The sequence below is a fragment of the Gigantopelta aegis genome, chromosome 4 (genome assembly GCF_016097555.1).
Source record: "Gigantopelta aegis isolate Gae_Host chromosome 4, Gae_host_genome, whole genome shotgun sequence".
Classification (NCBI taxonomy): Eukaryota; Metazoa; Mollusca; class Gastropoda; order Neomphalida; family Peltospiridae; genus Gigantopelta; species Gigantopelta aegis.
Genome location: NC_054702.1, coordinates 2,787,461 through 2,931,639, shown reverse-complemented (window position 1 = coordinate 2,931,639; position 144,179 = coordinate 2,787,461). Strand labels below are relative to the sequence as shown.

Below are 144,179 nucleotides of genomic sequence, written 5' to 3'. Positions count from 1 at the left end.
AAACAAACATTTTTAAAGAATACTCAACTAGACGGTGTTTATATACGATGTGACTATATATTCGAAGGCCGTGTCTATAGCCTCCACTAACGAGGGCTGGCTATATTCACAGCAAAAATGTATATAGGCGATAAATAAGTACATGTATTTGATTGATCCACCCCTGCGCGTGCTGTAACCTCACCGTGGTTCAGGGGTGTAACATTCTCTTTGAGAATGGCCAATACAGCACAAATTGAAATTTGAGTAAAAGTCAGTATCTATCTGTGATATTTGTATTTTTGCACAGTTCTTTACACTGTTTTTATTTAAATCTTGACTTTTTATATTGATGTTGATCATCACCTTATTTGTTTGCGTTACCATAGTTTGACACCCAATAGCCGATGTATTTTTCGTGCTGGGGTGTCGTTAAACATTCATTCATTCATTCATTCATTGATCCATATTACCGAACCATCTGGAACATATGAATTTAGCGGACCCTTTTGTGTACGTTTTCCATAGATATATGAATAGCGTCATATTGTCCCTACAGTACTAACAAAAAAATTATTATAATAAATAAATTAATCAATCAATAATAATAATAATAATAATAATAATAATAATAATAATAATAATAATAATGATGACGATGACGATGACGATGATGAATAAATAAATAAATAAAAATGACAATTACAAATTATCAGCGGCTGAGGTAGATTAACTGAAAGAGAAACTAACTACGGACAGTACACAAACTAACAACAGGGCTTGAACTTAATAATTTTTCACTGATTGCAATTTTGAGGCTGCTTACGTAAATTTTGTAAAAAAGTTAATTTTACCGTAAATAAATGTGACTAAAAGGATATTTTGCTGTATTTAGTCACATTTCAAATGCTCAAAATTGCAAGGGCGACGTGATTTTACCAACATTATAATACATGTAATAATAATAATAATAATACACGATTATTACTACTACTACTACTACTACTACTACTACTACTACTACTACTACTACTACTACTACTACTACTACTACTACTACTACTACTACTACTACTACTACTACTATTATTATTATTATTAGCCTACTACTACCTTTTTGGGGTGGAGGGGAGATGTTTTATCTGGAGGAGTTTTGGCTATAAAAATGCAAGATTAACGTGCGTGCACACACGCACAAACGGCAGGTTGAACCTGTCCCTGCACGTACAATAAACAATCAAAACAAATTAAAAACAATTTTCTAGATACTGAAATAAAATTATCAGAAATTGAAAAAGATAGTTGTGTAGGTTATATTACTTTAGATGAATGCAAGAGCGTATTACAAAATATGAAAAATGGAAAAAGTCCAGGATCAGACGGTTTTGCAGCTGAATTTTATAAATTCTTTTGGAAAAATATCGGCACTCTCGTCTGTCGTTCTATTAATCATGCATATAATTCCGGGAAACTTTCAGATTTCCAAAAACAAGGTATTATAACATGTATGCCAAAGGAAGGTAGAGATAGACGCCAACTTAAAAACTGGGGACCAATCACACTTTTAAACGTAGATTACAAGATTGCGTCAGGTGTTATCGCTAGTAAAATGAAGTCAGTTTTATCAAACATAAGCGAATGACAAGCCAGTTTTTTTTAAAGGCCGTTTTATTGGAGAAACCACTAGAACTATTTATGATATTATGGAATATTGTAAAACAAATAAAATTCCAGGTTTATTGCTAACAATAGATTTTGAAAAAGCATTTGATACGGTTGATTGGGATTTTATAGACAAAACATTAGAAACATTTAACTTTGGACAATCTTTCAGGAAATGCGTAAAATATTTTTTTTTTTATGATAGCTGTAGTGCTAATATAAACTTTGAGTACCTTTGAAATTTCTTTAAGTGTGAACGGGGATGTAGACAAGGGGACCCAATTTCACCGTACATGTTCATTTTATGTGTCGAGCTACTTTCTCTTGCAATAAAACGTAATGAATATACCCGAGGTATATTGCATATTTCAATATGCAGATGATACGAATTTTACTTTAGACTGATCAGAAAGAACTTTATTAGAATTATTTAAAATAATTTAAAATGTTCAAATATGTTCTGGTCTTAAAATTAATTTAGACAAATGTGTTGCTATGTGGATCGGCTCCAAAATAGGATCAACTGAAAAACTTTGCCCACACATACCACTACCTTGGTCAAAAGAGCCATACAAAATTCTCGGTATAATTTTTTCTACAGATCTCAATGAAATGCCTTTCCTTAATTTCGAAAAACAAATGACCAGAGCATGTAAAATATTATTCACATAGTCAAATAGATCGCTAACTATTAACGGTAAAATTACTATAATAAAATCTCAGATTCTGAAACTTTTCATTCATTTATTCACAGTCCTACCTGATCCAGATAAAACATATTTTGATGTTTTATAAATTTATCTGGTATGTCATATTTATCTGGTATGTCGTGTCATTCTGCAGATATCTAAAAGTAAAATGGATAAAGCGACTACTCACATCAGATGGTTTGTGGTAGTCTTACAAAAACTATATTAACGGACTTTGGTAGTGAAACTATTTTCAGCTTTCACAAAAACCAACTACTTAAAACCGCAAAATGTATTTCAAATGTATTTTGGAAAGATGTAATTACTAATTATGCATTAATTAGACAAAACGAAATTGAAAGTGTAAAGCAATTTATAAATGAATCGTTTCTCAATTTTATTCCGCCTAAACATATAAAACTGTTTCTACATTGACACAATCAAGGCTTGAAACAAATAAATGCGTCCTTACTGAAAATGGTGAAGTTAAACGATTTGTTCGAATGAAGCGGAATCGTTAGAACATTTATTCTTCACTTGTTAGCACACAAGACAGTTGTGGGTAAACTTCAAAAATTGGTTTGAGATCAAAAGAGGTACTACCTTGAATTTAGATATATGTGTTATACTACTTGGAGGTCCACTCTTAAGTATTTTATTAAATCATTTAATTTTAATAGTGAAAAGGTACATTTATAGTTGTAAATATACAAATCATTCCCCAAATTTTATTGAAGTTGTAAATATTGAAAGATTCATATTGTCAGGAAAAGAAGACCAGTTCACAAGTAAATGGTCTAATTTACAACTTTAGTTATTTAAAGGCGTTATTTCTCTATCCCTCTTGTTATTGTTTTCAAACCCATTGTACTTACAAATAACACAAGTTCTAGTATACATATCTTACACCTTTAAAACACCTATCATTTGGATAGAAACTATTCTTTCGTCATCTTTATCCTTCCTCTCCATTTTTCTGTCCCCCCTATCATAAGTCTTAATTAAAAAATATATATATGCTCTTCCTCGTCTTCGTTAAAAAATTGTGTTGTATGTATGTATATGTATGTATATGAAAACGGTTGTGCAGTATATGACAAGAAATGTGTGACGGTACATGCTCTAAATTTGTTTTCGCCTGTGGCGATTTTAATTGTGTTAGAGGGCCGTGTGCAGTTTAATTGCACTTAGCCCAGATGGGCAACTTGTTACGTAATACCTCCGCGCGACCGTACACATCCAGGCAGGTGCGGAGGCCATGTGGCGAGTAGTTACGTAATACCTCTGCGAGTGCGGTTTTTACAACCGTGATTGGCGACGATGGCGTCAGTAAATCTGACGATCAGAGAGAAATAATACCGCTTGGTCGCGGTGGAAATATCAGATGATAGGGGGAGGTACCGCCTTGTACCCCCAGGCGATTTCTGATTTTATAATAAATAGCTAGTTTTTAGAGATATGGGGAAGAACGAAAAAGGAAGCTTCCCGGGAACGTAGTCCGTTAGGACTTGGTAAATATCATTTCTGCTCTGTTGTATAACCTTGATGTGATTGATGTGACTTTTAATATTTTAATACTGTATTATACCAATATTCTTTAGACAGTGTCTTCGGTCATCTGACGAAGTAAATCGTAGACTTTTTGTTCTAACATTATACGAGTATTTGGTAATATAAAGCTTAGCCAGTCATCCTAGAAGACCTTGGTAAACTGTAGGTTATTGTCTTTATTGTGATAGGTACCAGTATTAATTCTGTGTTACAAGGTTACTGAATGAGTAGTTAGGGTTAATTAAAAATTAACCCTTTAGGAATAGAGCTGTAATTCCTTTATTAATTAAGTTCCCCTGGAGGCGTCTCTAAATTATCACACGTTACTGAACGAGTAGTAAGGGTTAATTAAAAATTAACCAGTTAGGAATGGTGTTGTAATTCCCTTATTAATTAACTTCTCCTGGAAGCGGTTCTCAATTATCACACGTGTGGGTGTTGTGTCACGGTGAAGTGATTCGCATATTGTGTAACTAGACACCTAGAGATCAACTAATTAAGTGATCAGTTCTGGGTTGTTATTATTGTTGTTATTAATTAACTACTACGGCTGTACATTTGTCAGCGTAGATTAATACAGATTCCAAAGTGTATTGTGTTTTTGTTGTGTTTCTAGTGAACTAAACGTGCTATAATAATATATACTTTATATAAGATCGTATCTCTGATCATACCTAGACGAGCCATACTAGGGTTTAACCGCCTGTTACAGAGATCTAATAGATATACAGTTAGGAGAGAGATTTGGATAATCGTGTTTTATTCAGTTACGGGTATTATATAATCCCCATGACAGGAGTAGAAAATTGGGGCGCTCGTCCCGGATCTGAAACGGGACATGCATATTTAAAAAAGTATTGTTTGTAAATGGGGGCTTTATAAATTAATTTTTACAAATTTACCAGAAGTAGCAACGTTGTTCACTAGAAAATTAATTAATATTAAGTGCGTCATATCTAAAGATGGATAAGAATTTGCTGGATAGGCCTACGCTCAGTGTAGTGGAGATTAAGCGAGCACGTAAGGCCGAGTTAGTTGAAATCGCGGGTGAACGAGAAATTGATTTAACATCAGCTAAAACCTTAGGTGATATAAAGACAATTATTATCCAGGAAGTTTTTGGTGATAGGCCTGTTATTGAAGACAGTGAGATTGTTCCAGAGATAGAGATAAATGAGTTAAGTGTGGAACAACAATTAGCTTTTAAAAAACTTGAGTACGAAAGAGAAGAACGTGCATTAGATAGAGAGAGGGAGAGAGAAAGAGAAGATAGAGATAGAGAAAAAGAAGATAGAGATAGAGAAAAAGAAGATAGGGATAGAGAGAGAGAGAGAGAGAGAGAGAGAGAGAGAGAGAGAGAGAGAGAGAGAGAGAGAGAGAGAGAGAGAGAGAGAGAGAGAGAAGAAAGAGAAGAGAGAGATAGAGAAGATAGACATAGAGATAGAGAAAGAGAAGAGAGGGAGAGAGAGAGAGAGAGAGAGAGAAAGAGAAGAGAGGGATAGAGAATTCCAGTTAGAAAAATTAAAAGTCAGTACGACCTAGTTAAGGCGGCAGTGTTGAGGGCGTATGAATTACGACCTGAGGATTATCGTTTACGGTATAGCGAGTTGAGAAAAACGCAGGGTCAGTCTTATAGTGAGTTTGTGGCTAAGAAGGCAGGGATGTTTGATAAATGGGTGATTTCTCATCAGGTAGAGTCATATACCGAGTTACGGGAGTTGTTGATCTTAAAAATGATTACCAGTTAGCTTACGTATTCATTTAGAGGATCGTGATGTCAAAAGGATAGAGGAGGCAGGCATAGTGGCAGATGATTACGTGTTAATACACAAAGCTCAGGCAGTACAGGGTAGCTCTTTACAACAGGGTGATAAGAAGAAATTTCAGCCAGGTTTTCCCCGGGAAAGTAACTATCGGGGAGAGTCATCTAGTTGGTCAGCTAGTCAGGCAAGGAATGCACCTGGTGGGCAAAGTAAGGATAGACCTGCATTATCAGCCAATGCACGAACTTTTCGTCCACATTGCAGTTACTGTAAAAAGGATAACCATCTTGTCGGGGACTGTTTTAAAAGGAAACGCGATAATGCGCAAGTGGTCGGTTTAGTGAGGTCAGCTCCGTTAGCGAGAGAGTTAATGGTTAGTCCCATGGCAGAAAAAGTAAACTCGTATGTGTCCACTGGTATGGTTTGTGATGTGAAACAAGAATTGAGTCCTAAGGCTATATCAATCTATAGAGATACCGGGTGTAGTCAGAGTCTGATAACGCAAAAGTGTTTAGCTGGTATTGAAAATTCCGATACAGGACGAAGTTTGGCTTTAAGCTCAGTTACTGGAGAAAAAATGGTTGTCCGGTTACATAAGGTTTTCTTGTGTTCGAAGTTTGTGACGGGACCAGTCGTTATGGGTGTTGTGAAGGACTTGCCTGTTGAAAACATAGGAGTTTTGTTGGGTAATGATTTGACTAGTCAGTGTTGTCAGCCGAAATGTGACCAATTGTTAATGAAAGACAGCCCTTTACCCATAAAAGAGTGTGAGGTTGATGAGATTAGTTATCCTGCGTGTGTAAAGACTAGGGCTATGGCCAGTAGGTTAGCACGGGACCTAGAGGATATTTGTGATTTGTCTAATACGTGTGTGAGCCATGAAATTGGAGTGGATGAGGTTATCAGTAAAATTGTAGATAAGTCAACTGAGGAATTAAATGTGGTGGAACCTGTTGATCTCCCGCAGAGGGGAAATGAACCAGTTGTGTTTGATAGAGGGGATTTACCTTGTAATAGACAAGAGTTAATTCTAGAGCAGAGGGCTGATCCAAAATTGTTGGCAGCTCGCACTACCTTGTTAACTGTGGACAAGGGAGTATTAATGAATAAGAGAGTTAGGGATAGGAAGGTTAGGAAGCAACTGAGCCATGCTCAGAGCAAAATAAAATCAGTGATTGATAGGAAGACTAAGAGTCGGGAATTTAAACCAGGGGATAAGGTGCTGCTGTACCTTCCCATTAAACGGGGTTCTGTGCAGAACAGGTATTTCGGGCCCTATGTTGTGCACAAACGGGTTAATGAGACAGGGTATGTGATAAACACTCCTGATAGGGTTAGGAAAAGTAGGTATTGTCACATCAATTTGCTAAAAGGTTATTTTGACAGACTGCCGATAGTTCCAGAGAGACCGGTCCAAATTGAGAGACACTCAATTTCCTGTGATGACGTCAATACTGCAGAGGTCAAGTTGGCCAACAGCCAGATTCTAGCAGACTTGAGCCCCCAGCGAGCAAAGTTGACTACGTCGAAACAAGACAATGTTTCCATTTGTCAGAACCTTCCAACGATTACCAACACCTTAAGCCAGGATGTGCGCTTGGAACCCAACGCTACCCCGATTCGACAGCATGCCTATCGGAGAAAACCTGGAAAACGTGCGACACTGAAAAAGAAAGAAACGAAGTTCCATTGGTCAGGTGAATGCGAGAAGTCATTCAACCGTCTCAAGCAGAGGCGCTACTCGTCTCCCGTGATGGCAGCACCAGACTACCGAATGCCGTTCAAGCTAGCTGTGGGTGCCAGTGACGTGGGAGCTGGAGCTGTGCTGTTCCAAGAAGACGAAGACGGACTGGACCATCCTAATGAAAGCCTCCAACCAGAGAGTTTTGAGATGGAGTCTTCTTCTGCAAGAATACCCAATTACCATTGGACATATCAAGGGCACATCCAATGTAATCGCTGATGCCCTGTCCCGAAATTGAACGTTATGATAATGTGTTGACATTCTTTATTTCTGTTTTGTTTATATATATTTTATTTGTATACCAGGGACTCAGAGACTCAGTGTGATTACTGGTAGTCACCTTATTATTACATGTGTTATAAATGCCCGTATGCGTCGGTTAACGCACCTTTTGTTTTAATGTAGTATATTTCCCTATTCCTAGAGTAGAGGAAATATCCTTTTTGAGGTGGGGGGGGGGGGGGGGGGGGTGACGGTACATGCTCTAAATTTGTTTTCGCCTGTGGCGATTTTAATTGTGTTAGAGGGCCGTGTGCAGTTTAATTGCACTTAGCCCAGATGGGCAACTTGTTACGTAATACCTCCGCGCGACCGTACACATCCAGCCAGGTGCGGAGGCCATGTGGCGAGTAGTTACGTAATACCTCTGCGAGTGCGGTTTTTACAACCGTGATTGGCGACGATGGCGTCAGTAAGTCTGACGATCAGAGAGAAATAATACCGCTTGGACGCGGTGGAAATATCAGATGATAGGGGGAGATACCGCCTTGTACCCCCAGGCGATTTCTGATTAGAGATATGGGGAAGAACGAAAAAGGAAGCTTCCCGGGAACGTAGTCCGTTAGGACTTGGTAAATATCATTTCTGCTCAGTTGTATAACCTTGATGTGATTGATGTGACTTTTAATATTTTAATACTGTATTATACCAATATTCTTTAGACAGTGTCTTCGGTCATCTGACGAAGTAAATCGTAGACTTTTTGTTCTAACATTATACGAGTATTTGGTAATATAAAGCTTAGCCAGTCATCCTAGAAGACCTAGGTAAACTGTAGGTTATTGTCTTTATTGTGATAGGTACCAGTATTAATTCTGTGTTACAAGGTTACTGAATGAGTAGTTAGGGTTAATTAAAAATTAACCCATTAGGAATAGAGCTGTAATTCCTTTATTAATTAAGTTCCCCTGGAGGCGTCTCTAAATTATCACACGTTACTGAACGAGTAGTAAGGGTTAATTAAAAATTAACCAGTTAGGAATGGTGTTGTAATTCCCTTATTAATTAACTTCTCCTGGAAGCGGTTCTCAATTATCACACGTGTGGGTGTTGTGTCACGGTGAAGTGATTCGCATATTGTGTAACTAGACACCTAGAGATCAACTAATTAAGTGATCAGTTCTGGGTTGTTATTATTGTTGTTATTAATTAACTACTACGGCTGTACATTTGTCAGCGTAGATTAATACAGATTCCAAATTGTATTGTGTTTTTGTTGTGTTTCTAGTGAACTAAACGTGCTATAATAATATATACTTTATATAAGATCGTATCTCTGATCATACCTAGACGAGCCATACTAGGGTTTAACCGCCTGTTACAGAGAGATCTAATAGATATACAGTTAGGAGAGAGATTGGGATAATCGTGTTTTATTCAGTTACGGGTATTATAGAATCCCCGTGACAAAATGTAATGAATATAACTCCCATACATATCACATATTGTTTATATACATAATATAAAATATAAAACCTTTACCGTACCGTTATACAGGTACACATAATCATGTTATAAATTTATTATTGTTGTATAATGTAAGACGATGATTCAAAGTATCCCAACCTTGACATTGCCAGTGATCTGGGGGTAATAAAGCTTTAGAACAAAACATAATAAAAGAAAAAGAAAAAAGAATAATAATAAAAGAAAACAATTATAACACCCAACCCACTAACCACAAACATACTTTTCATTCAGTAATTAAAGGGACATTCCTGAGTTTGCTGCATTGTAAGATGTTTCCGACTAATAAAATATTTTTACGATTAAACTTACATATTAAATATATCTTCTGGTTTAAAATATCAGTGTCTGTATATTGAATGTGTTTCTGGTCGTCTTAATATTTGTAAGAAACCCAAACTGGATTTTGTCTTCAAGTAATTTCGTACGTACGAAAAAATTATATTTTAGGAAATAACATAAAATTTAACCTAGTACTTATATTATAACGATCAGAAACACGTTTAATATACAGCCACTGACGTTTTATGCAGAAAAAAATATATTTGATATGTAATTACAATCATTAAAAAGTCTATGATAGTCGATAACATCTTAAAAACTGCAGCAAACTCGGGAATGTCCCTTTAATGGTATCAATGTTCTTTATTATTACCAACACATCAACTTATTTTCATTTTACTATGTTATCTGAAGAAGAAAAATGCTAAAAACATGATTCTGCCCTTCTCACATTTGGCTTGAACGTAAATCCGAAGACATGTCCATTCATCTTCTATATTGGATCCTACAACTTGATAACTATCCATACAAGGAGAGATACATAGCGGGATCCAGCAAATGCACCACCAAATTCTTGTCTCAAAGCCTGACCATTAACTTTACCATAATCTACGATGAACTTTCGAGACAAGTGGTATTAATCACATGCGAATTCTCAAGAATGCCAAAGATTTACTTGAAATTATTATCACTTTCAATCCAGATCAAAGTTCACTAGTCTAATATTAAAACATTTGGTTTTATAACATTATACACAACTATTCCCCCACGATTAACTTAAGGATAACTCCATTCCATACCCAACGGAGCATTTGTTAAAAAGAACGAAGATATAAATACATAACTATCTTCAAGGGATCAGGACAATGCATAAAGACAGACTAAATAATACTGAGACAGACATGCGATATGCAAGACTTCCTCACTGACATCACATATGTTAAAATTTGAGAATAGGACATATAGACAGGAAATAGGAATCACCATGGGCACCGTGCTCCACTATTCGCCGATTTGTTTCTCTATGCATATGGATTATAATTTCTGATTAATCTGGTTAAATCACAACAAAGGAATCTGGCTAAAACGTCTAACTTTATTGTCCGTTATATTGATGATATTATATGCATATGCATCAGAATTTCGTACCAATCTGGTTAAATCAAAAAACGGAATCAGACACAATCTTACAGAATAACAGATTACTTTCAGTTGATTTACCCACAAGAAATAAAAGAAACATCTGAAAACCAAATCAGATTCATACATCGATCTATGCACTCACGAATCACTTGTAAAATAATGATATCAGAATTCCACTTAAGATGAAGTAAATAATAATTACGCTGATCAATTACTTTGGTTTGATCAATACATTGATCACTATCAGCTGCACATGCTGTTTATGAACACCGGCATTTTGGGAGACATCTTTCTTCTAATAATTATAAACCACCAAAGAAACATTAATTTTACTGGCATATGCAATTAATGCCTAAAGCATTCATCTTCATTCGTTTGTCGAACGTTCCAAATAAATACTTCCATGTTCATATATATGTTAATTATGTGCAATATTCAAAAATTGATTTGCTATTTAATTAATACTCACAATCTGAACGACAAAAACAGTATCCGGGATCAAGTCTGTATCTGTACACAATGCACCATAATAAACAACAAACAAACAAATATAAATAAATGTAAATGAACTTACCAAACAGACATGGGATCTGCAAAGTGAAGAACCAAAGAAGAAATATGTCTCTTTGCCCGTGTGTCTTCATAGCTAGAGAGTCGATACTGAACTATTCAGAGACGCACAAATGCATTTTATCATCAAGTGGTGGTTTCTGATTGGTGAACTGTCACAATGTCAATGATTTTCCTTTATCAGCTATTACGACAGAAACAGTAATATCTACTCTTATCAGTATATATTCTTCGAAAAAAGAAACACGTAGTGTTTTGTTGTTGCTTTTTAAAAATATATATTTTACATTTGTTGCCAAAAAAGAAGAGAAAAATACGTGCATGCTATCTATGCCTCATAAAAATATGTGGAAGCCACTTTGGTTGTCAGCCAAACGTAGTACTTTGTTTTAACTAATGAAACGGCTTTGTTAATAAAGGACCATGGTATATTAGAGGATTGCATTTCCCCCGTGAAACTAATGCATGTGCAGCACGTGTACATGTTGTCTCAACTCGAATGGGTTGATGCTATTCGTGTTGTCTAACAGGTGCTCAACGTAATGATGTCACAGCCCGAATGAAGGTCGTGGAATCTCAGTCCGCCATTGCACATGTACTGAATGTCATACAAAGCAACATAGCGAGACTTTGGAACCGATACCAGCTTATTGGAACATGGCGTGGTCTCAACATCTTCCTCTACAACAAACGCCATACCTGGATGCACAGCGTCTATGTGAAGCTGGGATGTGACCCAGAAGGCCTGCTAGGGGCGGGACGTAGATCAGTAGTAAAGCGTCCGCCTGATGCGCGGTCGTTTTAGGATCGATCCCCGTCGATGGGCCCATTGGGCTATTTCTCGTTTCAGCCAGTGCACCACGACTGGTATATCAAAGGCCGTGGTATGTGCTAACCTGTCTGTGGGTGGGTGCATATAAAAGATCCCTTGTTACTAATGGAAAAATGTAGCGGGTTTCCTCTCTAAGACTGTTACGTCAAGATTACCAAAATGTTTAACATCCAATAGCTGATGATTAATAAATCAATGTACTCTAGTTTTGTGGTTAAACAAAACAAACAGGCAGAAATTCTGCTAGAAGAACAATACTAACAAGAACGTCGTCAACAACGGTTTCTTTGTTGAAGTTTGTTTGGTTTCAGACTCTATGCCTCCATGTACATATTGCAGTCAAATTTCCGATTAACCTTACTATGCGTTTCTTTTTTGAAGAGTGATATAATTGGTTACCGCTCTATACAGATCACATTCAAGCTAAATGTTGTATTGATTATTGTTAGTTACAGATTACATTCAAGCCAAACATTGTACATGCATTTAGAAACAAAGAATAAACATTTTAAAAATATGAATTAGCCAACAAAGATTAGGACAGTTGGTGCTGGTGTTAATTTGTCATCAAGGAATGGTCGTTCAGATTTCATACCAGCCCTGCACACCCCTTGTGTGAGGTCCAGTCCAGTGTGAGTTTGCCGGGTGTTTCTTATAGAACGTATTTTATTTCAGTTTGACTTACTTTCGTCTTTAGATCCCGTTAAGGTTTAGGCATTGGCTATTGGATGTCAAACATTTGGTCATTCTGACACGTAGTCATCAGAAAAAAACCCCGCTACATTTGTCCTAATGCAGCAAGGGATCTTTTATATTCACTTTTCCACAGACAGGAAAGCACATACCACGGTCTTTGACCAGTTGCGGTGCACTGGTTAGAACGAGAAAAACAAAAACATTTGAATGGATCCACTGAGGTGGTTCGATCCTGCGACGCAATCACCTCAAACGAGACCTCAAGCGACTCGGCTAAATCCCGCCCCCTATGTTTAATGAGAGAAAGAAATGAGGGAACTCTTGCTATTGTAGCCCAACTTTCTATCACTATTAAGCAGCGATCGACACAAAGAAGAAATGTAAAAACGTTTAGTATGTTAAGCTGGATAACAGGTAATGTATGGCTTTGCTTTGCACAGGCGTGAATCAGGAGGCATTTCCCCCCTCCCCCAACTCGTGAGACAGTATCTATTTAACAGGTGAATTAATTTAGCCTATATTCCCACGTCAGTAACTTTTGTTGACGCCTATGACTGTAAGCAAAGTATAATTTTTAATTACATTGTTTTGTTTTTATTTTATTTTATTTTGTTTTGTTCAGTTTTGATTGATTTATTATAATTTTTTGTTTTAATCTGTTTTTAAACGAATAATTTAGTCATGTAAATACAAAACAAGAAATTAAAAAAGAATGAACTATAAAGCAACTAACAAAACCAACCAACCATCTATTGGTAGAGGGAATGTGGATCCTACAAACAAACAAACAAACAAACAAAAAAAGAACAAAAAAAAAAGTAAAGAAAATCATTAGAACAAATATAATAATAAAAAAGTAAAACAACCCTCCACTCACCTAAAAAAAACACCTAACTAAAACAAGAACACCCCCACCCAAAAAAAAAAAAAACCCACACAGCTACAGTGACAATTACCTGCAGTATATACCCGTAAATTAATAATTATTCATTATTCAAGAAAATAAGCAGTCTGTACCATTCGGCATGCCTAGACTGGTCCTGACGTTTAAGGTGTCCAACAGCGCAGCGCGAGTGCAATATAAGCTAGTTACAAGTCCAGTACTGTCTGCTACATGTCAATGTTGGGAAATAACAAGTCTAAACGACTAAACCGTATTTCCTTATCAAAATCGTATCTCTGCACAAAACAGAGTGGAAAGGATGTTAGGCAAAGTCGTGAATGCTTCCATCATCCCCTATCATGAGTTCGTCTACGAAATGAGAGTAAGTAGACGAAAGGTCTGTAGGTGATTTTGTAGTATTTGTAATTTTCACATTGCAGGAAATGAAAGGACTGAAACAATTTTAGATGGTGAAACCAACTCGCTCTTGTAATGTCTCCTCATGTTTAGCATCATGGAAATTAACACATTAAAAACAATTCATTATGTCATTAATGCTGAGAATAATCTTTAGCATTATAGAAAATGGAAAAAGGAACACAAATAAATACTTATTAGTGCCCTAAAGAATATCATTTATGAATGAAAGGCTTTAGATTGTTGTTAGTTCTATTATTATGTTTGAAAATGTTAGTTATTTTTAAATGTTTAACAAAATCATTAATAATGTAAAAACGAAAATCCCCCAATTTTCCAAAATCCCGACCCCAATTTTCCAAAACTTTCCTTAGAATATTTCCAAACTTCCCGGAAAGGTACCACCCATTACACATTTACAATCATACGTATGAAATGATCATCGTTAAAGGTACTTACTCTTCTACAAAAGGTTTCACAAAAAGGTACACATTTAAACTAAAAAGAAACTAATAAATGTTGAAGGATTTACAAAAATGTTAAATGATCTGTCTCCTTATTATTATTTGTTTTCAATGTACACGCCAAGCCAAAGTAAGAATAGATGTAAAAATTACCAAATGTTTGACATCCAATAGCCAGTGAATATTAAATCAATGTGCTCAAGTGGTGTCGTTAACCAAAACAAACTGTTTAACACCCAACGTAGAACATAAAGTTTCAGAGATATTTTGATTGGATCGTGTGACTGACGTCTAGGTCATCACTGTGGAGCAATACAGCCGATTTGATGTTTCTTAATCAATCAGCCGCACCTGTGACATCGTAATGTAACGGGTGTCTAAAACGTTGTAACTTAACCCACCCACCCCCCCACCCCACCCCACTCCCCCCACATAGTCTTGTGACTGAGAGGCGGTCTGTGTGCATTACGAGATAAAGATATTTACTCTTCGGGTTATTGATTTTAGACCATAGAGAAGGTGACAGTTATGAAAGTAATAAACCGCAAGTTGTTGCCTCCAGTTTACCCAATAGTGTTTGCTTGCAAGTGTAAAAAAAAAAAAATGTTTTGAGTATATACTCTTTTCAGCAAGGCAGTAATGCTTACAACTTTCTATTTTAAACTAATTCAGGTTTAGGATAGCCGTTTTTATTTTCAAAATGTTCGCCATGTTTCGTTTACATTTGTCCATAAAAGTCAGATCTCAGTATTAATTTTTTTCTTTTAAAGTGAAATATTCAGAAAAAATACATTTAAGTAAGAGTGTATTTGTGTGTGTTTGTGTGAGAGAGAGAGAGAGAGAGAGAGAGAGAGAGAGAGAGAGAGAGAGAGAGAGAGAGAGAGAGAGAGAGAGAGAGAGAGAGAGAGAGTGTGTCTGCGAGAGAGAGGGAGAGAGATAGTATCTGGGAGGTACAGAGAGAGAGAGAGAGAGAGAGAGAGAGAGAGAGAGAGAGATAAAGAGAGACAAAGACAAAAAAGACAGAGAGCGAGGTATCTGGGAGGCAGGCAGAGAGAGAGAGAGAGAGAGAGAGAGAGAGAGAGAGAGAGAGAGAGAGAGAGAGAGAGAGAGACGAGCCTAAACTAGCAGGGCAAAAAAAATAAAAATAAAAATAAAATTCTAGTTTTTAAGGTGTGTGATTTTATTTGACACGACCCAAGCATATTTAAATTGAAAACAATATATTTAAAATGATTAAATATTTATAAAATGAATCCAAATGTGGTACCCGTTATGTTTCCCGTGTAATTGAATTAAATCTGTTTAATGTTATAAGCAATGGAAATGGTATCAACAGCGCCGTCTGCCAGTGTTTGTATTGCTACCTTAACACACGCCGTCAGTATGTGGTGAACCATCAGTGTACACTGACATATTCTTCTTTAGAATATCGACAGCGCCGTCTGCCAGTGTTTGTATTGCTACCTTAACACACGCCGTCAGTATGTGGTGAACCATCAGTGTACACTGACATATTCTTCTTTAGAATATCGACAGCGCCGTCTGCCAGTGTTTGTATTGCTACCTTAACACACGCCGTCAGTATGTGGTGAACCATCAGTGTACACTGACATATTCTTCTTTAGAATATCGACAGCGCCGTCTGCCAGTGTTTGTATTGCTACCTTAACACACGCCGTCAGTATGTGGTGAACCATCAGTGTACACTGACATATTCTTCTTTAGAATATCGACAGCGCCGTCTGCCAGTGTTTGTATTGCTACCTTAACACACGCCGTCAGTATGTGGTGAACCATCAGTGTACACTGACATATTCTTCTTTAGAATATCGACAGCGCCGTCTGCCAGTGTTTGTATTGCTACCTTAACACACGCCGTCAGTATGTGGTGAACCATCAGTGTACACTGACATATTCTTCTTTAGAATATCGACAGCGCCGTCTGCCAGTGTTTGTATTGCTACCTTAACACACGCCGTCAGTATGTGGTGAACCATCAGTGTACACTGACATATTCTTCTTTAGAATATCGACAGCGCCGTCTGCCAGTGTTTGTATTGCTACCTTAACACACGCCGTCAGTATGTGGTGAACCATCAGTGTACACTGACATATTCTTCTTTAGAATATCGACAGCGCCGTCTGCCAGTGTTTGTATTGCTACCTTAACACACGCCGTCAGTATGTGGTGAACCATCAGTGTACACTGACATATTCTTCGTTAGAATATCGACAGCGCCGTCTGCCAGTGTTTGTATTGCTACCTTAACACACGCCGTCAGTATGTGGTGAACCATCAGTGTACACTGACATATTCTTCTTTAGAATATCGACAGCGCCGTCTGCCAGTGTTTGTATTGCTACCTTAACACACGCCGTCAGTATGTGGTGAACCATCAGTGTACACTGACATATTCTTCTTTAGAATATCGACAGCGCCGTCTGCCAGTGTTTGTATTGCTACCTTAACACACGCCGTCAGTATGTGGTGAACCATCAGTGTACACTGACATATTCTTCTTTAGAATATCGACAGCGCCGTCTGCCAGTGTTTGTATTGCTACCTTAACACACGCCGTCAGTATGTGGTGAACCATCAGTGTACACTGACATATTCTTCTTTAGAATATCGACAGCGCCGTCTGCCAGTGTTTGTATTGCTACCTTAACACACGCCGTCAGTATGTGGTGAACCATCAGTGTACACTGACATATTCTTCTTTAGAATATCGACAGCGCCGTCTGCCAGTGTTTGTATTGCTACCTTAACACACGCCGTCAGTATGTGGTGAACCATCAGTGTACACTGACATATTCTTCTTTAGAATATCGACAGCGCCGTCTGCCAGTGTTTGTATTGCTACCTTAACACACGCCGTCAGTATGTGGTGAACCATCAGTGTACACTGACATATTCTTCTTTAGAATATCGACAGCGCCGTCTGCCAGTGTTTGTATTGCTACCTTAACACACGCCGTCAGTATGTGGTGAACCATCAGTGTACACTGACATATTCTTCTTTAGAATATCGACAGCGCCGTCTGCCAGTGTTTGTATTGCTACCTTAACACACGCCGTCAGTATGTGGTGAACCATCAGTGTACACGCCGTCTGACATATTCTTCTTTTAGAATATCGACAGCGCCGTCTGCCAGTGTTTGTATTGCTACCTTAACACACGCCGTCAGTATGTGGTGAACCATCAGTGTACACTGACATATTCTTCTTTAGAATATCGACAGCGCCGTCTGCCAGTGTTTGTATTGCTACCTTAACACACGCCGTCAGTATGTGGTGAACCATCAGTGTACACTGACATATTCTTCTTTAGAATATCGACAGCGCCGTCTGCCAGTGTTTGTATTGCTACCTTAACACACGCCGTCAGTATGTGGTGAACCATCAGTGTACACTGACATATTCTTCTTTAGAATATCGACAGCGCCGTCTGCCAGTGTTTGTATTGCTACCTTAACACACGCCGTCAGTATGTGGTGAACCATCAGTGTACACTGACATATTCTTCTTTAGAATATCGACAGCGCCGTCTGCCAGTGTTTGTATTGCTACCTTAACACACGCCGTCAGTATGTGGTGAACCATCAGTGTACACTGACATATTCTTCTTTAGAATATCGACAGCGCCGTCTGCCAGTGTTTGTATTGCTACCTTAACACACGCCGTCAGTATGTGGTGAACCATCAGTGTACACTGACATATTCTTCTTTAGAATATCGACAGCGCCGTCTGCCAGTGTTTGTATTGCTACCTTAACACACGCCGTCAGTATGTGGTGAACCATCAGTGTACACTGACATATTCTTCTTTAGAATATCGACAGCGCCGTCTGCCAGTGTTTGTATTGCTACCTTAACACACGCCGTCAGTATGTGGTGAACCATCAGTGTACACTGACATATTCTTCTTTAGAATATCGACAGCGCCGTCTGCCAGTGTTTGTATTGCTACCTTAACACACGCCGTCAGTATGTGGTGAACCATCAGTGTACACTGACATATTCTTCTTTAGAATATCGACAGCGCCGTCTGCCAGTGTTTGTATTGCTACCTTAACACACGCCGTCAGTATGTGGTGAACCAGTATGTGGTGAACCATCAGTGTACACTGACATATTCTTCTTTAGAATATCGACAGCGCCGTCTGCCAGTGTTTGTATTGCTACCTTAACACACGCCGTCAGTATGTGGTGAACCATCAGTGTACACTGACATATTCTTCTTTAGAATATCGACAGCGCCGTCTGCCAGTGTTTGTATTGCTACCTTAACACACGCCGTCAGTATGTGGTGAACCATCAGTGTACACTGACATATTCTTCTTTAGAATATCGACAGCGCCGTCTGCCAGTGTTTGTATTGCTACCTTAACACACGCCGTCAGTATGTGGTGAACCATCAGTGTACACTGACATATTCTTCTTTAGAATATCGACAGCGCCGTCTGCCAGTGTTTGTATTGCTACCTTAACACACGCCGTCAGTATGTGGTGAACCATCAGTGTACACTGACATATTCTTCTTTAGAATATCGACAGCGCCGTCTGCCAGTGTTTGTATTGCTACCTTAACACACGCCGTCAGTATGTGGTGAACCATCAGTGTACACTGACATATTCTTCTTTAGAATATCGACAGCGCCGTCTGCCAGTGTTTGTATTGCTACCTTAACACACGCCGTCAGTATGTGGTGAACCATCAGTGTACACTGACATATTCTTCTTTAGAATATCGACAGCGCCGTCTGCCAGTGTTTGTATTGCTACCTTAACACACGCCGTCAGTATGTGGTGAACCATCAGTGTACACTGACATATTCTTCTTTAGAATATCGACAGCGCCGTCTGCCAGTGTTTGTATTGCTACCTTAACACACGCCGTCAGTATGTGGTGAACCATCAGTGTACACTGACATATTCTTCTTTAGAATATCGACAGCGCCGTCTGCCAGTGTTTGTATTGCTACCTTAACACACGCCGTCAGTATGTGGTGAACCATCAGTGTACACTGACATATTCTTCTTTAGAATATCGACAGCGCCGTCTGCCAGTGTTTGTATTGCTACCTTAACACACGCCGTCAGTATGTGGTGAACCATCAGTGTACACTGACATATTCTTCTTTAGAATATCGACAGCGCCGTCTGCCAGTGTTTGTATTGCTACCTTAACACACGCCGTCAGTATGTGGTGAACCATCAGTGTACACTGACATATTCTTCTTTAGAATATCGACAGCGCCGTCTGCCAGTGTTTGTATTGCTACCTTAACACACGCCGTCAGTATGTGGTGAACCATCAGTGTACACTGACATATTCTTCTTTAGAATATCGACAGCGCCGTCTGCCAGTGTTTGTATTGCTACCTTAACACACGCCGTCAGTATGTGGTGAACCATCAGTGTACACTGACATATTCTTCTTTAGAATATCGACAGCGCCGTCTGCCAGTGTTTGTATTGCTACCTTAACACACGCCGTCAGTATGTGGTGAACCATCAGTGTACACTGACATATTCTTCGTTAGAATATCGACAGCGCCGTCTGCCAGTGTTTGTATTGCTACCTTAACACACGCCGTCAGTATGTGGTGAACCATCAGTGTACACTGACATATTCTTCTTTAGAATATCGACAGCGCCGTCTGCCAGTGTTTGTATTGCTACCTTAACACACGCCGTCAGTATGTGGTGAACCATCAGTGTACACTGACATATTCTTCTTTAGAATATCGACAGCGCCGTCTGCCAGTGTTTGTATTGCTACCTTAACACACGCCGTCAGTATGTGGTGAACCATCAGTGTACACTGACATATTCTTCGTTAGAATATCGACAGCGCCGTCTGCCAGTGTTTGTATTGCTACCTTAACACACGCCGTCAGTATGTGGTGAACCATCAGTGTACACTGACATATTCTTCTTTAGAATATCGACAGCGCCGTCTGCCAGTGTTTGTATTGCTACCTTAACACACGCCGTCAGTATGTGGTGAACCATCAGTGTACACTGACATATTCTTCTTTAGAATATCGACAGCGCCGTCTGCCAGTGTTTGTATTGCTACCTTAACACACGCCGTCAGTATGTGGTGAACCATCAGTGTACACTGACATATTCTTCTTTAGAATATCGACAGCGCCGTCTGCCAGTGTTTGTATTGCTACCTTAACACACGCCGTCAGTATGTGGTGAACCATCAGTGTACCCTGACATATTCTTCGTTAGAATATCGACAGCGCCGTCTGCCAGTGTTTGTATTGCTACCTTAACACACGCCGTCAGTATGTGGTGAACCATCAGTGTACCCTGACATATTCTTCGTTAGAATATCGACAGCGCCGTCTGCCAGTGTTTGTATTGCTACCTTAACACACGCCGTCAGTATGTGGTGAACCATCAGTGTACACTGACATATTCTTCTTTAGAATATCGACAGCGCCGTCTGCCAGTGTTTGTATTGCTACCTTAACACACGCCGTCAGTATGTGGTGAACCATCAGTGTACACTGACATATTCTTCTTTAGAATATCGACAGCGCCGTCTGCCAGTGTTTGTATTGCTACCTTAACACACGCCGTCAGTATGTGGTGAACCATCAGTGTACACTGACATATTCTTCGTTAGAATATCGACAGCGCCGTCTGCCAGTGTTTGTATTGCTACCTTAACACACGCCGTCAGTATGTGGTGAACCATCAGTGTACACTGACATATTCTTCTTTAGAATATCGACAGCGCCGTCTGCCAGTGTTTGTATTGCTACCTTAACACACGCCGTCAGTATGTGGTGAACCATCAGTGTACACTGACATATTCTTCTTTAGAATATCGACAGCGCCGTCTGCCAGTGTTTGTATTGCTACCTTAACACACGCCGTCAGTATGTGGTGAACCATCAGTGTACACTGACATATTCTTCTTTAGAATATCGACAGCGCCGTCTGCCAGTGTTTGTATTGCTACCTTAACACACGCCGTCAGTATGTGGTGAACCATCAGTGTACCCTGACATATTCTTCTTTAGAATATCGACAGCGCCGTCTGCCAGTGTTTGTATTGCTACCTTAACACACGCCGTCAGTATGTGGTGAACCATCAGTGTACCCTGACATATTCTTCGTTAGAATATCGACAGCGCCGTCTGCCAGTGTTTGTATTGCTACCTTAACACACGCCGTCAGTATGTGGTGAACCATCAGTGTACACTGACATATTCTTCTTTAGAATATCGACAGCGCCGTCTGCCAGTGTTTGTATTGCTACCTTAACACACGCCGTCAGTATGTGGTGAACCATCAGTGTACACTGACATATTCTTCTTTAGAATATCGACAGCGCCGTCTGCCAGTGTTTGTATTGCTACCTTAACACACGCCGTCAGTATGTGGTGAACCATCAGTGTACACTGACATATTCTTCTTTAGAATATCGACAGCGCCGTCTGCCAGTGTTTGTATTGCTACCTTAACACACGCCGTCAGTATGTGGTGAACCATCAGTGTACCCTGACATATTCTTCGTTAGAATATCGACAGCGCCGTCTGCCAGTGTTTGTATTGCTACCTTAACACACGCCGTCAGTATGTGGTGAACCATCAGTGTACCCTGACATATTCTTCGTTAGAATATCGACAGCGCCGTCTGCCAGTGTTTGTATTGCTACCTTAACACACGCCGTCAGTATGTGGTGAACCATCAGTGTACACTGACATATTCTTCTTTAGAATATCGACAGCGCCGTCTGCCAGTGTTTGTATTGCTACCTTAACACACGCCGTCAGTATGTGGTGAACCATCAGTGTACACTGACATATTCTTCTTTAGAATATCGACAGCGCCGTCTGCCAGTGTTTGTATTGCTACCTTAACACACGCCGTCAGTATGTGGTGAACCATCAGTGTACCCTGACATATTCTTCGTTAGAATATCGACAGCGCCGTCTGCCAGTGTTTGTATTGCTACCTTAACACACGCCGTCAGTATGTGGTGAACCATCAGTGTACACTGACATATTCTTCTTTAGAATATCGACAGCGCCGTCTGCCAGTGTTTGTATTGCTACCTTAACACACGCCGTCAGTATGTGGTGAACCATCAGTGTACACTGACATATTCTTCTTTAGAATATCGACAGCGCCGTCTGCCAGTGTTTGTATTGCTACCTTAACACACGCCGTCAGTATGTGGTGAACCATCAGTGTACCCTGACATATTCTTCTTTAGAATATCGACAGCGCCGTCTGCCAGTGTTTGTATTGCTACCTTAACACACGCCGTCAGTATGTGGTGAACCATCAGTGTACCCTGACATATTCTTCGTTAGAATATCGACAGCGCCGTCTGCCAGTGTTTGTATTGCTACCTTAACACACGCCGTCAGTATGTGGTGAACCATCAGTGTACACTGACATATTCTTCTTTAGAATATCGACAGCGCCGTCTGCCAGTGTTTGTATTGCTACCTTAACACACGCCGTCAGTATGTGGTGAACCATCAGTGTACACTGACATATTCTTCTTTAGAATATCGACAGCGCCGTCTGCCAGTGTTTGTATTGCTACCTTAACACACGCCGTCAGTATGTGGTGAACCATCAGTGTACACTTCTTTAGAATAAGGGGCAGGACGTAGCCCAGTGGTAAAGCGTTCACTCGATGCGCGATTGGTCTGGGATCGATCCTCGTCAGTAGGACCATTGGGCTATTTCTCATTCTAGCCAGTGCACCACGACTGGTATATCAAAGTCTGTCGTATGTACTACCCTGTCTGTGGGATGGTGCATATAAAATATCCCTTGCTGCTGATTGAAAAGAGTAGCTCATGAAATGGCGACAGCGGGTTTCCTCTCTCAATATCTGTGTGGTCCTTAACCTAATATCTAACGCCATGTAACCTTCAATAAAATGTGTTGAGTGCGTCGTTAAATAAACCATTTCCTTCCTTCTTTAGAATAAATGAATGTGTAATGTATGTCTGATCGATGCTAGCACGACACGAAGAATTTTATAATGAATTAATAATAAAATATTTAATTCACGAACATTATAGCCTTAGAAGAGTGCACACACATGAAAATAAGGACTACACGACCAATGCGAAATAATTGTTTGCTTTTTAATTTTGCAAAATAGAACCAACTGTGTTAGCCAAATGTCAGTAGATTAAAAATATTACTATTTTGTTAACACTGACAGATTTTAACATTGCAATCATCCTGTCCTCCGTCTATTAACTCCACTCAAAGCAATGACGAACATTTTCATTATTTTTGTAATGAGGAAAACGAACAATTTCTTGTCTTGGTTACAGCAATACCATATGTGCAGGTAGTAATGTCCACTATTTGAACTCATCACAATTTTAGTACATTTCTAACCATCTGCTAATTGAGAAACCAAAAGCAAAGCTTGCAACGCACAGGAGAAAAAGGTAAAGTGTAGCCACCCACGGGTGCTATGGGAACTGTGCATGGTATGTGTATACATAAAGTGTAGCCACCCACGGGTGCTATGGGAACTGTGCATGGTATGCGTATACATAAAGTGTAGCCACCCACGGGTGCTATGGGAACTGTGCATGGTATGCGTATACATAAAGTGTAGCCACCCACGGGTGCTATGGGAACTGTGCATGGTATGCGTATACATAAAGTGTAGCCACCCACGGGTGCTATGGGAACTGTGCATGGTATGCGTATACATAATGTCAACATAACTACCAAACTACACTTAGAAATAAATAAATTCCATAAATACATAACACAATAAACATAGCCTCTGCAGTTATGTACTCCGATTTGATGACATGGTGCGATTACGAAGATACGAATCGATCGTGTGAGATACGACACAGGGCGATCATCTATGTTTATGGTACAACGCGATTGAAAACATTTGATCATGTTCAAAACTCTTCGGCTCGACAAGATAAAACACGATGGCATCGTATTATTTATAATGATATCGCAGGTATTATCACACGGTACGATTATTTAGGATATCGTATTGTAAATTACAGTATCGTGTCGTAGCACAGGAAATACGAATCGTGTGAGGCCGGCTTTAGTGTAAAACATTTCCGTGTATGACTAAAGCATCGTAGATTTAACAATCGCCGGGCTTCCCTAAACGCACCTTTAGCGAATATCTGTTGGAGATTGTATTTTTGGAGATTGGTGCTTTGATTGCTTACACGATTTCTGTGCTACTCAAAAGAAGTTAAGAGTCAGTAAATATATTTTATATGCAAGTAATTTTCACCATAATACCATTATACTGAACGCAACAGAATTGTCACTGTTATGATATTGAACATAATGTATGTGCCCTATAAGCGAATGCAGAAAACGAGTCTTAATGTTTATACTTGTGGCACAGATGGTTTTATTATTAGTCATGTATTAGTCTCCTACCGGTCCATAGGTTTCATCTCCGTCCTGCAGTCTGTCTGTCTGTCCGTCCGTCTGTCCTACATATAGTTTTCCGGATGTTTTTTTTTTTAGAAAGCCTTGAGATATTAAGCTAAAATATTGTGTATGGCTTTATCATATACTGTTGTACTGATCAAGTTTGAACTTTAATACAATTTACCCATTTTGACGCAGTTATGGCCCGTGAACTTAGGAGATGTGAAAATGTGTTTTCCTGACTTTTTTTCTCAGAAAAGCTTGAGATATTGACCTAACATTTGGTGTATAGCTTTATCATGTACTGTTGCAAATCCAGTTTGATTTTCATCACGATTTACTCAAGACCTTTTTGTTTTGCAATTTTTGGAAATATTGATATGAAATTTTGTATATATTTGTTTTATCATGTACTGTTACTGATCAAGTTTAACTTTTATGGTGATTTACCCACTTTTCACAGAAGTATGGCCCTTGAATTTAGGAGATACGAAAAATGGTTGGGTTCGGTAGGGGACATGTATTGCTTTAGCAGTGCTCTCATAATGCTTGTGTTGACGGAATGATCTGCTATTCAGAACCAAAGTACAAAAGAGTAAGACTAAGTGTTTAGTGCAGGAGGTAAAATTATTTCTAGGGCAGTAAGATATTGTGTGTGTTAATTGGCATGCCAGCTGAAACAAAGAACAATGCAAAAGTTACCATGAAGTCCACTAAGAAGCAAAGCAGTCTACCAGTGAGACGAACTCCAAGAGTCAAATGAGCAGTTGCCATGAAGTCCACTGAGCAGTTACCATGAAGTCCACTAAACAGTTACCATGAAGTTCACTGAGCAGAGTTACTGAGCAGAGTTACCATGAAGTCCACAGAGCAGAGTTACCATGAAGTCCACAGAGCAGAGTTACCATGAAGTCCACAGAACAGAATTACCATGAAGTCCACTAAGCAGTTAGCATGAAGTCCACTAAGCAGTTACCATGAAGTCCACAAAGAAGAGTTACCATGAAGTCCACAGAGCAGAGTTACTATGAAGTCCACAGAACAGAGTTACCATGAAGTCCACTAAGCAGTAATCATGAAGTCCACTAAGCAGTTATCATGAAGTCCACTAAGCAGTTATCATGAAGTGGACTAAGCAGTTACCATGAAGTCCACAGAAGAGAATTACCATGAAGTCCACTAAGCAGTTACCATGAAGTCCACTAAGCAGTTACCATGAAGTCCACAGAAGAGAATTACCATGAAGTCCACTAAGCAGTTACCATGAAGTCCACTGAGCAGAGTTACCATGAAGTCCACAGAGCAGAGTTACTATGAAGTCCACAGAACAGAGTTACCACGAAGTCCACTAAGAAGTTACTATGAAGTCCACTAAGCAGTTATCATGAAGTACACTAAGAAGAGTTACCACGAAGTTCACTGACCAGTTACTATGAAGTCCACTGATCAGAGTTACCATGACGTCCACTGATCAGAGTTACCATGACGTCCACTAAGCAGTTACCATGAAGTCCACTAAGCAGAGTTATCATGAAGTCCACTGAGCAGAGTTACCATGAAGTCCACATAGCATAGTTACCATGAAGTCCACTTAGCAGTTACCATGAAGTGCACAGAGCAGAGTTACCATGAAGTTCACCAAGCAGAGTTACCATGAAGTCCACAGAGCAGAGTTACCACGAAGTCCACAGAGCAGAGTTACCATGAAGTCCACTGAGTAGAGTTACTATGAAGTCCACTGAACAGAGTTACCATGAAGTCCACAGACCAGAGTTACCATGACGTTCACCAAGCAGAGTTACCATGAAGTCCACATAGCAGAGTTACCATGAAGTCCACTTAGCAGAGTTACCATGAAGTCCACAGAGCAGAGTTACCATGAAGTCCACAGAGCAGAGTTACCATGAAGTCCACAGAGCAGAGTTACCATGAAGTCCACTGAGTAGAGTTACCATGAAGTCCACTGAACAGAGTTACCATGAAGTCCACAGACCAGAGTTACCATGAAGTCCACAGAGCAGAGTTACCATGAAGTCCACTGAGCAGAGTTACCATGAAGTCCACAGAACAGAGTTACCATGAAGTCCACAGACCAGAGTTACCATGAAGTCCACTTAGCAGAGTTACCATGAAGTCCACTTAGCAGAGTTACCATGAAGTCCACAGAGCAGAGTTACCATGAAGTCCACTAAGCAGAGTTACCATGTAGTCCACAGAGCAGAGTTACCATGAAGTCCACAGAGCAGAGTTACCATGAAGTCCACAGAAGAGAATTACCATGAACTCCACTAGCAGTTACCATGAAGTCCACTAAGCAGTTACCATGAAGTCCACTGAGCAGAGTTACCATGAAGTCCACAGAGCAGAGTTACAATGAAGTCCACAGAACAGAGTTACCATGAAGTCCACAGAGCAGAGTTACCATGAAGTCCACTGAGCAGAGTTACCATGAAGTCCACTAAGCAGAGTTACCATGAAGTCCACTAAGCAGAGTTACCATGAAGTCCACTGAGCAGAGTTACCATGAAGTCCACTGAGCAGAGTTACCATGAAGTCCACTGAGCAGAGTTATCATGAAGTCCACTGAGCAGAGTTGCCATGAAGTCCACTAAGCAGAGTTACCATGAAGTTCACTAAGCAGAGTTATCATGAAGTCCACATAGTTACCATGAAGTCCACTAAGCAGAGTTACCATGAAGTCCACTAAGCAGAGTTACCATGAAATCCACAGAAAAAAGTTACCACGAAGTCCACTAAGCAGAGTTACCACGAAGTTCACTGAGCAGAGTTACCATGAAGTCCACTAAGCAGAATTACCATGAAGTCCACTGAGCTGAATTACCATGAAGTCCACAGAGCAGAGTTAACATGAAGTCCGCAGAGCAGAGTTACCATGAAGTCCACTGAGCAGAGTTACCATGAAGTCCACAGAGCAGAGTTACCATGACGTCCACTAACCAGTTACCATGAAGTCCACTAAGCAGAGTTATCATGAAGTTCACCAAGTAGAGTTACCATGAAGTCCACAGATCTGAGTTACCACGAAGTCCACTGAGCAGAGTTACCATGAAGTCCACTAAGCAGTAATCATGAAGTCCACTAAGCAGTTATCATGAAGTCCACTAAGCAGTTATCATGAAGTGGACTAAGCAGTTACCATGAAGTCCACATAAGAGAATTACCATGAAGTCCACTAAGCAGTTACCATGAAGTCCACTAAGCAGTTACCATGAAGTCCACAGAAGAGAATTACCATGAAGTCCACTAAGCAGTTACCATGAAGTCCACTGAGCAGAGTTACCATGAAGTCCACAGAGCAGAGTTACTATGAAGTCCACAGAACAGAGTTACCACGAAGTCCACTAAGAAGTTACTATGAAGTCCACTAAGCAGTTATCATGAAGTACACTAAGAAGAGTTACCACGAAGTTCACTGACCAGTTACTATGAAGTCCACTGATCAGAGTTACCATGACGTCCACTAAGCAGTTACCATGAAGTCCACTAAGCAGAGTTATCATGAAGTCCACTGAGCAGAGTTACCATGAAGTCCACATAGCATAGTTACCATGAAGTCCACTTAGCAGTTACCATGAAGTGCACAGAGCAGAGTTACCATGAAGTTCACCAAGCAGAGTTACCATGAAGTCCACAAAGCAGAGTTACCACGAAGTCCACAGAGCAGAGTTACCATGAAGTCCACTGAGTAGAGTTACTATGAAGTCCACTGAACAGAGTTACCATGAAGTCCACAGACCAGAGTTACCATGACGTTCACCAAGCAGAGTTACCATGAAGTCCACATAGCATAGTTACCATAAAGTCCACTTAGCAGTTACCATGAAGTGCACAGAGCAGAGTTACCATGAAGTCCACAGAGCAGAGTTACCACGAAGTCCACAGAGCAGAGTTACCATGAAGTCCACTGAGTAGAGTTACTATGAAGTCCACTGAACAGAGTTACCATGAAGTCCACAGACCAAAGTTACCATGAAGTCCGCAGAGCAGAGTTACCATGAAGTCCACTGAGCAGAGTTACAATGAAGTCCACAGAACAGAGTTACCATGAAGTCCACAGACCAGAGTTACCATGAAGTCCACTTAGCAGAGTTACCATGAAGTCCACTTAGCAGAGTTACCATGAAGTCACAGAGCAGAGTTACCATGAAGTCCACTAAGCAGAGTTACCATGTAGTCCACAGAGCAGAGTTACCATGAAGTCCACAGAGCAGAGTTTCCATGAAGTCCACAGAAGAGAATTACCATGAACTCCACTAGCAGTTACCATGAAGTCCACTAAGCAGTTACCATGAAGTCCACTGAGCAGAGTTACCATGAAGTCCACAGAGCAGAATTACAATGAAGTCCACAGAACAGAGTTACCATGAAGTCCGCAGAGCAGAGTTACCATGAAGTCCACTGAGCAGAGTTACCACGAAGTCCACTAAGCAGTTACCATGAAGTCCACTAAGCAGAGTTACCATGAAGTCCACTGAACAGAATTACCATGAAGTCCACTGAGCAGAGTTACCATGAAGTCCACTGAGCAGAGTTATCATGAAGTCCACTGAGCAGAGTTGCCATGAAGTCCACTAAGCAGAGTTACCATGAAGTTCACTAAGCAGAGTTATCATGAAGTCCACATAGTTACCATGAAGTCCACTAAGCAGAGTTACCATGAAGTCCACTAAGCAGAGTTACCATGAAATCCACAGAAAAAAGTTACCACGAAGTCCACTAAGCAGAGTTACCACGAAGTTCACTGAGCAGAGTTACCATGAAGTCCACTAAGCAGAATTACCATGAAGTCCACTGAGCAGAGTTACCATGAAGTCCACTGAGCTGAATTACCATGAAGTCCACAGAGCAGAGTTAACATGAAGTCCGCAGAGCAGAGTTACCATGAAGTCCACTGAGCAGAGTTACCATGAAGTCCACAGAGCAGAGTTACCATGACGTCCACTAACCAGTTACCATGAAGTCCACTAAGCAGAGTTATCATGAAGTTCACCAAGTAGAGTTACCATGAAGTCCACAGATCTGAGTTACCACGAAGTCCACTGAGCAGAGTTACCATGAAGTCCACTGAGCAGAGTTACCATGAAGTCCACAGAGCAGAGTTACAATGAAGTCCACTGAGCAGAGTTACCATGAAGTCCACAGAGCAGAGTTACCATGACGTCCACTAACCAGTTACCATGAAGTCCACTAAGCAGAGTTATCATGAAGTCCACTGAGCAGAGTTACCATGAAGTCCACATAGCATAGTTACCATGAAGTCCACTTCGCAGTTACCATGAAGTGCACAGAGCAGAGTTACCATGAAGTTCACCAAGCAGAGTTACCATGAAGTCCACAGAGCAGAGTTACCATGAAGTCCACAGAGCAGAGTTACCATGAAGTCCACTGAGTAGAGTTACTATGAAGTCCACTGAACAGAGTTACCATGAAGTCCACAGACCAGAGTTACCATGACGTTCACCAAGCAGAGTTACCATGAAGTCCACAGAGCAGAGTTACCACGAAGTCCACAGAGCAGAGTTACCATGAAGTCCACTGAGTAGAGTTACTATGAAGTCCACTGAACAGAGTTACCATGAAGTCCACAGAGCAGAGTTACCATGACGTCCACTAACCAGTTACCATGAAGTCCACTGAGCAGAGTTACAATGAAGTTCACCAAGTAGAGTTACCATGAAGTCCACAGATCTGAGTTACCATGAAGTCCACTGAGCAGAGTTACCATGAAGTCCACTGAGCAGAGTTACCATGAAGTCCACAGAGCAGAGTTACAATGAATTCCACTGAGCAGAGTTACCATGAAGTCCACAGAGCAGAGTTACCATGACGTCCACTAACCAGTTACCACGAAGTCCACTAAGCAGAGTTATCATGAAGTCCACTGAGCAGAGTTACCATGAAGTCCACATAGCATAGTTACCATGAAGTCCACTTCGCAGTTACCATGAAGTGCACAGAGCAGAGTTACCATGAAGTTCACCAAGCAGAGTTACCATGAAGTCCACAGAGCANGAGTTAGTTACCATGAGTTACCATGAAGTCCACTGAACAGAGTTACCATGAAGTCCACAGACCAGAGTTACCATGACGTTCACACAAGCAGAGTTACCATGAAGTCCACAGAGCAGAGTTACCACGAAGTCCACAGAGCAGAGTTACCATGAAGTCCACTGAGTAGAGTTACTATGAAGTCCACTGAACAGAGTTACCATGAAGTCCACAGACCAGAGTTACCATGAAGTCCGCAGAGCAGAGTTACCATGAAGTCCACTGAGCAGAGTTACCATGAAGTCCACAGAACAGAGTTACCATGAAGTCCACAGACCAGAGTTACCATGAAGTCCACTTAGCAGAGTTACCATGAAGTCCACTTAGCAGAGTTACCATGAAGTCACAGAGCAGAGTTACCATGAAGTCCACTAAGCAGAGTTACCATGTAGTCCACAGAGCAGAGTTACCATGAAGTCCACAGAGCAGAGTTACCATGAAGTCCACAGAAGAGAATTACCATGAACTCCACTAACAGTTACCATGAAGTCCACTAAGCAGTTACCATGAAGTCCACTGAGCAGAGTTACCACGAAGTCCACAGAGCAGAATTACAATGAAGTCCACAGAACAGAGTTACCATGAAGTCAGCAGAGCAGAGTTACCATGAAGTCCACTGAGCAGAGTTACCACGAAGTCCACTAAGCAGTTACCATGAAGTCCACTAAGCAGAGTTACCATGAAGTCCACTGAGCAGAGTTACCATGAAGTCCACTGAGCAGAGTTACCATGAAGTTCACTGAGCAGAGTTACCATGAAGTCCACTGAGCAGACTTACCATGAAGTCCACTGAGCATAGTTACCATGAAGTCCACTGAGCAGAGTTACCATGAAGTCCGCAGAGCAGAGTTACCATGAAGTCCACTGAGCAGAGTTACGAGGAAGTCCACTGAGCAGAGTTACCAGGAGTCCACTGAGCAGAGTTACCATGAAGTCCACTGAGCAGAGTTACCATGAAGTCCACTGAGCAGAGTTGCCACGAAGTCCACTGAGCAGAGTTACCATGAAGTCCACTGAGCAGAGTTACCATGAAGTCCACTGAGCAGAGTTACCATGAAGTCCACTAAGCAGAGTTACCATGAAGTCCACAGAGCAGAGTTACCATGAAGTCCACTAAGCAGAGTTACCATGAAGTCCACTGAGCAGAGTTACCATGAAGTCCACTGAGCAGAGTTACCATGAAGTCCACTAAGCAGAGTTACCATGAAGTCCACTGAGCAGAGTTACCATGAAGTCCACTGAGCAGAGAGCAGAAGTTACCATGAAGTCCACTGAGCAGAGTTACCATGAAGTCCACTGAGCAGAGTTATCATGAAGTCCCCTGAGCAGAGTTGCCATGAAGTCCACTAAGCAGAGTTACCATGAAGTTCACTAAGCAGAGTTATCATGAAGTCCACATAGTTACCATGAAGTCCACTAAGCAGAGTTACCATGAAGTCCACTAAGCAGAGTTATCATGAAGTCCACATAGTTACCATGAAGTCCACTAAGCAGAGTTACCACGAAGTTCACTGAGCAGAGTTACCATGAAGTCCACAGAGCAGAGTTACCATGAAGTCTACTGAGTAGAGTTACTATGAAGTCCACTGAACAGAGTTACCATGAAGTCCACAGACCAGATTTACCATGAAGTCCGCAGAGCAGAGTTACCATGAAGTCCACTGAGCAGAGTTACCATGAAGTCCACAGAACAGAGTTACCATGAAGTCCACAGACCAGAGTTACCATGAAGTCCACTTAGCAGAGTTACCATGAAGTCCACTTAGCAGAGTTACCATGAAGTCACAGAGCAGAGTTACCATGAAGTCCACTAAGCAGAGTTACCATGTAGTCCACAGAGCAGAGTTACCATGAAGTCCACAGAGCAGAGTTACCATGAAGTCCACAGAAGAGAATTACCATGAACTCCACTAACAGTTACCATGAAGTCCACTAAGCAGTTACCATGAAGTCCACTGAGCAGAGTTACCACGAAGTCCACAGAGCAGAATTACAATGAAGTCCACAGAACAGAGTTACCATGAAGTCCGCAGAGCAGAGTTACCATGAAGTCCACAGAGCAGAGTTACCACGAACTCCACAGAGCAGAGTTACCATGAAGTCCACTGAGTAGAGTTACTATGAAGTCCACTGAACAGAGTTACCATGAAGTCCACAGACCAGAGTTACCATGAAGTCCGCAGAGCAGAGTTACCATGAAGTCCACTGAGCAGAGTTACCATGAAGTCCACAGAACAGAGTTACCATGAAGTCCACAGACCAGAGTTACCATGAAGTCCACTTAGCAGAGTTACCATGAAGTCCACAGAGCAGTTACCATGAAGTGCACAGAGCAGAGTTACCATGAAGTTCACCAAGCAGAGTTACCATGAAGTCCACAGAGCAGAGTTACCACGAAGTCCACAGAGCAGAGTTACCATGAAGTCCACTGAGTAGAGTTACTATGAAGTCCACTGAACAGAGTTACCATGAAGTCCACAGACCAGAGTTACCATGACGTTCACCAAGCAGAGTTACCATGTAGTCCACAGAGCAGAGTTACCATGAAGTCCACAGAGCAGAGTTACCATGAAGTCCACAGAAGAGAATTACCATGAACTCCACTAACAGTTACCATGAAGTCCACTAAGCAGTTACCATGAAGTCCACTGAGCAGAGTTACCACGAAGTCCACAGAGCAGAATTACAATGAAGTCCACAGAACAGAGTTACCATGAAGTCCGCAGAGCAGAGTTACCATGAAGTCCACTGAGCAGAGTTACCACGAAGTCCACTAAGCAGTTACCATGAAGTCCACTAAGCAGAGTTACCATGAAGTCCACTAAGCAGAGTTACCATGAAGTCCACAGACCAGAGTTACCACGAAGTCCACTAAGCAGAGTTACCATGAAGTCCACTGAGCAGAGTTACCATGAAGTCCACTGAGCAGAGTTACCATGAAGTCCACTGAGCAGAGTTACCATGAAGTCCACTGAGCAGAGTTACCATGAAGTCCACTGAGCAGAGTTACCATGAAGTCCACTGAGCAGAGTTACCATGAAGTCCGCAGAGCAGAGTTACCATGAAGTCCACTGAGCAGAGTTACCATGAAGTCCACTGAGCAGAGTTACCATGAAGTCCACTGAGCAGAGTTACCATGAAGTCCACTGAGCAGAGTTACCATGAAGTCCACTGAGCAGAGTTACCATGAAGTCCACTGAGCAGAGTTACCATGAAGTCCACTGAGCAGAGTTACCATGAAGTCCACTGAGCAGAGTTACCATGAAGTCCACTGAGCAGAGTTACCAGAGTTACCATGAAGTCCCACAGAGCAGAGTTACCATGAAGTCCACCATGAAGCAGAGTTACCATGAAGTCCACAGAGCAGAGTTACCATGAAGTCCATGAAGTCCACAGAGCAGAGTTACCATGAAGTCCACTGAGCAGAGTTACCATGAAGTCCACAGAGCAGAGTTACCATGAAGTTCACCAAGCAGAGTTACCATGAAGTCCACAGAGCAGAGTTACCAAGAAGTCCACAGAGCAGAGTTACCATGAAGTCCACTGAGTAGAGTTACTATGAAGTCCACTGAATAGAGTTACCATGAAGTCCCCTAAGAAGTTACCACGAAGTCCACTAAGCAGAGTTACCATGAAGTCCTTTAAGCAGTTATCATGAAGTCCACTAAGAAGAGTTACCATGAAGTTCACTGACCAGAGTTACCATGAAGTCCACAGATCAGAGTTACCATGAAGTCCACTAAGCAGATTTAATGTTAGCTCCAGACATTAATATTTCAGCGGTGCTCTGCATTAGAGGTGGGGTTTTGTTTAATCTATGTAACATAAAACTAAATTAAATTTATTAAAAACTCAAAAAATTTCTTGTTTGAAGTGTGATCTTCATGGAATCAACCACCATTTTGCCAAATGCCCATTAGACATTGTGTAGAGATATGGTCTTGACTATGGAGAACGGTTTTGTCACTAAGTACATAGCACATCTTTTGTGACACCAGTTGATCCTAGGCCTATCGCGTTTTATTGTTGGCCTGCTATGTAATTCTAAATCTCTTGTAAAAACATATTATAGTTTGAATTCCATAGCATACCAACTCTCGTACTTTATATTTTTAAACAACCTTAATTAAATTTTAAATATATAAATGGCTATCACATTTTATAGATTAATCTGAACGACAAAACCGTTATCCCGTGTCAAAATCATATCTCTGCACAAAGAAAATTCGTGATTGCTTCCATGATTCACTACCAGGTGCTTGTCCTTAGGTAAACTGCCATTTTCCTAGGAGATCCGTAAAAAGATAAATCTCTCTTTTAATACAAGAATGAAGACGGGACTTTAGTGAAACTGTTTGTATTTCGCATTAATCAAAATATTTTAAAATTTATAACGTAATTGAGTAATAGCTTAGGAGCAGAAAAAAAGGTTAAAAAACAAAACAAAACCAAAATGAGAAAGATAGAAACAGAAAGGCATGCCCAATCTGCTTTCACTGTACTTACCCACTAAGAACGCTAATGCCAGCATAGCATTTTTCATCTTTGGAGATAGTTTTCTGTCTTTTTCAAGAGAGAGGTAATTTATTCGACTTTAGCCGAGAAAGCAATGAATTCGAAGAGCAGGTGGAGGTTTTACAAGCAAGACATGTTTTTCACGCTAGCAGCATGGTTGCCAAGTGGGTTTCGTGGGCAACGAGATGTGTTAATTGTCAGTAATTGTTAGTATCTTTCATTTGTATTGGCAAAGATCTGCATTGGATTTGAATGGAAATGTTCAGATGTATCTTTTGATACTGTCGGTGTTCGACTATATAGTACTGAGTGGAAAAGTTCAGATGTATCTTTTGATACTGTCGGTGTTCGACTATATAGTACTGAGTGGAAAAGTTCAGATGTATCTTTTGATACTGTCGGTGTTCGACTATATAGTACTGAGTGGAAAAGTTCAGATGTATCTTTTGATACTGTCGGTGTTCGACTATATATTACTGAGTGGAAAAGTTCAGATGTATCTTTTGATACTGTCGGTGTTCGACTATATAGTACTGAATGGAAAAGTTCAGATGTATCTTTTGATACTGTCGGTGTTCGACTATATAGTACTGAGTGGAAAAGTTCAGATGTATCTTTTGATACTGTCGGTGGTCGACTATATAGTACTGAGTGGAAAGGTTCAGATGTATCTTTTGATACTGTCGGTGTTCCACTGTACTGTATAGTACTGAGTGGAAAGGTTCAGATGTATCTTTTGACACTGTCGGTGTTCGACTGTATAGTACTGAATGGAAAGGTTCAGATGTATCTTTTGACACTGTCGGTGTTCGACTATATAGTACTGAATGGAAAAGTTCAGATGTATCTTTTGATACTGTCGGTGTTCGACTATATAGTACTGAGTGGAAACGTTCAGATGTATCTTTTGATACTGTCGGTGTTCGACTATATAGTACTGAGTGGAAAAGTTCAGATGTATCTTTTGATACTGTCGGTGTTCGACTATATAGTACTGAGTGGAAAGGTTCAGATGTATCTTTTGATACTGTCGGTGTTCCACTGTACAGTACTGAATGGAAAGGTTCAGATGTATATTTTGACACTGTCGGTGTTCGACTATATAGTACTGAGTGGAAAGGTTCAGATGTATCTTTTGACACTGTCGGTGTTCGACTGTATAGTACTGAGTGGAAAGGTTCAGATGTATCTTTTGACACTGTCGGTGTTCGACTGTATAGTACTGAGTGGAAAGGTTCAGATGTATCTTTTGACACTGTCGGTGTTCGACTATATAGTACTGAGTGGAAAGGTTCAGATGTATCTTTTGACACTGTCGGTGTTCGACTATATAGTACTGAGTGGAAAGGTTCAGATATATCTTTTGATACTGTCGGTGTTCGACTATACAGTACTGAGTGGAAAAGTTCAGATGTATCTTTTGATACTGTCGGTGTTCGACTATACAGTACGGAGTGGAAAAGTTCAGATATATCTTTTGATACTGTCGGTGTTCGACTGTACAGTACTGAGTGGAAAAGTTCAGACGTATCTTTTGATACTGTCGGTGTTCGACTATAAAGAACTGAGTGGAAAAGTTCAGACGTATCTTTTGATACTGTCGGTGTTCGACTATACAGTACTGAGTGGAAAAGTTCAGATGTATCTTTTGATACTGTCGGTGTTCGACTATACATTACTGAGTGGAAAAGTTCAGATGTATCTTTTGATACTGTCGGTGTTCGACTATAAAGAACTGAGTGGAAAAGTTCAGATGTATCTTTTGATACTGTCGGTGTTCGACTATACAGTACTGAGTGGAAAAGTTCAGATGTATCTTTTGATACTGTCGGTGTTCGACTATACAGTACTGAGTGGAAAAGTTCAGATGTATCTTTTGATACTGTCGGTGTTCGACTATACAGTACTGAGTGGAAAAGTTCAGATGTATCTTTTGATACTGTCGGTGTTCGACTATACAGTACTGAGTGGAAAGGTTCAGATGTATCTTTCGATACTGTCGATGTTCGACTATATATTACTGAGTGGAAAAGTTCAGATGTATCTTTTGATACTGTCGGTGTTCGACTATACAGTACTGAGTGGAAAAGTTCAGATGTATCTTTCGATACTGTCGATGTTCGACTATATATTACTGAGTGGAAAAGTTCAGATGTATCTTTTGATACTGTCGGTGTTCGACTATACAGTACTGAGTGGAAAAGTTCAGATGTATCTTTTGATACTGTCGGTGTTCGACTATACAGTACTGAGTGGAAAAGTTCAGATGTATCTTTTGATACTGTCGGTGTTCGACTATACAGTACTGAGTGGAAAGGTTCAGATGTATCTTTCGATACTGTCGATGTTCGACTATATATTACTGAGTGGAAAAGTTCAGATGTATCTTTTGATACTGTCGGTGTTCGACTATACAGTACTGAGTGGAAAAGTTCAGATGTATCTTTCGATACTGTCGGTGTTCGACTATACAGTACTGAGTCAGGTATCATTAATTAATTATTAGTCATTGTGTTCTCGTACTCCACCAATACGAATTGTTATATTCTCATATTTTGCTCTGCATTTATGTTAAAGGGACATTCCTGAGTTTGCTGCACGTTTTAAGATGTTATCGACTAACAGAATTTTTAACGATTGTAATTACATATCAAATATATTTTTCTGCATGAAATATTAGTGGCTGTATATTAAACATGTTTCTGATCGTTCTAATATTTTTACTGGGTTAAATTTAATCTTATTTCCTAAAATATAGTTTTTTCGTACGTACGAAATTGTTTGAAGACAAAATCCAGTTTGGGCTTCTTGCAAATATTAAGACGACCAGAAACACATTAAAAATAGAGACACTGATATTCTAAACCAGAAAATATTTTTAATATGCAAGTTTAATCGTAGAAATATTTTATTATTAGTTGGAAACATCTTACAATGCAGCAAACACAGGAATGTCCCTTTAATAACTTACTTAATCCTCTTCGTGTGCGGTCACACTTCAGGCCGACAACAAAAACGCCAATGTCTGTCCGTTGCAAACTTCTTCACCTGGCCCCAACTTTACTCAAAAACCTTCATCTCCCGCTCCACCGATCTTCTCCATGTCTCCTTGGGTCTCCCCCTCATTCTCTTGCCACTAGGGGTCCAGCGCATGGCCACTCTTGGGATGGATGTCAGTAGCATGTTCATAAAGTGCTTATTTAAAGTAAAACACGTAAAATACACGAAGTCTGAGAAATCCTAGTCGCGTTATGGTAATTTTTTATTGCACTAAATGTTTGACACGGACATTAAATGTGATAAAAGCATTAATCCATGAACCCAATAGAGTTTATCGGTATCACTTTGGGGAATAAGGCTCATAGTAATTTTTAGCAAGGTATGCATATCTAGGGTTGGAAAATAGGTGATAGTATTGGAATAGTGGTAGCTTTTGAGTATTATCACCGTTTTGCTGATCCTACCCTAAAATAATCATTTTACAAATACTACCAACCTATTTCAACCTAGTGCTAATTTATCATTAAGCAGTCCTCGTCAATGACATTTGTCACACCTGTGGTAATGTTAAATAGCATTTCAAAAAACATTTAATATAATGTTGAAGTTGAAAATTGTAGCATTGGTAATACATACATTGTGGCGCATAAATTTTGAATAATGCAGTATTTCAGTTTCAGAATTTTTTAATCTATCATTTAGTTTTAAAATGTTAATAAACGTTTTGGAATATATACAATTCGACAAGTTTGTGGCAATTTTATAGAGGAATCCAAACAACTGAATATATTTGATGCAATTTGCATATTACAATCAGTAGAACAAAATTGTTTACCACTCCCCCAAACGAAAAAAGAACCTACTTTTTGATTATTTTAATACATTTTATTTCATTTCCCTGCTACTGTTAAAGCATATTCTTCTGACATCAAATACCGTATATCTTCGCCTATAAGTCGAATTTTTTTCACCCAAAAATTATTTTATAACTTGGGAGGTCGACTTACAAGAGGGTAAACAAATTTCACCCAAAAATATTACCGTTTTGGGGATTATTTTACAAGTTTTATTGTTGAAGTATGCCCTGTATTTATACTCAAATATGTTAATTTGACACATTTATTTTTTTATAACCTTTTTTTTTTTTTGGCATTATAACGGTTTTGCCAAAGTTTTGGTTATTTGAAAATGCGTGCGATCTCACTCACATGCCAAGACAACAGTCCACTTAGTTAAAATAACAGTCATCACCAATAGCAAAAATTTAAACAATACTAACTACCTGTTGCCTGGGTTTATTTTGAAATCTGGTCACTGGCATTAATGGTTGTTCAAACAATGTTTTGTCGGTGATTAACTTCATGAATGTTATTGAGCTTTCCCTTAAAATAGACTGATCTCTGCAGTTCACTAGAGCAATAGGAACACACATCATTTGGTACAAAAACCAGTGTACTTTCCAGAGTTATCCTCCTTACATGTATTAATATGGCGGCAAAACATGTGATTAACCAATGATACATGTACTTTCAGTTTTATCGTAGTGATCTGTTGTGAGTGTTTATAAATAAAGTTGTTGTCTGTGCACAAAACCATGCTGTACAGTGCCATACAGTAAGAGTCAAACAGCTTTCACTCTATACTAACGGAATATTTCGTTTTGATGCTATGTAGTTTGATTGGAATATTGCGATGTACAAAACGTAAAAAACGAAGTTTGTAAAATAATTTTCTTTTGTTCAGATACTGTACATTATTGTTCTCATGTGCTGAAAATAAGAAATACTTCAATATTTAGAAGTTGTTTTTCATGGGTCGACTTATAAACGGGTCAATAATTTTTTTTTTTTTTCAGGGCTTGAAATTAGGGACTCGACTTATAGCCGAGATCGACTTACAGGCGAAGATATATGGTAAACGTTTATAGTAACATGTTGTAATTATTGTGAACCGACCTCAGCGGTGTAATGGTTAAGCCAGCGTATTTATGTCTGGTAGGTATTGGGTTCGAATCCCAATACCTGCTATAAACCAGAGTGAGTTTGACGACTCAGTGGGTAGGTGTAAGGTGTACACTGAATTATCTCCCACTAACTGCTAACCCACTGTCCTAGACCGACAGCCCAGATAGTTAAGATGTATGCCCAGGACAGCGTGCTTGAACCTTAATTGAACAGAAGCACGAAAATAAGTATAAATGAATGAATGAACCATTGTAAACAATGTAAAGTGTTCATGAGAAATATGATAATCATATTCATTTCCCTCATCCTGATTTGTAGTTTTTCAATAGTCCTGTAGTCTACATATCAGTATAATTTATTGGCAGTCTATTTGCTACACACACGCAATTTGGCAGTGTACTAGTCTTTGGACAGTATCAAGCCAGCAGATCCAGAACAACATCAGTTCTTTCTTCATTTTCAATCATCCACCCTGCACATTCGGTTGTTGCTCCGAACACTCCCCTCAATATTTTTCACATCAAGATCTGAAGCAGTATCTATAACCTGGAGGCTAATGACTGTCTACCTCAACTTTCGTCAAACAAAACAGGATGCACCTGAGATAACTGACCTTATTGCGGGATGCACTGAGGACACAGAAAGACACGTGAATGCCTTTACTTTGGAGTTGTTAGTTCTCTGGGGGAATCTATTGCCGACCCAACTAAAAAACAATGTCCTGGGTCTCCATTAAGCTGATCAGCGATTTCAAAGCATTTGTCGTATCTTTAGCTGCAAATTAGTGGCTAAAGTAGCTTTATTAGTCTTTCTAAGTAATAAATCTGGTGTGGACAGAGTTCATGGTAATGGTCCAATGGATTGAGATAAAACACCATCCATTTGGATCTGCTGAGCTTGGCATTTGGTTGATGTTAAATCTGGTCTACCTTGGGATTCGCCAACCCTCTGAACATGTTTGCCTTGCAAGGAGTCACATCAAGTTCTTCTTACAGGCAACTTTAATAGCTTCACTGGTTTTTTAGATATGGTTCTCTCTGGTGAGATGAAACCATATAGGCTCATACACAGATGTCCAGCAATTGGTGCTCAGTGTTGAAAATATCTACTTTAGTCATCGAGTCAATGACATATAAGTTTAGGCCAGGGTTCATGGACCACATCGTCCTAGAGTCGAACTTCAACACATTGAAAAACTAAGGTCCACCACACACCAAAGCTGGGTCTGGTTAGTCTGGTGCTGTCAAATTATGTTAGATCATGTTCTATGCCATCTGCTGCCAGATCTATGGTTCACGCCAGAACAGAGGCCTTGTGTTTTATCACATTTGATTCAGTGTGTTTCTTTTTCAACTAGTACCATACTCACCAGCCTCCGCTCCAGCCCCAGCCCCAGTCCCAGCCCCAGCCCCAGCCCCAGCCCCTTCCCCAGCCCAGGAGTGTTTTGGGCACACACCATACCAAAGCTTATGCAGTATATGGATGACCTCAGTGTTTCCTGTAAGTGTTTTTACGAAATCTTTTGGAGGTTATGTTGTTGAAAAATCACTATGAGCCTTATTCCCCTCATATGATACCGGTAGCCACAATGTTGGGGTCTGGCTCATAGCCTACACGAAGGCTGACTCGCGGCCAGTTTACCCTTATTTTACATGTGATAGCGGTGGCCACAATGTTGGGGTCTGGCTCATAGCCTACACGAAGGCTGACTCGCGGCCAGTTTACCCTTATTTTACATGTGATAGCGGTGGCCACAATGTTGGGTCTGGCTCATAGCCTACACGAAGGCTGACTCGCGGCCAGTTTACCCTTATTTTACATGTGATAGCGGTGGCCACAATGTTGGGGTCTGGCTCATAGCACACACGAAGGCTGACTCGCGGCCAGTTTACCCTTAGTTTACATGTGATAGCGGTGGCCACAATGTTGGGGTCTGGCTCATAGCCTACACGAAGGCTGACTCGCGGCCAGTTTACCCTTATTTTACATGTGATAGCGGTGGCCACAATGTTGGGGTCTGGCTCATAGCCTACACGAAGGCTGACTCGCGGCCAGTTTACCCTTATTTTACATGTGATAGCGGTGGCCACAATGTTGGGTCTGGCTCATAGCCTACATGAAGGCTGACTCGCGGCCAGTTTACCCTTATTTTACATGACAGCGTACGGCGGGACGTAGCCCAGTAGTAAAGCGCTCGCTCGATGCGCGGTCGGTCTGGGATCGATCCTCGTCGGTGGGCCTATTTGGCTATTTCTCGTTTTAGCCAGTGCACCACGACTGGTATATCAAAGGCAGTGGTATGTACTATCCTGTCTGAGCTAGTGCATATAAAAGATCCCTTGCTGCTAATCGAAAAGAGTAGCCCATGAAGTGGCGACAGCGGGATTCCTCTCTCAATATCTGTGTGGTCCTTAACCATATGTCTGACGCCATATAACCGTAAATAAAATGTGTTGAGTACGTCGTTAAATAAAACTTTTTTTTTTTTTTTTACTTGCAGCGTTTACAGGAAGACTACGTTACACGTTAGTTCTAGTACTTTGACCATAAGAGAGCAAGACGGTACTGAGAATGTTATAACTGTCCACATGTCCGTCTAGCTCTCTTACCGTCAGAGTATTCGGACTAACGATTAGAGAGTGTTATAACTGTCCACATGTCCGTCTTGCTCTCTTACCGTCAGAGTACTCGGGTTAACGGTTAGAGAGTGTTATAACTGTCCACATGTCCGTCTAGCTCTCTTACCGTCAGAGTGCTCGGGCTAACGGTGAGAGAGTGTTATAACTGTCCACATGTCCGTCGTGCTCTCTTACCGTCAGAGTGCTCGGGCTAACGGTTAGAGAGTGTTATAACTGTCCACATGTCCGTCTCTTACCGTAGTGCTCGGGCTCGGTTAGAGAGTGTTATAACTGTCCACTTACCGTCAGAGTGCTCGGGCTAACGGTTAGAGAGTGTATAATAACTGTCGTCTAGCTCTCTTACCGTCAGAGTGCCGGGTAACTAGAGAGTGCTGTCACATGTCCTTGCTCTCTTACCGTAAAGTTAAAGTTTAGCTGTTTCCGTCTTGCTCTGTTACCGTCAGAGTACTCGGACTAACGGTTAGAGAGAGTTATAACTGTCCACATGTCCGTCTTGCTCTCTTACCGTCAGAATACTCGGGCTAACGCTTACAGAGTGTTATAACTGTCCACATGTCCGTCTTCCTCTCTTACAGTCAGACTACTCGGGCTAACAGTTAGATAGTGTTATAACTGTCCACGTGTCCGTCTTGCTCTCTTACCGTCAGAGTACTCGGACTAACGGTTAGAGAGTGTTATAACTGTCCACATGTCCGTCTTGCTCTCTTACCGTCAGAGTGCTCGGGCTAACGGTTAGAGAGAGTTATAACTGTCCACATGTCCGTCTTGCTCTCTTACCGTCAGAGTGCTCGGGTTAACGGTTAGAGAGTTATAACTCTTGTCAGAGTACTCGGGCTAACGGTTAGAGAGTTAAACCCGCTTTTTGACGACACAAGTAGAGCACATTGATTTATTAATCATCGGTTATTAAACGTCAAACATTTGGCAATTTTGACATATAGTCTTAGAGAGGAAACCCGCTTTTTCCAATAGTAGCGAGTGATCTTTTATATGCATCATCCCACAGGCAAAATAACACATACCACGGCCTTTGATATACCAGTCATGGTACACAGGCTGGAACGAGAAATTGCTCAATGGGCTGGGACCCCTGGGAGCATTCAAAAAGGTTTATGGTAGACATTTGAAGGCTATATCTACGAAATACGACGCATCACCGACCAAAATGATGTCCGATGCTATTCCATATTTTGAACTTGTGCTCACCTTTTCATCTCTTTAATGAAACTATTGCAAGGTTTTTTTTCGTCCTTTTAGATGAATTGACGGACTTGTCAGCAGTGTTGGTGGTGCCCGTGGCAGGTGCCGCCGGTAGAGGGCGGGGTGTGATCGACTTTCACAAACACCTCATATCATCGCTGTTTTGGCAATGATTCCTAGGTGTATGTCATCACAGCTATAATTATTCCAATTAGCTCTGTCCTGTACTGGTCTGGTGGACTAGGCTGAGAGAGGCAGTCCTGCGGAAGGGATGTGTGATCTAGTGGAGGATCCCTCGGGAGCGGCAGTCCTCCTCACGAGTGCCCATTCCACTCTGTATTGTGCTGGTTTGGTGGACTAGGCTGAGAGAGGCAGTCCTGCGGAAGGGATGTGTGATCTAGTGGAGGATCCTTCGGGAGCGGCAGTCCTCCTGACGAGTGCCCATTCCACTCTGTATTGTGCTGGTTTGGTGGACTAGGCTGAGAGAGGCAGTCCTGCGGAAGGGATGTGTGATCTAGTGAAGGATCCCTCGGGAGCGGTGCCCAGTCCTCCTGACGAGTGTCTATTCCACTCTGTATTGTGCTGGTTTGGTGGACTAGGCTGAGAGAGGCAGTCCTGCGGAAGGGATGTGTGATCTAGTGGAGGATCCCTCGGGAGCGGTGCCCAGTCCTCCTGACGAGTGCCCATTCCACTCTGTATTGTGCTGGTTTGGAGGACTAGGCTGAGAGAGGCAGTCCTGCGGAAGGGATGTGTGATCTAGTGGAGGATCCCTCGGGAGCGGTGCCCAGTCCTCCTGACGAGTTCCCATTCCACTCTGTATTCTGTATTGTGCTGGTTTGGTGGACTAGGCTGAGAGAGGCAGTCCTGCGGAAGGGATGTGTGATCTAATGGAGGATCCCTCGGAAGCGGTGCCCAGTCCTCCTGACGAGTGTCTATTCCACTCTGTATTGTGCTGGTTTGGTGGACTAGGCTGAGAGAGGCAGTCCTGCGGAAGGGATGTGTGATCTAGTGGAGGATCCCTCGGGAGCGGTGCCCAGTCCTCCTGACGAGTGCCCATTCCATTCTGTATTGTGCTGGTTTGGTGGACTAGGCTGAGAGAGGCAGTCCTGCGGAAGGGATGTGTGATCTAGTGAAGGATCCCTCGGGAGCGGTGCCCAGTCCTCCTGACGAGTGCCCATTCCATTCTGTATTGTGCTGGTTTGGTGGACTAGGCTGAGAGAGGCAGTCCTGCGGAAGGGATGTGTGATCTAGTGAAGGATCCCTCGGGAGCGGTGCCCAGTCCTCCTGACGAGTGCCCATTCCACTCTGTATTGTGCTGGTTTGGTGGACTAGGCTGAGAGGCAGTCCTATGGAAGGGATGTGTGATCTAGTGGAGGATCCCTCGGGAGCGGCAGTCCTCCTGACGAGTGCCCATTCCTCCTGACGAGTGCCCAGTCCTCCTGACGAGCGCCCAGTGCTCCTGTCGAGTGCCCATTCCTCCTGACGAGAGCCCAGTCCTCCTGACGAGCGCCCAGTCCTGTTGACGAGTGCCCAGTCCTCCTGACGAGTGCCCAGTCCTCGATATTTAAAGAAACGTAGACAATTTATCATTCTACTTGATTTTTCAAGAATACTATTTATATGATTTTTCCATTGGCCTGTTTCATGAAAACTCGTCCCTAAGTGTTTATGAGTTTTAACTTTAGTTACTTGTTGATTGTTAAAAGTTAGATTAAGATTAACGGGTTTATTTTTACGAGTAAATAACATTGATTTATTTTTTTCAGGGCTAAATTTCACTAACCATAGGTCTGCCCACCTACTAATTTTAGTTAAGTCACGATTTAACACTGTTTCACAAAGATGAGGATTTTCAACTTCAATATAGAGTGACGTGTCATCAGCAAATACACGTATATTGGACTCAATATCATTAACAATATCATTAATATAGATTACAAATAATAGAGGATCGAGAACAGAGCCCTGTGGAACACCTGCAGTTATTTCCAAAGATTCAGAAGTACTGCCATCTATTACAACCTGTTGCTTACGTTCAGACAGATAACTTGAAAACCAAGATAGAAGTTTACCTCTGATGCCAATTGTATCTAATTTATATATTAAGCCTTTATGCCATACTCTATCAAATGCTTTACTAATGTCGCAAAAGACTGCTTGAACCTCCTTTCCTTCATCCAGTGACTTGGTAATACAATTATAAAAATCCAATAGTTGTTTTACTGTAGAATCACCTGGAATGAACCCTGATTGATATTTAGTTAGTATACCGTTATCTTTTAAGAAATTAAACACATATTTAAATACACATTTCTCAAAAAGCTTTGAGACGTTACTAATTAGAGATATAGGTCTGTAGTTTGTACATTCATGGGCCTTTCCTTTCTTATAGATTGATACATTAGCTTCTTTCCAACAAGTAGGAAAATCAGAATTTTCGAGTGCTAGATTAGAGTCGTGTCAGAGGATAGGTTAGCTCATGTGATAGTAATTTCAACAGTTTGTTACTAATGTGATCTGGTCCAGTTGATTTGTTAGTATCTATAGATGTCAAAACATCATTTATATCTTGTTCTGTAAGAGTTATACTACTAATTGATTTGGTATACTTTGTTGGTTCTGAATTGCTTAGTATAGATTGTTTAATAAAAAAGTGATTAAAAGTATCTGCCATTTCTTTTGGTGTGGAAATGATTTTGTTGTCAACAACTAGTGGCGGAATTGTAGAGCTAATAATACCTCGATTTTTTAGATGTTTGTTTACTATGTTCTACCATGCCTTATTACAAAAATGCCAAGGTTATTGATCTTATCATCTAACTTTTTGTCACATTCTATTTTAGCGTTACGTATTTCAGATATTACTTCATTACGTTTCCTCCTAAACAGTTCCCAATCGATTGGTCTGTTATGTCGTTTAGCTTGCTGGTGAATCCTCCTCCTTTCCCGTATAAGTCGACGGATATGACCATTCATAAATGGTTTATCGCTAGGACGAATAGTAACAGTCTTGGTAGAAATGAATAACGATGCAGAATCTAAAAGTAATTTGTTAAAATGTTTAGTGATTGTATTTACACAGTTGGACTGGAAAAGGTTATCCCACTCATATTCTGAGATATATTTTTTGAAGTTGACAACATCTGTTTGGCTCAATTTTGGGATGTGGTTTATCAAGAACATTGGCATTGAAGTCTCCTACAATTATTACTTTATTTATCTGTTGATCCATACCACAATTGAACGAGTCTTCAATCATATCCCAATAGGTTGCAGTTTTGTCAGGAGCTCAATAGAAGGTACCTAATAAGTATTTGCAATTATTACAATTCAACTCAATACAAAGAGCTTCCAGACCTGCTATATTTAGATCTTGTCTATGTTTAACTACAATATGGTTTTTAACATATACAGCAACACCGCCCCAGTTGTTAACAACACTATCATTCCTGTATGGTTCCTTACTTACTTTCTTACTTAACATATTAATACTTATACGTCCGGTATGTTTTTGCGTTAACCACCTAATAAAAGGCATTTTATAGGTCTCAAAACATGACATCGCTATGTCACAAATCTGAGTCATGAGACTGAACCTAAATGAAGACCAAACTAACCACTGGGCATGTTATAGCAATCAGTTTATAGATAAAGACTTCCAACTAGGGGGTTTTTCATAACATGTACTATCTCAAAATAGCGGACACAAATAAGCATATTTGAAACAACACGGAGCTTGAAGTACATTGTATATCGATTTTTAATGTTGTTTTGTGGTCGCTAGATACGTTTCTAGGGTCTAATGACTAAGTACATTTTTACATTGCCCTACACCTTAATCACGCGTAAGAAACTATTGCAAGTTCAAAACTGATTAGTGTTATGAAGCATATCTAGATAGCATATTTTGTACAATATACAGGATTAGTGTTATGAAGCATATCTAGATAGCATATTTTGTACAATATACAGGATTAGTGTTATGAAGCATATCTAGATAGCATATTTTGTACAAAATACAGGATTGCTTTGTTTAACTTGAGTTGTGGTGCATTAGATATCAATATTGAATACGGTACACTTAACAATATTCCCAGAGAACGACGACTATACACTCTGCAATTTAAAGACAGAGAAGATTTAAGATGAACATCACTTTTTACTTGTTTGTCCTTTCTATCGTGATATTAGATCATGATTCTTGGAGAAATAGTATTGTTCTTAGCCTTCCTATAACAAGTTTATTAACACTAAAATCAAAGAAAATTTTATTAGATTTATTAAAATGTATTTATGTTGCAATGAAAGACGTAAAACGTTACTGTTATAGTTCTTGCTACTATATTATCAACATTACTACTTCTACTACTATTTAATAATCTATATAAATATCACTGTTGCGATTCATATGAATATGAACATTATTTAAATATACATTTCTATAACATGTATATATGTAAGTTGTCGTTGGGGGATTTGTTGCCCCTTTCTCTTGGGCGTACTCTCTCTCTCTCTCTCCCCCCCCCCCCCCCACCTCTCTCTTCTCCTGTTAGTGTCTCTCTCTCTCTCTCTCTCTCCTCCTGTTAGTGAATTAATGTTAATATTAGTCTATTTATTTACTTACATGTATTTATCTAGGTATAATTCACACACACCCCACCCCCAATATTTTGTTCATAATTCAAAACAACATATTATTTAGTTTGTTTATACCTCATCTCTTCGTTCACCCCCCCCCCCCCTACCCATACCATTCGTTTACTTTCCTCATCTGATCAGCACCACCGACATAAACATGTTCGCACAAAGTAGTATGGCTTTTGTGACTGGCTATGCGACCCCCTCTGCGTTGCGTTTTTTTTTAGCGCTGCGTCGATTTTTCAAATATCAAACATATTTGATTTCAAGACGCACAAACGCATCCGTTTACGGCCGCGTCCGTCTAAAAACGCACGTGTCTGTATATTCAATGTGTTTCTGGTCGTCTTAATATTTGTAAGAAGCCCAAACTGGATTTTGTCTTCAAATAATTTCGTACGTACGAAAAAAATCCTTTTTAGGAAATAAAATTAAATTTAACCTAGTACAAATATTACAACGATCAAAAACACGTTTAATATACAGCCATTAATATTTTATGCAGAAAAATATATTTGATATGTAATTACAATCGTTAAAAAGTATCTTTTAGTCGATAACATATTAAAACTTGCAGCAAACTCAGGAATGTCCCTTTAACACTTCATTGAACTCAAACGTTATCAAGGTACACTTGGGTGACCATATAATTGTATCCAGTATTCGATTTTAGTAGCAACTGGATCTTTTTTTAACGCTTCCTGCAAAAAATGCTCAAAGTAATTTCCTGCTATTTTACTGGTTGATGGTCATATGCATTTTTGTTTTATTGAAAAAAAAAGAGCAAATGATATTCAAACACTGCAACAGCCTTTATACCTCGAAGAAAATGATTTGTAGACTTCCAGTTCGTTTCTGAGATTATTACACACATAAAATGACAACATCATTTTCTGACTGAATATTTATTTAACTTATAATATTTTATGTACACATGTATAAAATGTATTAAAATCTATCAACAATAGCTCTATACTTATGTTACAAAGAGACACAATATGTAAACTGCATATACATGAATTAAAAATAAAACTACACACAACAAAAGTAATTAACGACATGTATGTATTTTATTAGATATATGTATTTCTACATTTTTCTTTAAATATAGCACAAAATGGGAGAAATCCTACTGTATCCACGATTACTGTGCTCAACACTGGTCACAAATTACTCAAACAAGCTTTACAAACAATCTGCGATCCACATTGACTAAAATCATATGACACTAGCAAGAGACCAAACAGTCAACTTAAAGCCTTAATTAATTTGTTGAGTATATATTTCAAATACTACAATAATACATTTGATGGTTTTTTTTGCAACACTTGTATGTAAAAAGATCAAATTACTAGCATATGAAGGATAACCAATGAACAATTGTTAACTGGAGCCATCCAGTGGTGGACATGAAATGCATTTAAATTTTGGATCAGAAGTACTAACGTAAAGGTCTTTAATTTACATTGTCATGAAAATATGAGAGAGAGAGAGAGAGAGAGAGAGAGAGAGAGAGAGAGAGAGAGAGAGAGAGAGAGAGAGAGAGAGAGACTGCTGCTTCATCTTAATATCAGTTTCACAACTTCAAACATGACTAATGTAATGTAAATACCATCTACATGTATATGAATACACACTCTCTCTCACTCACTAACACACACACACACAGACTCACTCACACACACACTCACTAACACACACACACAGACACACACTCACTCACTAACACCCGCACACACACAAAGACACTCACTCTCACACAAAGACACACACTAGACATAATTACATTTACACATGCTGGGAGTAGTAAAAACTGATTACTTGTAACAGTCTCGTGTCTAAATACAGGTTGTCATTTTAATAAAAAGTAGAATTTAGCATGTGTTTGTTCTAGAAATGGAGGTGTACTCTATGCATATACATGTAGTTCAATACTGTCCTGATAGGCTAACATGCAGTGAGTGAAAACTGGGTATAAAGTGAATACTACATGAGTGGGCAGCGTTAAATACCATTTATCTTATTAGCAAAAGTGAGCTGACTGTTTTTAAACAATCAGTTGTAATATAAATGGTATCTAATGGCCACGAATGTAATATTCTATTTCTTACATATGTCCTCAGCAAACCAGGTTTAATATAAATTTAAACACCTTTTCCAACTAAAACCTATTTACTAACCTAGTGCTTGTAGTTAACTTATGTGTCACAGAAAAAACTATTTCTGGTTAACTTATACCTCAAAGAGCAATCAAATTTGATCATGTTTTTTTTTACAAGATGGTATGGAGGTGGCGACCTTGTCATCACCTAGGGGCAGCCAGTCGTATGTCATTTTAAATTGTCATCACAAGTGTGTGTTTAGTGTGTATAATGTGGTATCTTAAAAGTAAGTGTGTGTTTAGTGTGTATAATGTAGTATCTTAAAAGTGTGTGTTTAGTGTGTATACTGTGGTATCTTAAACGTAAGTGTGTGTTTAGTGTGTATACTGTGGTATATTAAAAGTAAGCATCAAAATAAAACAGCCAGATACCAGAGATATCTTGCTCAAACACTGACATGAGAATCAAAATCAGTCACATTGTTAATTAATAAATCCTTTACCAGATGGATTAACAGTGATTTTCTCAAAATCTTTAATTCTCCACTTACTACACCACTTAGCAGGGAAAAACAGTACTTTGGATATTTTAACACTGATCTGAAATCGTAAAATATAATGACATTTTAATTTGACCGTTTTGAATTTATTCCTATGGAAGGTCTGATAGTTTATACGTACTGTGCTTGATGGATTCAAGTTCTCACCCCTCTCCCATCTAAACCAGTGCCCGTGATGGTAGAATGTTCGTCCGAGGTCTGATAGTTTATACGTACTGTGCTTGATGGATTCAAGTTCTCACCCCTCTCCCATCTAAACCAGTGCCCGTGATGGTAGAATGTTCGTCCGAGGTCTGATAGTTTATACGTACTGTGCTTGATGGATTCAAGTTCTCACCCCTCTCCCATCTAAACCAGTGCCCGTGATGGTAGAATGTTCGTCCGAGGTCTGATAGTTTATACGTACTGTGCTTGATGGATTCAAGTTCTCACCCCTCTCCCATCTAAACCAGTGCCCGTGATGGTAGAATGTTCGTCCGAGGTCTGATAGTTTATACGTACTGTGCTTGATGGATTCAAGTTCTCACCCCTCTCCCATCTAAACCAGTGCCCGTGATGGTAGAATGTTCGTCCGAGGTCTGATAGTTTATACGTACTGTGCTTGATGGATTCAAGTTCTCACCCCTCTCCCATCTAAACCAGTGCCCGTGATGGTAGAATGTTCGTCCGAGGTCTGATAGTTTATACGTACTGTGCTTGATGGATTCAAGTTCTCACCCCTCTCCCATCTAAACCAGTGCCCGTGATGGTAGAATGTTCGTCCGAGGTCTGATAGTTTATACGTACTGTGCTTGATGGATTCAAGTTCTCACCCCTCTCCCATCTAAACCAGTGCCCGTGATGGTAGAATGTTCGTCCGAGGTCTGATAGTTTATACGTACTGTGCTTGATGGATTCAAGTTCTCACCCCTCTCCCATCTAAACCAGTGCCCGTGATGGTAGAATGTTCGTCCGAGGTCTGATAGTTTATACGTACTGTGCTTGATGGATTCAAGTTCTCACCCCTCTCCCATCTAAACCAGTGCCCGTGATGGTAGAATGTTCGTCCGAGGTCTGATAGTTTATACGTACTGTGCTTGATGGATTCAAGTTCTCACCCCTCTCCCATCTAAACCAGTGCCCGTGATGGTAGAATGTTCGTCCGAGGTCTGATAGTTTATACGTACTGTGCTTGATGGATTCAAGTTCTCACCCCTCTCCCATCTAAACCAGTGCCCGTGATGGTAGAATGTTCGTCCGAGGTCTGATAGTTTATACGTACTGTGCTTGATGGATTCAAGTTCTCACCCCTCTCCCATCTAAACCAGTGCCCGTGATGGTAGAATGTTCGTCCGAGGTCTGATAGTTTATACGTACTGTGCTTGATGGATTCAAGTTCTCACCCCTCTCCCATCTAAACCAGTGCCCGTGATGGTAGAATGTTCGTCCGAGGTCTGATAGTTTATACGTACTGTGCTTGATGGATTCAAGTTCTCACCCCTCTCCCATCTAAACCAGTGCCCGTGATGGTAGAATGTTCGTCCGAGGTCTGATAGTTTATACGTACTGTGCTTGATGGATTCAAGTTCTCACCCCTCTCCCATCTAAACCAGTGCCCGTGATGGTAGAATGTTCGTCCGAGGTCTGATAGTTTATACGTACTGTGCTTGATGGATTCAAGTTCTCACCCCTCTCCCATCTAAACCAGTGCCCGTGATGGTAGAATGTTCGTCCGAGGTCTGATAGTTTATACGTACTGTGCTTGATGGATTCAAGTTCTCACCCCTCTCCCATCTAAACCAGTGCCCGTGATGGTAGAATGTTCGTCCGAGGTCTGATAGTTTATACGTACTGTGCTTGATGGATTCAAGTTCTCACCCCTCTCCCATCTAAACCAGTGCCCGTGATGGTAGAATGTTCGTCCGAGGTCTGATAGTTTATACGTACTGTGCTTGATGGATTCAAGTTCTCACCCCTCTCCCATCTAAACCAGTGCCCGTGATGGTAGAATGTTCGTCCGAGGTCTGATAGTTTATACGTACTGTGCTTGATGGATTCAAGTTCTCACCCCTCTCCCATCTAAACCAGTGCCCGTGATGGTAGAATGTTCGTCCGAGGTCTGATAGTTTATACGTACTGTGCTTGATGGATTCAAGTTCTCACCCCTCTCCCATCTAAACCAGTGCCCGTGATGGTAGAATGTTCGTCCGAGGTCTGATAGTTTATACGTACTGTGCTTGATGGATTCAAGTTCTCACCCCTCTCCCATCTAAACCAGTGCCCGTGATGGTAGAATGTTCGTCCGAGGTCTGATAGTTTATACGTACTGTGCTTGATGGATTCAAGTTCTCACCCCTCTCCCATCTAAACCAGTGCCCGTGATGGTAGAATGTTCGTCCGAGGTCTGATAGTTTATACGTACTGTGCTTGATGGATTCAAGTTCTCACCCCTCTCCCATCTAAACCAGTGCCCGTGATGGTAGAATGTTCGTCCGAGGTCTGATAGTTTATACGTACTGTGCTTGATGGATTCAAGTTCTCACCCCTCTCCCATCTAAACCAGTGCCCGTGATGGTAGAATGTTCGTCCGAGGTCTGATAGTTTATACGTACTGTGCTTGATGGATTCAAGTTCTCACCCCTCTCCCATCTAAACCAGTGCCCGTGATGGTAGAATGTTCGTCCGAGGTCTGATAGTTTATACGTACTGTGCTTGATGGATTCAAGTTCTCACCCCTCTCCCATCTAAACCAGTGCCCGTGATGGTAGAATGTTCGTCCGAGGTCTGATAGTTTATACGTACTGTGCTTGATGGATTCAAGTTCTCACCCCTCTCCCATCTAAACCAGTGCCCGTGATGGTAGAATGTTCGTCCGAGGTCTGATAGTTTATACGTACTGTGCTTGATGGATTCAAGTTCTCACCCCTCTCCCATCTAAACCAGTGCCCGTGATGGTAGAATGTTCGTCCGAGGTCTGATAGTTTATACGTACTGTGCTTGATGGATTCAAGTTCTCACCCCTCTCCCATCTAAACCAGTGCCCGTGATGGTAGAATGTTCGTCCGAGGTCTGATAGTTTATACGTACTGTGCTTGATGGATTCAAGTTCTCACCCCTCTCCCATCTAAACCAGTGCCCGTGATGGTAGAATGTTCGTCCGAGGTCTGATAGTTTATACGTACTGTGCTTGATGGATTCAAGTTCTCACCCCTCTCCCATCTAAACCAGTGCCCGTGATGGTAGAATGTTCGTCCGAGGTCTGATAGTTTATACGTACTGTGCTTGATGGATTCAAGTTCTCACCCCTCTCCCATCTAAACCAGTGCCCGTGATGGTAGAATGTTCGTCCGAGGTCTGATAGTTTATACGTACTGTGCTTGATGGATTCAAGTTCTCACCCCTCTCCCATCTAAACCAGTGCCCGTGATGGTAGAATGTTCGTCCGAGGTCTGATAGTTTATACGTACTGTGCTTGATGGATTCAAGTTCTCACCCCTCTCCCATCTAAACCAGTGCCCGTGATGGTAGAATGTTCGTCCGAGGTCTGATAGTTTATACGTACTGTGCTTGATGGATTCAAGTTCTCACCCCTCTCCCATCTAAACCAGTGCCCGTGATGGTAGAATGTTCGTCCGAGGTCTGATAGTTTATACGTACTGTGCTTGATGGATTCAAGTTCTCACCCCTCTCCCATCTAAACCAGTGCCCGTGATGGTAGAATGTTCGTCCGAGGTCTGATAGTTTATACGTACTGTGCTTGATGGATTCAAGTTCTCACCCCTCTCCCATCTAAACCAGTGCCCGTGATGGTAGAATGTTCGTCCGAGGTCTGATAGTTTATACGTACTGTGCTTGATGGATTCAAGTTCTCACCCCTCTCCCATCTAAACCAGTGCCCGTGATGGTAGAATGTTCGTCCGAGGTCTGATAGTTTATACGTACTGTGCTTGATGGATTCAAGTTCTCACCCCTCTCCCATCTAAACCAGTGCCCGTGATGGTAGAATGTTCGTCCGAGGTCTGATAGTTTATACGTACTGTGCTTGATGGATTCAAGTTCTCACCCCTCTCCCATCTAAACCAGTGCCCGTGATGGTAGAATGTTCGTCCGAGGTCTGATAGTTTATACGTACTGTGCTTGATGGATTCAAGTTCTCACCCCTCTCCCATCTAAACCAGTGCCCGTGATGGTAGAATGTTCGTCCGAGGTCTGATAGTTTATACGTACTGTGCTTGATGGATTCAAGTTCTCACCCCTCTCCCATCTAAACCAGTGCCCGTGATGGTAGAATGTTCGTCCGAGGTCTGATAGTTTATACGTACTGTGCTTGATGGATTCAAGTTCTCACCCCTCTCCCATCTAAACCAGTGCCCGTGATGGTAGAATGTTCGTCCGAGGTCTGATAGTTTATACGTACTGTGCTTGATGGATTCAAGTTCTCACCCCTCTCCCATCTAAACCAGTGCCCGTGATGGTAGAATGTTCGTCCGAGGTCTGATAGTTTATACGTACTGTGCTTGATGGATTCAAGTTCTCACCCCTCTCCCATCTAAACCAGTGCCCGTGATGGTAGAATGTTCGTCCGAGGTCTGATAGTTTATACGTACTGTGCTTGATGGATTCAAGTTCTCACCCCTCTCCCATCTAAACCAGTGCCCGTGATGGTAGAATGTTCGTCCGAGGTCTGATAGTTTATACGTACTGTGCTTGATGGATTCAAGTTCTCACCCCTCTCCCATCTAAACCAGTGCCCGTGATGGTAGAATGTTCGTCCGAGGTCTGATAGTTTATACGTACTGTGCTTGATGGATTCAAGTTCTCACCCCTCTCCCATCTAAACCAGTGCCCGTGATGGTAGAATGTTCGTCCGAGGTCTGATAGTTTATACGTACTGTGCTTGATGGATTCAAGTTCTCACCCCTCTCCCATCTAAACCAGTGCCCGTGATGGTAGAATGTTCGTCCGAGGTCTGATAGTTTATACGTACTGTGCTTGATGGATTCAAGTTCTCACCCCTCTCCCATCTAAACCAGTGCCCGTGATGGTAGAATGTTCGTCCGAGGTCTGATAGTTTATACGTACTGTGCTTGATGGATTCAAGTTCTCACCCCTCTCCCATCTAAACCAGTGCCCGTGATGGTAGAATGTTCGTCCGAGGTCTGATAGTTTATACGTACTGTGCTTGATGGATTCAAGTTCTCACCCCTCCCATCTAAACCAGTGCCCGTGATGGTAGAATGTTCGTCCGAGGTCTGATAGTTTATACGTACTGTGCTTGATGGATTCAAGTTCTCACCCCTCTCCCATCTAAACCAGTGCCCGTGATGGTAGAATGTTCGTCCGAGGTCTGATAGTTTATACGTACTGTGCTTGATGGATTCAAGTTCTCACCCCTCTCCCATCTAAACCAGTGCCCGTGATGGTAGAATGTTCGTCCGAGGTCTGATAGTTTATACGTACTGTGCTTGATGGATTCAAGTTCTCACCCCTCTCCCATCTAAACCAGTGCCCGTGATGGTAGAATGTTCGTCCGAGGTCTGATAGTTTATACGTACTGTGCTTGATGGATTCAAGTTCTCACCCCTCTCCCATCTAAACCAGTGCCCGTGATGGTAGAATGTTCGTCCGAGGTCTGATAGTTTATACGTACTGTGCTTGATGGATTCAAGTTCTCACCCCTCTCCCATCTAAACCAGTGCCCGTGATGGTAGAATGTTCGTCCGAGGTCTGATAGTTTATACGTACTGTGCTTGATGGATTCAAGTTCTCACCCCTCTCCCATCTAAACCAGTGCCCGTGATGGTAGAATGTTCGTCCGAGGTCTGATAGTTTATACGTACTGTGCTTGATGGATTCAAGTTCTCACCCCTCTCCCATCTAAACCAGTGCCCGTGATGGTAGAATGTTCGTCCGAGGTCTGATAGTTTATACGTACTGTGCTTGATGGATTCAAGTTCTCACCCCTCTCCCATCTAAACCAGTGCCCGTGATGGTAGAATGTTCGTCCGAGGTCTGATAGTTTATACGTACTGTGCTTGATGGATTCAAGTTCTCACCCCTCTCCCATCTAAACCAGTGCCCGTGATGGTAGAATGTTCGTCCGAGGTCTGATAGTTTATACGTACTGTGCTTGATGGATTCAAGTTCTCACCCCTCTCCCATCTAAACCAGTGCCCGTGATGGTAGAATGTTCGTCCGAGGTCTGATAGTTTATACGTACTGTGCTTGATGGATTCAAGTTCTCACCCCTCTCCCATCTAAACCAGTGCCCGTGATGGTAGAATGTTCGTCCGAGGTCTGATAGTTTATACGTACTGTGCTTGATGGATTCAAGTTCTCACCCCTCTCCCATCTAAACCAGTGCCCGTGATGGTAGAATGTTCGTCCGAGGTCTGATAGTTTATACGTACTGTGCTTGATGGATTCAAGTTCTCACCCCTCTCCCATCTAAACCAGTCCACAAATCCGTGTGGAGCAGGGGCGTGAGAGCAGGACATTATGCAGGGGGAGGGGGGGGGGGGTATCTAAACTGGTGAATAAAATTTGTAGAGGGAATATGAATCATGCTTGCTATTTGCAGGTGGGTTTTGATCCCCCCCAAACTCCCCCCAACCAACATACACGTGCCTGTAGTGAAATTACAATTTCTCAGTGATCTGTTACAACTCCCTCTGGGTGGGGAACTGGTACCAGGGTGTGAACCCAGAACCTACCAGCCGTTTATGTGATTGTCAAACAACTGTGTGAGAGAAGCCCACTATGCAACATGCCGATACCTTTTGCTGCAGCTCTCTGCGCAGTTGCTCGGCCCGCCCGATGTCGCTGCGCAGTTTATTGACTGCCAGCTCCAGGGCTTCTTTGTCTTTCTCCGTCTCGTCCTTGTCCCTCAGCGTCTTCTTGTGTCTCTCTTCGATCGCCAGAAGACTCTTTGTCACCTCTGTAAGTCAGTACAACAGATATTGGTAACAACAGTGTTAACAAGAGAACATAACAACATTGTTAAGTATCAGCCAACAGCTGATGTACTGTCTATGCTGGGGTGTTGTTAAAACATTCATTCTTTCAGTGTGAATGTTCTCAAAGCATTCTGGATGCACCCACATCTACCTTTGATTAGTTTGTTTTTTGTACAGTCAGCTCTTGGTTAAATCTTCAGTGGGGATTTAGTCCAGTGTTCTCATGTACTTTACTAAGCAGAACACCAACAAAACAAAAATGTTACCAACAGAACACCGGTCTAAAATGTCTTGTTTATCATATCTGTGTCTGTATATTGAGTGTTTCTATTGTCCTCATATCAATACATGTAGTAGCTGACACAAACACTGAGTTACATCCTAGTATATACTGTATCATACATACATAGTTAAATCCAGTTAATTACAAACATTACAATAACAAGAAACACACTGAATATACTGACGCTGACATTATAAAGTAGAAATTGTATTTAAAATGTATTTTCAGTCATTAAAACAGGCTGAGTCAGTCTGGGATCCTCATCGGTGAACCCATTGGCACTAGCGCACCACAACTGGTATATTAAAGCTTGTGGTATATGCTATCCTGTCTATGGGGTGGTGCATATAAAAGATTGATTGCTACTAATGGGAAAATGTAGCAGGTTTCCTCTCTAAGACTATATGTCAAAACTGCCAAATGTTTAACATCCAATAGCTGATGACTAATAAATCCTGGGCTCCCAGCAGAAATTGTGTTTCATTTTCACTTAGAAATATTTGAAATCAAACACTGCTCAATTAGTCTGGGCGAGATAGCCCCAAAACAGGCCTAACCTTCCAAAAAATATACCAAAGCTGTATTTGGTACCATTCGAAGCAGAATTTTATGCAGTTTAACATACTCGGAGCCTGACTCTGAGTCTGTTGGGGAAATTATTTTATGTTTATTTATGTAGAGGGGGTAACGCTGTAAAATACGGGGAAATTTATGAACGCCCAAATTAGGTAATTTTGAAGATATACTTCCTTTTAAAGTACCTATTAGCTTATAAGTGGTTATAATAAAGAAGCCATCATCATGTCAGAGTCTGGTCTCAGCGTTGCTTTCGAAACAGTATTTGGAAAGGTTGTGGTAACACACATTCTCACTGGGAAAACAATTGCAGGGGCTCTCAGAGCATTTTTCTGTTCGAGTCTGTTAACTTCAAACTGTTGTCTTAGTTTTTCCCAGCAACGATCACTATTGAATCAAATGAAACTGAGTTTGATGCTGGTAGTGAAGAAGATTATTCGCACAATGACAGTGAGTCAGACATGAATGATGATGATGGTGCCAGCTGTGATGAAAGCGATGACGTAGGAGACGATGATGATGACAGGAGTAAGAATCTCGTTAGTATGGGGAACAGTACCCTGAAGCCACTATCTTATGTGGAAGTTGAGAAGATAGACTTACTTTGTGGCACATCAAAGGAGACTATCAAGGTGGACTAGAAGAGATCACCAAGTCGTTAGAACTGAAGAACTTGGGAGAAAACCTTGGCAAACTGAAGGAAGAGTTGGGAAAATCGTCTCATACAGCCAAATTATGGATACAATGCCTTGGTATGTCAGCATCATCAAATAATTCATTCGTGCAGAGAGGACCGATAATTGGAGTCTGCATCTGCAAACAGTTGGCAAGATGATCAATCTATTTGCAGCAGCTGGGCATGTGCACTATGCCAAGTCTACAAGGATGTACTTGCAGCAGATGCTTCAATTGAATACAGACTATCCATGTATGTATGAAAGTTTCCATGAGCATGGATATCATACTGTGCGCCGGAGTAATAGATATTGGGCAGGGTTATGGACCGACCTTATCATCGAACAGGTCTTAATGCAATCCTTGAAAAGTCGAGAGGGTCTAACACGGGGGCGAGGAGTAACAGAATCAGTACGCACTACCTGGATAAACAGCATGCACCGATGTGCTGCAATCCACAATGCGATGAGTGCACTCACAAAGATGGAACACAGAACGAGTGAACAGCACATAGATCTAAGCACGAGTCGGAGATCACGAGATTGGTCGGATATGAAAAAGTTGGCCGTGTGGTTCGGAAACCACAATCCATTTGACTCTGACGTCCCGACCCTGAAAAGTCTGTCAACTGGTTTAACTGCTGGGGAGAATGACGGTATCAGTTGTGACGATGCAGAAGCAGTTGGAGTTAAGATACAGCAGAAGCTAGATGGAGTGTGCTTTGAAGATGACTCAATTAGTAGAAAAGACCAAGTACGCACACTTGAATGGTTACAAAAAGGGAGTGAAAGTGGACAAAAAGGTGGTGCACATTGACCCACTTGTACTGTTCGTCAAGACCGAGAAGTCCAAATCAACAACTTCAACTATGAGTTCACATCTGAGCCCACTGCCCTTTTCAAAAATGAGTTCATGAGAAAAACATGAAAGTCGGAATTACGCAAGTTTACTTAAGCAATCACTTCGCGTTAAAAAGCCAAATGCTGACTGTTGTGTTGTGGACGGTGGTGCAGCTCTCCACCAATCTCCATGGGTTCTGCAATGCGCCTACAATGATCTGGCTTCTCACTTCATCAAACACATTGTTTCACATTGCATGGCAGCTACGAAATATACGTGGTCTTCGATGCTTACAACTCTGATCGTTCGATAAAAACAAATGAACAGCAACAACGTCAAACTAGTGGTAGGGTGGCTGCTAATGTTACAATCACCATACATGGAAGCATGCACGTGTCAACAAAGGGTGAGTTCCTTCGTAATAACTCCAATAAGAGTCAATTGATCAAGCTACTACGTCAGAGGCTGACTAAGCACCATATAGCAAACTCTCAAAGTGAGAGTGATGCTGATGCGCTCATTGTCAAAACTGCGATTGGTCTTGCCAAAACTGGAAAATCTGTAGTTGTGGCGAGCGATGACACCGACATATGTATTATGTTGATGAAACATGTGAAAACAACTATGGGAAATGTGTTCTATACAACATCAATGAAAGAGCGGTCTAGAGAAATGGCCTGTAAAGCATCAAGAATCAAAGCAGTGTCGATGTGGTGGAATATTCAAACTCTCGTGGACAAGTTGCCGATTCCTTCAGAACTTATCCTGTTAGCTCATGCCTGGGGAGGCTGTGACAAAACGTCTGCTACCTATGGCAAAGGGAAACTCAAGATCCTGCAAACACTGAAGTCTGATATTATTCAGGAAGCTTTTTCTTGCTTTGCAAACTTAGATGCCACTCAAGAACAAATTGACACTGCGGGCAACACCCTTATGCTAAGTGTCTACAATGGAAAAGAGGATGATACGCTCACAACATTGTGTCATGCTGACTGGCATTTGATGGTACTGGGCAAGAAAAAGCTAACACCAGAAGCTCTGACCCTAACTGGGCGTGCAGTATACTTCCATGCACTCAGGGTGTATCTTCAGGTATGTGAATGGGCCACGCTGAACCTAGAATGCCTAGATCCGACTGAGTGGGGATGGAGATTCGAGAATGATCTCCTCCTTCCAATCAAGATTGACATTGATGCTGCGCCAGAGTTTATTCTATAGGTTGTGTGTTAAGCTGCAAATCAACATCAAGAAACGCATGCGGTACAATGGTGTGTAGCTGCAAGAAAAATGGCATGGCATGTGTCCCTGCATGCAGTGATTGTCGGGGTGTCTCTTGCAACAACGTTTCTGCTGACCAAACAGACGTCATCTTGGAAGATGATGCACTCGAAAATGTGTAAACTGGCTTGCTTTATTCGTGGATCTTTATTGGAATTTCAATTAAAAACCTTTCCTTTTATATAGCGCAGACTCTATATAACATTGATGCTGTGTCCTTACATTGTAGAAATTGTATTTAGGAGCCTTATACAAACCGTCTTATACAAAACGAATACCATTATATCGTATGATGTTACATTTAGTCCCCTGTGATTCAGGAAGTAGTAATGTTAGCAGCATATTTTCTACTTATTAAGGTTTAAGGCACTACTAATGTATAGTTTCATACTATAGGCGCCTATACCTGTAAGAGTTAGTAATAAATTTGTGTTAGTGAAGTTGCATGTGACTCTCTTTTCTCATTCTTGATGGCATTTTAACGTAAATTGGGCCCTCCACTACCCCTGAAACAAATCAAATTAAAAAAAAATCCCCAACAACCTCAGCGTGAGGCTCCTAATATATCAATCTACATATGATATGGCATCAGTGAGCCAAAAATCAGCTTTGGTATATTTTTTGGAAGGTCAAACCCTATCTCGCCCAGACTAAATGCTGTATTGCCTGTCAACAAAACCTGTAGTGTCCCTAGTCCACTGATATTGTTGACTGTTTTTACTAATACCACATCCCCTGCCTCGCCCTCACCCTCCACCATGCACATTACTAAAATCACCTGCGTCAGAATATTTAATGACATCTTTGGATTCACTGTCATTTTCATAATTGTTAACGTGGCTGACATTCATGTCATCAATTTCATCATCATTTGCAGTTTCAAAATCACTTTCATTGCCATGTGTGTTATTATCAAGCTCCCCTTCATTGTCGGACATTATTACTTTTAGGTGTTCTTCGGTGCTGACATGCCCACAGTTCACATTTGTGGAAAAATACACTTAAAAATGCCAAAAAAGTTTCAGCAAATTTACACTGACACAGGCAGACAACTTCCACTAATACCTATGCTGTAAAACGAATTCTGATTGGTCGAAAATAACGCCAAACTATTGCTAAACAGTTTGTTTACAAACAGGACCACGTGGAAGCTGGAAAAGCAGCTTCTAAGGTATACGTCAAATGACGTCAAGCTGGAAAACTGGCTTCTCAGGTTCATAGGGTTAAAACAGACTGAATAAGCTGAAAAGATCTCGTCACGGCAGCGAACTGAGCGCAGTCTGTAAGCAAGTTAAACTGGCTGTGTAACAAGTATAACAAGAGTTTACCTTGAAGCTTGTTCTCTTTGTCTTTAAGAATTCTGGCCAGCTGCTTGCTTTCATCCTCCAAAACGGACAACTGTTCGGTTGTGCTACAAACACAACATAATCATTACATCAACATAATCAGTATATTGTTTCAGTACAATAGTCTGTCCCATTCAGACAAACAAATTTAACTATTTTTCATGAGGTCACTGAACTAAATAATACAGGTTTTATATTAACAGAAAACAGCACCTTTTTTAATGTTCTTGTTATCACTTCTTTATATCACTGTAGACAACTCAACATAAACAGAATTAACAGTAAATGGCTTTAGATTTTAACTGCCCACTCACACATTTTTCTTGACACAAGCACAGGATCCCTAAAATGCAGGTATTACACAAACATCTAAAATAACTGCTTTCCCATAAATGTAATATAGAACAGTCTACTGACATGAAACATGCTGTGGTAATATACAGGGAAAAGGTAAACGACAAAAATCACAACACATCAGCAGTTAAAATGTAACACACACTATCTTGAAAACCTACAAAAACTGGAATATAGGAACACCTTCTATAAATGAAACAATTATTTTCCAAATAATAAACTGTATGTCGCAGTCTTTTGGGTTTTTTAAAGTTTCATTTCTTGATGAAACGTCAGGTTAAGTATTAAAAAACAAAAAATACAACCCAGAAAAAAACGGATAGGTTTCTTCAATCTATTATGGGGGAGAAGTTCTGACACAAACCAGAACTTGTGCCAGGATAGACATGGCAGAACCATCAATGGATATGGATACATCAAACGAGTTGTATGTCCCTTCCCGGTTTCTACCAGTACACGACCAACTACTACACCCATGTAATAAACCCGATATCTCACAGGTCGTGCTGGTGCTTCAGACACTTGTGGTGTTTCTACCAGTACACGACCAACTACTACACCCATGTAATAAACCCGATATCTCACATCGTGCTGGTGCTTCAGACACTCGTGGTGTTTCTACCAGTACAGAACCAACTACTAACCCACGTAATAAACCCGATATCTCACATCGTGCTGGTGCTTCAGACACTCGTGGTGTTTCTACCAGTACAGAACCAACTACTACACCCATGTAATAAACCCGATATCTCACATCGTGCTGGTGCTTCACACACTCGTGGTGTTTCTACCAGTACAGAACCAACTACTACACCCATGTAATAAACCCGATATCTCACATGTCGTGCTGGTGCTTCAGACACTCGTGGTGTTTCTACCAGTACACGACCAACTACTACACCCACGTAATAAACCCGATATCTCACATGTCGTGCTGGTGCTTCAGACACTCGTGGTGTTTCTACCAGTACACGACCAACTACTACACCCACGTAATAAACCCGATATCTCACATGTCGTGCTGGTGCTTCAGACACTCGTGGTGTTTCTACCAGTACACGACCAACTACTACACCCATGTAATAAACCCGATATCTCACATCGTGCTGGTACTTCAGACACTCGTGGTGTTTCTACCAGTACACGACCAACTACTACACCCATGTAATAAACCAGATATCTCACATCGTGCTGGTGCTTCAGACACTCGTGGTGTTTCTACCAGTACACGACCAACTACTACACCCATGTAATAAACCCGATATCTCACATGTCGTGCTGGTGCTTCAGACACTCGTGGTGTTTCTGCAGAATTTCATGCATTTCGCGTAGAGTCCGATGCTCCTGTTTCAGTGAGGAAAATGTCCGCTCTTGAATCTGGAACCTGAAAAAAGACTGACACGTGTCTTCAAAGGCAGGCAAACTACAGATACATTAGACTGTTTTGTGTGTGTTTTTGAGGCATTACACCAACACAAATAACAAAGAGTGACTGCAACTAAAACCCCATCCCTAGTGTTGAGCAAAATAACCATGTTACTGACATTCAATATCTCACACTGCCGACATTCAGTATCTCACACTGCCAACATTCAAAATCTCACACTGCTGACATTCAATATCTCACACTATTGACATTCACTATCTCACACTACTGACATTCACAGAACTGCCAACCCCTAGGCACAAGTGAGAGTAGCATTCATGACAAGCTGAGCCTAGCAAATGATATTTGAGCGTAGCATGGCTGAATAACTTTGAACACAAAGATGCATTATTCATTCTGCTAGCATCACATTACGGTAGTTCTCTTGTATTTCAAGTGAAAGAAACTGCTAAATAAACTTTTGAGACAGATCCTGTTACAAATGAGTCTTTCAGTATCTCACACCAACAACATTCAATATCTCTCACACTGACATTCAGTATCTCTCACACTGACATTCAATATCTAACACTACTGACATTCAATATCTAACTCTACTGACATTCAATATCTAACACTACTGACATTCAATATGTAACACTACTGACATTCAATATGTAACACTACTGACATTCAATATCTCTCACACTGACATTCAATATCTCTCACACTGACATTCAATAGCTAACACTACTGACATTCAATATCTCTCACACTAACATTTAATATCTCTCACACTGACATTCAATATCTAACACTACTGACATTCAATATCTAACACTACTGACATTCAATATCTCTCACACTGACATTCAATATCTCTCACACTGACATTCAATATCTAACACTACTGACATTCAATATCTAACACTACTGACATTCAATATCTCTCACACTGACATTCAGTATCTAACACTACTGACATTTAATATCTAACACTACTGACATTCAATATCTAACACTACTGACATTCAATATCTCTCACACTGACATTCAATATCTCTCACAGACATTCAATATCTAACACTACTGACATTCGGTCCCACATTAAATCTTCATACTTTATACAGACATTACGACACTAACAGTGACTGACATTTGTTTCTATTTTATTTTGTATGAAAGATTATTGTTTTGCTTCAAACTTTATGTTATGGTTCTCTATGGTTTTAATGTAATAATAATTTAAGAAATCCAACTTGATAATTTGTTATGTTCATGGAAGTATGAAACTAAACTGCTTTACACAGTGTATGAACGACATAGCCAATTAGTGTACAGGCGTTCACACGTACGTGTGTAAAGTGGTACTGGTATCCGGTGGCCGAACCTGGGATAGACATGCTCGAAACCTTCGTGGTATAGGAGCATGTAAATACTTTATTGATTGATTGGTTCATACGTCCAAGAACATCAAACATTTTCAGGTTCAATTTTAAAATTTCAAGTGTATAACTATTGCATCAATATTAAAAACCATAAAATAACAATTTGTAATCTTTCTTGAGGAATCCCCATTCTGTGCTTCATGTTTTTCTGTCAATAACCAAATGAGGGAACTCTGAAACATTTCCTACATAATACAAACAATTTTAAATGGAGGAACTCTAAAACATTTCCTACATAATACAAACAATTTAAAATGGGGGAACTCAAAAACATTTCCTACATAATACAAACAATTTAAAATGGGGGAACTCAAAAACATTTCCTACATAATACAAACAATTTTAAATGGGGGAACTCAAAAACATTTCCTACATAATACAAAAATTTTAAATGGGGAAACTCAAAAACATTTCCTACATAATACAAACAATTTTAAACACATAAATAAAATTTACTGATTCAACATTAGCAACTAACATAAACATAATAAGTTAAAGTTTGTTGTGTTTAATGACACCACTAGAGCACATTTGGTAATTTTTACATATAATCTTAGACAGGAAACCGGCTACATTTTACCCTTATTAGCAAGGGATCTTTTACATGCACTATCCCATACCACGACCTTTGATATATCAGTCGTGGAGCACTGGCTGGAATGAGAAACAGCCCAATGGGCTCACCAACGAATTAACGTAAAGAATCATTTTATTAATTTGAAATAAACTCCTCCCAGCTGAAATGATTTATTTTGTTTTCTAAGGTTTGCCTGTAGTGGTGCAAAATTAAGATTCATTGGTTTTTTAAAGGAGGGGACAATTAAGGCATTTGGCCTGGTATGCATATTCAACGATATATAATGCACATTATTGCTTAATATCAACAAGTATAATCGTATACTTAATTAATAAAATGGTTAAATGTGATGGCTATTATATATAACGGGTGCAGCCATTTTGTACCATCCCAGTGAATACGCCCTCTGGCGAGCTGGTGGTTACGTAATACCTAACATGTCACGTCAGCAATTAAGTCTTCGAACTGAAGAAACAAAACATACCTGATTTTTGCAGATGCATTGCAATGTTCTGTAATTATATCCATCCTAGTACGTCAGCACCAATTACATATTATTTTTCAATACAAAATAAACCACCATTGTCAAAGTGTTGAAATAACTATATTATGTTTCGTACATAAATTAACCCACATACTGAAACAATAATTGGAGTGTTTTCTTGGTTAATTGGTCTTTTCTTTCTGTGGTTCCTGATTGGCAGGTGTATATTCAGACAGTTCCCAGACACTGTGTCTAGACACACTAAAAAGACTGCCTCTTTTATGAAGATCACAGGGTATTGTGTGATAACAGCAAGGATACACCTCAAATCGTAATGGGCATTACCAACTGCCCTGCTTTATTACTGTAAAGTAATTCTATAAAACCCTTGATTAAGTAGACTTTCCCATCTAAAATTGCAAAACTGACCAATTACATGGTCCCAAAGAAAAGAAAAGTATCACTTGGGTATCTGAGTGGTAGTTTTTGCTCGAACGTGCCCTACCAATAGGCCTAATAGTATGCATTTTTTCTTTGGATTTAAAAAAATATATATATACTATAACTCCATTTCATTCTATTGATGTAACCTGAAATATATTTAGTTAAATAGTTTATTATACTATCAAGTCATTTATGTTATTTTACAAGTCAGGCTGATGAAAGCGAAGCGCCTTGTCGTAAATTAGAGCGTTTGTTTACTCTGTACATAGAGAAGATGGATGGAGCTGACGTCACTTTGCCCCAAGCTATACCACCGGACGTCACAAAAACTAAACTAAATGGCTGCCCTCAGTTAGCAGGAATAATCATGTTTTTTTATTAAATCTAAAATTACGCGTTTTTCATTTGTTAAAGTGTCAGTATGTGTTGGTTGTCCGGGTATGCATCTTTCCAACACATACGGCTCTTGTTTGGGTTGAACCTATCTTTATTACTTTTATGTCACATGATATCATTTTGACCAATCCAAGCAGTTGTAACAAAAGAGTCTTTACAGACCAGAATATTTGACCAATAATATTACTTTTCTAGAAGTGTGGCGTGCTCGTTCTTGAGAACTTCCAGCTCACTTGCCTTGGCCTCCAGTCTGAAAACATACACAGAACAAGTCAGTACAGGTACATTGTTCATAGCAGAAAACATACACAGAACAAGTCGGTACAGCTACACCATTCATAGCAGAAAACATACACAGAACAAGTTGGTACAAGCACACCATTCATAGCAGAAAACATACACAGAACAGGTTGGTACAGGCACACCGTTCATAGCAGAAAACATACACAGAACAAGTTGGTACAGGTACACCGTTCATAGCAGAAAACATACACAGAACAGGTCAGTGCAGGTACACCGTTCATAGCAGAAAACATACACAGAACAGGTCGGTACAGGTACACCGTTCATAGCAGAAAACATACACAGAACAAGTCGGTACAGGCACACCGTTCATAGCAGAAAACATACACAGAACAGGTCGGTACAGGTACACCGTTCATAGCAGAAAACATACACAGAACAAGTCGGTACAGGCACACCGTTCATAGCAGAAAACATACACAGAACAAGTCGGTACAGGCACACCGTTCATAGCAGAAAACATACACAGAACAGGTCGGTACAGGCACACCGTTCATAGCAGAAAACATACACAGAACAGGTCGGTACAGGCACACCGTTCAAAGCAGAAAACATACACAGAACAGGTCGGTACAGGAACACCGTTCAAAGCAGAAAACATACACAGAACAGGTCGGTACAGGTACACCGTTCAAAGCAGAAAACATACACAGAACAAGTCGGTACAGGTACACCGTTCAAAGCAGAAAACATACACAGAACAAGTCGGTACAGGTACACCGTTCAAAGCAGAAAACATACACAGAACAAGTCGGTACAGGTACACCGTTCACACCGTTCATAGCAGAAAACATACACAGAACAGGTCGGTACAGGCACACCGTTCAAAGCAGAAAACATACACAGAACAGGTCGGTACAGGTACACCGTTCAAAGCAGAAAACATACACAGAACAAGTCGGTACAGGTACACCGTTCACACCGTTCATATCAGAAAACATACACAGAACAAGTCGGTACAGGTACACCGTTCACACCATTCAAAGCAGAAAACATACACAGAACAGGTCGGTACAGGTACACCGTTCAAAGCAGAAAACATACACAGAACAAGTCGGTACAGGTACACCGTTCACACCGTTCATAGCAGAAAACATACACAGAACAGGTCGGTACAGGCACACCGTTCAAAGCAGAAAACATACACAGAACAGGTCGGTACAGGTACACCGTTCAAAGCAGAAAACATACACAGAACAAGTCGGTACAGGTACACCGTTCAAAGCAGAAAACATACACAGAACAGGTCGGTACAGGTACACCGTTCAAAGCAGAAAACATACACAGAACAAGTCGGTACAGGTACACCGTTCATAGCAGAAAACATACACAGAATAGGTCGGTACAGGTACACCGTTCATAGCAGAAACATACACAGAACAAGTCGGTACAGGCACAACTTTCATAGCAGAAAACATACACGGAACAAGTCGGTACAGGCACAACTTTCATAGCAGAAAACATATACAGAACAAGTCGGCACAGGCACACCGTTCATAGCAGAAAACATACACAGAACACGTTGGCACAGGCACACCGTTCATAGCAGAAAACATACACAGAACAGGTCGGCACAGGCACACCGTTCATAGCAGAAAACATACACAGAACAGGTCGGTACAGGCACACCGTTCATAGCAGAAAACATACACATAAAAGGTCGATACAGGCACACCGTTCATAGCAGAAAACATACACAGAACAGGTCGGTACAGGCACACCGTTCATAGCAGAAAACATACACAGAACAGGTCGGTACAGGCACACCGTTCATAGCAGAAAACATACACAGAACAGGTCGGTACAGGCACACCGTTCATAGCAAAAAACATACACAGAACTGTACAGGCACACCGTTCATAGCAGAAAACATACACAGAACAGGTCAGTACAGGTACACCGTTCATAGCAGAAAACATACACAGAACAAGTCAGTAATGGAATATGTGGCATATAGTCCAGAATGTTCATCTTCTAAGTGTGAAAAATATCCACCTTACTGTAAGCTCACTAATCTGTTTGTCTGTCTGTGTCTACCTCCTTCTCTCATTCTACTTCCCTACTAAAATCTCTCTCTCTTTCTCACACACACACACACACACACACACACACACACACACACACACACACAGACAGACATACACACACATTACAGAGATATTTTTGCATGGCATGCTTTAACAAACAATGTCACTATCACAAAAGTTCTGAATAGCACATTTTGTATATTTAAACAAATAAAACCCTTACCTCTCTACTTCCATTTTTTGCAGATCGAAATCGTTTCTGAGGTTTTCAAAAGCGAGATTCTTGGAATTGAGCTGTTCGAGGTAATCGTCATTCTTACGTTCAGCTTCGTGCAGCAGACTCTTTAGGGTGTGTGTCTGGAACAAAATATAACAATACTCTAAACCCTGGACAGCAAACATCAAAACCCTGGACAATACACATCAAAACCCTACATCAAAACCCTGGACAATACACATCAAAACCCTGGACAACACACATCAAAACCCTGGACAATACCCATCAAAACCCTGGACAATACAGATCAAAACCCTGGACAATACACATCTAAACCCTGAACAATACACATCAAAACCCTGGGCAATACACACCTAAACACTGGACAACACACATCTAAACTATGGACAATACACATCTAAACCCTGGACAACACACATCTAAACCCTGGACAACACACATCTAAACACTGGACAACACACATCTAAACCATGGACAAGACACATATAAAGCCTGGACAAGACACATCTAAACACTGGACAACACACATTTAAACACTGGACAATACACATCTAAATATTGGACAACACACATCTAAACTAACTTGAAGTTGCATATACAGTTTACAAAAGCAAGTTGTATTAAGCTTGAGACATACAATAAAGAGATTATTGCCCTCATGTGTTTCAGTATCGTCAATATCATATATCAGGAATAAAAATAATGTATTATGCGAGCCTAATATATGATACTGATGATACAGAAACACACCACACTCTGGTAATAACCTCTATATCATTTTGAGAAAAATGTGATTGTGCTGCTGCAACATGACATAGTGTTTATCATATGTTTAGTTTTGTTGTCAGCTGCAGGCCCACAGAAATAACATCTGGAGTGGGGGAGGGAGAGACACAAGCCATATTTTTATCTTTATTTATATACAGCAGAAGAAAAAAATTGTCCTTGAATGGGTGTGTGTGTGTGTGTGTGGCACAAGCCTCCCCCCATTCCTGTAGCCCTGATCTGCACCTAATTTTTAAACACTAAGACATATTTGTTATAACTGAAGTCACACTTAGATTTTATTGTTTATATTATCCATTTTTGTACATGTGAAGTGTTTTTGATCATTCTGGTGTTTTTAATATCACAAAATGCATTTTTCATATTTTTAAAAACACATGTGCGTTTGAGAAGTAACAGTTATGGGGTCTAGTTTTAGTCTTTTTTAGAAGGTAATTCACCATTTCATTTCATGTTTCACTCTATTGTAACTTTATCCAAATGTGTTACAGGTTCCTAGATTAACTAAACTTAGTGTGCATTTTCATGGGTTGAAACTAGGGTGTGTCACTTTAAAGAAAACATACTAAGTAGGTATTAAAGGTACAATTAATGAAATTTGTAGAATCTATGCCAGTAAACACAATAACAGATGCATAATGTTAATAAATGAAAAATCCTTAAGTCATGCCCATTATGATTGTATAATCAAACTGTAAGGCAACACGCCACCATTTGTCATGCCGTTACTTGCTGTAGCAGCTTAATATAGCCTTTTGAAATCTTTGATGACTTCACGTAGGTTGACCTCTGTAGTATTTAAATAAGCCACTGGTCTGCAGCTACGTGTTATATGTAGTACTAACTGTGCAACCCACTGGTCTGCAGCTACGTGTTATATGTAGTACTAACTGTGCAACTCACTGGTCTGCAGCTACGTGTTATATGTAGTACTAACTGTGCAAGCCACTGGTCTGCAGCTACGTGTTATATGTAGTACTAACTGTGCAAGCCACTGGTCTGCAGCTACGTGTTATATGTAGTACTAACTGTGCAAGCCACTGGTCTGCAGCTACGTGTTATATGTAGTACTAACTGTGCAAGCCACTGGTCTGCAGCTACGTGTTATATGTAGTACTAACTGTGCAACCCACTGGTCTGCAGCTACGTGTTATATGTAGTACTAACTGTGCAAGTGGTATAGTGCCACGGTTCTCTCACATGAGGGTGGCTCACTCAAACATTTCAGGCTTCACCTACAGGGATAAAAATTGGCCTCTTTTTCACGAGAATCCATGTGGATTCCCATGGAAGCAGTCCACGGGTATCCTCCGATTCTAAAAATTTTCAGAGTACAACTGTATCAACAGTGTTAGTATATAGAATTCTGTGTCATATGCTACTAACTGTATATGGATTAGTGTATATAAAACAACCCTTACTATTTACTGAAAAGAATAACCAATTTGTCAGTAACAGTGTACCCAATTTTAAAGCATAAAAAAACAAAGAAACAATTTTTTTTTTTCAAACAGTTTTTTTAGTGGTTGGATCCATTTTTCTTTAGTGACTGTTTTTTTTAAGGTGTCTTAGCAGCCCTAAGTTCAGCCAGCAAACATTTGGCTAACGTTCGTGAACTAATTGATTGGTTCCCAATGTGGCCATTCGGTCTATGGACTTTTTTCCTCTCGGTCTGACTGAACATAGCGCAGGTTACTTTTCGAAGATTGCTTATTCGTAAACAGCCCATGGAGTACTTTTGCTGATGTATTACGTGCATTGGTTCAATGTTTGTATGGATATTACTTAAGTACATTTCCGCTACCGACAAAAAGATTTATTGATTAAAAAGAGCAGGTTATTAAAGGTTAGGAAGATAATATCAGCGAACTAACATAAAAAAGTTTGATGTATTACTAAATTTGGCACACTACTGTCCATTGTTATTATGTAAGAACTGAACAAACATGTTCCTTTCTGTTCTCTTCGTTGGCAATTTGGTTCATAGAAATGGACCAACCACGGCTTGGCTCCAGGCCAGACTAGTCTCAATAAACCACTATGTTTCAAACATGCATGCATTCGAATGTCTGCTACGCTTTTGAAGCCAGTTTAAACTGAAGCTTGATAACCAGACTATTTTTTATTTTATTATTATTATTTTTAATTGTATACCGTTTTACTACTGATTTTTCAATTTAATAAATTTGTGGAAATATTTCATGCAAATCCAAATAGATTCCGATGTATTATGCTTACACAAATCCTGGCGCGAATCGAATTCAGAGATTCGTGCAAATTTTTAGTCCTGACCTATGTTGATTTTTTACACGGTACTTGTCAGTAGTCACATGACCCTCTCGACAGTGTTGTATTTTTCACACAATATATTCTGATATAAAAACTGCATTGAACTGCATGGAGTAATTAATGGTGGTGTGTAACCGTAACTGGTTGACACATATACAGAACTTCACATACGTTGTTTTCGCTTCCTATTTATTGTACAAGTTTATTTTGCACAAGAATATATATCACGAGACTGTGTAGCGGTCGAGTACAATAAATTGGAAGCAAAAACAACATATGTGAAGTTCTGTATTTATTACACACCTTCTTTAATGTTTTACAAAAACAGCTTTTAATTTAACGTTATAACACTTTGTTAAAGCTATGATCAGAACTCCTTTTATGGATTTACTTAACGTTAAGAATCATACTCTGTGGCAGCCTTGTGTCATGTTTTTGAAATACGATGTGACGTAATTTGTAAATTATATATGACGTCAGTAAATACAAGGTGCTAACTGCAGTAAAAATTAAAAGGGAATTCCCCATTTAAAAGTTCCGGTCCAGATACAAAATAAATTTATCACACGGTTTCTTTATCACTATAGTAAGATTGAATAGGTATGTAATGAAAACCGAATACAACCAATGGTTTATGATAATAACAACACTGGTCAGTGTCCTGCTAATCACTGTATGTTATATACGAGAGTCGACAAAGATACCTCTGCCTCAAAGTGCGCCTCCCTTGCTCGGTTCTGCTGCAGCAGTCGGTCGGCCTGAGTCAGAGCCAGCGCCTTTGTCTCCATCAGGTTCTGTAAGTGTTCTGCATTCGTCTGTGAGACGAGGAAAAAATACTAGCATTCAAAGAAACATCGTTTCAAACACTCAACATATTTGTAATTAGACTTATACGGCATTGGTCATATGGTTAAGGACCACACAGATGAGAGACATAACCCATTGCTGCCTCTTCGTGGGCTACCCTTTTTCAATCAGCAGCAAGGGATCTTTTATCTGAACCTTCCCACATATACATCCCACGGCCTGGAAAGAAATATTCCACTGCTGGAGATCGATCCTAGTCTGAATGCATACCAGCCAAATGCGTTGCCATTGGACTACACCTTACCTTTTAGGTTTTTTTCATGAAGACTATCCCTTAAAAAACTTTTAAAATTCTAATGTATCCTAACCAACCCATAACATTTCAATATCAATAGTTTATTCAAGACTATTGTAGGTGGCTACAGGTGCCTTTTAACAACACCAGAATTGAGCACTGAACATTCTCCGAAGTGGTTACATTAAGCAAAACAGCAAAAGGTGTGTGGTATGGCCACACGATATGAGCACTTGTCACAGTTGGGGACACAATGACTGTGATGTGAACATGGACAGAAAAGAATATCATAGAAGGTGGTGCTAGATACGGTAAAAATTAAAAGGGGGCAGTGGGATGAAAACACCACAAAAAATCCCAAACATTTATATATTGATAAAAAGAAAGGGGGAGGGAAAGAGAGAAAAAATAGACAGTAGTTTGGATACTAGGTTGGTTAGGCTAACACATGTATTTTATTTTTAGTATGCCTCAAGGTGGGTTTTATTTTTTACTGCTTGAGAAGTGACAATCGCACACAACATCTATTAACATGACCTGACCTTGAAACACAGCCATGGTAACATGAGCTGACTCAGCACGTTTAAACACATTGCTTACCTGCAGAGACTGGATTCTGTGCTCATATATGGCAATAATTTCTGAAGCTCGCATATCTTTAACCTGCAAACATTTCATGAATTTTTTTTAATTTAAAACGAGTAACAGTATTTAAATAGATACTTTTTCCATTTGACGGCAATATATTCATTTTAGAAAATGATTATACATTTTAAAACTATCTAATCAAAATTCTAGAAGACAAGACTTTGAAATGTTTATAATGGATCAATTAAAAAAAAAAAAATTAATAAAAATTTCTAAATATTAAATTGAAAACAAAAAGAAAGAGAGAGAAAAAAACCTCTCAGATCTATGATTATTGTTTTGCCTTAAAAATAAATGACATATAAAATAAAAACTAAATATTTTGCAATACCTCTAAAGTTGACTGCATTTTCTCAATTATCATTTGAATGGAAGCATCAAAACTGGACGATTCGTTGGGTTCCTGGACTTTCCTTGAACCCGATGTTGACAGAGTCTCCTTGCTGGAGAGTAAACTCTGAACGTCATAGTGCTGGAAAGGAGCTGGCGTATCCTGACGATGTTCCGCTTCACTGCACCGTGTTTCACCTTTCTGAGCATTCATGGCTGCAACTGCATCACCAAGGCTGTGATGATAAGGAGAAAGGAAACTGTTTAACAACAGCTAACCACGTACATTGTACAAACAATCAGCAGGAATTAGTGACTCCGAACCAAAACAATCGTCATACGTGTGGTGTTCAAAGCGGACTGTGTATCCCAGTACCAACTCAACACAGAGAAAAGGAATACTGAACCAAAACAACCATCATACGTGTGGTGTTCAAAGCAGACTGTGTATCCCAGTACCAACTCAACACAGAGAAAAGGAATACTGAACCAAAACAACCATCATACGTGTGGTGTTCAAAGTGGACTGTGTATCCCAGTACCAACTCAACACAGAGAAAAGGAATACCCAACCAAAACGACCATCATACGTGTGGTGTTCAAAGTGGACTGTGTATCCCAGTACCAACTCAACACAGAGAAAAGGAATACTGAACCAAAACAACCATCATACGTGTGGTGTTCAAAGTGGACTGTGTATCCCAGTACCAACTCAACACAGAGAAAAGGAATACCCAACCAAAACGACCATCATACGTGTGGTGTTCAAAGTGGACTGTGTATCCCAGTACCAACTCAACACAGAGAAAAGGAATACCCAACCAAAACGACCATCATACGTGTGGTGTTCAAAGTGGACTGTGTATCCATCATACGTGTGGTGTTCAAAGTGGACTGTGTATCCATCATACGTGTGGTGTTCAAAGTGGACTGTGTATCCATCATACGTGTGGTGTTCAAAGTGGACTGTGTATCTCAGTACCAACTCAACAAGGAGAAAAGCAATACAGTGAAACCTGTCTAAACCGGACCCTGAACAAACCAGAATACTCTCAAAACCGGCCAATTTTCATATCTCAAATTTTCTAAATTCTAAAATGTGACCCTCTATACACTGGACACTGTTCTAACTCGATCAAAATTTAGGTCCCCATCGTGATCCGGTTTAGACAGGTTTCACTGTATCTCAGCACATCTTAAAGTTTGGTGCTGATACTTTGTCAAGAGACAGAAAGAGAGAGCGAGAGGAAATCTGCTTCCGCCACAAAGGCTACTCCTATTGGTAAAACATCAAGGTATTTTCCCCACAGACAGGACAGCAGAATCAGTATCAGTTTATTCGCCAAAGCCAGTATGACTATAGGCACAAAATGGATTAAACAACAAGCAGTAACCAAAAATTTATGGAGTAAGTTACAATGTACAAATGTTGACAATTATGTAAAAAATACTAGAATAATAAACACAAAACAGAAATATAAATTCAAATGTACCAATACACACGGTAACAAATGTACATTTTGATATACACTTGTGTGGCACTGGTTGGGTTGGGTAAAAAACGTGGGAGTTTATAGAGGACGACCGATCACACTGCACCTCAGCAGAGCAGTCTGTCAACTAAGATGGCCATAGGATTTTGAATTTCATGGGAAACGCTGTTTTGGTTCCATGCCTTGTGATCATGGGAACTCATCAGAAATTGTTTTTAAAAACATTTTTATTTATATATATATATATATATATATATATATATATATATATATATATATATTATTTGCGTTGAATATTCATATTGAATATAATAATCATAGAAAACAAAATTTCAGTTCCGTGATTTTAAGCGTCAGTCACACTTTCCCAGTGATGGCCACGGTATCCCACAGTAGGTCCTGGGCTTTGAACCGTAGCTCACCGTAGCTCTGGCACCAATTTTGTCCAAAAAGACTGCCACGGTGGTGTTAAGGTTATTATACGATGAGACACAGTATTACTACGGACCCCACGGTAGACAATAGTGCACCATAGCAGAGCCTGCGACCATTACAGTGTCATCAAGGACTATGAAGGTGGTGCTATGGTTTGTCACAGTTACCCACGGTTCGACTATGATGGTGCCACAGTGAGACACCTTACTGCTACCGTAAGTCACCCTAGGAGTAGACACTCACGGTGAACCATGGATGGAAGGAAGGGCCTATGGTGATCCTACAGCAAGGCACGCATCCAACAGGTGGTACTAATGTTACACTACGGTAGCACTACAATATGCACATTCACCGGCGGTGAGCTATGGAAGTCTTAAACAGCTTAAAACAACCGCGGCGATCTACAGTTCGTCACGGATCACCCCGGATGGGTATGGTTTGCAGCCGGACTCACTAATGTTACCCACGGTTCCTCCAGATATCAAGCACCGTGGGTCACTGTAGCCATACACCGGGACAGTGTGACTGGGGCATTACCGACACCGGAAATGATAGTTTCCATGAAATTCGAAGGCTTGCTGAACTAAATCCTGTTTCTCCAGCCTAGCGAGCTGTAGAGCTCAGTCGATTAGGTAATGGCACTGGCTTCTCTTGGTTTAACCACCAATAACAACTAACCATTAACCTACAGTCCTTGACAGACAGCCCGAATAGCTGAGATGTGTGCTCAGGATAGTGTAATCAAACTTTAACTCAATAACTAATATAAGCATAAAAATTAATAAAAATTACTTGGCTTTTTAGACTGACAAATGAAACCTGATGCTGCCACACAATCTAGTCCTTTTGAAAAGAAGCAAGGGATTTTTGATGTGCACTTTCCAAATTGTCAGGACAGTTCATATCTCAGACTTTATGTACCAGTCACGGGACACTGGTTGGGATGGGGAAAACCATGAGTGCACTGAAGCTGACTGATCACGGGACCCAGCACACACAAGTACTCTCCAACAGAGTCCACTGAAGCTGACTGATCACGGGACCCAGCACACACAAGTACTCTCCAACAGAGTCCACTGAAGCTGACTGATCACGGGACCCAGCACACACAAGTACTCTCCAACAGAGTCCACTGAAGCTGACTGATCACGGGACCCAGCACACACAAGTACTCCAACAGAGTCCACTGAAGCTGACTGATCACGGGACCCAGCACACACAAGTACTCTCCAACAGAGTCCACAGAAGCTGACTGATCACGGGACCCAGCACACACAAGTACTCTCCAACATTCTCCCATGCGCCTCTTGCACAACACGTTATTGGGCACAACAGATACCAATAGTAAGCAATACATTTTATCACTTCAAACTGACATGTTTCCAGCATAAACAAGAGTACCGGTGAGGTACATGATAAGCCTGTCAGGAGTTTGATGAAAAACCATAGATATTAATGAATATGTTACTGGTATGATTCAATTCTAATCATGTGATTCAAATGCTAAACAAGATTTTTCTATGATGTTCAGAATATAGACAAATTATTTGATTTATTTGTATCACAGTGACCTAGTAATAGTACGCGACACATTGCCATCCCAAGTTGTTCCTACATGTGAGGTTTGATGGTCCTGTATGCAAGATATGGTCCGGACAAGGATTTACTGTTATGTACAGTAGACTATGAAAAGTAGGTCACAGTGACCTAGTAATAGTACGCGACACACTCTCATTCCAAGTTGATCCTACATGTGAGGTTTGATGGTCCTGTATGCATCTGTATACAAGATATGGTCCGGACAAGGATTTACTGTTATATGCAGTAGACCATGAAAAGTAGGTCACACTGACCTAGTAATAGTACGCGACACACTCTCATTCCAAGTTGATCCTACATGTGAGGTTTGATGATCCTGTATGCATCGGTATGCAAGATATGTTCTGGACAAGAAAACGTTAACAGATCTATGTATTGACGGACGAACAGACATCATAATGCGACCCATTATAGAGAGGCATATAAAAATTGAGTCAACCATCATGTGCATACTGATTATGTGATGCATGAATCCAAAACCAAAAGACTTGCAATGGACACGAAAGAATGAGAGAGCAAAAAAAAACCACTCAGATGTGTACATATTCAGCCAGTGTATAATGGTAATACTGTATTCTTGGGTGACCCAAACTTCAAGAAATACTCAGTCAGTTAAAACATTTTGACATTTACAATTCGTCTTACCCAATCAGATTCAAAATAACTAATGACTAAGCATTCGTTCTTCTGTTTAAAATTCTTTGGTAATATTATAATAACAATGTTTATCATGTATATACAAAATCCTTATTGTAAAATGCAGACAATGTAATTTTGTTGGTAGGCAGTTTGCCTGTTGACCAATCCCACAGAACTTGATTGAAAAACATTTAAACCATAGGATTTAAGATAGTATGGTACTGACAGTATATTGGCAATTTAGTGAATTACTTTTAATATGGATTAGCTAAATACACTTGTTACTTAAGCAAAAAGTGATAAAATAAAAATTGACAAAAACAATTAACTGTCGGTTTATGTTGGGAAGAAAGTTTTTTTAAAAACAGAATATGTCCATGATACTGCTCTTCACTTGGTAGCCTACTTACAGCACGGCTGGGTCAAGTGTGTATAACATAAAGAGTGAACCTCTCAGCTGGCACATACACAACACACCTCTGGGACACTGGTGTTAATTAGCCATCGGTCACCATGGATAGCACTAACCAGGGAGTCCGTGTCCCATTTCTGTGACCCTCACAACAAAGTATCGAAAAACAACCTTTTGCATATGCATAACAACTGTCAATCCTAATTTTATTTTTCTGGTTTATTATGGACATTCATCTCGGTCTTTACACTTATCACGATAAGCTAACTGGTGTTTGATAATATGTACATTCCGAATGGTTACCATTATTTTCTTCCACATTTATTTGCTGTGGGCCTACCGTATATCTTTGCCTATAAGTCAAATTTTTTTCACCTAAAAATTATTTGGTAACTTGGGGTTCGACTTATAAGAGGGTAAAAAAAATTCACCCAAAAATATTACCGTTTTGGGGATTATTTTACCAGTTTTATTGTTCAATTATGCCCTGTATTTATACTCAAATATGTTAATTTGACAAATTATTTTTTTATAACCTATTTTTTTGGCATTAGACCGGTTTTAGTTATGCGAAAAGGTGTGCGATCTCACTCACATGCCAAGACAGCAGTCCACTTAGTTAAAATACAGTCATCACTAATAGCAAAAATGTAAATAATACTAACTACCTGTTGCCTGAGTTTATTTTGAAATCTGGTCACTGGCATTAATTGTTGTTCAAACAATTTTTGTCGACGACTAGCTTCATAAATATTAATGAGCTTTTCCATAAAATAGCTTAGACTGGTCTTTGCAGTTGACTAGAGCAACAGGGACACACATCATTTGGTACAAAAACTATTAATATGGCAGCAAAACATGTGATTAACTGATGATACTTTCAGTTTTATCGTAGTGATCTGTTGTCAGTGTTGATAAATAAAGTTGTTGTGTTGCACAAAACCATGCTGTACAGTGCAATATGGTAACAGTCAAACAGCTTTCTTTATCTACTGAGGGAATATTCCATTTTGATGCCATGTAGTTTGATTGAAATATTGCGATGTACAAAACGTGAAAACTGAAGTTTGTAAAATAATTTTCTTTTGCTCAAATATTGTGCATTATTGTTCTCATGTGCTGAAAATAAGAAATACTTCAATATTTATAAGTTGTTTTTCATGGGTCGACGTATAAATGGGTCAATAAAAAAATATGTTTTCAGGGCTTGAAATTAGGGACTCAACTTATAGCTGAGATCGACTTACAGGCGAAGATATACGGTAGTCTGAATCTTTCAGTCAGTGCTCAGTGCTCACTCATCACATACTACATAATTATGTACTATATATTTCATAGACATCATCAGAGTTTTTGTCAGGATGTACGAAGGGTAAAATTACGTACCTTAAAATCTTGGAAATTAATGGCTACATTTTAATACTTTTTAGAAAGATCAAAGGAAGAGAACTGCTGTTTAAAATATATCAAAGTACATGACATGCAGTGTCCACTTTCAAAAGATCTCAAACCCAGGGAAACAGCTGATATGTTTTGTTTTTACTTCATACCCTCAACTTATTTTCTGTAAAAAAGCCAGGGGCCTAATTCACTAAACTCTCACAACTTTGTGATCTTGCAGTGCAATGCTAAAAGACTTGCAAAGAAGATGCTTTGTTGTCTAGCAGAGCCTAAGAGAGCTTTGTGAATTAGGCCCCATATCTCTGTAGAAGACAGATCTCGCAGTGCAATGCTAAAATACTTGCAAAGAGGACGTTTTGTTGTCTAGCAGAGCCTAAGAGAGCTCTGGTAATTAGGCCCCTGAACATTAATGAATCAGCCGGTGTTTTCACTGACTTACACAATGTCTGGAAACTCGTCAAGGGTGGAGCCGAAGCAGACCAACTTGAGTGCGAGCTGCACAACAGACCGGTCTCCTGATGTGACCCCTGCCGCCAGAAATGGAACGAGCCGGCTGTCCTAGAAAATAACACATAGTAAAGAGGTCAGCAATTATTGTTTACTTTTCGATTATTTTCCACTTTTCGGATATTTTCCACTTGTTGATTTGCAAACAATTCCATATAACTTTGTAATAAAATTATTATCTATTAGCTATACAACTTTTGCTTTGACGCAAGTGCTGCAATGTGTCTTACAAAATGCCTTGCTAAACGTTCTAAACATTGTTAGAAACTAAGGATGGCATTGTTATCCATAAATGATGTTAGTCTTAGTCACTTTCTGCATGTCACGACATAGCTGCAGACAGGGGAACATCATACATTACGCCACTATTTACACGGCATTAACTCAATGATACGTTTTCCTGTTAACCAAAAAGCCTGGAAATGAAGACATACATAATGACATCTATGGATATTTAATTACAACTTTGCAAACAGATTTTTTTTCTAGTTTGTAATTTTATTTTATAATAAAGATAACCTTAATTATGGTTTTCTATTAAGTTTGGTGAGTAACAATTTTTTATATTGTCCTTCTCATTCAGTTAAAGTAAATGACATCATACATATAAAAAAACCCATCTATATTCACAGTAAAACTGAATGAAGTCTGTAAAAGAGTTCCGTAGCCTACCTGAATGAGTTCTGTAATTTTAACAGTTCTGCAAGCTACTTGAATGAGGTCTGTAACACAGTTCTGCAGCCTACCAGAATGAGGTCTGTAATTTTAACAGTTCTGCAGCCTACCAGAATGAGGTCTGTAATTTTAACAGTTATGCAGCCTACATGAGTGAGGTCTGTAAACAGTTCTGCAGCCTACCTGGGCCGAATTTCACAAAATAGCATAAGCCTACTTTTGCATGCAAATGTAAATCTACTACTAAAACACAATTCATAGTACTATCATAGTATCACAAATATAGTTTTAAGTACACATATTTCATTTTCTTTTGTCATTAAAATGCTCCATCTTCTGTAATGATGTAATTTTCCGTGTGAAATAGATGCCAAACATGTGTAAATGTATGACCGGTATAACTGCTAGTGGCAGACGTAAATTTATGATGTTTAGTGAAATTGACCCTGAGTAACGTCTGTAAAACAGTTCTGCAGCCTACTTGAATGAGGACTGTAAAACAGTTCTGCAGCTTACCCGAATGAGATCTGCAAAACAGTTCTGCAGCCTACCCGAATGAGGTCTGTAAAACGGTTCTCCAGCTACCCGAATGAGCTCTGTACAACAGTTCTCCGGCTACCCGAAGGAGGTCTGTAAAACAGTTCTGCAGCCTACCCGAATGAGCTCTGTAAAATGGTTCTCCAGCTACCCGAATGAGCTCTGTAAAACAATTCTGCAACCTACCCAAATGAGGTCTGTAAACAGTTCTGCAGCCTACCTTAATGAGATCTATAAAACGGTTCTCCAGCTACCTTAATGAGCTCTGTAAAACAGTGCTGCAGCCTACCCGAATGATGTCGGCAAAACAGTTCTGCAGCCTACCCGAATGAGGTCTGTAAAACAATTCTGCAGCCTACCCGAATGAGGTCTGTAAACAGTTCTGCAGCCTACCCTAATGAGATCTGTAAAACGGTTCTCCAGCTACCCTAATGAGCTCTGTAAAACAGTTCTCCGGCTACCCAAATGAGGTCTGTAAAACAGTGCTGCAGCCTACCAGAATGAGATCTGTAATTTTAACAGTTATGCAGCCTACGAGTGAGGTCTGTAAACAGTTCTGCAGCCTACCTGGGCCAAATTTCACAAAATAGCATAAGCCTACTTTTGCATGTAAATGTAAATCTATGACTAAAACACAATTCATAGTACTATCATAGTATCACAAATATAGTTTTAAGTACACATATTTCATTTTCTTTTTTCATTAAAATGCTCCAACTTCTGTAATGATGTAATTTTCCGTGTGAAATAGATGCCAAACACGTGTAAATGTATGACCGGTATAACTGCTAGTGGCACACATAAATTTATGATGTTTAGTGAAATTGGCCCTTGAGTAAGGTCTGTAAAACAGTTCTGCAGCCTACTTGAATGAGGAGTGTAAAACAGTTCTGCAGCCTACCCGAATGAGGTCTGTAAACAGTTCTGCAGCCTACCCGAATGAGCTCTGTAAAATGGTTCTCCAGCTACCCGAATGAGCTCTGTAAAACAGTTCTCCGGCTACCCGAATGAGGTCTGTAAAACAGTTCTGCAGCCTACCCGAATGAGGTCTGTAAACAGTTCTGCAGCCTACCCGAATGAGCCCTGTAAAATGATTCTCCAGCTACCTGAATGAGCTCTGTAAAACAGTTCTCCGGCTACCTGAATGAGGTCTGTCAAAACAATTCTGCAGCCTACACGAATGAGCTCTGTAAAACAGTTCTCCGGCTACCTGAATGAGGTCTGTAAAACAGTTCTGCAGCCTACCAAAATGAGGTCTGTAAAACAGTTCTGCAGCCTACCGAAATGAGGTCTGTAAACAGTTCTGCAGCCTACCCGAATGAGGTCTGTAAAACAGTGCTGCAGCCTACCAGAATGAGGTCTGTAATTTTAACAGTGCTGCAGCCTACATGAGTGAGGTCTGTAAACAGTTCTGCAGCCTACCTGGGCCAAATTTCACAAAATAGCATAAGCCTACTTTTGCATGTAAATGTAAATCTAGACTAAAACACAATTCATAGTACTATCATAGTATCACAAATATAGTTTTAAGTACACATATTTCATTTTCTTTTCTCATTAAAATGCTCCAACTTCTGTAATGATGTAATTTTCCGTGTGAAATAGATGCCAAACACGTGTAAATGTATGACCGGTATAACTGCTAGTGGAAGACATAAATTTATGATGTTTAGTGAAATTGGCCTCTGAGTAAGATCTGTAAAACAGTTCTGCAGCCTACTTGAATGAGGAGTGTAAAATAGTTCTGCAGCCTACCCGAATGAGGTCTGTAAAACGGTTCTCCAGCTACTCGAATGAGATCTGTAAAACAGTTCTCCGGCTACCCAAAGGAGGTCTGTAAAACAGTTCTGCAGCCTACCCGAATGAGGTCTGTAAAACGGTTCTCCAGCTACCCGAATGAGCTCTGTAAAACAGTCCTTCAGCTACCCAAAGGAGGTCTGTAAAACAGTTCTGCAGCCTACCCGAATGAGGTCTGTAAACAGTTCTGCAGCCTACCCGAATGAGCTCTGTAAAATGATTCTCGAGCTACCCGAATGAGCTCTGTAAAACAGTTCTCCAGCTACCTGAATGAGGTCTGTCAAAACAATTCTGCAGCCTACCCGAATGAGCTCTGTAAAACAGTTCTCCGGCTACCTGAATGAGGTCTGTAAAACAGTTCTGCAGCCTACCCAAATGAGGTCTGTAAACAGTTCTGCAGCCTACCCAAATGAGGTCTGTAAACAGTTCTGCAGCCTACCCTAATGAGCTCTGAAAAAACAGTTCTCCGGCTACCCGAATGAGGTCTGTAAAACAGTTCTGCAGCCAACCCTAATGAGCTCTGTAAAAGTTCTGCAGCCTACCTGAATGAGGTCTGTAAAACAATTCTGCAGCCTACCCAAATGAGGTCTGTAAAACAGTTCGCAGCCTACCCGAATGAGGTCCGTAAACAGTTCTGCAGCCTACCCTAATGAGCTCTGTAAAACGGTTCTCCAGCTACCCGAATGAGCTCTGTAAAACAGTTCTCCGGCTACCCGAATGAGGTCTGTAAAACAGTTCTGCAGCCTACCTGAATGATGTTGGCAAAACAGTTCTGCAGCCTACCCGAATGAGGTCTGTAAAACAGTTCTACACCCTACCCAAATGAGGTCTGTAAACAGTTCTGCAGCCTACCTGAATGATGTCGGCAAAACAGTTTTGCAGACTACCCGAATGAGGTCTGTAAAACAATTCTGCAGAGTACCCAAATTAGGTCTGTAAAACAGTTCTGCAGCCTACCCGAATGAGCTCTGTAAAACGGTTCTGCAGCTACCCAAATGAGCTCTGTAAAACAGTTCCTGAATGAGGTCTGTAAAAGTTCTGCAGCCTACCCGAATGAGGTCTGTAAAACAGTTCCTGAATGAGGTCTGTAAAACAGTTCTGCAGCCTACCCGAATGAGGTCTGTAAAACAGTTCCTGAATGAGGTCTGTAAAAGTTCTGCAGCCTACCTGAATGAGGTCTGTAAAACAGTTCCTGAATGAGGTCTGTAAACAGTTCTGCAGCCTACCCGAATGAGGTCTGTAAAACAGTTCCTGAATGAGGTCTGTAAAACAGTGCTGCAGCCTACCAGAATGAGGTCTGTAATTTTAACAATGCTGCAGCCTACATGAGTCAGGTCTGTAAACAGTTCTGCAGCCTACCTGGGCCAAATTTCACAAAATAGCATAAGCCTACTTTTGCATGTAAATGTAAATCTAGACTAAAACACAATTCATAGTACTATCATAGTATCACAAATATAGTTTTAAGTACACATATTTCATTTTCTTTTCTCATTAAAATGCTCCAACTTCTGTAATGATGTAATTTTCCGTGTGAAATAGATGCCAAACACGTGTAAATGTATGACCGGTATAACTGCTAGTGGCAGACATAAATTTATGATGTTTAGTGAAATTGGCCTCTGAGTAAGGTCTGTAAAACAGTTCTGCAGCCTACTTGAATGAGGAGTGTAAAATAGTTCTGCAGCCTACCCGAATGAGGTCTGTAAAACGGTTCTCCAGCTACCCGAATGAGCTCTGTAAAACAGTTCTCCGGCTACCCAAAGGAGGTCTGTAAAACAGTTCTGCAGCCTACCCGAATGAGGTCTGTAAAACGGTTCTCCAGCTACCCGAATGAGCTCAGTAAAACAGTCCTTCGGCTACCCAAAGGAGGTCTGTAAAACAGTTCTGCAGCCTACCCGAATGAGGTCTGTAAACAGTTCTGCAGCCTACCCGAATGAGCTCTGTAAAATGATTCTCGAGCTACCCGAATGAGCTCTGTAAAACAGTTCTCCGGCTACCTGAATGAGGTCTGTCAAAACAATTCTGCAGCCTACCCGAATGAGCTCTGTAAAACAGTTCTCCGGCTACCTGAATGAGGTCTGTAAAACAGTTCTGCAGCCTACCTGAATGAGGTCTGTAAAACAATTCTGCAGCCTACCCAAATGAGGTCTGTAAAACAGTTCGCAGCCTACCCGAATGAGGTCCATAAACAGTTCTGCAGCCTACCCTAATGAGCTCTGTAAAACGGTTCTCCAGCTACCCGAATGAGCTCTGTAAAACAGTTCTCCGGCTACCCAAAGGAGGTCTGTAAAACAGTTCTGCAGCCTACCCGAATGAGGTCTGTAAAACGGTTCTCCAGCTACCCGAATGAGCTCAGTAAAACAGTCCTTCGGCTACCCAAAGGAGGTCTGTAAAACAGTTCTGCAGCCTACCCGAATGAGGTCTGTAAACAGTTCTGCAGCCTACCCGAATGAGCTCTGTAAAATGATTCTCGAGCTACCCGAATGAGCTCTGTAAAACAGTTCTCCGGCTACCTGAATGAGGTCTGTAAAACAGTTCTGCAGCCTACCTGAATGGTCTGTAAAACAATTCTGCAGCCTACCCAAATGAGGTCTGTAAAACAGTTCGCAGCCTACCCGAATGAGGTCCATAAACAGTTCTGCAGCCTACCCTAATGAGCTCTGTAAAACGGTTCTCCAGCTACCCGAATGAGCTCTGTAAAACAGTTCTCCGGCTACCCAAAGGAGGTCTGTAAAACAGTTCTGCAGCCTACCCGAATGAGGTCTGTAAAACGGTTCTCCAGCTACCCGAATGAGCTCAGTAAAACAGTCCTTCGGCTACCCAAAGGAGGTCTGTAAAACAGTTCTGCAGCCTACCCGAATGAGGTCTGTAAACAGTTCTGCAGCCTACCCGAATGAGCTCTGTAAAATGATTCTCGAGCTACCCGAATGAGCTCTGTAAAACAGTTCTCCGGCTACCTGAATGAGGTCTGTCAAAACAATTCTGCAGCCTACCCGAATGAGCTCTGTAAAACAGTTCTCCGGCTACCTGAATGAGGTCTGTAAAACAGTTCTGCAGCCTACCTGAATGAGGTCTGTAAAACAATTCTGCAGCCTACCCAAATGAGGTCTGTAAAACAGTTCGCAGCCTACCCGAATGAGGTCCATAAACAGTTCTGCAGCCTACCCTAATGAGCTCTGTAAAACGGTTCTCCAGCTACCCGAATGAGCTCTGTAAAACAGTTCTCCGGCTACCCGAATGAGGTCTGTAAAACAGTTCTGCAGCCTACCTGAATGATGTTGGCAAAACAGTTCTGCAGCCTACCCGAATGAGGTCTGTAAAACAATTCTGCAGCCTACCCAAATGAGGTCTGTAAAACAGTTCTGCAGCCTACCCGAATGAGGTCTGTAAAACAATTCTGCAGCCTACCCAAATGAGGTCTGTAAAACAGTTCTGCAGCCTACCCGAATGAGGTCTGTAAAACAGTTCTCCAGCTACCCGAATGAGCCCTGTAAAACAGTTCTCCAGCTACCCAAATGAGGTCTGTAAAACAGTTCTACACCCTACCCAAATGAGGTCTGTAAACAGTTCTGCAGCCTACCTGAATGATGTCGGCAAAACAGTTTTGCAGCCTACCCGAATGAGGTCTGTAAAACAATTCTGCAGCGTACCCAAATTAGGTCTGTAAAACAGTTCTGCAGCCTACCCGAATGAGCTCTGTAAAACGGTTCTGCAGCTACCCAAATGAGCTCTGTAAAACAGTTCCTGAATGAGGTCTGTAAAAGTTCTGCAGTCTACCCGAATGAGGTCTGTAAAACAGTTCCTGAATGAGGTCTGTAAAAGTTCTGCAGCCTACCTGAATGAGGTCTGTAAAACAGTTCCTGAATGAGGTCTGTAAAACAGTTCTGAAGCCTACCAAAATGAGGTCTGTAAAACAGTTCTGCAGCCTACCGAAATGAGGTCTGTAAACAGTTCTGCAGCCTACCCGAATGAGGTCTGTAAAACAGTGCTGCAGCCTACCAGAATGAGGTCTGTAATTTTAACAGTGCTGCAGCCTACATGAGTGGGGTCTGTAAACAGTTCTGCAGCCTACCTGGGCCAAATTTCACAAAATAGCATAAGCCTACTTTTGCATGTAAATGTAAATCTAGACTAAAACCCAATTCATAGTACTATCATAGTATCACAAATATAGTTTTAAGTACACATATTTCATTTTCTTTTCTCATTAAAATGCTCCAACTTCTGTAATTTTCCGTGTGAAATAGATGCCAAACACGTGTAAATGTATGACCGGTGTAACTGCTAGTGGGAGACATAAACTTATGATGTTTAGTGAAATTGGCCTCTGAGTAAGGTCTGTAAAACAGTTCTGCAGCCTACTTGAATGAGGAGTGTAAAACAGTTCTGCAGCCTACCCGAATGAGGTCTGTAAAACGGTTCTCCAGCTACCCGAATGAGCTCTGTAAAACAGTTCTCCGGCTACCCAAAGGAGGTCTGTAAAAAAGTTCTGTAGCCTACTCGAATGAGGTCTGTAAACAGTTCTGCAGCCTACCCGAATGAGCTCTGTAAAATGGTTCTCCAGCTACCCGAATGAGCTCTGTAAAACAGTTCTGCCGCCTACCCGAATGAGGTCCGTAAACAGTTCTGCAGCCTACCCTAATGATCTCTGTAAAACGGTTCTCCAGCTACCCAAATAAGCTCTGTAAAACAGTTCTACAGCCTACCCGAATGAGGTCTGTAAACAGTTCTGCAGCCTACCTGAATGATGTCAGGAAAACAATTCTGCAGCCTACCCGAATGAGGTCTGTAAAACAATTCTAGAGCCTACCGAAATGAGGTCTGTAAAACAGTTCTGCAGCCTACCTGAATGATGTTGGCAAAACAGTTCTGCAGCCTACCCGAATGAGGTCTGTAAAACAATTCTGCAGCCTACCCAAATGAGGTCTGTAAAACAGTTCTGCAGCCTACCCGAATGAGGTCTGTAAAACAATTCTGCAGCCTACCCAAATGAGGTCTGTAAAACAGTTCTGCAGCCTACCCGAATGAGGTCTGTAAAACAGTTCTCCAGCTACCCGAATGAGCCCTGTAAAACAGTTCTCCAGCTACCCAAATGAGGTCTGTAAAACAGTTCTACACCCTACCCAAATGAGGTCTGTAAACAGTTCTGCAGCCTACCTGAATGATGTCGGCAAAACAGTTTTGCAGCCTACCCGAATGAGGTCTGTAAAACAATTCTGCAGCGTACCCAAATTAGGTCTGTAAAACAGTTCTGCAGCCTACCCGAATGAGCTCTGTAAAACGGTTCTGCAGCTACCCAAATGAGCTCTGTAAAACAGTTCCTGAATGAGGTCTGTAAAAGTTCTGCAGTCTACCCGAATGAGGTCTGTAAAACAGTTTCCTGAATGAGGTCTGTAAAAAAGTTCTGCAGCCTACCTGAATGAGGTCTGTAAAAATTCTGCAGTTCCTGAATGAGGTCTGTAAAACAGTTCTGAAGCCTACCAAAATGAGGTCTGTAAACAGTTCTGCAGCCTACCCTAATGAGCTCTGTAAACAGTTCTGCAGCCTACCCGAATGAGGTCTGTAAAACAGTTCTGCAGCCTACCCTAATGAGCTCTGTAAAAGTTCTGCAGCCTACCTGAATAAGGTCTGTAAAACAATTCTGCAGCCTACCTGGGCCGAATTTCACAAAATAGCATAAGCCTACTTTTGCATGTAAATGTAAATCTAGACTAAAACACAATTCATAGTACTATCATAGTATCACAAATATAGTTTTAAGTACACATATTTCATTTTCTTTTCTCATTAAAATGCTCCAACTTCTGTAATTTTCCGTGTGAAATAGATGCCAAACACGTGTAAATGTATGACCGGTATAACTGCTAGTGGGAGACATAAACTTATAATGTTTAGTGAAATTGGCCTCTGAGTAAGGTCTGTAAAACAGTTCTGCAGCCTACTTGAATGAGGAGTGTAAAACAGTTCTGCAGCCTACCCGAATGAGGTCTGTAAAACGGTTCTCCAGCTACCCGAATGAGCTCTGTAAAACAGTTCTCCGGCTACCCAAAGGAGGTCTGTAAAAAAGTTCTGTAGCCTACTCGAATGAGGTCTGTAAACAGTTCTGCAGCCTACCCGAATGAGCTCTGTAAAATGGTTCTCCAGCTACCCGAATGAGCTCTGTAAAACAGTTCTGCCGCCTACCCGAATGAGGTCCGTAAACAGTTCTGCAGCCTACCCTAATGATCTCTGTAAAACGGTTCTCCAGCTACCCAAATAAGCTCTGTAAAACAGTTCTACAGCCTACCCGAATGAGGTCTGTAAACAGTTCTGCAGCCTACCTGAATGATGTCAGGAAAACAATTCTGCAGCCTACCCGAATGAGGTCTGTAAAACAATTCTAGAGCCTACCGAAATGAGGTCTGTAAAACAGTTCTGCAGCCTACCCGAATGAGATCTGTAAAATAGTTATACAGCCTACCCGAATGAGGTCTGTAAACAGTTCTGCAGGCTACCTGAATGATGTCGGCAAAACAGTTCTGCAGCCTACCCGAATGAGGTCTGTAAAACAATTCTACAGCCTATCCAAATGAGGTCTGTAAGACAGTTCTGCAGCCTACCCGAATGAGGTCTGTAAACAGTTCTCCGGCTACCCGAATGAGGTCTGTAAAAGAGTTCTGCAGCCTACCCTAATAATCTCTGTAAAAGTTCTGCAGCCTACCTGAATGAGGTCTGTAACACAATTCTGCAGCCAACCCAAATGAGGTCTGTAAAACAGTTCTGCCGCCTACCCGAATGAGGTCCGTAAACAGTTCTGCAGCCTACCCTAATGAGCTCTGTAAAACGGTTCTCCAGCTACCCAAATGAGCTCTGTAAAACAGTTCTCCGGCTACCCGAATGAGGTCTGTAAAACAGTTCTACAGCCTACCCGAATGAGGTCTGTAAACAGTTCTGCAGCCTACCTGAATGATGTCGGCAAAACAATTCTGCAGCCTACCCGAATGAGGTCTGTAAAACGGTTCTGCAGCTACCCAAATGAGCTCTGTAAAACAGTTCCTGAATGAGGTCTGTAAAAGTTCTGCAGCCTACCCGAATGAGGTCTGTAAAACAGTTCCTGAATGAGGTCTGTAAAACAGTTCTGCAGCCTACCCGAATGAGGTCTGTAAAACAGTTCCTGAATGAGGTCTGTAAAACAGTTCTGCAGCCTACCCAAATGAGGTCTGTAAAACAGTTCCTGAATGAGGTGTGTAAAACAGTTCTGCAGCCTGTCCGAATGAGGTCTGTAAAACAGTTCCTGAATGAGGTCTGTATAAGTTCTGCAGCCTACCCAAATGAGCTCTGTAAAACAGTTCTGGAGCCTACCCGAATGAGCTCTGTAAAACAGTTCTCCGGCTACCTGAATGAGGTCTGTAAAGGTTCTGTAGCCTACCTGAATGAGGTCTGTAAAGGTTCTGTAGCCTACCTGAATGAGGTCTGTAAAAAAGCTCTGCATGCCTGACACGTGTTTCTTCAGCTTCGACATCAGCTCCAAACACACCAAGACAACTTCAACACCAACCATACTAAAACATCAACATCAAGCATATTGAAACATTAACAACAACCATAATGAAACATCAATATCAAGCATACTGAAACATCAACATGAATAATACTGAAACATCAACATCAATAATACTGAAACATCAACATCAACCATAATGAAACATCAACATCAAGCATACTGAAACATCAACATCAATAATACTGAAACATCAACATCAATAATACTAAAACATCAACCATTCTGAAACATCAACACCAACCATACTGAAACATCAACACTAAGCATACTGAAACATCAACACAAATTATACTGAAATATCAACACCAACCATACTGAAACATAAACCCTAATTATATTGAAACATCAACATCAAGTATACTGAAACATCAACATCAATCATACTGAAACATCAACACCAATTATACTGAAACATCAACATCAAGCATACTGAAACATCAACACCAATTATACTGAAACATCAACCATACTAAAACATCAACACCAATTATACTGAAACATGAACACTGACCATACTGTAACATCAACACCAATTATACTGAAACACCAACACCAACCATACTGAAACATCAACACCAACCATACTGAAACATCAACACCAACCGTACTGAAATATCAACACCAACCGTACTGAAACATCAACACCAACCATACTGAAACATGAACACCAACCATACTGAAACACCAACACCAACCATACTGAAACATCAACATCAATAATACTGAAACATCAACATCAACCATAATGAAACATTAACATCAAGCATACTGAAACATCAACATCAATAATACTGAAACATCAACATCAATAATACTGAAACATCAACATCAAGCATACTGAAACATCTACATCAATAATACTGAAACATCAACACCAACCATTTCAAAACATCAACCATTCTGAAACATCAACACCAACCATACTGAAACATCAACAGTAAGCATACTGAAACATGAACACAAATTATACTGAAACATCAACACCAACCATACTGAAACATCAACACCAACCATACTGAAACATCAACACTAACCATACTGAAACATCAACACCAACCATACTGAAACATCAACACCATCCATACTGAAACATCAACACCAACCATACTGAAACATGAACACTAACCATACTGAGACACCAACACCAACCATACTGAAACATCAACACCAACCATACTGAAACATCAACACCAACCATACTGAAACAACACTGACCATACTGAAACACCAACACCAACCATACTGAAACATCAACACCAACCATACTGAAACATCAACACCATCCATACTGAAACATTAACAATACTAAAACATCAACACCAATTATATTGAAACATGAACACTGACTATATTGAAACATGAACACTGACCATACTGAAACATCAACACCAACCATACTGAAACGTCAACACAAATTATACTAAAACATCAACACCAACCATACTGAAGCATCAACACCAACCATACTAAAACATCAACACCAACCATACTGAAGCATCAACACCAACCATACTGAAACATCAACACCAACCATACTGAAGCATCAACACCAACCATACTAAAACATAAACCCTAATTATATTGAAGCATCAACATCAACTATACTGAAACATCTTGACCATACTAAAACATCAACTACACTGTAATACCTATATCTTTCCTTTTGACTTTATAAAGGCAATACAAAAAGCACTGATTGAAAACAAATCTTTAAACCATTGCATATTAATACAAATTTAACAATGAAAACAAAGTATTATGCCTATTTTTTTAAACTATAAGATTTCAATTTATATGTGTGCCTATTTGGGAAGACATATTTAGTGCTGATATGGCTATAGTATTGATTTGTAACACAAAATCATTCAATACTGTGATAGAATACATCACGCCAATGTGTAATAGCTTATTCATAGTAGTGGATTCACTCATTTGTTCATCAATCTGTTTGTGCACTCTATATTTCAATCATTCCCACAGCTGTGACCTGTCTACCTCCAGTCATTCTGCCCCTTGCAGCTGGCCGTTTTCTTCAGCAGTAAGAGCTGGTTGTGGGAAAACTGGTATTCCAGAAGGTTCGTCATGATGTTGACATCCATCAGGTCCGAGACGGCAGCTTTCAGGTCATCCTCGGCACACAGCACTGAAACAATAAGTAAAACAGTGTTACTTGATATCTACCTGTACGAAAACACACACCAGTAATAGTGCTAAAAGACAAGTACTGAAATAAATAGCTTATAGATAATTTACATAATATTATGCAAACAATATTTCTTACACCCACTGGAGATCAATGTGTGATAGATATGATGTATGTAAGAATGATTTAACAGATATTTGATTATCAGATCCATGATGACTGTTAAAAGATAATGTTTTGGGGTTTTTTGTTGTTGAATAACACCACTACAGCACAATGATTTATTCATCATTGGCTATTGCATGTGAACATTTGGTAATTTTGACATATAGTCTTAGTGAGGAAACCCATTATCTTTTTCCATTAGTAGAAATGGATCTTTTATAGGCACCATCCCACAGCCTTTGATATACCAGTTGTGGTGCACTGGCTGGAATGAGAAATAGCCCAATGGGCCCACTAATGGGGATCGATCCCAGACCGACCTTGCAACAGGCGAACACTCTACCACCAAGCTACGAGCTATCCCATGAGGATTGGTACTAACAATTATATGTTTCCGAGCTACCACTGTTATATGGATTGGTACTAACAATTATATGTTTCCGAGCTACCACTGTTATATGGATTGGTACTAACAATTATATGTATCCGAGCTACCACTGTTATATGGATTGGTACTAACAATTATATGTTTCCGAGCTACCACTGTTATATGGATTGGTACTAACAATTATATGTTTCCGAGCTACCACTGTTATATGGATTGGTACTAACAATTATATGTATCCGAGCTACCACTGTTATATGGATTGGTACTAACAATTATATGTTTCCGAGCTACCACTGTTATATGGAATGGTACTAACAATTATATGTTTCCGAGCTACCACTGTTATATGGAATGGTACTAACAATTATATGTTTCCGAGCTACCACTGTTATATGGATTGGTACTAACAATTATATGTTTCCGAGCTACCACTGTTATATGGAATGGTACTAACAATTATATGTTTCCGAGCTACCACTGTTATATGGATTGGTACTAACAATTATATGTTTCCGAGCTACCACTGTTATATGGAATGGTACTAACAATTATATGTTTCCGAGCTACCACTGTTATATGGATTGGTACTAACAATTATATGTTTCCGAGCTACCACTGTTATATGGATTGGTACTAACAATTATATGTATCCGAGCTACCACTGTTATATGGATTGGTACTAACAATTATATGTTTCCGAGCTACCACTGTTATATGGATTGGTACTAACAATTATATGTTTCCGAGCTACCACTGTTATATGGATTGGTACTAACAATTATATGTTTCCGAGCTACCACTGTTATATGGATTGGTACTAACAATTATATGTATCCGAGCTACCACTGTTATATGGATTGGTACTAACAATTATATGTTTCCGAGCTACCACTGTTATATGGAATGGTACTAACAATTATATGTTTCCGAGCTACCACTGTTATATGGATTGGTACTAACAATTATATGTTTCCGAGCTACCACTGTTATATGGATTGGTACTAACAATTATATGTTTCCGAGCTACCACTGTTATATGGATTGGTACTAACAATTATATGTTTCCGAGCTACCACTGTTATATGGATTGGTACTAACAATTATATGTTTCCGAGCTACCACTGTTATATGGATTGGTACTAACAATTATATGTTTCCGAGCTACCACTGTTATATGGATTGGTACTAACAATTATATGTTTCCGAGCTACCACTGTTATATGGAATGGTACTAACAATTATATGTTTCCGAGCTACCACTGTTATATGGATTGGTACTAACAATTATATGTTTCCGAGCTACCACTGTTATATGGAATGGTACTAACAATTATATGTTTCCGAGCTACCACTGTTATATGGATTGGTACTAACAATTATATGTTTCCGAGCTACCACTGTTATATGGATTGGTACTAACAATTATATGTTTCCGAGCTACCACTGTTATATGGAATGGTACTAACAATTATATGTTTCCGAGCTACCACTGTTATATGGAATGGTACTAACAATTATATGTTTCCGAGCTACCACTGTTATATGGATTGGTACTAACAATTATATGTTTCCGAGCTACCACTGTTATATGGATTGGTACTAACAATTATATGTTTCCGAGCTACCACTGTTATATGGAATGGTACTAACAATTATATGTTTCCGAGCTACCACTGTTATATGGAATGGTACTAACAATTATATGTTTCCGAGCTACCACTGTTATATGGATTGGTACTAACAATTATATGTTTCCGAGCTACCACTGTTATATGGATTGGTACTAACAATTATATGTTTCCGAGCTACCACTGTTATATGGAATGGTACTAACAATTATATGTTTCCGAGCTACCACTGTTATATGGATTGGTACTAACAATTATATGTTTCCGAGCTACCACTGTTATATGGATTGGTACTAACAATTATATGTTTCCGAGCTACCACTGTTATATGGATTGGTACTAACAATTATATGTTTCCGAGCTACCACTGTTATATGGATTGGTACTAACAATTATATGTTTCCGAGCTACCACTGTTATATGGATTGGTACTAACAATTATATGTTTCCGAGCTACCACTGTTATATGGATTGGTACTAACAATTATATGTTTCCGAGCTACCACTGTTATATGGAATGGTACTAACAATTATATGTTTCCGAGCTACCACTGTTATATGGATTGGTACTAACAATTATATGTTTCCGAGCTACCACTGTTATATGGAATGGTACTAACAATTATATGTTTCCGAGCTACCACTGTTATATGGATTGGTACTAACAATTATATGTTTCCGAGCTACCACTGTTATATGGAATGGTACTAACAATTATATGTTTCCGAGCTACCACTGTTATATGGATTGGTACTAACAATTATATGTTTCCGAGCTACCACTGTTATATGGATTGGTACTAACAATTATATGTTTCCGAGCTACCACTGTTATATGGATTGGTACTAACAATTATATGTTTCCGAGCTACCACTGTTATATGGATTGGTACTAACAATTATATGTTTCCGAGCTACCACTGTTATATGGATTGGTACTAACAATTATATGTTTCCGAGCTACCACTGTTATATGGATTGGAGCAAACGCACAAAACAGATTTCAAATTTGTAAGGACAAAATCCTGAATTGGTCGCAGGATAACTTTACTTTTTTAGGAATAAAATTCAGTGTAAATATAGAAGAAATTGTAACATTAAATTATACAGAAAAGGTTGATGAAACTTCAAAATTATTGAAAGCTTGGTCAAAAACACATCTTACTTTATTAGGAAGAATTGTTGTTATCAAAATTTTAGCTCTTTCCACATTGGTCCATTTGATTATTAGTATTCCCAACCCTAATTGTGAACCATTAAAAAAAATTAAGCAAATGTTCTATTCTTCTATTTGAAAAAAATTATGTTGATCGCATAGCCAGAAAAACATTAATACAAGAAATTGAAAATGAGGGCTTAAAGATGATTAATTTGGATATTTTTTTATTAACGCTCTTAAATTAACCTGGATAAGGAGAGTAATCAATTGCTCAGTCGTTGTGGGTTAATCTTCTCCAATGTCAACTTCCTAACAAACAAATTTTAATCACCAGTGTTGGGGATGATTACCATAGACTCTGTGGCAAAAACATGTCTAATATATTTTGGAAAGAAGTGTTCAATATCCTGGCAAACTATAAACATAAAGTTGAATTATGTGAAGATGACATACACTCTGAATCATTATGGTATATCTCATTAATTTTAATTAACAATAAAAGCATTTATTATAAAAGTTGGAATTTATTGGGCATTACTAATATACATGATATGTTTGATATGGGCGGAAATTTATTTAACTATGGTACATTTTGTAATTTTTATGGTTTTCATCATCCTTTTACGATTTTCGAAGGGTTAAAAGCTGCAATACTAAACAGATGGCCGAATCTTTGCAAAAACACCACTTACTTCATAGTTCTTATTTTGGCCAAAGTTTATACATACAATATTGTATAACAAAAAAGGATAAAAACACATATATAATACATATTTATGTTCAGCTTTATGTGCTCCAAGATATATTTCAAGATGGGATAAGGAGCTCAATATTGAAAGAGACTATGCTTGGTGGAAGTCTGTTAACACTACTGTGTTTAATATGATAAATGATACTAAATTAATATGGTTTCAATATCAAATAATTCTTCCAAGAAATAATTTCCTCTTTAATATTAAATTGATAACCAGTCCAAATTGCAACTTTTGTAATAAGTATATAGAAACATATTGTCATTAAAAATTTTTTAATTCACATGTACAATGCTTAATTAAATCGCTATACAAATGGATAAGAGAAGTAACAGGTACTAACATTACCATGGCCCCCAAAAATCTTCTCTTAAGAGTACCCTGACGAAAACACTGTTATAAATATCATCATTATACTGACAAAACAATATATATATGTAGTTCAAAGAAAACCCCAAGTTTTGAAATCCTTAAAGTGAAAATAAAGTTTTATTATAATTTGGAAAAAGCTGCATATTGTAATAAGAATAAATATGAGAAATGTAGTAAGAAATATACAGAACTTCACATACATTGTTTTCGCTTCCTATTTATTGCCCGAGTTTATTTTGCGCAAGAATAAACGAGTGCAATAAATAGAAAGCGAAAACAACGTATGTGAAGTTCTGTATTTATTACATACCTTCTTTTATGTTTTACTAAAACGGTTTTCAATTTAATGTCATAACAACACTTTGTTAAATCTATGATCAAAACTCCTTTCATGGATGTACTTAACGTTAAGAATCATACTCTGGGGCAGCCTTGTGTAATGTTTCAAATACGATGTGACGTCATTTGTAAATCATATATGACGTCAGGCGCGGACTGCAGTAAAAACAAAATGGGGATTCCCCATATAAAAGTTCCGGTCCGGATTGCACATGTGCTAATACAGATTATTTTATTGCATGGATTTGATGTTTGTATTAGTATAGTAAGATTGAACAGGTATGTAATAAATGGAAGTTATGGAATCATACTTTTCAGCAGACTCAAACCTGATGGGCAACAAAATAGTTCTGGACTAGGTAAAAACAGAAAATGATTTGGTGTGTTGACTTTTTTCATAAACAAGGAAAAACTGCAAAACTAAAAACTGAAAAGAAAAAACCGTATATATAGTAACCTTTCGTGTAACAAGCTTAGTATATTGTGAAAAATTCTCAAGTGTATATTGGATTATATTCTAATTTTTGTGCAATGTGTAAACGTATGTGTGGCACTATAATACTTGTTTATTGTGAAAATGGCAGAAAAAATGCAAATAGAATTCCCCCAAATTATTTGTTAGTTATAAGACATTTTACAGCCGGAACAATCTTCAGACATTTTGTGTAATGTTTAGCCATTTTCACTAGCAAAAATTAGGTACCTTACCCATTAAAAATCTGACTCTTTGGTGATGATGATAACTAGTTTAACGTGCCCATATACCACTAGGGTTTCGAACACGCCCATCCCGAGTCCGACCTCCGATAAGATCGGTGGCCTGACTCGGGATGGGGGGGGGGGGGGGGGGGGGGGGGGGGGGGGTGAAAATGGGCAGAATTTTTAAAATAGCAATTAGTAAAAAGGTTAATAGAATAAATTACAACAAAAAAAAAAAGGTTACAAGCCAAAAATAAAAAGAATTGACTGCTCGGCCGAATATTTACATAATTTGGAGCATTTTAGAAGGACAGTCCAAAACTAAATAATAGAAAGAAGAGAGGATCGAATTATTTAATAATATTTTTAAAAAAAGAAGTAATTTCGACATAAAATTTTGAATGCAGATCTAAAAGTTTAAAGTCCGATCGATATGTCCACGCGAGTGGCCTCGTTAAGGTCGTTTGGGTGCACAACTTAAAGGGATGAGATGGGTTGCATCCCGTCAAGAAAAACCCTAGATTGACAGTCGATACACGTTGACGGTTTAGTGCTGTGCTGAAATACAGATCTTGAGAAGCCGGATCCGTCTGAACGAGAGAGAGTATCAGACTAGGGTATAGTCCAGTCTCTTTGGGCATTTATTTTTAATATCTAGCAACTTTTATAAAGAGAATTGGCTATTTTCAGAAATGAAAAATCAACATCCCTAATTTTATAACTTATAACCTACATGTATATAGAGAATAACTAGTTAATGATGAGGCATTTGTTTTCGATATCTAGCAATTTTCACGAGTGAACCAAAACAAATGCACACACCTAGTTATGTCTGTTACCTGTAAGAAATCTGACGGCCTTGACGATCTTGAGGCACTTGTTTCTGATGTTGATTTCCCCAGTTACGCTGATTTTCAGCAGGTTCACAAGCACAGGCAGGAGCAGGTCCATGTGCAGACACCACTGGTCCCTCTTGCCAGAATACAGCACTTCCTGCACGCACAAATCTCATACTCATTACACATTCTATTATTTCACCACTTCCTGTTTGTTTAGTTTAGTACTTCATGTAATTTTTCTCAACAAAAACAAAATAACAACAACGATAATAATAATAACAAAATAACAACAACAATAATAAATATTTAAATTAAATTAAAGGAAAGGTGTAGGCTGGCTCTAATGCCAAATTAAACAAATATGGAGCCTAAAATGAAGAATGATGCAATAAAATGTTTAATATGTTAACGGGTTTAGGATTAATTGACAATATTAACACGGTTTCTATTTTACGTGCATGAATAAAATAACTACGCGAAAAGCCGCGTGCATTGGCTGTGACGTAGCACGTGAACAGCCAGCCAGTAAACAATATGTGAAACCATGTGCTTTTTGATAGATTTGTTTACATTAGCGCTTTGATCAATGGCTTACCAACCGTTTATGTTTGAGCCCGAACGTTCCGAACATGATAGTGAGTCGGACTTCGACATAGGATTATCTTCAGGCGATGAATTGGAAGAAAATGTCGAAAATATTGCGCGATTGGGAAACCGAGATTGGTGTTTGTGTGGCAACTGCAGACCAATGGACACGGTAAAAGAAAGTATCTGTTGTTTAGAAGTAGACCAAATCGGCGACAAAATGCAAACCACCAACTTGCAGTGCATTCTAGAACATTATGATTTCCCGATTATATGTTTGTATCCAGAAGTGCTCAGGACAGCCCTCGTAGCCAGAGCCGACATACGACGCGATGACTACACAGAACCAGTACCAAATAGGTATGTAGCTTACTATGGTCCGTACCACAGGGAACGCCCTTTTTCATACTATACAATTTACTACAAGTTATTTATTTCTGAACCGATTTGTTTGTAAATTTGCACACAAAAATAGTATAAAAAAAATGTTATTTTTAAAACGCTTTTACCTTTCTTCTTAGGTCAAACCAAACAGCAATTACTGAATTAGCCCCATTTTTGTTTTAAATTCAAATTTTGGTACATTTCCTTGAAAATTATTAAAATGTGGTCGATTTATGTAATCTTTTATTACTTAAAGACTAAATATGTGCTTTACATACATTTTTATATACTAATTTATTGTGAAACATCTATATTGACCTTGTAACACCGGAGCCTGGCGATCTCGCCCCGTGTCGATCTCGCCCGGGGTGACTTCGCCAGGACTTATTTTCATCGTTAGGCGAAGTTATCATACATATTAGACTTGCTAGAAGACATATATTACAACATATATTATAGTATATATCTACTGTCATTATCAGCATGTTTTTGTGCCAAAACTACAGGGTTATACCACTTATACTACTAGTTTTGTGTTGGGACACGCTGTGGCGAGATCACCATATTTACTTCCGTGTTGCATGTCTGTTTAGCGAAGTCGCCAGTACATTATAACTCAACAATATTCAAGTTACAAGCTGTTTTATGTTTACTTCATTAAGTAAATACATGTGCAGTAGTCATGTTTTGATTTTCTTGTTGTAAAATGTAATACATTGGTAGTTTACATTTCTGACGATTTCACTTGCAAGCCGGGGCGAGATCGCCAGGATTTTCCAACGGAGCCTGGCGATCTCGCCCCGTGTCGATTTTGTTTTTTCTTGTTTAAGTTTACAGTTTATTATAATAAATACACGTAAAGTACACATTTATGGTTTGTTTCATCATGTAATGTAACATTTTTTAAGTTTACATTTCTTATTATTTCACTTTTTCAGGCTGTGGCGAGATCGTCAGGATTTTCTCAGTGTAGCATTTTTATGTTGGTGAAGTTGTCACACGTTACTACGCAACTATTTGTCATAAGTGCACACTTTGATGTTCAATTTGGTATAATAAATATATGAACAAGACAACATTCATTTATTGTTTTGTTTTTATTGAACAGAACAGAGTGTTTTGTGACAACATAGTTTCTTTCGCCGAAGATTATGTACCCATATATACTTTGGTACGTTTTCTCTCTCGCCTGTATCGAGTAATACCCAATGCCTTTGACCCTTCTTGAGTCATTACTACAGTTGACAGCTGCACAAAGGACCATTTTCCATTCATAGAAACGCGATTTCTCGCGAACAAAGATGTAATAACAATTAACTTAATCGATGATAAGAGCTTCCATTATGCGGCCATTACGTGTTTTCCCCACATGGCTGTTTCACCTGTGACGTCACGCATGACTGTTGTAGTGTTACAAAAAGAAGAGTTCCGTTTTTTACTTTCGTACACGGTTGAGCTCGTTTTTAAATATAAATATATATTTTTTTAATTTATATATAATTTTCCCTTATACTTTGTAAGGCTATTAATCCATTTTATATGAAGCCCTGTACGCTCCAGTACCCCTTTAAATAAAAAATTTAAATAAATACATTTTAAATAAAAAGGACACCTCCAACCCCGACATCTAACAATGATGAACTACTATGAAAGTAAGGTTTAAAAAGACCCTAACACATTTGAACAGAGTACGCAACGGGACCAGCTTATAATCATTTTGTTATAGGTTGCACTCAGTTTATTTAACGACATCATCGGACAGATGGTTAATGATGACACAGATAATATGAGAGGAAACTTGCTGCTGCCATGCAATGGGCTACTCCTTTTTTATTGGCGGCAAGGGATCTTTTATATGAACCATTCCACAGACAGGACAGTTCATACCATAGCCTTTGCAACACCAATTGTTCAGCTCTGGTTAGAATGAGAAATGTCCAATGGGCCCATTGTGGGGATCGATCATACAACAATTGTGCATTATGAGCATTTTTATCACTGGGTTATGTCTCAACCCTGGGTTTTTTATGGTTAGTGTTTTGGCAAATTGTGTTTGAAAATACACTGCAAAACACAATATTCTTTCTTTCTTTCTATAAACCCCCCCCCCAATATTCCCCAGTGAGGTCAAACGAAGAACATCTAACAGGACGCACCTCGTAAACTTCAGTCAACAGGTCGAGAGCGGCGAGTGAGGCCAGTTTGGACGTCTCAACACTCTGCATTGCCCAGTGAACTGTGGCGAACAGTGGCTCACTGACCAGCGTCACGGGGCCCGCCAGCATCTGCTGGTAGTAGCCGGCACCGACACTCGTCTGTATGTTGAACATCGCCTTGCACATCATAGAGTAGACACCTGTCACAGAGCAGAACGACAGCAGTAGACCAAACAGCTAGAGAGAAAAAAACAAAAACACATTACTTTACAAAAAGGCAAGAAACCCATTTTAAAATCTGGGTAATTCTCTTTTCATGAAAACATAACCGAACCTCTCTACATTTGTGCAGTTCCTCCTGTCCAAGTGGATTGGTGTGAATATCTCAACAGCCAATGACTGACTAAAATCTGCCATTGTGGCATGGGTAATCCAATTCCGGTCATGTTATGTATGAAAAGAAAACCAGAAAGATAAAATTTGTTTTGTTTAATGACACCACTAGAGCACATTGATTTAAGTTAAACATTGGCTATTGGCTGTCAAATATTTGGTAATTGTGATATACAGTTTTAGAGGGAAAACCTGAGATATTTTTTCCATTAGTAGCAAAGGATCTTTTATATGCACCATCCCAGACAGGATAGCACATACCACAGCCTTTGATATACCAATCGTGGTGCACTGGCTGGAACAAGAAATAGCCCAATGGGCCAACCGATGAGAATCGATCCCAAACCGACCGTGCATCCCGCTTTACCACTGGGCTACGTCCCATCCCTAAAACTAGAAAGATATGCCTGCAATCAGATAGGGGTATATCGTTATTTGATCAACACCTGGCCAACAGATAAAAGAGACACACTAAAACTAGAAAGATATGCCTGCAATCAGATAGGGGTATAGCGTTATTTTATCAACACCTGGCCAACAGATAAAAGAGACACACTAAAACTAGAAAGATATGCCTGCAATCAGATAGGGGTATAGCGTTATTTTATCAACACCTGGCCAACAGATAAAAGAGACACACTAAAACGGTCGCTAGACTGACTCTTGTGCCAAACATCAAACGAATGTGATAGGCTACGATAGAAACAATAAAACTGTGATTGCTCACTCTCCTTAACATGTCATTGCTTCCTTCGTCTAGTTTTTCTTGTGTGGTCCATAACTATATGTCTGACGCCATATAACCGTAAATAAAATGTGTTGAGTGCATCGTTAAATAAAACATGTCTTTCTTTTTTTTTTCCCCCGTCTAGTTTTACTCATACCAAATGAATGAATGAATGAATGAATGTATGAATGTTTAACAACACCCCAGCACAACAAATACATAGGCTATTGGGTGTCATACTCATACCAAAAAAGAAGCAAGGGATTTTTATATGCATTTTTACGTACCATAATTTTTAACTTACAAGTTATGGGATGGGAAGACCCCAAAGTCCATCAAATTCAATGGACCTGTGACCCATGTGATGTTAGGTGAGTGCACTACCACTGACTGAGCTACATGTTCAATACGGTGTAGGTCGGTGGCAGAGCACATCCTGCATCAATCAGGTTCATGGGTCGGGAATACAACAACACATTTCTCACTGAGCTACATGTTCAATACGGTGTAGGTCGGTGGCAGAGCACATCCTGCATCAATCAGGTTCATGGGTCGGGAATACAACAACACATTTCTCACTGAGCTACATGTTCAATACGGTGTAGGTCGGTGGCAGAGCACATCCTGCATCAATCAGGTTCATGGGTCGGGAATACAACAACACATTTCTCACTGAGCTACATGTTCAATACGGTGTAGGTCGGTGGCAGAGCACATCCTGCATCAATCAGGTTCATGGGTCGGGAATACAACAACACATTTCTCACTGAGCTACATGTTCAATACGGTGTAGGTCGGTGGCAGAGCACATCCTGCATCAATCAGGTTCATGGGTCGGGAATACAACAACACATTTCTCACTGAGCTACATGTTCAATACGGTGTAGCTCGGTGGCAGAGCACATCCTGCATCAATCAGGTTCGTGGGTCGGGAATACAACACATTTCTCACTGAGCTACATGTTCAATACGGTGTAGGTCGGTGGCAGAGCACATCCTGCATCAATCAGGTTCATGGGTCGGGAATACAACAACACATTTCTCACTGAGCTACATGTTCAATACGGTGTAGCTCGGTGGCAGAGCACATCCTGCATCAATCAGGTTCATGGGTCGGGAATACAACAACACATTTCTCACTGAGCTACATGTTCAATACGGTGTAGGTCGGTGGCAGAGCACATCCTGCATCAATCAGGTTCATGGGTCGGGAATACAACAACACATTTCTCACTGAGCTACATGTTCAATACGGTGTAGCTCGGTGGCAGAGCACATCCTGCATCAATCAGGTTCGTGGGTCGGGAATACAACACATTTCTCACTGAGCTACATGTTCAATACGGTGTAGGTCGGTGGCAGAGCACATCCTGCATCAATCAGGTTCATGGGTCGGGAATACAACAACACATTTCTCACTGAGCTACATGTTCAATACGGTGTAGGTCGGTGGCAGAGCACATCCTGCATCAATCAGGTTCATGGGTCGGGAATACAACAACACATTTCTCACTGAGCTACATGTTCAATACGGTGTAGCTCGGTGGCAGAGCACATCCTGCATCAATCAGGTTCATGGGTCGGGAATACAACAACACATTTCTCACTGAGCTACATGTTCAATACGGTGTAGCTCGGTGGCAGTGCACATCCTGCATCAATCAGGTTCATGGGTCGGTAATACAACAACACATTTCTCACTGAGCTACATGTTCAATACGGTGTAGCTCGGTGGCAGAGCACATCCTGCATCAATCAGGTTCGTGGGTCGGGAATACAACACATTTCTCACTGAGCTACATGTTCAATACGGTGTAGGTCGGTGGCAGAGCACATCCTGCATCAATCAGGTTCATGGGTCGGGAATACAACAACACATTTCTCACTGAGCTACATGTTCAATACGGTGTAGCTCGGTGGCAGAGCACATCCTGCATCAATCAGGTTCATGGGTCGGGAATACAACAACACATTTCTTACCTTAGCCATAGTTTCAGCAGTACCACGTGATATAAGCTTTAAGGTATAGGTGATACACTCCTGCAAATGAGCATACCTGAAAAAAATTGTTAAAAAGATTGTTAAAAGTTGAACATTACAACTTAAATTTGCTTTGATTCTTTTGTTTTATTACTAGAATAAGCAGACGAATATTGCCATGCCATCCAACAGTTGTTCACTATTTTCATGAAACTGGAACTTACTTGCATGCAAGTGTAACACATTGCCAAAAAGTTGTATTAACAAATTAACAACTCGAAAATACCAAATTCTGAGCACACGTGAATACAACATTAAAAGCTTAGTAGTAAAAAGCATGCAAATAAGTCGTCACTAAGTGAATATAGCAGCATAACAGTTAACATTAAAAGTTTAACCACATCCCAACGTTGTCAATATAATAGCTCGACAATTGAGAATTATAGTTTAACCACATCCCAACATTGTCAATATAATAGCTTGACAATTGAGAATTATAGTTTAACAACATCCCAACATTGTCAATATAATAGCTCGACAATTGAGAATTATAGTTTAACCACATCCCAACATTGTCAATATAATAGCTTGACAATTGAGAATTATAGTTTAACAACATCCCAACATTGTCAATATAATAGCTCGACAATTGAGAATTATAGTTTCACAACATCCCAACATTGTCAATATAATCGCTTGACAATTGAGAATGAAAGGTTAGCAACATCCCAACGATGTCAATATAATAGCTTACCAGTTGAGAATGAAAGTTTAACAACATCTCAACAATGTTAATAGGCTTAACAGTTGAGAATGAAAGTTTAACAACATCCCAATGATGTCAATATAATAGCTTGACAGTTAAGAATGAAAGTTTAACAACATCTCAACATAATCGCTTGACAGTTGAGAATGAAAGTTTAACAACATCTCAATGATGTCAATATAATAGCTTGACAGTTGAGAATGAAAGTTTAAACAAATCTCAACAATGTCAATATAATAGCTTGACAGTTGACAATGAAAGTTTAACAACATCTCAACGATGTCAATATAATAGCTCAACAGTTGACAATGAAAGTTTAACAACATCTCAACGATGTCAATATAATAGCTTACCAGTTGAGACTGAAAGTTTAACATCATCTCAACGATATCAATATAATAGCTTACTAGTTGAGAAAACAAGTTTAACGACACCCCAGCAAGCTGAGTAAGACATAAGTGTTACTTTACCGCTGTAAAGACTCTTGGAACTTGTGATGTTTGAGAAGATCCTGGAACAGGTCGACAGCGTACACAAGCGTCATGCCCGAGTCACTGTTCACCAAAATGTTAAACATCATCTGAAGACTCTGGTTGATGTTCTCCGCATCAAACACCTGTAAAACACATGTTCATCATATTACAAACCGAGTCACTGTTCACCAAGATGCTAAACTTCAAACACCTGTAAAACACACGTTCATCATATTAGAAACCGAGTCACTGTTCACCAAGATGTTAAACTTCAAACACCTGTAAAACACACGTTCATCATATTAGAAACCCAGTCACTGTTCACCAAGATGTTAAACTTCAAACACCTGTAAAACACATGTTCATCATATTAGAAACCCAGTCACTGTTCACCAAGATGTTAAACTTCAAACACCTGTAAAACACATGTTCATCATATTAGAAACCCAGTCACTGTTCACCAAGATGTTAAACTTCAAACACCTGTAAAACACATGTTCATCATATTACAAACTGAGTCACTGTTCACCAAGACGTTAAACATCAAACACCTGTAAAACACACGTTCATCATATTAGAAACCGAGTCACTGTTTACCAAGATGTTAAACATCAAACACCTGTAAAACACACGTTCATCATATTAGAAACCGAGTCACTGTTTACCAAGATGTTAAATATCAAACACCTGTAAATCACACGTTCATCATATTACAAACCGGGTCACTGTTCACCAAGATGTTAAACATCAAACACCTGTAAATTACACACTCATCATATTACAAACCGGGTCACTGTTCACCAAGATGTTAAACATCAAACATCTGTAAAACACACGTTCATCATATTACAAACCGGGTCACTGTTCACCAAGATGTTAAACATCAAACATCTGTAAAACACACGTTCATCACATTACAAACCGGGTCACTGTTCACCAAGATGTTAAACATCAAACACCTGTAAATTACACGCTCATCATATTACAAACCGGGTCACTGTTCACCAAGATGTTAAACATCAAACACCTGTAAAACACACGTTCATCATATTACAAACCCGGTCACTGTTCACCAAGATGTTAAACTTCAAACACCTGTAAAACACACGTTCATCATATTACAAACCGGGTCACTGTTCACCAAGATGTTAAACTTCAAACACCTGTAAAACACATGTTCATCACATTACAAACCGGGTCACTGTTCACCAAGATGTTAAACTTCAAACACCTGTAAAACACATGTTCATCACATTACAAACCGGGTCACTGTTCACCAAGATGTTAAACTTCAAACACCTGTAAAACACATGTTCATCATATTACAAACCGGGTCACTGTTCACCAAGATGTTAAACTTCAAACACCTGTAAAACACACGTTCATCATATTACAAACCGGGTCACTGTTCACCAAGATGTTAAACATCAAACACCTGTAAAACACACGTTCATCATATTACAAACCGGGTCACTGTTCACCAAGATGTTAAACTTCAAACACCTGTCAAACAAACACACGTTCATCATATTACAAACCGGGTCACTGTTCACCAAGATGTTAAACTTCAAACACCTGTAAAACACACGTTCATCATATTACAAACCGGGTCACTGTTCACCAAGATGTTAAACATCAAACACCTGTAAAACACACGTTCATCATATTACAAACCGGGTCACTGTTCACCAAGATGTTAAACTTCAAACACCTGTAAAACACACGTTCATCATATTACAAACCGGGTCACTGTTCACCAAGATGTTAAACATCAAACACCTGTAAAACACACGTTCATCATATTAGAAACCCAGTCACTGTTCACCAAGATGTTAAACATCAAACACCTGTAAAACACACGTTCATCATATTACAAACCGGGTCACTGTTCACCAAGATGTTAAACATCAAACATCTGTAAAACACACGTTCATCACATTACAAACCGGGTCACTGTTTACCAAGATGTTAAACATCAAACATCTGTAAAACACACGTTCATCATATTAGAAACCGGGTCACTGTTCACCAAGATGTTAAACTTCAAACACCTGTAAAACACACGTAAAATGACCACCTAATGTACTCAGTAAGAAATCCGGTTATTGAAAGGTATCCAGTTTAAAGGAGTTTTCACAGAGACAGATATGATAAAAGTGACAAAACTGTCAAAAAGAAACACCAATCAAACTGTCTGACATTTTGAAAATTGATTTAAAGCAAGTATGTCTAAAAACCTGGAGCTAACTCAACGCTGAGATACTGTAAAAACACTGTAGGCTAGGATGTCACTACGGCACTCGATATAGCCTACAGTGATTTAACGATATGGTATCACTAAAACATCTTGTAAAATATGAGCCCTCCAGTTTCTTTAAGCCATAAATAATTCATGTTTTCTGTATCCTAACCATCTCATAACAATTACTTGCATTATTATTTTTCAAACTTCACTTTCATTTCTTTGCTTTGTTTTTCAATGACTTATTTTTTTTATCTCCGTTATTGATGGTTTTCTAAATTGTTTCAGCTTATCACTCATTGGTTTTATTTCTGAAAATTATTTTAAATTGATTCAGCTATAGCATAATCAAATTATATACATTCTACATGTTGATTTTTTTTTTTAAGTAATTCCCCCCCCCCCCCCCCCCCCAGTTTATTATCCCAGAAATGTTACGGTAATAATGTTCAAACCTCATCAGCAATTTTTTCTGGAAGACATACACTGGCGAATATGGAAAATGCGTACACAGCCATAGTGAGATTCTGATCGCAGAAATGTGAAATTAAAACTTTGTACAACCTCTTCGAGTTATCCTGAAAAACAAAACAAAAAACAAAGTCAGCATCATGAAATATGTCTAGATGCCAAAGATAAAATGGATTATTTAAAGCAGGACAAAGCTAAATAAATTTGTTTTCATGTATTCAGTAATCAATTTCAACAATTTTAGAAAGAGAATCAAATAATTTTCATATTCAAACAATACCTATGTCTCATATTTCTGTTTTAAAACCCACCACTCGTTTACAAAAATAATAGTCATTTCAGTGAGAATGATCTTACTCTGCTCCTCATGAACATCTGGACGGGGTAGTTGTCTCTGCATAGGTTGGCCAGCAGACCTAAACACGGCTCAGTCAAAGAATTGGTAGACAAAATCCTGAGGAGGACAAAATAATATATATATATATATATATGATTAATTTTTGTTTTTGAAAGCAAACAAATCAATATAAAAATTAAAGATTTATATTTTAAAGTCGAAACTAACTTTATTTCTTGAACTGAACCCCCCCTCCCACCCTCCAAAAAACCCTTTTAATTGCATCCTGCCTACAATGATGTGATAAAAATGACATATTTGCAAACTTGAACATTGTTACATATTAAAGAAATACTGAAACTGATTTTGTTGCTGTTCTAAATGTTATCAAAATTAAAGATTGAGTATTTATCAAGAAACAATATAAGAGAATACACAGACCTCTGAAAACTGCAACAATGATCATTTTGTTTGTCCGTCGCTCAAGCGATTCAAATTTTGTGTTCACACATTACATTTAGGACATACTTTACATAGTCATGACAGGTTATGAAAAAGCATCAACTCACATTTCATTGATGAGGTATTTTAGCAACTGTTCCATAAACCGTTCTTGGATGCTGATGTGGTAACCGTATGTTATTTTCTGCAGTAGTCGAAGACACTGAAATAATGTACACATAAATAAAATAATACAAAAAAGTTGAAATGAAAACTCAAAAACAGTTCTGCAGACATAATGATCCATAACATGCAAGCACATTTTGTACCCTATGATCATGGGTGAATGCTTGCAAACAATTTGACTGATTTTTATCCTGTCCTGTCCAATCACATTAAAATAATGTTAGGTTAAAACACCAGTCTAGAGAGGGACAGTGAGTGCTCAGCCTCCTGAATACATTTATAACATATGATTTTCTTTACTTCCCAGAATACATAATACAAGCATGTGTCTGTATGTAAAGAACCAACTGAGGTACATGTTTTTACTGAGCTCCTTACTGAAGATGGAGGACAAAAGAACATACAGCAGAACCAGCTATTGAAGACAACAGACCATCATTCTGTAGACAAATGCATACGGTTTACCTAAATATAAACACCAGCTGGGCATTAAGATCACATATGTTAGATCCGTTGGATGAAAGAAGGGTGGAATATTTGTTCAACAACATCTCAACATATTTTAAACTACATACATTGGGTGTATAACATGGTTCTTTTTGGCTATAATTTAGTCGAGACAACCCATAGTCATTATAAAGCATCAAGGGATATTTTATATGAACTTTCCTATAAACAGGACAGTACATACCTCAGAAGAGAGTGAGTCTGCTGAAGTTCCTTCGTAAGACATGAGAAGATCGGCCACAGACGGACAGATGTTGTAGGTGCTATGGAGCATTTCCCTCATATCGTCTTCTTGAGCTGAACAGTAAAATATATCAACGTCAATATTACTGGCCTACATAGGAGTATTTAATGTGGTTTGACCTTTACACCTTTTGGATATACAGTGGCATACCTAGGGTATGGGAAGTATGGCACGTACCCTGGGCACCACTGAGCAGTTTCTATTAAAGATGGATGTCATCTAAAAGATGGGTGTCAGATGTTTGAAAAGGGGCGCAATTTCAATGCCTGTCATAGGTGCTATTTTTCATAGATACAGCACTGATTATATCTACAACAGAAATGCAGTGCATCTGGTTCTCGGTACCCCTAAGTCTAAGAGCTAATGAAGTACTTAATATACATAATATGTCAAACATATTAATTTTGAGAGCCAATTTTAGAAGAAAAAAATTCATGCTAAAAGTACGTTTGTGTTGTTTAAATCTATATTTTACTGTATGTACTTTGTACTTCCAATAACGAGTAAAGTGTGTTATTCCTACCTTTGCTTTTACATCAGTGCTGCAAAGAGTCATAAAATAACTATGCTAACAATTCCAAACTTTATTCGAAAACAAGAATGCTTTATACGTGATGCAAATCTAATATATTATTTTCAATATGTACACTATACAACAAATCACATCACAATTCAATAGAAAGTCACATGAACTACATGTATATCACTATTCAAGAGGGTTAACTCTTGGTGCTTTTTTTTTAATCGAAAAAGAAAAAATTTAATGCCGGATTTTCAAAAATTTAAAAAGAAATTGAAATAGCTTTGATTGAGAATGAAACCATACATAGTGTCATCTCCTGATGTTTGACTACAACTTGGCGTCACATTTTTTGGTCTGATTTTAACTTACCTTTATTATAGTCAATGTTTAAACATACCTATACAGTTGAGAACTGCGACACATTTGGGTGCACATTTGTTGTGAACGTTCCCGACAATGTCGACCAAACACGTTATACACTCTATGGCCAGCATGTGGCGTCTGTTGAAAAATCGCCTACACGCTGTACGGTTGACAAGCCCGTGCAAAATCTTAAAAAGAAAGAATATGTTTATATGTATAAAAACAGATTAAAATTAGTTACATGTATGTTAGGATTTAAGACACGTAACAGCTATAAGATAATTAAGCTACATGTATGGTATGTTTATAATATTTGATTCTAGGGATCAAGCTGCTGTCCACCAAATCAGAATTAAACATTAATCTGGCAAATATACTACAGTACTAAATTACAAAAGCTAATTCAAAACCAAAGTAAAAAAGAAATATTTTAAAGAGCCTTAAGTTTTTTCGTTTTGCTAATTTTAAATAGAAAACTGCTTTAGATTTGTTAATAATAACTTTACCACCATCTATATCTATATATACACCTGTGATGTCCTAACAAATTGGGTATTTTAAGTGAGGCAATTTATTTGAAAAAAATAGTAACTAACTCTACAGTTTTTAAGCGAGGGATTTTCAGTAACTAAAATACGAATGAAGATGACACAAATTAATAATGTTTGTAAAACATTGCCGCGTGCACACCTCAAGCTGTTTCTGCAGATACAGAAGATTTCCATTGCTCTTCTTGTTGTTGTACTGGCTGACCGCTCCAATAAACTCCCTCACACACGATTTCACTTCCATCTTTGAAGTTGCATGTATAGATCTGTGTTCAACAAACTGCAAAGAAACAATTTAACAGCCTTTATATACATGTGTATAAACGTATATTATTTGATTCAAAAACTGTAAAATGCAGGGCTCACATGTCACATTAAAATATTATAATATTTGAAGTACAAATGTATTTTTTTAGAATCTATTTTGTTAAATGCAAAAGCCTATTAAATATTAAATGACTATTTGCCAAGTGCATTTTGTTTGTATACAAGTTCCAGGGCATAAAATTAGATTTTTTCAGACAAACGATATGTCATTCGTGTGGTTTTAGTGTTTGTACAAACGATTTTCTCCAGTGGTTCAGATACAAATGAAAAGGTTAACCGGCAATGATAATCAAATGAGAATCTAAGATGGGTGATTTTCGTAGCTTTTCTTCAAATTTTTATCATAAATACTAAATTATTATTATTATTTAGTATGCTGGGACTAACTTGAAAGCTGCCATTTACATTTCAGCACACTACCCCATCAGTTCTGTTACAGGGGAGTACTTGTTGGTTCCAAACAATAGTCTGAATGAAACGGGAATTTCCCTGAACCTTTGAGTTTCCGGGTCTAAACGGAAAGACCCGAAGTTCTGCAAATCCTCGATCGATCCAATCGATGCTGCAACTCACTGTTTCATCATGTTCTAATTTCCACTTCGTTATTTTATTCGTCCCTTATTAAACGTAATATTTTCTTTGCTGTGTATGTCATATTTTAATAAATTAATTTAGCAAAGATTGTACTTGTTTTCATTACAATACATGTTTCAGAATTATTTTATTCCAAAAATAGTAATATTAGCCAAAACACGTCAGTTTACATTTTCTGAGGAGCGATTATAGCTTTTGCACGAACGATTCGTCGTTCGTGTCGATATTGGTTTTGCATAACCGACAGACGAATGACAAAATCGTTCGTGCCAAATTTTATGCCCGGAGTTCAAATGATTAACATGGCCCTATTAACGACAGTTGGTGATAGCTGAAAATTGAGTAGCAACTACTATTTAACATTTTAGAATTGTGTACTGAAGATGTTCTGTCCAAGTTTTGTTTACTTTTGTATTATTTACAAATATTTGTACAACTCTCTGTGACAAATATATATATACATATAGAGAGAGAGAGATTATGATACAAGCTTGCGTGTTGTACTGATTTTATGAAACGAGTGTCGGGATTTTTTTATTGCCTGAGCGAGAGTGAGGGTAATACATGAATCCCGACCGATTATGACTTACCACATTATGTACATCAAACATGACTGTACCACAATTTATTTGTTCTCTGTGGCTGCTAAATACAATTGCAATAAATAAATGACATAAAAGTCATATTTAATTTTATCATACTATGTTTAAAAAAAATTGCTACATAAAATTAGTAATCGCTAATCACTAAAAAAACCACCAAATTCCAAAATGTCTGCTGGGAGCCCAGGATGGAGCGAATTTTAAAAAAGAAAAAAAGAGAGAAGATTTATTAGTCATTGGCTACTGGATGTCAAACATTTGGCAATTATGACATATAGTCTTAGAGAGGAAACCCTCAACATTTTTCCAGTACTAGCAAGGGATCCCATAAACAGGATAGCACATACCACGACTTTTGATATACACTGGTGGCACCTATGTCTGCGCACCTAAGCATTTGTGTTATATTTTAAAGTTAAAATATTTCCTTAAAAATATTTTTTTCACCGCCACAGTACAATGGAACAATAAACGTGTTACAACTAAAGTTATTTTAATTTTAATGTTTTTTAAATTCAAGTAATGAGCACATCTTTAGTGGGACCCCCCTGCATTTACTGGCCTGCATGATGGCACATAAGTCTGTGCAGCAAACAGTAAAACAACCACTTCTGTCGCTAATGTTTACATAAAACAGCAACAAACAATGGATCTGACTTTTATAAGTTCTAAATAACAAACACTTCCTGTTATAGTCTGTTTCAGAAACATTTAAATTGTGCAAATGAGATAAATATAAATAGTGTTCCATGCTCCTTAGTTTGGACAACACAAAATGACAATAAAAAAAAAGCCAATGTAAAAATATTTGATCATTATTAAAAAAAAATTGTCCGTTATTAACTGTGTAAATGAGGACAAATAGTGTTCGTTAGACATATAGGACAATCAATGATAATTTTGAAACAGACTATAGCTAAAATAGGCCATGCTGTAAGTGCAATCTTCAAAGTTGTGTGTAGCCATTTTGCATTGTGTCACTCGGAGGGAAATTCAAAGTATGCTTGGATGTTTACGTCAACAGATAAAATACGACATTCATTTCATTTATGGATTCATAAATTACAATAAGGTATGTATTGAAGCTTCTATGTAAATTTATGTAAGTTGATATGCAAGGTTGATCATTACAACGTTGACAGACACGTGTTGACAGGTGATAGAAAAACACGTTGATCGAGGCTGGCAAAAGTATACTTTTAGTGCATTAATTCAGAGTTTTTTTCAATAAAAGTGTTATCGACCAGTTTTATACATATATTCACAATCAAGATGTGTTGTTTTAATAACGGTTTGTGAATTAAATTAACGTTGTTTGTTAGTTTACAAACATACCCCGACACTTGTTTCAAGACGTAATGTAACATCATTAACGTGCGCAGGCTTTTGTGCCACGCAGACTAAGATGACATGAGTGTACCAGTTGTGATCATAGTGATGCACTGGTTGGAACAAGAAATAGCCCAGTGGGTCCACCAACTGGGATCGATCCTAGAGTGACCACGCATCAAGCAAGTTCTTGTCCACTGGGCCACGTCCCACCCCCAACCACAGATGACAAAGGCTTTAAGCCAAATGAAAGTCTGGTAGGACTTTCATTTGGCACTGTCAAGTATAAAGAACAATATCAGGCAAGAGCTCCACCCGTTCCCCCCATCATTTATAATAGTTTATTAATGTTTCCTCTCTTTTTTTTTGTCGTTTTGTAGCATGATGATATTAGTTAGGGTTAGGGTTAGGGATATATATACCCCATCAAAAAATCCCTCTTTAGATCGATAACTAATGGGGGGAACGGGCGGTACACTTTCCGCCATCTGTAGAATTATTGCTTATTGCTTTCTTTTTGTACCACTCATTTACATCATTTGTTACTCATGAAGTTGTAGAATCAAGCATTAGTTACGTACCACGGTAATTAATTACCCACGACATCGTATGAGGGTACGATACTATTTGAACAGAAATTCTAGAGAACCTTTCTAGTCACTGTGAAGTCAACGAACAACAACAGGTTATTGTTTGTTGGGTCTTTCCAAACTATAATTCCCAAAATGATTGACTTTATTTTTTTTCCGTCTTAATAAATCTAGCAATTTTCTGCAATAATAACAAAGCAGTTGTTTTCAAACTACGCGCTTCCGGCTCCAGCTTCCGGTCTACTGAAGAGTGGTTGTTTGGTAATTCCCTCCATTGGTTTTCGAAGCATCAGATTTAGTTCTTAGGTCTCACTACACAGATGTCATCTGCCATTGAAACCCATGTTAAACTGCCCAACTTCAAGCGAAGATTGCCCATAGAACGGGTTCTCGTTGGCACTAACAACATACACCATTGCAAACATACATTATATAAGCATTTATTTTCACTCCAAAATTGAGAACATTTCCGTCTCAGTTTTTTGCTATATGACCGCATCTGGCTGTAGTACCGGTCCGAATAGGTGGTTCATTAACCGATTCACTCCGGCTGTCACTTGCGCTATATACCCATGTCCCAAAAGGTCTATGCACAATATTACAAAATAACATGGGCAAAATACAGCCAGAAGGCTTACCATTAAACATACATATTGTTTTAATTCTTCACCATTTGCTAGAAGTGAATATGTGACCCATAACATGTGTCCCAATTAGGAACTATAGTGGAACGTGATGAATGAACTCTCACCCGGAAGTGATCTGTGTAGTGAGACCTTAAGATGGTAGCGTCATATCACAGCACTGGCTCTAGGTTGCACTATACCAATTAATTTCCGGCTGGGTCAAAGTTCGAGGTGCACCAAACTTTTGATAGAGAAGTTAACACCACAAGTCCTGTGATTGGTTATAAATGTGAGTGTGTTGGTTGTAAAAACAATTAGTTTCATCTGGGCTAAAAATGTATGCAATTTTATTTGATGTAGTACCACCGTGTCAAGTAGCCTTGTGCTTGGAACATGTATGGGGTACCTGTAAAAAAAAGTACTAAAATTTTGTGCGAAACTAGGGGTGTTGCAGAAACATCTGGTTATACCGAAAATGAGCCATGAAAGGTACCATTTTCTGCAGTTAATACTTTGAGGTAGGGGTTGTAGTACTGATATTTATGGGTCACAGTTTGGTTGATATATTGCATATAGTGTTTTTAAACACAAACGTTAACATGGTCGCCTATGGGATTTGAATTGGTATAGTCCAACCTATAACAAAGGACGAGTGCTTAATGTTAATATGTAAGGCCACTGCACACCTCCGTTCTCACTAACCAATGGACAGGCAAGCCAAATGGCAAGATCTGCACCCAGGACTGTATGAGAGTGTAACAGATAAGCAAACCTCTACTGAAGGGTTTCAAACCACTCTTTCCATCAAAAATCAACGTCTATATTAAATATAAATGTTAAAATCATCTAACAATCTTTTAAAAATTATAGAAGGGATAGCTCAAGGGGAGTATATTTTAAACATTTACATAATGAAAATAAAACAAACCTGAATTGTTTATCTTTATCCATTTTGAAACAGGCTTCTTTTTCATAAACTGTAGCTGGACTAAAAAGTGGTACTAAAATACTCTTTCATGACTCATATTGATATTGGGGATCTAGCCGAGTATCAACTACAACTTTCATAGCAATAAAACATGGTTGTTTATTCATAAATTATAATCAGGTGTAAGCTAGGTAATAAATGTCTCTAAATTGTTGAAGATAACGCTGCTGCCATCATTTAATGATCTTTCTCACAGGTTGGCATGGATCTAGGATTTGTTTATTGGGTAGGCGGTAATAGGCTAGCATGAATGTAATGTACTGTTGATAAACAAAACTCTATACAAATACAAAATTAATTACCAAAAAATTAAGAACCCAGCCCATTGACTAAGTTAAGTGTTTTGGTTATATGAGCTCAGTGCAGAGACAAAGTTCTGTCATAGTCTGACTGTCATTTCTGCATTGTAGGCCTACACAACATAATGACAAACAACAACAAATATACAGTTAAGGCATTATACAATACAATCATTTTTATTAAAATACATTACAAGTACATGCATAATGTATTTCTGTACAATGTTAGCATATTAAAGAGATTCTAGAATACAATATGAATAAATGTGTAATTAATTACTCTAAAATGGAAAAAAATGCTCATAGATACAAGCTCTTTTTAATTTCTATAAACTGATGATTTGAATGGCAATAATTGTATATAAAAATTGCTCATACAACTAGTATTCTAGCTAAAGTATCACACCAGTATTGTAAAAGTAAGACATACAGAAAGTAAACATTGCTATAAAAAATGTCCAGGGTGGGTGGATGCTCTAAACATGAATGAAAGGAAAGGAATATTTGTTTACTTAGAACACCATAACATATTTAAAACTTCAGCTAATTGGTGTCAAACATATATAGTAATTTTGACAATTGGTCGAAAAAGAAATCAGAAACACACTGCCGCCACACAGGCTACTGCTACCAAAAAAACAGCAGTGGTCTTTTATATGCAATTTAGCACAGACAAGACAGGACATATCACAGCCTTTGGGGAAGGAAAAAAGCCTAGTCCATCGAGAGGGACGGATCTAGTGACCACTTGCTCGTCAGGTGAGAGCTCCATCACTGAGCAGGGCTTTCCCCAGAGCCACATAGTGTAGCGGACCGCTACTCCTTAGGTGTGCAAGTAAGCACTTTGATGTCTTATTTGTTAATAAATAAATAATATAATACAATAATAATAATAAAAAATAAAAATTAAAACATGATTTGCTGGTTTGAAGGCAAACACTAATTTAAAACTTTTCAATCCACTTATTTTGGCTTGATTTGTGTAAACTGATGCTGAAAATGTAAGTGCCGTAAAAAAATCCTGGGGAAAGGCCTGCTGAGCAATATTGCACACCTTTCTATACCTATTTTAAAATTATTTAAGTGTAGCGATTGGGAATAAGCGTTGGGAATTTCAATTAAATTTGCTGTATTAAGAACTTAACATCTGTATTAATTCACAAGACAAGAACTTAGTTTGTTTTGTTTAACAAAACCACTAGGATACATTGATAAAGTAATAATCAGCTAATGCACACATAATCTAAGAAGAAACCCGCAAAAAATTTCCAACAGCAGCAAGGGATCTTTTATATGCACTTTCCCATAGACAGGACTGTACATACCACAATTTTTGATATACCAGTTGTAGGGCACTGGTTGGAATGGGTAAAAACCCAATTAGAGAATGGGTCCACCAAGGTGGTTTGATCCTGCGACTCCGGCACCTCAGGCTATTTGAGATGGATCCCACTTAAGACAAACAAGATTTCACAGTATTAAAAATATTTTAAAAAGGCAATATGTACTATATCATACATACATGCATAATGAAAATAAACAGTTGAACGAAAGAAAGAAATGTTTTATTTAACGACACACTCAACACATTTTATTTATGGTTATATGGTTAAAGACCACACAGATTTTTTGAGAGGAAACCTGCTGTCGCCACTACATGGGCTACTCTTTCCGATTAGCAGCAAGGGATCTTTTATTTGCGGTTCCCACAGGCAGGATAGCACAAACCATGGCCTTTGTTGAACCAGTTATGGATCACTGGTCGGTGCAAGTGGTTTACACCTACCCATTGAGCCTTGCAGAGCACTCACTCAGGGTTTGGAGTCGGTATCTGAATTAAAAATCCCATGACATACTCAACACATTTTATTTTCGGTTATATTGTGTCAGTCTTATGATTAAGGACCACACAGATATTGAGAGAGGAAACCTGCTGTCGCCACTTCATGGGCTACTCTTTTTGATTAGCAGCAAGGGATCTTTTATATGCACCATCCCACAGACAGGATAGTACATACCACGGCCTTTAATAGACCAGTCGTGGAGCACTGGCTGGAATGACAAATAGCCCAATGAGTCCACTGACAAGGATCGATCATAGACCGACTGCGCATCAAGCTTTACCACTGGGCTACGACCCACTCATTTGCTATTATTGGTACATACATACATGTGTATATACAAAAGGCAATGTCATAAAAATACATATTAATAAAGCATACTGGTACATGAATATTAATATGTAAATAAAGTAATTTTGGCACAGTTTTGAACACTAGTAATGAAACAATATTAGAATCAAATTATGAATACAAAATTAATATATGATACAAAATGTTTTGACAAAAGTTTAAAAAACGTTAATATACAAATAACAAAAAGCTAATAAAATTACTGACAATTTGTTTAAAAACAAAAAGAAACAAGACATAAAATTTGGTGATGATTTTCGAGACATATCAAACATATTTGAGGAGGTGGGGGTGGGGTAATGAATAGGTCCTGAAATGTAAAGACAAAAAAAAGTTAGTTTGTTTTGTTTAACGACACCACTAGAGCACATTGATTAATTAATCATCAGCTATTGGATGTCAAACATTTGGTAATTCTGACACGTAGCCATCAGAAGAAACCTGCTACATTTTTCCATTAGTAGCAAAGGATCTTTTATATGCACTTTCCAACAGTCAAGAAAGCACATGCCACAGAAAATGTCAAGACAAATGCTTGAAATAATCATGATCATTTGCCACATCTCATGATATCAATATTTTACTAGCTTACTCCGTACATACAAATATAAAATAGAAAGTAAAATGATGTTTGGATTACTTTAAACATTAGGATGACCAGAGACACACTGGAGGTACAGACACCGACATTCTAAGCAACACTCTGTATTGAGTATGCAATTTCAGTCATTAGAGAGACTACCTGTACATGTCGTTGGAAACATCTTATACTGGCAACAAACAGAACAGTCTCTTTAAAGTAAGTTTACCTATGGAAAGAAAGAAGGAAACATTTAAATAATAACAGCAAATACCAACTGCAACTAAAACCAGCATCCATGGTATTCGAAAGTTATCTTAATTAATGGGTGTCAATGCCATGGTGCTGATATTCAATCCCACATTACATCTGTTATATTTTACATGGGCATAACTACTGTTGTAGTGAATTAAATTTCGTCTAAGATACCAAGTGTTCCCTTACTTCTTTCCATCAGTATCTAAAGTCCATGAAGTTAAATAAAAACTTTCATTCATCTTTCTTGTCACCCTCTGTCAAATTCAATTCAAAGGTAATACACAGTGAATAAAAATAGTAATCAGAGATAATATATTAATTTGAATAAAAATGCATTTGAATAAAAATGCATCATTTGTGCAGTCCATAAAGCTATAATAAATATTCATCAACTCGTCTTGTGTTGTCAACAAAAAAACAACAACATAATATTAAAATATTAATATTATAATATCAAAAGCATCCAATGACATTAAATGTTTTTAGGATGCTGAGGAAGTCATCCTAATATTAATATAATATTAGACTTGTAATGTCGTCAATTGTTTTCTAAATTATATGGAAATCACCATAATACTAATATAATATCAAGGGCTTCCCATGTTAAATTTTTTCTAAATGCTGGTAAGTCATTCTAATACTACTATTATAATATTAAATACTTCTGATGTCGTTGAACTTTTTTAGGATGCTGGAGAAGTTGTTCATGTACTAATATTATAATATTAAAGACTTCCGATGTCGTTGAATTTTTTCAGGATGCTGGGGAAGTCGTCTTTGTACTAATATTATAATATTAAAGACTTCCGATGTCGTTGAATTTTTTCAGGATGCTGGGGAAGTCGTCCTTGTAGAGGACGGGATCGGCGCGGAACTCAATGCTCTTGAGCGGCATGGCTCCGTAAATGGTCATGAACTGGTTGATACACTCAGACCGCTCCACCATGTGTGTCAGGTCGGCCGACAGCATCTCGTTGTTGATACACTGCGGACACTTGAACTTCTTGCGCGGCGTCACCTTCACCGGGGCCTTGCCCGTCACGTTCGCTATCAGGAAGTTCATCGCTATGTCCTCACAGTTCATGTGCTTGTCGACCCACGATTTCATGTTGCCTGGCAGTGAGTTCGTGTACAGATAGCTGAAGTACTGACAGAAGTGAGAAAACAGAAAAAATGTTAAAATATTTTGAAACATGCATGAAATGCGAGAAACTAAAAGAAAATGAAAAAGAAAGAACTGTTATATATAAAAATTGTTGGTAATGTTTTGTGAATTTATTTATGTATAACAGTCATAAATTGTATAACATCACATAAATGAATAGGCTGACAACATCAACTGACAGACTAAAATGGTGATTAGACACATAAATTAGAATTAACAACATTTTTACTTACTTTATGGTAAAATGCTGCACCCGTTAGCACCATGGAAATAGCATTCGTCCATTCAGACTCGTAGTGATACTTCTGTGTCGCATTGTCCCACATGTGTAATCGTGATGGAAACCCAACGAGGCGGTCGGGAAACTCTCGCCACACCTGCAAGAAAAACATAACATACATATTTAGCAATGAAGATCTGTTGTCACGGTTCCAGGGAATGTAACACCTACTTAAACATAAAAGCTGAAATGAACTTTCAAAATCTAAAAACTATACTACACATAAATGGTGTTGGTAATATTTTTGGAACATTTATTTTGGGCAAAAAACACCTAAAATTAGTATTACAAAAAGGGAGAAACTTTGCAGTGTAAAATAGAGGTTACTGTAACCTTTTTATCAAGTATAAGGACCTGAGCAGTGGAGGTAAAATTCAGAAAATGTTCATTACTGCTTACAGAACTTGTTATTGTGTAACACTATGGGTAAGTTCAATCAGGAGTTTGCCGCTAACGCTTGCTAGACCGGTTTTTACACCTCACATTAAACTGAATGACTACTTTGGGAACCAGTCAAAATAGTTTGCAAACGTTTAAAGAAATATGGCTGGCCGAACTTAGGCCAGATGTCTCAACTACCATTGCTGGACACATATAAGAGCTACTGATTTCTACTAAAATGTGTTTACCGTGTCATCTTTAATAAAAGAATGGTGTTGTGTTTTCAGTTAGGTCACTGACTCAGTGTTTTGATATTAATATTCAATTCACCTATAGGTAATTAAAGACTAATGAAAGATAATCAAACACTTGTGCCTGGTGGAAACAGCGAAATTAAAACCTTTGCGATATAGTTCTAACTGTTTTATGTGACACGAGTCACTAATGATAGGTTCTTTTTGTCGCAAACCTCAACATAGAATATCACCACGATTAACAACATATAGATTTGGTCTATAGTTAATAGCATTTCGTAGAAGAAAAAATCAAACTCACCTCATATCCAAACTCCAGTTCATCAGCAGTCAGCATCACTATGTCATCATCCAAAGCCAGAATGCATTCTGTGTCGATCTCATCATAGGGAAAAAACCTAATGATAGGCAAAACGTGTTACACTATTTTGAATAAAAGAATAACCCCTCTTGACATTTAATACATAGAACTGTTGGTCAGTGCTGATGGTATCAATATACAGTGAAACTCCTCTAAACCAGACACTCTCGACATTTAATACATAGAACTGTTGGTCAGTGATGATGGTATCAATATACAGTGAAACTCCTCTAAACCGGACACTCTCGACATTTAATACATAGAACTGTTGGTCAGTGATGATGGTATCAATATACAGTGAAACTCCTCTAAACCGGACACTCTTAACATTTAATACATAGAACTGTTGGTCAGTGCTGATGGTATCAATATACAGTGAAACTCCTCTAAACCGGACACCCTCTCGACATTTAATACATAGAACTGTTGGTCAGTGCTGATGGTATCAATATACACTGAAACTCCTCTAAACCAGACACCCTTGACATTTAATACATAGAACTGTTGGTCAGTGCTGATGGTATCAATATACAGTGAAACTCCTCTAAACCAGACACCCTTGACATTTAATACATAGAACTGTTGGTCAGTGCTGATGGTATCAATATACAGTGAAACTCCTCTAAACCAGACACCCTTGACATTTAATACATAGAACTGTTGGTCAGTGCTGATGGTATCAATATACAGTGAAACTCCTCTAAACCGGACACTCTTAACATTTAATACATAGAACTGTTGGTCAGTGCTGATGGTATCAATATACAGTGAAACTCCTCTAAACCGGACACTCTTAACATTTAATACATAGAACTGTTGGTCAGTGCTGATGGTATCAATATACAGTGAAACTCCTCTAAACCGGACACTCTTAACATTTAATACATAGAACTGTTGGTCAGTGCTGATGGTATCAATATACAGTGAAACTCCTCTAAACCGGACACCCTCTCGACATTTAATACATAGAACTGTTGGTCAGTGCTGATGGTATCAATATACAGTGAAACTCCTCTAAACCGGACACTCTCGACATTTAATACATAGAACTGTTGGTCAGTGATGATGGTATCAATATACAGTGAAACTCCTCTAAACCGGACACTCTTGACATTTAATACATAGAACTGTTGGTCAGTGCTGATGGTATCAATATACAGTGAAACTCCTCTAAACCAGACACTCTTGACATTTAATACATAGAACTGTTGGTCAGTGCTGATGGTATCAATATACAGTGAAACTCCTCTAAACCGGACACCCTCAGGACCAAGTAAAAAGTCTGGCTTTAAGAGGTATCCGGTTTAGAGAGGTTCTCTTCTGTACTGATATTTAAAAAGGGACCACATTTTCCCCCAAATCAATGCAACTTGGTTTAGAGTTGTACCAAGGGATGTTCATCTCTATACGTGATAATAAAAAAGAAATCAATGTAAAAACTCTGTTGCATAACCCTCACCTGTTACTTAGCTTGTTCTTGTTAGTTCTCACCACCTTCACAGGTTTCCCAATGTATGGCCAAGAAGACACTGAAAATATCACGATGGTTTGGAATAATACATAATGTGTATGTGTGTAAGTATGGTACCATACCTGGTCTACAGTGTTAAATGCACATATACCAGCAGAAAAAAAACAAAAAAACAACCAAACCCAACAGACCTGTACAGACTACCAAATCTGAAACTGCCTATGCTTTCGTCTTCCCCTTCGAGTGAAATTCTCAGCGCATACCAATTTCAAGAATTGAACTAAAAGAAAATATGTTTGCAATTCAGTCCATTTTTAGCCATAGCACATGTACAGCATGGTCTCCACCAAACAAAGTTGTTCTTATTGGATTCTCTTGCAAAATGTAGAGCATGTCAAAGTCACGAAAAGCAAAACATCTGCTGACAGCTGTTGACAAGCTGGCACAAAACCATCAGAACAGAAAATCTCAAATGCCATATTTAAATAACAATACAATTGTGAAAAGTGTCTTTTCCAACACAATTTTATTATAGGTGGACAAGTTTGCTATAGTTGATTTTTGTGCTGGTGGAAAACTTTCCGCACAAAAATTGTACATCTTAAAAAAAGTGTGACATACTTTTTAAATTATTTTTCACAAACCGCTTTAATGAAGTGCTATACTTGATGCATCTTGTTTGACACATGTATTTTTACTTTTCTTTTGTTTTTGCACTTGTCTTTGAATAAGGGACAGAAGTGGTGTTACTCCTATCAACATCCTCATTTTCTGAGAAATCCTTTATATTTATTTTCATTTTAAAAATAATAAATCTTATTGTATAACATATTGAGAAGGAAATTCCCACTAGTTGCACGTACTTGGTGGAGGTGCCTTATTTTGGTTGTTCCAAACCACGACAACTTTGGCCAGACTTGGCACCTTGGCCACCTGTCTGATCACGTCAAAGAGAGACTCCAGGCGGTCGTACGTGAGTATGACTGCAGTGAAGCCCTGAGACTTGGGAGGAATGAGAGGAAGAAACAGTGGATTCTTCACCACATTCTGAAAAATAAACACAAATTTAAATTACATTCGAAAACAGTGAAATATCAATTTTGTCTGTCAACACCTTTTATTGGTGGTATGCATACAAATATAAATAAACAAGTGTAAACCATTTTATGCACTATTTCATGTCAAGCAGTAACAAATGAAGCATATTACATGAGTGGCCGTTAGATACCACTTATTTTATGTGTTGTTTCAAAATGTAGGTAACAGGCAAAAGTGAGCTGGATATATTTTTGGAGTTGTAAGATAAATGGTATATGATGGATTCAAGTGTAATATTTAGGAGATATACTTCTGTGTTTCATTGTTAACTATAATGATTTAACACATAACATTTGTGTTAACTCATTACAGTTAGCAAGGAAATACAGTGGTATATCTTGAAGCATTGTGAGAAAAAAAGTCTGGATAACAAATTTTTAAATCTCAAAGGCCATAACTGTGTTAAAAATGAAAGTCAAAACGTGATCTGTAACAATACACGATTAAGCTATACACAAATTTCATCTCAGTATCTTCAGGCATTGCAGAACAAAACTCAGGAAAACTGTATGTGGGATAGACAGACAGACAGAAGGACGGTGACAAAACCTACAGTCTCCTCCATTTGAATTGGTAAGAGATCAATAAACGACAGGTGTATTAAACAATGAGAATCACTTACTTTGTTTGGAATATCATTCCAGTCTTCATAGGACCTGGCAGCGAATGGAAACACCCGGTCATTGATCACCTGAAGAGTGGTTAGTGTGATCACCTTCATGGAGTTGAAGTACTTCTGCCAGAAGAACTTCACCTGCTGCCTCATGTGGTAGACGCGCTCCATGCTGAATCGCCGCACCACATTCAGCAGCTCACCAAGGTCGTCCTCACGTATCACAACTGACGCTCTACACAGGAAAGGAAAGGAATGTTTCCTTAATGACAGCACATCTCAAACCAGAGCTATTTGGTGTAGGGCTATCTCTGGCACTCGCCTAGTTCGCCAATTGTCAATGTTCAAAACAAATGGCAAATAAATTTCATATAATAATTGTTATTTTATTAGAAAATTACTGGGGTTTTGCAATTACTGAAGTTTAAAAGGATGATTTGGCAAAATGTTCTGCTCACCCAGAGTAAGCCCTGGGGTGTCAAAGATAGTTCAACACTCTGTCATGAGGGGAACCTACTGCCACCACACGGGATATTCATTCCAAAAAAAGCAGTGAGTGATCTTTTATATGTACTTTCCCAAGGGCTTTGAGATATCAGTTATAGCACACTGTTTTGGTTGCGGAAAATCCAGAGTACACTGAGGGTGATGAATTCTACAACCTGTGGCACCTCTCTGTTACAAATGGCAAATGAAAAAGAATGAATAATACAGAGAATACACAAGCTTGGGCAAGTTCTTGTGTGTTAGTAAATTATGAACAAACTAAATGTTTCCATTGTGGCCAAAGCGAGATTGATTGTAACGATTACCTCTTCCAGTCCAAGACTTCAGAGAAGGGCAGAACATAACCATCAGCCACGATAACGGGGATACAGCCAGCCTTCAGGACATCGATGAACGTCGGCTGACCCAGCCGCGCACCTCGAATCACCAAGCAGAACGTCGAGTCCTGTTATCAAACACCAATCACATGGATCAATAAATTTTTAAATCAGTAAATCAATAATACTTTATATACATGTATACTCAAGGCTGTATTCAAAACAGAAAATTTTATTCAGTATCATGTTGCAATTGTGAATGTTTTAAACATCATCCCAAAATTCTAAAACATTAAATACTAGTTGCTAATAAATTTTCTCACATCTTACAAGGTTTGTAATGGCTTACACAAAATGAAATACAGTACACGAACCAACCAAAGTGGCAATATCGGCGGTCTTGGAAAAAAAAGAGTTTCCAAACATTCGCCGATCAGTGGATCGGCAATTTTGTAAAACTTTTATTTTAACAAGAATTACGTTTGCACTTCATCCAACGCGTAGAACTATTCATTATTATTTATACTGACTATGTTTATATGCACATTGTTATTAACAGCTTCAAGTCATAAAAGTGAAACACCAATTTTTAAAAATAAATAAATTGTGAAACTGACTCACGTGCAACTTGCGTCAGCTGTGGAAGAATTCATTATATATGATGGGGATCAGTTTGATCAGTTTGACTTTTCGATGTGCTGCCGATTTAAAAAAAAAAAAATGGGGAGGGGATTGGGTGGTTTGAGGGATGGATGTTTAAAACTAAATTGGCTATCAGACTATTTTGTTCCACACCAGTAACAACTTGCTGCGATTCTGCAAATTCGCACCGGTCACTTTGCTGTGAATGTGTGACCTCTTTATCTGTTGATTGTTGTCAACTGCCGATATGTTATAAATTTAATAAAAAAAAAAAAAAAACACGAAAGAAAGAAAAAAAAAAAAAACACCCCACCTTTTATGCCGCAACGTTGACATATTTTTTAAAAGCAGAATTATTAAATTATTATCCTAAAACTTATGATATTGATATATTCCGATTGGCATCTTAAATCATTCACTCTATACTGACTATAATAAATTTTAAAACCAAACACATGATGTAATTTAACTGACCGGCAACCCTTGTAGATAGCTGAAAAAGGAAAACTATTAGTAGTAATAAAGGAAAAGGAGTGTCACTGCATGTGTCCGGGGTAGGGTATTGCGGTTTTGAGAGAAAAGAAGTGAAATCGACAAATAAATGTGCATTTGGCTTGCCTACGTGACGTTTGTCACAAGCGGCTAACAAAAACTTCATTTTATTTGTATTATTATTACATGTATTATTATTTAGGGTGGTTTTTAAAATTCGTTTCTTTTTTTCTTTTTCAGTTTTTGCCAATGCAGGTGTGTATGAAATAATGCGAACTGCTTTGTTAATATAAAAATGCATTGGGAGTGATTTTCTATAGGAACTTTGGTACGCAGGCACGTGGTAACAATATCCGGGTGTGGGGGTTTGGAGCACAATCTGTAATGGAGGGGGCTCAGTCTCTAGTGGGGGAAGGGACACAAGACAATTTTAAAAAATCTTTATTTATATATAGGACAAAAAAATTAAACAAAAACAAAAAACCCCGTACATATTCGTCCACAAGTGGGAGGGGTGTGTGCTACACGTGCCTGGAAGAGGTTTTATATGGGGATGTTGTTGCTGCAAATATACTCTTCAAAAGAAGAAACGCAAAACCACATTGTCGTAACATTTGGAGAATTGATTTAATTATTGAATGGTGAGTCCGATAATTACCAAATGTTGCAGGATTGTTCACAATTCACTCTAGTCCATTGTGAGTAAGTGATAGGACACACCACCACGGTCAAGGTCATCTGGAGTCAATACCGGGTGTGGCCTCCGCGTGTGTTGACAACTGCCTGGCACCGCCTGCCCATTGAAGCAACCAGAGTACGGATGACGTCCTGGGGGATGGTGGCCCACTCGGCCTGCAAGGCTGCTGCCAGCTCGGGCAGGGTCTGGGGCTGTGGTTGTCGCTGTCGGAGGCGTCGGTCCAACTCGTCCCATAGATGCTCAATTGGGTTCAAATCTGGTGATATCGATGGCCAAGGAAGGACATTAATGTTGTTGTTCTGTAGGAAAGCCGTTGTGAGACGTGCTGTGTGAGGCCTGGCGTTGTCATGTTGGAACACTGCGTTGGCGTTGGCCATAACTGGAACGATGTGTGGCCGGAGGATCTGGTCAATGTAGCCCTGTGCATTCAGGTTGCCCTGCACGTGGACCAGGTCAGTTCTGCCAGTGTGTGAGATGGCTGCCCACACCATGACACTACCCCCGCCGAATCTGTCCACTTCCTGCACGCAGTTTGCCGCATAACGTTCACCACGACGCCTATACACGCGACATCTTCCATCATGACGTCGGAGCAGAAATCGGGACTCGTCACTGAACCACACCTGTCTCCATCGCAGTTGAGGCCATTGTCGATGAATCTGGCACCACTGCAGTCGGAGTCGACGGTGTTGTGGTGTTAAGATGACACCTCGAACTGGACGTCTGGCACGAATTCCTACCTCACGTAGGCGGTTCCGTACGGTCTGGTCGGATATCCTGCGCAAACCTGGTATTGCTGCGGCTGTGGAGGTGGCAGTAGTCAATCGTTCCCGAAGGTGGCGTACCCGGATGTAGCGGTCCTGCCCGGGGGTAGTGACCCGTGATCGACCGGATCTAGGGAGGTCACGTGTTGATCCATGTTGCTGGTAACGGTCCCACAGTCTGGAGATGGTGCTTGGGGACACATGGAATGCCCTGGCAACGGCCGTTCTGGATTCGCCTGCGTCTAGTCGGCCGATGGCATTGTTTCTCTGCGGTTCACTGAGACGTGGCATGTCCTGGATTGTCAACTGTCGGCCAGATACAGAGGCCAGGCAAGCGAACACCCTGCACTTTTATACTGTCGGTGTTCATGTTGCACGTGCAGACAACGCACGTGCAGTGGTGACATGGTTTGCACGTGGCTGCGTTTTTGCGAATATTCACATTTTGGAACTTTATTGTACAGTAGCTGCGTTTTATCGAATGTAACCGTGGGAATGTGTTTGGGACATGCAATGACCTTATATTCACAAAGCATGAACAGGTAGGAAACATAAAATCGGAGTTATAACCCATTTGTACCCTTTTGCGTTTCTTTTTTTGAAGAGTATATGTTATATCTAACCCATTTACCTTTTCACTAGCTGTACCAATATCATTCTGTTTCTGTTTACCGTCGATTTGACCAACGATCCCAACGATCGCCAGTTGTTTGTGTGCTGATTTGTCAATATGAGAGTTGGCGTGATTTTCAAAATGAACTTCGGTAGAGGTTGTATCTGGGGCTGCTGTTGTTGTTGCAAGAATATTCTCTCTAGCCACCATTTACCCTTTCTCCTCTAGTTGTACCAATATCATGTTTACCACCGATTTGTCCAACGATCCGAACCATCATTTTGTCTGCGAGCTGTTTTGTTTAATTAATGTGAGTTAGCGTAATTTCCTAAAGGATCTTGGATACAGGTTTTTTCTGGTGCTGTTGTTATAGGCCCGGTATATTATCTCTAGCCCCCAATTACATTTTCTCTACTAGCTGTATCAATAACATTGTATACTTGTTTACCGCCGATTTGACCAACGATCAATGGGTAAGACTCGAAAAGAAAAGCGTTACCTAAATTTGATAGAAAAAACCCGTGGATCTTTGGTAAAAAAAAAGTAATAATAAAAAATCGACACCATATGCGCACGGTATCAACCGAAGGTAAATATATACATGGAAGATGACGCTACGGTACTACATATAGCAACTGAAATTTTAGATGTATACTCTGCTTTTATAAAGTATAGGCACAGATTTAGATTGCCCCTATCCCCTTAATAAAAAAAACCCTACTTATATCCGCACCTGGATGTTATTTATTGTTGCGATCTACATGTATCAGCAGTGATGATAGTAAATTGTCCTATCTTCCTAGAAAAATCAATCAATCAATCAATAAAGTAAAAAATAAAAGAGATGACGAAGATTGGTTTCATCCACACTTAATTTACTTTGTTTTTAATTTATGATATTTGGACTGTCTTTGGATTTCTTTCTCTTTTTCAGGTATTTAATACAGTAAGTTCAAAGCCAAATAATAAGAAGACAAAGAAGAAAGACCGGTATAGTAGTGTCTGATATATTTTATATATTTGTAGAATAAAATAAAATTATCAAGATATATTAACCAAAAACGCATTTAATGGTTAAATAATTTAACCCCACCCCAATAATGAATAATGAAATTAAATATCCCAGAATGCACCCACAGACATCTTGAATTAACAAAAAAAGAGAGAAGAAAGTCTAGACATCATTCATGTGGCATGTAATCAGAGGAGGGGACTTTTGTTTTTACCAAAGTAAGTTACTGGCTCTATTCCTACCCTCACCCCCCCAAAAAAAGACTCCACCCAATAATTATTTACCGTTATGCTACCCACAACTGATACTGCCCCCCCCCCCTTATATATATATATATATATAGGTGTGTGTGCTCCCCCCCCCCCCCCCCGCCCTTTTGGCAGCTTCCTACGCCACTGCTGGGTTAGCCTAATATATTTTAATTATGCTGTTCTAAGTCAAATTTTAATATATTTTTCAATTGTTCTTTGAAGTCATTTAATATTTAGTTTTAATAATTTCTCTTAAGTCTAGAATCGTGGTCGATCCCCGCCAGTGGGATTATGTCTCGTTCCAGCTACTAAGGCATGGGTATTACTATCATGGGGGTACTATCATGGGGGGGGGGGGGGGGGGGGGTATATTTTGATTTTTTGGGGGGTGGGGTGGGGGAGGGATATAGCCTATAACAATGACCGCGGAGTGTATTTGAAAGGGGTGGAGAGGGTGGGGGGCATGGTGTCGGTTCATTGGCCTGGGAGATGAAAATAAATGTATTTCATGGTCTGAACCTGCTTCCCTGAGCAACGTTTGAATTTCAGGTGTTAAAATGTCACATTTCCGGCCTTCTGAACAGAGTAACTGGAAAAGTGGGAGAATGAGGACTATTATGTCGGTACCTTTTAGGATATTAACATTTATTCCATTGATAGTAATATAGCGTTGGATAAAAATGGGAATGACATGGAATTTTACCCAAAATATACCAGATTCTTCTTTGTAGTCTTTTATTATTTAGTTTTTGTATTTATTGTAACGCCTGAAAAAAAGAACAAAATAAATCAAAATATTATAAACCAGTAAAAGATTTAGCATGGATGAAATAAATCTTAAGAAGTTTTCCCAAAATAAAATTGTATGGATCAAATTAACAGGGGGACTACACCGGGTCCGCAACAATAACAGCACTAGCACTAGATACAACCTATATCAAAGTTCCTTTTGGAAATCACGCCAACACACATTTACATATTAACAAAGCAGCTCACAGACGAAACGACTCGTGATAGTTGGTCAAATCGGCGGTAAACATACATGCATAATGATATTGGTACAACTAGTGGAGAATACACATGCAAAATAAAAGCTCCAGATAAAACCTGTAACCCAAGTTCCTTTTGCAAATCACGTAAACACATTTATGTAACTAAGCATATCGCAGACTGGCGATCGTTTGTAAAGTTGGCGATATAAACACACACTAGTGTGTGCATGTATGGCTACTGGTGAAAAAAAGGCATATTTCATTATGGGGTGTTTTCCCAAATCAAACTGAATGGATAAAATTAGCATATAAATATATTTGACATAAAAAACACACAAAAAACCTAAAATAATAGTAATGAAAAAAAAACCCGGAATATTTTCCCCAAATCAAATTGTATGGATTAACATTGAAAAAAATGTATACACACACAAAAAACAAACAACAGTAGAGAGAGATATCTACAAAGACAGTCCTAGAAAAAGAAAATATACATATAGCTGTAATACAAACAGCCCCTGTACCGAAGTTCCTTTTGGAAATCACGCCAACACACATTTATTTAACAAAGTTTGTAAATGACATGTAACCCGCGATCGTTGTGATCGTTGGTCAAATCGGCGGTACACGTTTACAGGTAATATTGGTACAATTAGTGGAGGAAAAGGTAAATGGGTGTTAGAGAGAATACATCTGCAACAACAACAGCTCCAGATAAACCCTGTACCCATGTTCCTTTTGGAAATCATGCCAACACACATTTATTTACCAAAGTTCGTAAACGACATGTAATATGAAAGTTAAAATCACTATAGGAGACACCAACGTGGACACGGGGCAAGTTCAAAGCAGACTTGACAAATTTAACGAGGACACACAAAAAATAAGTAAATACTACAATATACTACTTGCCCCAAAACTTGTGGCAGCACATGGAAAGGTATCATAAAACATACAATAGACTTAGCGTGGATCAACAAATAGCATATATGTAATGTCGTATTTTATTGGCCAAACAAAAAAATTAATATATTTTTTTTAATTAGAACACCAGCGAACAGATTCGACATCACAGGCCCGTGGGAAATGAGGTGGACTGGTGTGTGTGTGTGTGTGTGTTACAGCCCGCCCCGCTTGTACTCGAGGACGAAAATGAATAAAGGTAAAAATATGACTTGTGTCCCGTCTCCACACTATGGACACTGAAATCACCCGCTAGAAGTTGTGCACCTCCCCCAGATATTGTTCCTACGGACCTGGAAACCTGCTCCCCTCCGACAAATAAGACAACATCCATAGCTGCCCGTGACAATCGTCACGTAGGCAAAAGCAAACATTATTATTTTAAAAAAGATTAATAATAATAATTTAATTTCCCATCCAACTCGCAGTATCCTTTTAAAAACATTTTTATTTTATTGTTTTCACTTTCTGTTTTCATTATTATTTATTTTACTTTTTTAAATACAGTAAACATAAAAACCGATTCGACCTCCCCTCACAAATAAAATGAACTCTCCTGCTGTGCCAAATATCACATACCAAAACCAAGCTTATTCTTTCTCTTCCCTCTTTTTCTCTCTCGATTTCACTTCTTTTGTTAGTAAAACGAAGAACTCTCCTTTTTTATTGTTTGCTTATTGTAATAATTTCCCTTTGAACAAGGGTTAATGGTCAATATAAAATGTATTATTTAGTTATTATTTTTGAATAGTGCGAATGCCTTGTAAACACGTATATCGCGATTTTGAAAAAAAACAAAAAAACCCAGTGAAATAAATATATAATTTTTTTGTTTTAATTCTTAACGTAGTGTAACTGACAACATAGCAGCAATTGACAAGAAGAAAAAGGTCAGAGGCTCAAATCAAGTAGCTCGTGCATGTTCGCAGTGACCGCCGATCAACCGTCTAATAGGAATTTTTCAATTTTTTCCTGACTAGTCTAGACGCCGTCTAGCTTGGTCGGAGTTGCCGTCTAGACGTAATTATGGTTGGTTCGCGTACTGTAGGTTACACAAATTTTAAATTTCTAGAGGTTTATATCAGCAGGGTTTAAATTAACAGCAATATTTTGCATTTGTGTTACTACATGATTGCACAATGGCTGTGGAGGTTCATTTGATGGAGCATAACATCAGTGTTTTGTTCTGTATTCAGTTCTCACCTGTAGGATTTGAGAATAGTTATAGACTGGAGTCTGCCAACATAAACATCAGTGTTTTGTTCCGTATTCAGTTCTCACCTGTAGTATTTGAGGATAGTTATAGAATTGAGTCTGGCGACATAAACATCAGTGTTTTGTTCTGTATTCAGTTCTCACCTGTAGGATTTGAGGATAGTTATAGACTTGAGTCTGGCAACATAAATATCAATGTTTTGTTCTGTATTCAGTTCTCACCTGTAGGATTTGAGGATAGTTATAGACTTGAGTCTGCCAACATAAACATCGGTGTTTTGTTCTGTATTCAGTTTATCACCTGTAGGATTTGAGGATAGTTATAGAATTGAGTCTGGCAACATAAACATCAGTGTTTTGTTCTGTATTCAGTTCTCACCTGTAGGATTTGAGGATAGTTATATACTGAGTGCAAGTAGAAACTTTACACTGCGTAAATTTGACCGCACGAATTAAATACAGGGTGCATGACTATAAAACTGCTATGTAAGGATGTCGATATCATTTGAGAAGCAATACAGATTGACACAAGTCGATGTGGGGATCAATTTATTGCGTATTACCGCCTGATGTCATGTGACCCCCCAAAATGATTTTCCCATGATGAGATCGTGGCACGTTCTGAAATCAATAATGCATGTGACTGCCTCGCACAGCCACCACAGCTGCACGTCTTCTCATCGTACCGGAAGTCGTCGCCATTGGTTGATCAGTGCCTGCCCAAGAGCTTGAAGGGTCTGCGGTGGGTTGACCTGCTGTCTCAGTCGTCTTCCCAATTCATCCCAAATGTGTTCGATGGGATTCAGGTCTGGTGAACGGGACGGCCAATCCATGACGTTGATACTGGCGTTTCGCAAGAAATTGCGCGTCAAGATCGCTGTATGGGGTGTAGCGTTGTCTTGTTGAAATGTCAATCCTGGACCGTGTTGTTGCATGAACGGCAGCAGTTCTGGTGTCAACACTTGATCACGGTATTGTGCGGCAGTGAGGCTGCCCTGGACGACAATCAATCGGGAACGACCATGGGAACAAAATGAACCCCAAACCATTACGCTGCCGCCACCAAATCTGTCAACCTCCTGAACACAACACTGCGCATAGCGTTCTCGTGGTCTATGCCACACCCATACCCTGCCATCAGCAAACCTAAGTGTGAAACGTGACTAGTCACTAAAGACAACATTATTCCAGCGTCTCTGATTCCATCTAACGTGTCGTCGGGTCCATTCCAGACGTTGACGACGGTGAAATGATGTGAAAATTGGTCCTTTGTATGGTCTCCTAGCTCGCAGACCAGCAGTCCGCAGTCGATTCCTGATGGTGGATTGTGACACCTGACCCCAGAACAATTGTCTGCTTGTGGACGCTGCCGTCCCGAACCGATTACGGAGATGACGTAATCTGATTTGTCCATCCTCTCGGCATGACGTCACACGCGGATGTCCTGGCCTCGGACGATCTGCCACTACACTTGTCTGTTGCACACAGGTTCTGAGATTATGAATTGTCTGTCGGCTGCATCCTAGTGTGCGAGCAACTTCCACAATGGATTGTCCTGCATGCAGCCTACCCACAGCACGCTCACGTTCTGCATTTGTGAGGCGTGGCATTCAGTCACTAATTTGTCACCAGAAATTTTAATGTGTTTTCCTGTTAAACAATACACGTGTGAATTGATCTGAAGGCATACGCGTTCACTGTGTTGATCACGTGACCCTGTGCACGTGTTTGTCAGGTTTTGCGCTTTAGATGTGCAGAAAGGCAATATGTACGTTTTCACTACGCCCCGTCCGTACAGTATCATCGGGAAGACCTTTATCATCCATTATGTAACGCAAATTTCAACTGATTTCCTCCAAAATAATTTACGATAAAAAATATGATTGTAAAGTTTCGACTTGCGCTCAGTATAGAATTGAGTCTGCCAACATAAACATCAGTGTTTTGTTCTGTATTCAGTTCTCACCTGTAGGATTTAAGGATAGTTATAGACTTGAGTCTACCAACATAAACATCAGTGTTTTGTTCCGTATTCAGTTCTCACCTGTAGGATTTGAGGATAGTTATAGACTTGAGTCTGGCGACATAAACATCAGTGTTTTGTTCTGTATTCAGTTCTCACCTGTAGGATTTGAGGATAGTTATAGACTTGAGTCTGGCGACATCGTTTTGTCACATTCAAGTGTGCCTCATCAGTGTGACATTTATGAGTGACGAGAAAACTCTTGTCGTCTTCAGCCAACTCCTGAAGAATGCTGCGGTACTCTGGATGTAGGCCTGTCTGAGTGGATACCACCAGCCACTCCCTCTTCTCTCTGAAAACATATACATAGGGCATGGGAATATTTTTTTGTTTGTTTAACGACACCACTAGAGCACATTGATTAAATTCATTGGCTATTGGATGTCAAACAATTGGTACTTAAGACTCGTAGTCATCAGAGAAAACTTGCTACATTTTTCCATTAGCAGCAAGGGATCTTTTATATGCACTTTCCCCACAGACAGGAATGCACATACCACAGCAAGTTGTGGTGCACTGGTTGGAACGAGAGAAAAGCAATCAGTTAAATGGATCCAACAAGGTGGTTTGATCCTGCGATGCAAGCACTTCAGGTGAGCACTCAACCGACTGAGCTAAATCCTGCCGTTAAGCATCGGAATAAGCTTAGTAGCTGATAACCCACAGACAAGATACCACAAAATACAGGCCTATAGATCATGACACGTTTATCAAGTATATAATTCCCATTATTATTACTATAAAATTCCTTCTCAGACTCATAGATCAGTTTTGATTACTTCTTGTACCAGTTCTTGTAGAAATATGAATATTTTGCATCTGAATAACATACAAATATAAAACTACACCTTCAACTTCAGCTTGCATCTGAATCCAACACTACAACACTAATTCTCTTCGGCTACACTTAGTACTAAGAAAGAAACATATAGAGCGAAACCTGTCTAAACCGGACCCTAATCAATCTGGAATCCTGTGAATACAGGCCAAATTTCATGGTCCCAAATCTTCTAAATTCTAAAAAGTGATCCTCTAAACACTGTATTCTATCTATATTAGATAAGTATTAGGTCCCCAGCATAATGCAATTTAGACGGGTATCGCTGTATGCAACTTACATATATATATATATATATATACACACATGTATTTATGTAAATAAAGCTAGATCACTCACAGATATGATTTATTTGGCAGGTTAATATGGGCCACCAGTGGGTTGTAGATGGGGATAGACACATCGAAGGTGTATCTGTAAGACAGGGTGGAGAAGCCGGCCCCGGCGATGATGGTGCGACCCGACGCGACCTCCACCACCGTGCTATAGTCGGGCACACTCCCGGGCAGCATGTTGAAGATCAGGTGGTTTGAACCCCCGTTCCAGCTGGAAAAATACAATGTTGTGTTACATACAGTTACACATAAATATAGAGGTCAATCAGGCCTGAGAAATAAAAATGTGCATAACAAATTTATTAATATTATAAAATAATTTCAGGTGACCTATTTCCTTTTTCAATAACCCATTATGTCCATTTAAATGATGAACTAAATGTAGTGTGTAAAAAAAACAAAAAAACAGGTTAAGCAAAAACATTTTTAAAACTTTTAACTTATTTTCATGCATTGCTTGTATCCAATTAAGGTTCAAGCATACCATCCTAGGCACATATCAGCAGTCTGGGTTGTCTGTCCAGGACAGTGGGTTAGTGAAAGACAAGTCAATGTAGTGGCGTTATATCTACCCATGGAGTCGTTAAATCTAGCAGTGGATGGGAGCCGGTACCAGGAGGTGAACCCAATACCTACCAGCCTTTAGTCCAATGGTTTAACCAGTTCAACACTGAGGCCAATGTTTCTATCCCACTCTTGACCACTGGCCATGCCAGAGATTGGGTGTGGGAGAGACGTGCCTGAACCATAATTGAATGGAGGCAGGTTAATAGAGTTTACGCCAGGAGGCCAGTTGACCAAGACAGCATCCCTTAACCTCAATTCGAATTAAGCATGAATATAAATTAAAATGAATGAATGAATGAATGAATGGATAGATGAGATTAGATGAGATAAGATGAGAAAGATGGATGGATGGATGGATGAGATGAATGGATGGGATGGATGAGATGGATGGATTGATGACATGGGACAGGATGGGACGGGATGGGATGGGAGGATAGGTTTATGGATGGATGGATGGATTGATGGATGGATGGATTAATAAATTAATGGAATTATTCATGCAGTTATGTGTATATGTATTATAATAGCCTCTTAAGGCAAGTGACCCTTGACTGATCAAGAACTATTTTAAAAGAAATAATGCACAATACTTACTAAGGAAGAGAAGCCAGTATCTTGGAAGTGTCTTTCACACTAATTCGGTTTTGATTCAGAATATCAAGAGAGGGAACATAGATGCACGCAGTGTCTGGGTCATTGCTATAAAATGGACTATCAACAATTGCCTGCAGAATCTCGTCAAACTCCACCGACCGGTGAGCATGCATAACGTTTCCGCTGTCATCGTGGTAATGCTTGATTGGATAAATGTACACCGTGATCATGGGTGATCATTATAGCCACAGTGATAGACCTCCACACATGAGTGAAACGTGCATCGCGTGTCCCGCTGAGAAATGTTCGTATCCGAGGGGATCTGGACCACTTCGTTGCTGTTCAGGTCTTTGGGGAACCTCCTCTGGTACAGGTCGTGTGATTCTGATCCCAACCAGAACACGGCGATAAGAGATACGGAACCGATGACCACCGCCAGTAAGATAACACGAAGAAAGTAGATGTTTAGTGTAGTTCTCCGGATCCGTGTGCGAGTTTTGCTGATCTCCATGGCAGCTGGTTAGTAAAGCTGTAAATAGAAAATGTTCAGAATTTAACTTTTACTCACATATATTCACTTAAATCTTTTATAAATACGTAAAATAAAGTTCATATTTGAATTGGTCAGTATAATTTTTGTTGATTTTTCTAATTTTTATGACATGTTAGATCAATAAAAGTTGATTAAAATTAGGCAAAAAATTTAAAAAGTTGCGTTTACTTCATGCATTTGTGGCCATATGTCCATTATGTACATGTATGTATGTCCTGTTCACCTCTTTTCATGTATATAAATGCGAAGTAGGTCAGCCTTATTGATATTAATTAAGAATGTTAAAACCAGTCTAAAAACACCTTTCCCGCACTTTTAAACTTATAGTAAACGATATAATAATTTTTTTTCTGTTATTTTTATTTAAACTAAAAAGGAAAACACAGACAAATGCAAACGAAACAAAAGTTTTACACCTTAATTGACAGTCATTCCAGTTCACAACTGTCTCATTGTTACCACACAAAAAAAAAAAAAAATCCACGTAGGCATCTTAGCCATGCATGACAATGAACATACATGTATGCATCTGCAGTACTGTGACACTCAAGAAAAAGATTCCGAATCTGATCACGAGATGGGTCATGTGTGATCGTTCATTTCAATAGTAATATTTTTTGACAAGACAAAACAAGAAAGTACTAAAATAATCCTGCGGCAATAGTGTAGCATTTATGGGCTACAAAGTGAGGTCATGGACAGTCTATAAATAGCGGGGTCACCGATCCACATCTACTGCGCCAAATCACCGGAGTGCCAATCATTTTGGATACAAGGGGTTGTCTACATTTAATATATGGACAATTTTAAAATGTTTAATTACTACAGACATAAAACAGTTTGTAGTGTACCTCAGATTATGCACTGCTTCATTGGTGAGAGACACATTTTATTAAGTATTTCACAGTGTTCACATAGAAAATAGTCTTTGAATGCTTAGGTGCGCCGATACACCGGGCAGCACTGTAAGGTCTGTAAGTTACCTGTTTTGTGAGGTTTTCCCAAAGAAAAAACGTCAGTAAAGCAATACCTATTGTTCGAAACACACATGTTAATTGTGATTGGAGCTTCATAAACTCTAAAATCTGTTCTGTCCCGGTTTTGTGAGGTTTTTTGATTGGGAAATGGGTTTTTTGATTGTAAATATAGTAAAGTGGGTTTTTGGTATATTTACACTCAAAAAACTTGTTCCCAAACAAAAAACGTCAGTAAAGCAATACCTATTGTTCGAAACACACGTGTTAATTGTGATTGGAGCTTCATAAACTCTAAAATCTGTTCTGTCCCGGTTTTGTGAGGTTTTTTGATTGGGAAATGGTTTTTTTTATTGTAAATATAGTAAAGTGGGTTTTTGGTATATTTACACTCAAAAAACTTGTTCCCAAAGAAAAAATGTCAGTAAAGCAATACCTATTGTTCGAAACACACGTGTTAATTGTGATTGGAGCTTCATAAACTCTAAAATCTGTTCTGTCCCGCATTTGTGAGATTTTTTGATTGGGAAATGGGTTTTTTATTGTAAATATTGTAAAGCGGGTTTTTGGTATATTTACACTCAAAAAACTTTTTCCCAAAGAAAAAACGTCAGTAAAGCAATACCTATTGTTCGAAACACACGTTAATTGTGATTGGAGCTTCATAAACTCTAAAATCTGTTCTGTCCCGGTTTTGTGAGGTTTTTTGA

General features: G+C 39.3%; 3 protein-coding genes across 3 annotated transcripts; 1 reads left to right on the top strand and 2 right to left on the bottom strand.

Moving 5' to 3' along the window:
- Window positions 1–58,232: 58,232 nt before the first annotated feature.
- LOC121372489 (protein CIP2A homolog) lies at window positions 58,233–118,775 on the bottom strand. Its single transcript, XM_041498826.1, has 22 exons — window positions 118,546–118,775; window positions 115,255–115,392; window positions 114,599–114,752; window positions 113,619–113,731; window positions 112,870–112,964; window positions 112,321–112,417; window positions 111,948–112,070; window positions 109,248–109,393; window positions 108,012–108,087; window positions 104,912–105,148; window positions 101,787–101,940; window positions 95,299–95,446; window positions 93,202–93,301; window positions 82,681–82,799; window positions 76,264–76,498; window positions 75,885–75,947; window positions 74,887–74,997; window positions 71,093–71,226; window positions 68,727–68,789; window positions 65,095–65,208; window positions 63,453–63,535; window positions 58,233–58,453 (listed from the first exon to the last, which is right to left on the bottom strand). Exons 2-22 carry the CDS (start codon window positions 115,354–115,356, stop codon window positions 58,248–58,250), a joined length of 2,673 nt encoding a protein of 890 aa, XP_041354760.1. The 5' UTR covers window positions 115,357–115,392; window positions 118,546–118,775; the 3' UTR covers window positions 58,233–58,247.
- Window positions 102,236–103,828, top strand: LOC121372490. The gene is made up of 2 exons (XM_041498828.1): window positions 102,236–102,731; window positions 103,694–103,828. Exons 1-2 carry the CDS (start codon window positions 102,373–102,375, stop codon window positions 103,743–103,745), a joined length of 411 nt encoding a protein of 136 aa, XP_041354762.1. The 5' UTR covers window positions 102,236–102,372; the 3' UTR covers window positions 103,746–103,828.
- A 3,826-nt stretch (window positions 118,776–122,601) lies between the features above and the next one.
- LOC121372488 (exostosin-2-like) lies at window positions 122,602–142,474 on the bottom strand. Its single transcript, XM_041498825.1, is given in 11 exon segments — window positions 122,602–124,644; window positions 124,896–125,039; window positions 125,879–125,975; window positions 127,398–127,467; window positions 128,273–128,456; window positions 129,130–129,355; window positions 129,933–130,072; window positions 139,708–139,900; window positions 140,786–140,992; window positions 141,943–142,174; window positions 142,177–142,474. Coding segments are annotated over 11 exon segments (2,121 nt in total). The 5' UTR covers window positions 142,454–142,474; the 3' UTR covers window positions 122,602–124,293.
- Between the last annotated feature and the right edge of the window lie 1,705 nt (window positions 142,475–144,179).

What these genes read in the sequence shown, in the direction of transcription:
- LOC121372490 (XM_041498828.1), top strand. Translation starts at nt 102,373, where the DNA reads ATGGCTTACCAACCGTTTATGTTTGAGCCCGAACGTTCCGAACATGAT. An exon ending in ACAGAACCAGTACCAAATAG is followed by an intron (nt 102,732 to 103,693) that starts GTATGTAGCTTA and finishes TCACTTTTTCAG; the next exon opens with GCTGTGGCGAGATCGTCAGG.
- LOC121372489 (XM_041498826.1), bottom strand. Translation starts at nt 115,356, where the DNA reads ATGGAAGTGAAATCGTGTGTGAGGGAGTTTATTGGAGCGGTCAGCCAG. An exon ending in TTCCAAGAGTCTTTACAGCG is followed by an intron (nt 108,088 to 109,247) that starts GTAAAGTAACAC and finishes AATTTTTTTCAG; the next exon opens with GTATGCTCATTTGCAGGAGT. An exon ending in CAAAGAGAACAAGCTTCAAG is followed by an intron (nt 58,454 to 63,452) that starts GTAAACTCTTGT and finishes ACTGACTTACAG; the next exon opens with AGGTGACAAAGAGTCTTCTG.